The sequence below is a fragment of the Phascolarctos cinereus genome, unplaced genomic scaffold (assembly GCF_003287225.1).
Source record: "Phascolarctos cinereus isolate Bilbo 61053 unplaced genomic scaffold, phaCin_HiC Scaffold_9;HRSCAF=440, whole genome shotgun sequence".
NCBI classification, from domain to species: domain Eukaryota; kingdom Metazoa; phylum Chordata; class Mammalia; order Diprotodontia; family Phascolarctidae; genus Phascolarctos; species Phascolarctos cinereus.
This window is the reverse complement of record NW_027556402.1, coordinates 228,428,118-228,572,296: the sequence shown is the minus strand read 5'-3', so window position 1 is coordinate 228,572,296 and position 144,179 is coordinate 228,428,118. Positions and strand designations below refer to the sequence as shown.

Sequence of the window (144,179 nt, the reverse complement as noted above, 5' to 3'; positions counted from 1 at the left end):
ACTCCCGGTGCCCTTTCTTCCAAGGCTGTCTTGTACATCTTTTATGTGGGTTTGGAATATACTTATTTATCACGAGTTTCTTAAGGGCAGACACTGTTGTTGTTTTTTTTTATCTTTGTACCCTCAGCACCTAGCACAGTGCCTGGCACGTAATAGTCAATTAATAAATGCTTGCTGATTGATTAGTGGATTGATTCCAAGGACCAATTCCCTTATTCCCATGGAGCACTGCTATATTTTTCCTTTCCTGTGACAGAACCATGAGGTCATGGTTCCCTTGTCAAATTTCTTTCCTTTACCTGTGACCGCATTTGTCATGTTGCCTTAAAGTTTTGGAGTGGTTTATTATTCATTCATTCATCCAACAACAATTTATTATATGCTTACTACATATCGAATTTTGTTATAGTCAGCAATTAATAAACACTTGGGAACCTTGGATTCTCTATACCTTTGAGCCAATTATGTGACTAAATATGTGGTTTCCTGTAGATCATGATTTGTGAAAGCCTGCTTGTTACCTTGTCATATTTTCATCAGGGATGATATGTGTCTAAATTATTCTCATAAAGACTTTGTAGAGATTAAACTGGACATGGGGATCAATAGTTATTGATATCTTTTCTATTTCAATGATGATCCGTAGTTGGATAGATGGTCGATGGAGCTGTTTCATTCTCGCATATATCTTGGCCAGATACTGCAGATGAACAATAAACTGGACCCATAATTGAAGAGAAGGAACCGAGTGGGCTGAATTGCCCTTGGCAAACCACCATATTCAGTGATCTTATTAAAACAAAATCAATCTTTTAAAAACCATTTGATGATGTTATATAGTTGAATATCATGGAATATTATAATCTCCTAGGAATTTCTAAAAGGAAAATAAAAGTGCCGCAGTAGGCAAAAATAAGCTGTGGTTTATTAGAAACACTTAATTATACATGGCTCCCGAAAGTCTTACTGCAGTTTTAAGCTCTCGAAGGTTATGCCGTTGCATAAAATACATCATTAAAGGGATTAATGATACTTAGTACCAGCCATGTCACCAGTGGAGTGATAACAGATGGTGAACCTGTGCATTGCATTGGTATCCAGGTCATGTTAAGAGATATCAAGAGGAAGGCTTCCAGCACATTGAATGGATTTCAGTAGAGGATTTACAGAATGCAATGGGCAAGGGTTACAAGAGATAAGAAAGAGTGGATTTGTTTGGAATCTGTGGCTTTGGAGAGAATTCCCACATCCGCAAGATCTTAGACTCATTGATGTCCTGTAGTATTGAAGTATGCAGTGCAATATGCACACATAAATATAGCACAGTGCTTAACGCATAGTAGCCAGTAGCTTAATAATTGTTTATTGCCTGAGTGACATATATACATACACACATACATGAAAAATATATACAGGATGTCCCAAAAGCGTAGTTTTAAGCTGGAAACTGCATTAAGACTTTTGGAAATCTCTGTATGTATTCTGACTTTTATATTGATTAATATAATAAAAGGTGTCTAACTAAAAGCCAGAGCTAACATTATCTATATAGTACCTCCTATACAAGCTTCCATAGACCAATGAGATAGGAGGTTAAGGAAATGAGATCAGCCAGTAGCTTGAAGTTTGGGGAACAAAGGAGAAATATAACCAGGGTGGGGGGAATTGTAGCTACAGGCTTGGATGCCAGAGACAAGGGTAGAGATTTTTTAATGGCATTGAAAGAACCTAGATAATCCCTGGGGCTGCCAACATTATGGTCTATAGCTGGTAGATGGAATTTCAAGAGTCTAATTACAGAGGAAAGACCTAATCAGTAGTGTATTCTCTCTGCTCAGCAACAGAGCATAGTGGCTGAGGGACATCTTTCCCCTCTCTTCTACTTCCCTCCCCTCTGCTCTCCTCCCCACCTCTTTCTTCTTCCTTTGTCAGTTTAGGTGGATCTGTAAAAAATGCCAACCATGTCTTATTTTACTACCTTTACTTCTGGTGGCATTTTGTAAGCCATAATCTTTATAAATTAGTTGATTCTCATTGTCTGTGTTATCACTTGACATCAGAGTGGGCATGGAGAGATGGCATTGAAGAGTTTTGTATTTCACTATCTACTGGTATTAGACTCTGCAATTCTAACATATGAGGTTCAAGACCTACTTGGGGGCTACTAAGTTGCAATTGAGTTTCATGAATGCTTCTGTAAGTGTCCCAAGCAGAACCCTTAAATTTGAATTCTGGGGTCATTTAGATTTCCTTGGGAAGAATGAGCTGTGGGATTATGGTACCTCTTAGGATGCTCTTAACAAGAGTTGGAGACTAAACTCTGCCTTTGGGGAAGGGAAATTGAGGAGAGCACACAGATCTTTGTGAGTCACAGTGACACCTAATATTACATTAGTAAAGGAGAAACACTAAAAGCTTTCTCAGTAATTTGGGGGATAAAGGAAGTATGAACACTGTTTCCACGATAATTTGACATGATTCTAGAAATGTTAGTTATGACAATTTGAGAAGGAATAGAAATTGGAGCAAGTTTAGGCAAAAGAGGTAAAATAATCGATTAAGGTAATATAATTAGGTAACCCACCAAATCAACAAAAATTGAGATAATTAGTAGCTTCAATAAAGTCAGAGGATATAAAATATAAACACAAGAATCATTACATTTTCTATTTATTATTTTTTTATACCAGGAAGAAAAGCCTTTCAGAGGATAATAGTCTTTTCTTCCCCTTTCAGTATGTTAACACTGGATGAAAGCATAACCCTTTGAAATTAGTCAACCTTGTTTAATAATAATGAAAGCATTTATATGGTATTTTAAGGGATGTAAAGCACTTCATGAATATTATTTATAGATGATCACATTCATTACATTTCATTTGTATATTTATTGATTCCCTGTAGGATTATGCCTAACTTGATAGAATAAATTATCCTTAGGTGAAAACTTTTCCCCTTACATTTTGGTTCCATTTAACCTAGCAGAAAAAAAACCAAACCTTATTAGACATATGTGAATTTATCTACTGAGATACATACAAGACTTATGTAAGTACATCTAAAAATAATTTTACAGAAATAAAAGAATCTCTAATTAATTGAAGAGAAATTCAGGGTTTATGACTGAGCCAGGTCAGTGTGATAAAATTTCTGATACTACCCAAATACTACAGATATGATATTATATCAATAAGTATACTACTATATAAATACTACCTAATTGCCCCAGATTTAATACTATGGCAACAAAATTGCCAAAGGGATACTTTCCAGAATTAGATAAAACAATAAAATAATGGGAGAAATAGTCAAGAATACTAAAGGATATATGGAGGAGAGGTTTTGATCCTACCAGATTCCAAACTACTCTAGAAAATAATAATCATCAATATTACTTGTAAATGGATAAAACAGCAAATAGATAGCTCTATCTGGTCTCTCTCTCTCTCTCTCTCTCTCTCTCTCTCTCTCTCTCTATATATATATATATATATATATATACATATATATATACACACACACATACACACACACATATATGTGTGTGTGTGTGTATACATATATGTATATACCTATATCTGTCTATCTACATAGACAGACATAGATAGATGGATAGATAGATAGACAGCATAACAGTCTAATTCTTGATAAACTAAAGTCCTCAGTAGGAACTCCCTAAGCCAGTGAAATTCTAGAATTGGGCAAAGACAAAAACTTAAATATTATATTATTTAATGAATAAAATGTCAATAGTTCATTGATAGATATTATATTTACTCAGTGTATTCAGGGCTAGGCTTGGGGTCAGAAAGACCTAGATTTTATTCTACCACTGACACTATGTGCCCTCTTAGCTTCTCTGGGTCTCAGCAAACTCTCTTGGGCTTTACTAGGTTATAGACACTGTGACCTGAGTTTTTCCTACACCAAGAGCTCCCTAGATTGATGAAATTTTAATTTTTCAGATACTATTTCTTTATCTATGGTACCTTTTTCCTGTTTGATTTTCTCATCTACCCATTTTTACTGTTGCCTTGTCTGAAATCACAATTGCCATTTTGCATTCAGTTGAGGCAAAACAAATTTTACTTTAACATTTTAATTCAACATTGTATAAAATTTAACATTTTATTAGCATTTCTCCTGTATAATATACTATTGGATTTTGCTTTCTAACTTATCTTCTTTATAGGGAAACAATATCATTCATACTACAATGATTATATTTGGTTTTGTTTCTACCAAATCTTGTTTAATAATTCTTTCTTTTGAAAGAAGAAAATAATCACTAGGCATTTGCTACACTTAGAATATTCTGATAGCAGTCCTTTCCCTGTTATCCAACCCCAAACCCAAATTATTGGGTCTTGTCCTTGAACTCACACATCTTTTTGTGATAGTCAATTCTATGCTTCTTTTTCCTTGAAGCATCCATCCCCTCCTCAATACTTTGTAGGTCATTCAGTTTCTCAGTGGACCTTTAACCTGACAGCTCAGACACCTTTCTCAGTCTTCTCTATATAGCCTATTCCTCTGCTTGCCTTATTCATTATCTCCTTCCATAATCTGTTTTGTATTCCCTTGTCTGACCCAGCTAAAAGTAAGATTCACAAGCTCCTATTTCTCTGCCTTTCCACCATTCCTATGCTTGAATGACCATAGCCAGGGGCACCCCCAATTTCACGAAATACTAAGTCACCCTATGGCTTTCTTCCTCCTTATTAGTATGTTTCTTTTTTTAACTTTGTTTCTCCATTGATCTTTAGATGTAGTAATACTTTCCTGAGATTAATAATCTTTTTTTCCCTGTTGAGCATGCAAACACGGAAACTGTAACTCTTTAGAACTATTCAAACTTTATCTTAAGTCTTATTTAGTATGTTCTCTTGGTATTTCAAAGACTGCTCACTCTGGTATTTTCATAAGCAATGTCTGGAACAAATAATAAAAAAGTTAATTGATTCCCTGTAGGATTATGTTCAATTTTATAGGATAAGTTAACCTTGAGTTAATGTAATTTACCTTTGTATTTTGGTTTACTATATCCCATTTTCCCCCTTCCTATTTCATAGTTGGTGACTAGTCCTGAGTGATTATGGTTAGTTCCTTACTTATTTGCAATGTTTTCTCATTTTGGGACAAGTTAAACATGGGGAGCCACTCTGATGATATCCTTTGGATTACAGTTTCTTCTCTGATTCTAATTATTCTGGGCACTTTTATATTTCCCCCCCAAATAGTACTCTGTTGTTTATTTTTTGTTGTTTTAGACTCATGATTCTTAGATTGGTTTGAAGAGCCCTGTCTTCAAATTGTTATATAGCTATTAGTTGATTTTGCTGTAATCAGGATTGGTAGAGGGACCACTCACAATCACAAAACTATAGATCCTTGCAATACACATATAGAATATGTAAATTCACTATTTCTGGTTTTTGTGGGTTTTTTTTGGCAATTGGGGTTAAGTGACTTGCCCAGGGCCACACAGCTAATAAGTGTCAAGTATTTGGTGTGAGGCCAGATTTGAACTCAGGTCCTCCTGACTTCAGGGCCAATACTCTATCCACTGTACCACCTAGCTGCCGCTACTATTTCTGTTTTGAAACAACATTCACTACAGTAATTCCACACAGAAACTACTCATACCGGTGTTGTTTCCTAACGCTTTCTTAGTCTGGGTTAATTTGTACAAAATTACAACCCAATTATTGTGTATCCCTCAACATAATATGGCCTAATTCATGACCCATCATTTCTTATGGGCTCGACTTTTCTGAACATGGTCATGGTACTTTTGAATTGCTCTCTGGTTTTTCTTTCTAATTAAAAGGTCAGACCTTTAATGATTTTGATGATTATCGTCATACCTGATATTAATCTAGCACTTTTAGACTTTGCAAAGTACTTTGTTTTCATGATCTCATGTGGTCCTCAAAAGAACCCTGTGATATGGTTGCTATTATTTCCCCTGTTTTGTGGATAAGAAAATGAGTTCTCAGAGACGTTAAATGTCTTGACCAGAGTAACAAAGGCAGTAGATTTTAGAGGCAGGATTTGAATCCTAATTCTATCTTTTTTTTTTTTTAGGCAGTTGGGGTTAAGTGACTTGCCCAGGGTCACACAGCTAGTAAGTGTCAAGTGTTTGGTCTGAGGCCAGATTTGAACTCAGGTCCTCCTGACTTCAGGGCCGGTGCTCTATCCACCGTGCCACCTAGCTGCCCCTTGAATCCTAATTCTAATAGCATAGTGCCAACCTGCCTCCTCCTTAAAGACTGTCACTAAACTTGAACTGGAACAAAAATCTGTTAATTTGATTTTTCAGAATCACCTTAGATACAATAAGGTTTTCCTTTTTCCCTTTCTTGCATACACCGAAGTCTACTGTCTTCTCCAGTTCATCCTTCCCTTTTATCTTCCACATCCACCCTCTATAGTTTCTCTCTGTCTCTGTCTCTTTGTCTCTGTCTCTGTCTCTTTGTCTCTCTCTCTCTCTCTCTCTCTCTCTCTCTCTCTCTCTCTCTCTCTCTCTCTCTCTGTGTCTCTCTCTCCTTCCCCCTCCTTCTCTCTGTCTCTATCTGTCTGTCTGTCCTCTCTCTCTCTCTCTCTCTCTCTCTCTCTCTCTCTCTCTCTCTCTCTCTCTCTCTCTTCCTCTCAGGTACCAGGTCTCCTTTTTTTTTCTCTCCTGCCACAGCTCCCAGGGTCCTTGCTTCTGTCCTTGCTTTCTCATTTATAGGACCAGGCTCTAATTGCTGCCGAGCACCTGCTGCTTCAGCCCATCCTCCTCTGTAGTTGCCATGGATGGTCCTTAGCCCTCCCACAGAAATCCCGTTTGTCAACTGCCTGACTCCATGGCAGCACCTATTTCCAAGCTGGCAATATTACAGCTTTCCCACATCAGCCTTGCTCTGCAGCTCACACTTAAGTGTTACTGCATCCTCCTGGGAAGCTTCCCACCCCAGAATTATTCTGGAATGGCATAATTTCAAGTCCACTGGACTGGAAAATGCTCCAAGAATGGGAAATTCTTGCCCATGTTCCTCTCACTGTTTCCTGTATACTCAGGTTGTTTTTTTTTCAGTAATGGTGGTAAGGAAAACACTTTATTTGTGGCATGTCTTTACTAAATGGTCCTCTAAACATCACTCTGCTATGTCAGTGGTGTGGTACTTTTAATCACAAGGTAAATAAAAGCAAGAATCGTGATGGTAACTGTGCTTCCACAATCATTTTTGTCATCAGATCTCTGGTTGAGATGAATAGAATTTTCTTGCTAGTTAGCTGAACTGTTTAACTTATATAAAGGTTCAAGGCCAGAGAATAACTAAAAATTAGAACACAATAATCCTTTCCTTCGAGGAAGGTGAGCAGTGTGTGCCTTTATAGATGACAATGGCAATAATTCCCACATCTATGAGCACTTTACATTGACACAATCTCTTCTTTGCCGCAGGTGAGGTAGGTGGTACAAATGCTACCACCTCCAGTTTAAAGATGACGAAGTAGTTTCCATTAGCGTAAATGGACAGGTTGTAAGAGGCATCATCGTGTAGCAGAAAGTGCGTTGGGTTTGCCAAAGGGACTGGATTCAGATTGTAGCTCTTCCATCTACAACCTGTGAGACCTAACCTAGGGCTAACTTCTCTTAGCCTCAGCTCCTCCTCTGTAAAATGAGGGTTTAGACTAAATGACTTCTAAGATCCCTTAAGTACTGATTATGTGACAAGAACGGTGCTAGGTGTAGGAGATACTGGTGTAGCCAGCTAGGTAGTACAGTAGCTAGAGCACAGGACCTGGATCCAGGAAGACCTGAGTTCAAATCCTGCCTAGCTGTGTGACCCTGGGCAGTACTTAACCTCTATTTTCCTCAGTTTCCTTAGCTGTAAAATGGGGATAATAGTAGCATCTACTCCCCCCCCGAATTGTGATGTTCAACTGAAATAATATCTGTAAAATGTTTTAGCACAGTGCCTGACACATAGTAGGTGCTTAATAAATGTTTGCTTCCTTCCTTCATTTAAAGAGAAAAATGAAGTATTCACTGACTTCAAAGAGCTTGTTCTTTATTGGGGAAATATAACATGTATACAGATTAAGTCCATACAAAAACTGCATATGCGAAGCAATTTCAGTGGGGAGAGTGTTCACAAGTAAGGCAGATCAGCATGGGTCTTGCATTCAGCCTTAAAGTCAACTAAGGATTCTGTGAGGCAAAAGGAATCCATTGCAGGCATGAGGCTCAGTCTGTGTACATCATCTTTGGAAACAACAGGGAGGCCAGTTTGGCTGGTGTGCTGAATGTATCAAAGAGAATATGTGTAGCAAGCCTAGCTGTGTGACCTAGGCAAGTCACTTCACCCTGTTAACCTCAGTTTCCTCATCTGTAAAATGAGCTGGAGAAGGAAATGGCAAACTGCTCTAGTATCTTTGCCAAGAAAACCCCAAATGGGGTCACAGAGAGTCACACAACCCAACAACAATAACAACAACAAACCTAGAAAGGTTAGGTAGAGCCCGATGGTGAAGGAGTTTTAAAAACCAGACTGAGGTGTTTGTATTTTAATATAGAGGCAACAGGGTGCCACTCGAACTTTTTGATCAGGTCAGATTGGTGCTTTGGCAATATCATTTTGGCAGCATGAGTGGAGGACAGATTAAACAGAGGAGACACTTGAGGTAGGCAATCCAGTTAGGAGACAATAGGCCATGGGAGAGGTTGTGGGTGTGTGGCTTGTCCTTCATTCTCAAAGAAGACCATGACATCAGGGAGATGGTGACACGACTTGCAATTGAATTGGATTTGAATGAGGGAGGGCTGTGCAAAGACACCAGTCTGGCTTTCTCCTCCAGAGCCATCTGGGTCCAGTGGCCAGACATTTATCAGGATGATTGGAGGTGGCCCAGGATACAGTGGGAGATCCATGGGAGAGGTCATAAGGGTCTGAAGTAGGTGTGGTGGTCATTTGGGTGGAAAAAATGGATGTGAGAGGTAGAATAGAAAATAAATATAAAAAAAACAGAAATAAAAAATTTAAAGGTAAAATAAAAAAGACTGATCCTAAACCTTAGAGTTAGAACCCAATCCTTTTTTTTTTTTTTTTTTTTTTTTTTTTTACAGATGAGGGCACTTATGCCCAGAGAGAACAACTCACAGGCCCAGAGATCATCTCCCAGCTCAAAGCTTGTATTTTTCCCACGGCCTAACTAATGTTCTCAAAGCAGTGAATAGTGTTTTGATATACATAGAATAAAGGAATCATCCAGGAACTTTTAAGTGTAATTGTTGGTTTTAACCTCAGTGTTGCTGTAGGCAAAGTTTATTCCTGTGAGCTGGAGAGTAAAGATTCTCTTTTCACTTTCAGGCTTAAAGAAAAGCCTTCATGCAGTTATTAATGACAGTCTTGAAGTTAAGAAGCTGGAAACTTATCTATGTCAACCTGGGTAACCTTAGTCCTTAAGGAATTTAGTTTCTTGGATTCTGGAATGAATTTTTTTGCTCATGAGATACTGAACATAGACATATACCAGAGCTGATTGTCTTACCCAATGCCACTTTGGTTCATTTTGCTTATGACTCTCCCTTGATGATGAAAGGATGTTAAATATCTTTAATGTTCATTCTTCTCTAGGTAAAATACAATGTAACAGTGTAAGTAATTATATTTATTATTTCATTTTAGCAATAATGCCAGTCTCTTTGGTTGTGTATTCTGGTGGAATGAGGGGGAAAGGAAGGAAATAAGCAATTTGAAGTGTCTGTGCCAGCCCCTGTGCTAAGTACTTTGCAAATATTCTCTAATTTGATTCTCACAATAAGCCTGCGAGTTAGGGTGTTATCTATTGTACTCTTTTTATAGTTGAGGAAACTGAGGCAGTCAGATACTTATATAACTAGTGTCTGAGGCTGGATTTGAACTCAGGTCTTCCTGACTAGGCTGAGCACTCTACTGTCCCACCAGCTCCCTGAAATAAGGCCATTTTACTTGTTACCTCTGAAATTTCTTATATTTACATTTACTAGAGCTATAGAATTGGAAAACATAGAACTAACAGCCAGGGGATCATTGTACACAGTAATAGCAAGATTGAACAATGATCACCTGTAAATGACTTCGCTATCCCCAGCAATACAATGATCCCAGGCAGTTCTGAAGGCCTTGTGATGAAAAATGCTGTCCGTCCCCAGAGAAAAAACTGATAGAGTCTGAATGCAGACAGAAGCATACTTTCTTTACTTTCTCTATTTTTCTTGCTTTTTTTTTCTTAAAATTACTTTGGTCTGTGTTCTTTTTTGCAATATGGTTAATATAGACATATGTTTTGCATGACTGCACATGTATAACTTGTATCAAAGTGCTTGTCTTCTCAAAGAGGGGGAAGGGAGGAAGGGAGGGAATTTGGAATTCAAAAATTATAAAAAATGAATGTTAAGATTTGTTTTTACATGTAATTAAGAAAAAAATAAAAACATTCTTTTAAAAAATCATTCTTTTAAAAAAGCACTGGAAGGGACCTTATAAGTCATCTAAGTCACCCCCCCCCCATTTTATACTTAAGGAAACTGGGGCCCAGAAAGGTCAACTAGTCTGCCTGAAGTCATAGAGCCAGAGAGTAACAGAGCTGGGGCTATAATCAAAGTCTCTGGATTCCTAATCTATTGCTATTTTCACTATTTTATCTTGCATTTTGATTTGAGTTCACCAATAGATTCAGTTCATGTTTCAAGCCCTCCTTACTTATTTTAAACTTGTGTTATGAAACACAGAATAAGTGTCCATCCTAGTAAGCTTTTGTAGTGAGAACATTTCCATATATTTGCTTCCTCTATGGATTTTAATTCTACATAAGATATCACAGTATCATAGGATTTAGTGCTGGAAGGGATTCCAGAGATCATCTCATTTGATAAATTCCCTCTTTTTATAGCTGGGGAAACCAAGGCCCAGAGAAGTGAACTTTATAGACCTTGTGGACATACTCTAAAATGTCAGTATTACTCAGTATGATCCTAAAACTTTTCCTATAACAAGAAGAAATGGTAATTTTAAGAGGAAGGTGTAGACTGCACTTTAATTTGTTACATTGGTGGATCTTTGATCTCATGAGTGTGGTGATTTTCTCTAATGGTGTAGATTCCAGCCCATCAACGTCCTATTATACTGGGTGGCTTTTGTATACTTCCTACTGTAAAATCTCCATAGGAGGTCCACTCAACATTATGGAGACCTGCCTTTAATTCTTTGGGTGGTTTGTGTGACTACTAGTGGAGGACACTCCTTCTTTCTTTCCTATGCTTAGATCACCTGTTTTTAAAGTCATACCTCTCTCTCTGATGATCTCATTTATTCTATTTCTTCTAGGCAATTCTATGATTCATGGTTATACAGCATCATTAGAATAACTTTTTTTTTTTCATTTTTGAACCAGACTGTGACTTTGTTGGTATGGGGAGTGCCTGGTGAAGAAACTTTCTCTACCAATGCAAGATGGCACCCTCTCTGAAACTTAGAATCTTAGAGATCTACCCAGATTAGATAATTGAGTGGTGAAATGCTTGCCCAGGGTTATACAACCAGTATGTGGCAGGGTTACAATTGAACCCAGGTCCTTCTGACTTTAAGTCTAGTTCTCTAATCACTATGCCATTGGAAGGATATTGTTCAAAAGATGAGCTCAATGCCATTAAAAGCACTGGACAGTTTAATAAAGACAGTCCACTCTGTTCTCCTCCTCTTTAATTCTGAGAACAATCTGATGACCATGCACATTGTCCAGTATGCATACTGGTCAAGTGACTCTATGGACCATCCATCTAACTGGGAACCATTGTCTGGGTAATAGGCATTCTGCATCTACATGGTTTTTCCAATGTGGATAGTTAGGCTGAATCCTTTTGAGGGATTGTGGGTCTCACTTTAGAGGCTCCATGGCAATACAGTGACCTCCACAAGCAGAAGCATCTAGCAGGACTCACAATCTGTGGGGAATGCCTCCTTCATTTGGACTCTGTAGGATATCCTCTATGAGGATCTTTCTTTGGGGAATTAGAATTTCCCAGTTTTATTGCTGTGTTAGATTAAGTGAGGTTAAGTCATTATTGTTGTATATGAGAAGAAAAATAACCCAGTTTATGGAAAAAAGATTGTGTCTAAAGCTAAGTGACAGTTCAGTATGGGGATATTTTAAGACTCAATTGAAGGTAGGGTAATGATAATTTTAATTTTTTTTAAATTATGGCAATGTTGACACTTCGACCCATGATTTCTGGAGAGTCTAGAACAGTATTGCAGAAGCCTTTAATACTTTGTGTATTCACCCTATTTTCTATACATTCTTTTAAGTTGCTGTCTCTTTAGGTGGCCTTTCTCCCTGTCTTCTACCCCACTGTTCCCTAGCATACTCAATCAGGCTTTGTGGGAGCAGGTCTTCTTGTCAGTTACAGGGTGCCAATTTGCTTCTGTGAAAGACAGGCTGGTTTTCACGTTAAATTGGCAAGTGTCCTTGTCTTTAAACCACAGCTGGACAGTGAAAAGCAGGTCAGCTGGCAGGGTTCTGATGCCTTGTTGGTAAGGGTTTGTGAGTCAGGAGTCACAGAAGTCTTAATGGAGGCTGATCTCACAAACATGACATTTATGGAGTGGATGTATGCTTTCCACTGGATTGAACCAGAGCAAACAAAAGTTGGTTCCTAACTAGCCTCAATGGTTTGTCCTAAAACTAGGCTAAATCTCCAAGAATGATTGTATATGTTATGACATGAGACTAGCCTGTGCTGATATTCTTGTGAGATCTTGCCACTAGAACTCAGGTGGCTAAAATGGGTCAGTCTGTAGTGGGAGAAAATCCTCCTATCCCAAGTTGATGCAGAAACAGTCAGCAGTAGCCTTTTGGTTTAGGGCGCAGTATTTAATGATGGGTTGGTTTGTGAAAGACAAGGAGAATCTGCACAGATCCTCCCCCCATCCTTGCCTCATGTTGTGCACATCTTCCCCCCCCCCAAATGCAGTTAGGGTAACTATGGTCTTAGATGCCTTTTTTGTATCCGTGAAATAAACTCTTAAATCCATGGGATAAAATGCATTTATTTTGCTCTCTCTCTCTTTTTTTTTAACCTACTCACCTGTACATTGCACAGTAATTTAGCTCCCCAGGATGACTTTTAAGATTCTAATCTTGTTCCTGTCCAGCAGTGAGACTAATACTGGTATTGCTCTGCCCCTTGCATATAAGGGAAAATCCATTTCCTCAGATAAGAGAGAGCATTATTGATGATGAAATATCTATAGTTGAGCCTCATCTCGCCTCGCTGAGCCTTCGATTACATTGTCCATTTAGACAACCAAAGTAGTATGGGGTTTTTCTTTTTCTGTATTTTAGTTCAAGAAGACTATCAACAAATTTATTTCTTGTCTGTTGACTATCTTCATGAGTGAGAAGTGAGAGGGAGGTCTGGGAAGGTCTTAAGTAATGAGTTATCTATTCAAAATTTGAGACATCTTTTAAAAAAGACATTTAGAAAGCAAATGCAATCCATCCTGAGAGGTAAACTTAGTTATGGAAGATGACATTGAATTATTGTTCAATTAACCTTTATTCATGTAAATTACAACATTAAACCATTACCAACTGGGTCATGGAAAACTGCTTCTGTGTACAGTTCATACATTACAACCCAGGAATTCTCACATGCACCTTAAAAAAATGTATGATGAAATGGGAAACCTAAAAGCAAAATTGGCATGATATGTTTATGTTGCAAGAAAATGAACCATATCAATCTTCTGTTGTTGTTGAAAGAGATATTGGCATGACAACAGGCTGTCTTTATCCAATAGGACCTTGGATCAAATAGGACCAAATCCAATGGCTATTTTTACATTTTATAGATTATAGATCCATTTTACAGATGAGGAAACGGAGGCCCAAAGAGGCAAAGCAATCACCCGAGGTCACACAGGTAGTAAGTGGCGGAACCAAGTTTTGAATACAGGTCTTCTGATTCTGAATCCGTTGTTCTTTCTGGTACACTATATTTATCTTCCTTAGGACTACATTCATATTGTCATTTCTTGGACAATGACAAACTACTAATTTATACATCGAAAAATTGTTTTGAGTAGGGTTTCAATATCAAATCATTTAATTTCTTGAAAAAAATGTTTTCCTTTTCCCGCTCCATTTTCCATGTGTAGTACAAATTTTTTTCTTCAGATGTAAAAGCTAATGTTCTTTGTTTGTACAGACACAAAATAGGGAGAAATATTCAGTAAGGAAGGATGTACCATGAAGCAGTGCGTTTTGCTCAATGGCTAGCACTTTGGATTATTAATTCAGTGCTGGGGGGAGTGTTGCCTAGGATTCTGCTTTTCCTATTGAATATTAACAAGAACTTATAGTGCACAAAACAAACATGATTTTTTGGGGGGTTTGTTAAGTTTCATGTTTACAGCACTGTGGACAAAAATGCCAAAGCGGCATTTTCTTATCTCTTCCTGTTACATTAGAAAAGTTCATGCCCTGCTCTTAGCATTTTCCAACACAGCTGTAGAGTAGTTTAAAGCCTATTTTTTAAATAAGTGATGCTCAATTTGTCTTTGATGATCCGAATGATTCAGGTGAGATGGGAGCACGGTCGGGCCCTGATTTGCATAAAAATTAATCACAGAAAAATGTAAATTGATAAAATTTTGCCTGGCTTTTCCCCCCTTTTTGAGAACCCATGGATGGCTCCCAGAAGCAATCATCTCAGTATGGGGCCGCATTGGAAGCTGTACAAATGATCACATTTGTGTTGAATACTCACTCATTTAAATGTCAGCACTGATGGGGCGGTACATCAGTAGGAAAAATGAAAAATAAATACGCAGCAGCTGAAGACCATCAAATCGGTGGGCACTGCATTGAGATCTATGATCTAATGTGAAAAAATTGCAGATTAATTATCCTTTTTTTCAAAATGGTAATTGTTTTAGTATCACACCAGAAAAAAAATCTGCAATCTATTTGGAATCAAACAAAAACCAGTAATGTTAAATACGTCATTACATCGTTGTGTTTATTAGAAGCCTGCAATTAATTCCTAAGGCTCCTTTGGTCTTCTGAGCTGCAGAAAATGAAACAAAAGAATGTTGCTATTAATTTTCAAAGAACTCTTCAGCTTTCAAATCAATCTGACTTGTATCAAACCAGGAAAAAATGTTATAAAACTGGGTGGCCATTTGTACATTAACTTAATTTCATTGGGATTCTGCTCCCAAATCCAGGAAACATTTTCTTTGTAATGGCCAAGTTCCAAGGCTAATATTGTTCCACGAAATGGGCTTATAGTCTACCTTTTCCAAAGTGGGGAGCGAATTGTCCTCTCAACAAAGAAGACAAAGAGAAACAACTACCTTAATTTAGGGAAGAGAAAGGAGAGCCATTTGTCCAAAGAAAAATAGGAGCTACTTTTGACTGCTTTCATGAAATCCCATCGAAACAGAAACTGTGAATATATAAAGTCTTTATTGTATCTCTTCAGAAAAATAACCACCCTAAAAATCCTGGAATTTCTGAAAAATTGGTATAAACAATGTAGTATTAACCTCCAAATGGTACATAAGAAATGTTTCCTTGATATTGATTACCATTTGTTTTTGTTGCCTTATTGATTTCCATGAAACTTATTTTGATCCTGGTATTTGAATTGCTTTGGTGTGATGTTACCAAGACTTATCATTCAGCATGTTAGTGTAAGTTTAGAATCATGTTCTTTCTAATTTTTCTAGAGTTTGAAGAGATGTCAAATGAAAAAAAACCTGCTTGTGCCATCTTGATTCAGATAATAAAGAGAAAGTTAAAATTGATCCCAAACCTGCTTCAGAATACCTTAGATAAATGAACATCACATTTTCCAGAATCAACTTTGGTAACACAAGAATAATATTTTAAAGATACCAAAATTAGTGTTTGTAATAATTTCTCAGCAGCAACTGAATAATAGCCCTACACCTGTCAGTTGGACAATGGGTTGATCAAATTACCTAAATGGATAGACACTATATATAATTCTGAGATCTGGGATCCCTGGCATATTGAGGACAAAACAAGCATTGCCTTCTTTCTGTTGTGAGCCTGGGTGAGCCCCTACCATCATAGACTTGTTGAATAAGGTCAGAGTAATGGTTGAGTATAAATTCATGGTGTCTGGTAGGCAAATCACTTTGGAGGAATGGGAGAAGTTACAGTATATAGGCTACAAGAAAGAATCAAGCAAATCATGTGTTTGGAAGAATGAGACAAGAAGCTAGATGACCGAGTCAGGGGACTGACTGTTAAGAGTAAGACAGGAAGCTTGCTATGGCCAAAAGGTTGTTGGTTCACTGGCCATGTCGCTATAAGTCTTCTGCTTTTAAACAAAACACACCCCCTTTATATGGCCCCATTTTTGTCATGAGCCTAAGAGAGGAAGCCATGGTTGATGCTTCCCTTGAATTTGGGGGCTTGCTGTCTTTCCATGTAACCAAATTTCTTGTCTTATTCTTATAGCAAATTCTTCCCTCACATGCAGCATGGAAGTGTCATTATGTCATTCTAAGGTGGGACAAAGTAGACTTCTCTAGCCTCTCCTTCCCCACCCTTCTCCAAGGGAGACTTTATTTCCTGTCAGAAGGGGAAGCAGGAGGTTGGGGGCCAGAAGCTTTGCCACTCTGCTCTCCTCAGAGAAAGGAAGTATCAAGCTAGAACTATTTATATATTTGCTCCCTTAAATACTATTAGTCTACCAGAGGATGTAAAGTTTAGGTTCAAGATAAGCTTCTGATCACTGTTCATTAATTGAGGAAGAGAACCCCAAGCTTTATGTCTAAGAATTGACTCCCTTCCCACCAAATACCAGTTCCATAATGAACATACATAGCAAGTATTAAAGAAAATCATTATCAAAGTTGATAGCAACATAAAAATCAAAGACAGTATACATAGGAGACTGTCGGACAATGCAGAGTGGAGTTCTCCCATTGCTAGTGAGGTAACTCAGCTGAACCAAGAGAGGGAGTTTGACATCTCACCCAAGGGCTAATTCCCCCAAAGTCTCAAGTGTAGTAAGCTGGAGACAAGGGCATGCTCTTCTCATGTCAATTTCTTCCCGGAGTGTCATTCTCCTTTCAGCAACCTGAAGAAGGGCTGGCATCATCTATCTTCTCTCTCAAAGCTGGAAGTGAGAAGTACCCAAAGCAACCATTGAGAGACTGAAGAGCTTGAAGAGACCAAACTCCACCTTCCAACCAGCTCCACCTTGCCCCTCATGATTGATCACCAGGGAGAAGAGTCCCATACCAATGGGCTTTGGGACAGAGGTTACATATTTTAAATACGTAGTCATATATACTGGGCCCTTGATATATATTTGATTTGGGCTTGTTATAAAAGACAATATTTTTGTTTATAACAAATCTGGAAATGTTAGAGTCTCAGGTTTCTTCAGAAATTTCATAATAATTTATGAAGAGATGGTGACAATTTCTCAAGAAAAAAAATTCTCATTCCAGAAAACATATTCACAAAATGATGACTGCAAAAATGGATTTCCCAATAATAATAATCCATTGATAATCTGTGATTTTGTTAGCATGAGAGTTCTCTCCACCAACATGAGTTATAACCCACCTATAATTTACTTGTAGAGAGTTAGCTGAGGCTTAGAGATTTTGTGGTGGCTAGGTGGCACAAGGCAAATAATGCTAGTTTTAGGTATAAGGAAAATTAGAGTTTGAAGCCTGCCTTAGTCACATACTAGCTCTGTGTCCCTAGGTGCTCATTTACCCTTCCTCTGTCTTAATTTCCTCATCTGTAAAATTAAGATAACAATAGCAACTACCTCACAGGGTCATAACATAAATGGGATAGTATATGTAAAGTACTTCGCAAACCTGAAAGTACTATCTATATTAATGCCAATGATAATAACATATATGTTATAGACTATATATGGAATATAATCATGCTAATAATGTGTGTGTGTGTGTGTGTGTGTGTGTGTGTGTGTGTGTGTGTGTATGGTCATACACCTTGTAATTCTGAGGTAAGTTTTGAACTCAGATTTTCCAGAGTCCAAGTTTAGTATTCTATCAACTGTCACAGAACCTCTCCTAATACCAGTAATGTCACCCATTTAGATGGAGCCCAGCTGGGTGAGGTAGGAAGAACGCTGTTTCATTAATCAAGTTCTGGGTTCAAGTTCTTCAGCTTAAAACATGTGTTAACCTTTGTCAAATCAATTCACCTCTCTGGACCTCAGTTTCTCCATTTGTTAAATGATAGGATTGGACTAGATGACATTTATGTTTCCTTCTAGTTCTAAATCTGTAATTCTTCTGGGCTTCCTTAGAGATTAACTGCTATCTTAGATTGTCACATGGCTACGGGAAGTCATCCTAGCAGCTTTTCTTTATTTCAAATAGACACTTGAAAAATTAGAGTTAAAAGTTTTTTGAAACATTACACTTAAAAACAATATTGTGTTTCATAGAAACATCTATTTAGAGCTGGAAGAGACTTTAGAACCGTAAAGTCCAATGCTCTCATTTTATAGTTGAGGAAATTGAGGCTCAGATAATTTGGGTCATTTGCCCATAGTCAGACCACTAATAAGAGTTCAAGACTATAAGATGTAGAAGGTGCCAGCCTACATTGGCAGACGGAGTTGCAGACTGGCACCTTTGGTTCAGAATCCCCTGCCTCCACTCAAGTGTGGATCACAGATGCCCTTTAAGGAAATGATACTTTCCAATGGCTATTGGCCAACACTTCCTAACAGTGATCTGTTTAGAACAAAACTTTAGAATCAGAAAATGTTAGAACTGAAAAAAGAATGGTTCTATTTCTACTGAAATGAATTGAATGTAAAGATCTCCTCATACAACCTCATCATTTTGCAGGTGAGGAAACTGAGGCCCAGACTGTTGGGATGACTCTTCCAGAGCCATGTGGTTAGCATGGGTCATATGCATGCAAGATGTTTCACTGCAGTGTGAACTTGAGCTTGCTTACCCTTTTACAATATACCTTAGGAACAGCTGTCCAGCCGCTGCTTCACCATTTCCAGGAAACCAGGAAACAGCTTATTCCTTTTTGGGACAAGTCAAGGTGTTAGAAAATTCTTCCTTGTCTTAAGCTGGAAACTTGTGTCCTTATAACTTCACCCACTTATCTGCTCTCTGGAGTAACAGAACAGAATCACAGTCTCAGAGTTGAGTGGGAAGTCAAAGGCCATGTAGGCCAACTTATATCCCTACAACAGATCTGACAAATGATTATTCAAGCCCTTGCTTAAAGACTTCCAACCAGTGAGAGGGAAAAACTACCATGGCAATCCATTGTTCTTCTAGAGAGTTGTAATTGATGGACAGTTTTTACTAATGTCAAGCCAAAAGTGGTCTCTCTACAACTTCTACCCACCATATCCAGTCCTGTCCTCTGGATTCAAACAGAGCAAGTTCAATCCCTTTTGTATGTGATGGCCCTTTCCATATTTGCATGCATTTATCGTGGCCCTTTTAAAATCTTCTGTTCTTTTGGCAAAAGATCCCCAGTTCCTTCAGATGATCCTTACATGGCATGGTGTTTAGGCACTTCTCCATGCTAGCAGATCCCTTCTGAATACACTCCAGCTTCCACAACTGAACACAACGCTCAAGTTAGAGTCTGCGTAGGGTGGAGTAGAGTGATAGGCCTTCCATCTGTCATTGAATCAGTCCAGAGTCCATCTTAATCAATCAATCAATCAATCTTTTAATTGATTAACCACCGTCTAGGTGCCATGCACTGTGCTAAATATTGTCCAATTTGCATTTCTCCATTCTGTCCATGAAAATAAAATGAAAGACTTGGCTAAATGCTTCCCTCAAATCTAGGTCAACTACCCCTTTTCTATCAGTTTCGTGTCACAAAGGGAGATGAAGTTTGTCAGACAAGACTTGGCCTTGATGGGACCTCTCCAGTTCCTTGTGATGCTTATCTGCCTTTGTTTCGAGTTCCTTCACCATCCGGGTCACGATCCCCCTTGTCAGTTCGTGAGAAGTCCTTCTTGTAGTTGTGGTGTTGATATCTGATCACAGTACTCTAAGAGTGTCTTTTGCTGTGGCGGATCATGGGAAGACTCTCCACACTCTTGATCTGGAAAACAGAATTCTCCTCATTCAGTTTAAGATCACATTTGCTTTTTGGGACTGTATTAAACTGTTGAGCTATTTTAAGCTTGTATTCAGCTAAAACTCTTGCATTATTCATGTGACCTGTTGCTGTCAAATCTTTCCTCCATCAACAACTACTCTGTACTAGGCTCCAGGAACGCAAATACAATGAATGAAAGAACCCCTACTCTTAAAACACAGTTAATTTTTTTAACCTAAATGAGAGACTTTACATTCATCCCCACTAAATTTCATCTTTCCCGTGCAATTGAGACTTGAGACTATCCTAATCCAAGAAACTCCAACAAACCACGCTTATTTCCAGCTATTTTCTACCTGGGAGATGATAGGAGTCACTTAGCCTCAGTTTCCTCATCTGTAACTAAGGCTTGGAGATATGAAATGATTGCCCAAGGTCATACAGGCCTAGAACCCAGATAGATACCAATTCCTGTGCTCTTTTAGCTGCAAAATAGAGGGAGATATGGGGGAAAATAGTAACAAACACTGGGAAGACTTTTTCAGAGGAAAAGATCATGATGATACATAGAATGCTTTGATCAAGCATTTAAGCCTTTATTTACATCATGAACCCCTTTGACCACCTGATGAAGCCTGTGGACCCTTTCTAAGAATCTGTTTTCTAGCTGTGTGAGTATAGGTTAGTCAAGTAACTTCAGGTTCTTCATCTGTAAAATGAGATGGGATTGGACTCCTTAATCTCCAAGGACCCTCTCAGCTCACAATCCCATGATTCACACCCCAGGCCATGCTTGTAGTTATTTGCCCCATTCATCCTACCATTCCCCCACATGCCATCTATCCTGTCAACTTTTGTCATAATCCCTGCTTTCCCAAAGCCATCCATGACAACCAGTAAGACTAACCGTTCCTTTTCTTGATGAGTCCTAGTTTATGCCACACACTTTAGCACCCAATTTTACTGAACATAGCACTTGTTACGCTTACGCTCTTTGAGGGCTGCGGCCACCTCATACTTCATTTGTATCTGCTGCAATGCCTCCTGTGGGGTTGAGCAGATTTTGGGTGCTCATCAAATGTAAGGTGGAAATGAAGAGACTTGAACTGGTTCCCAGAAGGACTGATCCACATTAACCAACTTGTGGGGCCTGAGCAGCCTTTGAATCCAAACTGGGGCATTCCAGAAATAAGCCTGAGATGCTACCATGGGCAGTGCTTGTGAAAGGAAGGCCATGGGTGAGTTTGCCAAATGCCGGAGGGGCCCGTGCAAAGAAGCTGTTGCGCCTACACAGCCCTGGAAAATAGACAGGTAGAGTATTGCTCTGGATATTTGGGCTGCAAAATATGGCAAACTTCCATTTATCCACGACCTGAAGGATCAAATAATTTGCTCATGCTATGTGGCATTTTGATGTGAGACAGACAAATATCAATTAAGCTGGATGCTAGGTGATAGTTAACCAAAAGAACAGCATGTAAAGTGTGTCAGAAAATCAGGGTCAATTTGATTTAAAGCTTCCCTCTGGAGCTCAGTGTAGTATGAAGAGGTGCTCGTAGTGATGTCTCCGAAGTGCCTTCTGAATCATCAAAAATTGACAAGATTATTTTAGCATAGTTTTACTTACTGCACAATGGAGAAGCCCATAGTGGGTTTCAGGGTGGTGTAGCATATTACCAATCCCACTTCTGACCCTGACAAGTTGTGTGACCACAATCAAATGACAAGAAGTCTCTGAGCTTCATCTTATCTGTAAAATAGGAATCACGAGTACCTAGTTCATATAATAGAGAGGTAGACAGATACATAATGGCTTAGATGAGATAAAAAAGTGCTCTATAAACCTTGAAGCATTACATAAGTGTTATCTGTTATATTGTTGATAATGACAACTTTAGCATAAGAAGCAATTTATAAGATGTAATTAAGACATATATCAGTAGAGGCAATAATGGAGAAAGAGCTAGCTCAGAGTCTGGAAGATTTGGGTTCAAGAGGGAGAAAAAGAAAGGAAGGAAGGGAGGAAGGAAGCAAAGAAAGAGTGATGAAGGAGGGGAAAAAATGCTACATCTCAGAGGCAGCTAATCATAATAGCTTGCACTTATATAGCACTTTAAGGTTTGTAAAACAGTTAAAAATATCTTATTTTATCCTAACAACAGATTAGGTGCTATCATTATCCCTACTTTGCAGATGGGGAAACTGAGGTAGACAGAGGTTAAGTGCCTGGAATCACAGCTAGTAAGTGTTTGAAGCCATATTTGAACCTATATTTTCATGCCTCCAGCTCTAACATTTTATCTACTAAGCCACCTAGATGGGTACACTCAGTAAATCAGAGCACCTCATTTGTCAGCCATCTTGGATAAACAGGAGTTTGCTATAATGCTCTACCGATTTTAAATGAGGTTAATTTAATCTGACATCAGGGTTTCCTATGCCTTGCCTTGGAATCTTATGCCATAATCAGATATTAAAAATAGGCCAATATTTCTGTGTCTGTCTAGTGTCAACATGCTTTTAAACACATTTTTCTAATATTTCTAAATGGAATTTGAATATAATGCTGGTGATTTCTATGAAAATACTGCTAGACTGGGCCAGAAAAGAATTGGGATTTCTTAAAATGGATAATAATAATGGCCACCATGTATAAAGTCCTTTGGAGGTTTACAAAATTATTTTTTTCTCACACAACTTTGTGAGGTAATCAGTACAGGAATGATTATCTCCATTTTACAGGTCAGAGAACCTTAGTTAAGAGACATCCTGATGCGCTGAAGCTCCCATATTGTTTGTGTATGTCAAAGGCAGAACTCTGACTCAGATCTTCTGGCTCACAGGTCCAGGACTCTTTCTCCTACAAACGTTGCTGCCTGCCCATTTGGTCCCAAGAGAGGTTTCTTAAAAGCCTGTAGTGACTCTTACCTGATTCTCTGAATTGTGTTAAAGGGTTTAATGACTTGTAATGAGAAGAGACAGGAGAGCTGGATAACGAGGCCAAATCTTCCAGGACTGGGAATGGACCAGAAATAAATCATTGTCCCTCCCTGGCTCTCCTCCACAGTGTTCTCCTCCACAAAATAAGGGGATTATATTAGATAACTACTAAAGTTATTTCAACTTTAATAAAATGGATTGTTTTCACTGAAACACAAAATTGTAAAATCAAAGCATGGGAAGGGACCTCAGAGGTTGCCTATTCCATCCCATACCTGAACAAGAGCCTGCCTACACACACAAGCATGCACACACATTTATCCATGTGTGTATCATACATGTATATATACACATATCATGTTTATACAAATATATAAATATATGTACATATGTATGTATATGTATAACATACAACACACATATATTTAAGTTTCACCAAATGCTTTGCAGATATATCATTTTATCCTTACAACAACCCTAGTAAATGGTTGCTATTATTATCTCCATTTTACAGATGATAAAACTAAGGCAGACAGTGGCCAAGAGGCTTACTTGGGGTCACACAGCCAGATTTGGAGACTCTTGTTAGAATTTTAAGGTTTTTCATTATTATAATCATATCATTGACTCACATCTAGCTTCTAGCCCATTAAAACCCCTCATCTTTTTTCAAATGAACTGTTGTCTTGCCATATCATTTTTATACTTATGAAATTGATTTTTTGAACCCAAATATGACTTTAAATTTATCTCTATTACATTTCATCTTATTTGATAGGACCCAGCATCCTTTCTAGCTTTTTATCTTTTTGAATACCAAATTTGCCATTTGGCATGTTAGCTATCCATCCCAGTTTAATATAAATTTATCCAAGTCATTGATAAAAGCACTGAATAGTATGGGGCCAAGCCCAATTCCTTTAGACATTTCACTAAACACCTACTCTCAAGATGACATGGAACTTGATCCCTACTCTTTGGGTCAAGCCCACAGAGGATCTTACTCACAAAGAGATGTATGAGTAGAAAGGCCTATCTAGTATTATCTAGCATTACCTTCCTCATTTTGTAGATAAAGAAATTGAGGGCCCTAGAGATTAAGGGACTTGCCCAATGTGGCAAAGGTAGCAGAGCTGGGTTCGGAGAACCTCGGTTCTCTGATTCCAAATACAGCAGCTTTCCAGTACAACATAGTATGCTTCTTCCTGTAGCATTGAACTCTCCATAATGCTTTTTTTTAGCTCTATTGGTACTTCATTTGATTCTCAAAGCAACCAGTTGGACAGGTAGCACAAATCTTCTGAGGCTCAGAGGGGTCAAAAAACTACTAAGGGTTGGAGGCAGCTCCTCATCCTCTCTCACCCCATGAAACCCTCTTTTGACCAAAGGAAAACAGTTAAGCCAAACCAAGCAGCTTTGACATTTGTTCACACATCTGTGCTCCACCTCTATACCTAGAGGTAGGCGGTGTGTTTTGTCCTTTAGAAGTTATATTAATTATTCCCTTTAATCCATGTTCAGCCCCCTTTCAGTATTATTTTTACTTAAATTCCAGTAAATTGTTGTGTACATTGTTCTGTTGCTTCACTTTCTTTGCTCTGCATCAGTTCATACAAGTCTCCTGATGTTTCTCTGAATCCGTCACATTCTTCATTACTTTCATGGCATGAGTTATGCAGTCATTCCCCAATGAATGAACATCACTTTTTTAAAAAAGTAGTTTTTTGTTATCACAAACACTGCTGCAAGTAGTAGGTTTTAGCTGAGCTAGGGAAGATTATAAAGCTATTGCTTTTATCCAAAAATACTTATTTTGAAGTCAGTTTGATGTTTTGTTTTATTTTATTTATGTTTCATTAATAACATAGAGTTGTAGAAACCCGACTTTCTGCAAGGCGCTTTACACATATTTTGTCCTTTAATCCTCACAATTCTGAGAAGGAAGGAAGTGCTATTATTATCCTCATTTTCTAGATCAGGAAGCTGAGGCAAACAGAGGTTAAGTGACTGACCTGGAGTCACACATCTAGTCATTGTCTGAGGCCAGACTGGAAGAAGATCAGTAATCCTGTCTCCAAGGCCAACACTCTATCCACTATCCCTCTTCTACAAACAATGGGAAACATTTGTCACGTCCCCACTAAAAATTTCCAGGCTAAATTACCTCTTTTTTCAACCAATTCTTGTACGTCGTGATTTGGAGAAATACCCTTGCCATCCTGGCTGCCTTTCTTTGGCTATCTCCAGCTTATCCATTGTTCTTCCCCAAATGGAGCCCCTGTAAATGAATCCAAGACTCCAGATGTAGCCTGAAGAGCAGGACTAAGTCTCCACTGCATTTTGGAAATGATCTTTATTCTTGCACTGCACAATCAAATCAGCTCTTAGGGGACCACCACATCATACCATTGATCCACATTAAACTAGTTTACTGAAACCCCAATGCTTTTATCACTAGAACAGTTATTTAGCCAGTCCTATAAGAGGGGATTTCTGTACAGGTTTGGGCTGGACTCGATGGTTTTTGTGGGTTACTTCCAAATCTCAAATTCTGTGAATCTATGATATCTGTGCAAATACTCACTTGATCCCAAGTCCAGAACTTTTCCTTTATTCAGTTCATTAGGTTTCCTCCCATTTTTCTAGCCCATCAAGATATTTTTGAATCTTTACTGTTATCCTACATCTCTGTAAGCCACAAGCCAAGTAATCCACCCATCTCTGCATCATGAAATCTATAAATTTGATAAGCACACCTGACTTGGTTTCATCCAAATTAGTGATAAAAATGCATAACAGAAAAGGACCAGAGGCTGAACCATGACACACTTTACTAGGGACCATCTTCTAGGGTGACACTTTTGGGGTTTGGTCATTTAACCACTTCCAAAATCTATTTTAACTGTACTATTATTCTAGCCCATATCTTGGACTCAAGTACCACATCACAACTTTAGGAATACATATGTATATGTATATCTACATCTCTATCTGTCTATCTATCTCTCTATCTACAATATATTTATTTGAATATGTAAATAGTCTATAAATAATATACAAATGCATATATGTGTGTATCATTTATCTTTAAAATGTATTCTACTCTGCATTAAATATTATTTTTGCTTGATTAGAGACCAAACGTGCTTCAATTTTGCTACATGTGAAATATAAGCATTGTGGACCCAGTTTATGGCTCAGATAACTCAAAATCCAAGGAAAACAAAATGTCAGAATTAAAGAAATGAGGACTAATATTCTAAAGCAAAGAGGTTTTTTTTTTAATCATTTGATCTTGACAGTAATGGAATGCTAATCTGATCATTTTTCCATTGCCTGTTTATTAAAGACATGCTGACTTGGCTTAGTGTTCACCAAAGTGTTTATTACTTACAGTATCAGACTCAAATTATATATTGTATTGCATTTTATGATGGGCTTCGTTATATTGCTGGAAACAACATAATTGTTACCCAGCATTCTATATGGAAGGCCCCATTTCTCATTACTTTCTCTACCTAGGGATTTTTTAACCTCTTGACTACCCAAGGTACCTTCCTTGGTGGTCAGATGCCATGCAAACTCTCATCTTAGCCCACCATTATGTGGAAGCCCTAATGCTAGTCAGTTGGTCAATAAGCATTTATTAAGTACCAACTGTATGCCAAACACTGGGATACAAAGAAAGTAAAAAAAGACAGCCCCTGCCCTCAAGGAGCTCATACTCTAATTGAGCCAGACCCATTATTTATAAATGTTGTCATAGCTGGTACGTAAGGCACATGGTTTTAGGTACCATTAGAAGGCAAGTAGGTTGTATTGAGATTAGAAAACTGGACTTGGAGTCAAAAAGACCAGAGTTCAAATCCAGCTTCAGACATTTACTAGCTGTGTGACTTTGGATAAGTAATTTACCTCCTTTGGGCCTCAGTTTCCTTATCTGTAAAATGAGAATCATGCTTCATAGGTGAAGACCAAATGAGCTAATATATATAGTGCTTTGTAAATCTGAAAATGTCATCTTCATATTAGTTATTATTATTGTTATTTAACTCCCTTGCCTCCATTTGTTAGATAGAGATTTGTTGGATTAATTAACTTCACAAGTGTAAGATGAGTTTGAGAAAGATCTGAGGGCTTCAGTGGACCGCAAGCTTAGTGTCAGCCAACAGTATGATATGGATTCAAAACAAGCAGAATGTTTATTTGGTGCATTGAGAGTCATGACGCCCAGGACTCAGGGACTGAGAGTTCTGCCATTGTTCTGTCTGGGTCAGGCCATGTTTGGAGTCTTGGTTCCAGGCATCACAAGTGATAAAGAACCGGGAGATTCACCAGGATGGTGAAGGGCCTCAAGGTGGTGCCTTATGTGGATTCCTCAAAGGAAGTAGGGATGCTTAGCCTGAAAAAGGGAAGCCTTTGGGGTGGGGGTGGGGGGCATGATTGCTCTCTTTGAGTATCTGAAGGCCTGTTGTATGGAACAGGGAGTTTGGCCCTGGGGCTCAGAGAGCTGGCCTTTCCACTGCTTGTGCCTAGAGCCAGGCCTTCCTCCAGCTCACTTCCTAGTCACCAGATCCAAGTCAAGTCCATAAGCATTTATAAAGCCCCTACTATTGTGCCAGGCGCTGTGCTAAGAACTGAGGATACAAAGAGAGATAGCCATCCCTCCTCCCCACTCCGGGTTCCTCTTCCTTACTAAGATTCTAACCACCTTGAGGATAGAAACTGTCCTGCCTGCTTGCAACCTTAGTGCTTAGCAGTGTTTGGCAAACAGCTCTGAATAAATGCTTTATCTAGCTCTCAGTCTTGTGTCTACCATCTGTCTGTCATCTACTAATCATCTATTGTCTGTCAGTCTGCCTGCTTGTCTATCCATCATCCCTCTCTCTGACTGACTGTCTATCTGCCCACCAGCCTGTCCATCCATGTTTGCTGGGGAAGGGAGAGAGAAGAGATTAAGCATTCATATAGCACCTACTATGAACTAGGCACTGGGTTAAATGCTTTACAAATATTATCTGCTTTTATTCTCACAGCAGTCGTGAGAGGTGGGTGCTATTATTATCCCCATTTACAGATGAGAAAACTGAGGCAAACTGAAGTTCAGTGACCTACCCAGTGTCACATATCTAGTAAGTGTCTGGCACTAGATTTGAACTCAGATCTTCCTATATCTTGGCCCAGCCCTATGCATGGTGCCTCCTGTCCCCCCCCCCATCCAGTCTATCTATCTGTATAACCTTGGCCAGTCACTTGGCTTTCCTAGGCCCAAATTCCCTCATCTATACAACAAGGGGATGAACTAGGGATGATTTGTAAAGGGGGTTTCCAGGTCCAAAGGGAAAAAAAAACATCTGGCTCCCTCTTTTAAGTTTCAAACAAAACCTAGCATTTTTCTTCTCTTAGTTATTAATATTACTAAAGCAAATGGAACGCTTTGTCCCTGACAAAAGCTTGGATTAAGTAAAAACACTATATTAAATAAAGGAAATCCACTTTGATCTCTGCATGGATAGATGTGTGTGCATGTGTGTCAGTCCGAAGCCGGAGGCATTTTGTTGTCTATGGTGTTTCTACTAAAAATACCTCTTGTGCCAGGGTGCCCTGTTCTCTACTGAATAGAGGGATGAAAACAGGTTTCAGCAGCAGGAACTCTTTGGGGGGTCGAGAGGGAGGGGCCTGGGGAAGTGGGCCTGGAAGCATTGCACGAGGCGCTGTCTCCATCTAGTGCTAATTCTCAGGAATTATGATTCCACAGCCCTGAATGGCGCCGTTAAGGACATAATTTATGTTATGCCCATGTATAGTCATTAGAGTTGTGCCCATTAGTGCCATTATGGTGAAGGGTCTGTCAGCTGTTCATTTATAAAGCAGAATATTGAGAGGTTTATAACTTGGCTATAAAAACTCACCCGGAGCAGATAGTACTTTCTTCACAGACATTTTGGGCATTTGCTGTCAATTTTATTAACAGTGTTCTGCAAAATTTGCCCGACCCTGTGGAGACCCACTAATATGATAGGGAAGCCCCACAAAGCTTTAGGCATGAGAGGACAGTAGATTTTTAGCTTTTCTTCCTTCCTTTCTTTTTACTTCGTTCCTTCTTCCTCCCTCCCTCTTTCTCTTCCTTTCTTCTTTCTTCCCTCCCTCTTCCTTCCTTCCCTCTCTCCCTTCCCTCCCTCCCTCCCTCCCTCCCTCCTTCCTTCCTTCCTTCCTTCCTTCCTTCCTTCCTTCCTTCCTTCCTTCCTTCCTTCCTTCCTTCCTTCCTTCCTTCCTTCCTTCCTTCTTTGGAATTAAATAAGAAATGAATAGAATATAGGATGGGGGGACATATTTGTTCCCCTCAGGTATTTGAGGGGCTCAGGAGGAGGGGCATTAGATTTGTTCCTAGTGGCCGTGAAGGACAGAACTAGAAACAAAAAGCAGTGACAAAGAGAAACATTTAAACTTGAGGTGAGGAGCGATTTACTCCCTGCTAGAGCTGTCTGAAAGGGAAATGGATCATTGCTGGACTAGGGATTCTTAACCTTTTGTCTCAGACTCTTTTATCAGTCTTGTGAAGCCAGTGGACCCCAGACTCAGGTGTTTTTAAATGCACAAAATAAAAATACACAGGAGTACAAAGGAAACCAATTCTACTGAAATACAGTCATCAAAATAGTTTTAAAAATTGAATTCCCTTTTTCTGGTGGCAAAGAATTGGAAATTGGGAGTATGTCCATCAATTGGGGAATGGCTGAACAAGTTGTGGTATATGAATGTAATGGAATACTATTGTGCTATAAGAAATGATGAACAGGCTGACTTCAGAAACACCTGGAAAGACTTGTATGGTCTGATGCTGAGTGAAGTGAGCAGAACCAAGAGAATGTTGTACACAATAACAGCCACGTTGTGTGATGACTAATATTGATAAACTTAACCCTTCCCAGCAATACAAGGATCTAATACATCTCCAAAGGCCTCATGATGGAAAATGCTATCCACATCCAAAGAAAGAACTATGGAAGTTGAACTGCTATTTTTTTTCCCCTCTTCTGTTGAGTTTTGTTTCCTCTTTCTGATGGCTCTTCCTATTGGTTTTAATTTTTACTTACAACTTCACTAATGTGAAAATATGTTTAATAGGAATGTAAATGTATAGCCTATATCAGATTGTGTGCCATCTTGGGGAGGGTGGTGGGGAGGAAGGGGGAGAAAAATTTAAAACTCAAAAGCATGTGGAAGTGATTATTGATAAATCAAAATAAATTAATAAAAAAATTTTAAAAAGACAGCTCAGAAAAAAAAACAAAAAAAAATTGAATTCGCTTTGAGGCACGAACTCCTCCTGCTGAAGACTTGGTGCTCTAGAGCGAATGGTGCCCCCCCTCTCAGGAGGTCTTCAAGTAAAGGCCATGTTTTGTAGTAGGGGTTCTTGTTTGTGTTCAGATTAGCTAAGCTCTGAACTCCTATCCAGCTCAGAAAATCTGTTATTGGTGGTATGTATTTTTTTTAAAGTAGACTTTCATTCAGTCACATGAAGAAAGGAGGCCTAAAGGCTGACGTTTCACTCTTTACCTACTTTTATGGCCTGCTGTTGACTCTGACCCAATAGCATATTTATTTTCCTCGGTTCCTGAACTCCTTTTATATGACCAGTTTCTGCTCCTCAGCCAGTGCTTGGCTCAGGCCACTCACTTCTAGACAGCCACATCCATCATTGACTCATTCCCCATCTTGGCTGTTCCCAAATTCCTCCTTCTCTAAGTCCCTTTATCTTCTCAAAGGTCCTCTCTGTCTATTTCACTCTTCAGGTACTTAAGAGAGGTTTATTTTCTCATCCTTTTCTGAAGATTTAGAAGGAGAGATATTCCCTGTTATAAGATTCAGAACATGCACCCTGATTCTCTGTCTTCTCGCCACTGATGGATCTCATGCCAGCATGCATCACTTTCTTCCCCAGTGCATTAACTATCTCTTCATCCAGTCCAATCCGTTACATTCCAATCCAACCCAATAAGTGTTTATCACATACTTACCATGTGCAAGGCTCCGTTAGGCGCTGGGATTATGCAGACAAAATGAAAAACAAAACTCACTTGTAGGGAGCCCTTGTTTCACTGAAATTACAACATGGAAAGAAATAGTATATTCATGATAGCTCATGGAACCCTAAAAATTAAGAGAATTAAGAAAGGGTTTCCATAGGAGGTGGCAAATGAGCTAGGCCTTGAAGGAGGCTAAGAATTCTAAAAGGCAGAAGGGAAGGGGCAGGGGAGGGAGGACAGTATATTCCAGGCTTGGTGGAAAACCTATAGAAGGGCAGAAAAGGGGAGGGGGGAATAAAATTCCAAATTTTAGGAACAGTTTGTAGACCAGTTTGGTTGAAACATAAAGTTTCTAATGGGAGGTAATGTTCCATAAACTTGTGTGATATAATAATAAGTTTGTATGAAGGAGAGCTCCAAGCCTTTTCAGACTTTAGAAGCATATATTTGTATAAGAAAAGCTAGGTCCATGGCTAGGCTAGTGGGAGGGATGATGGCCTCAGCTGCTGGATTTAGCTTTACCCCTTTTCTATTTATTTTATCCATTTTAAATTTTGTTTTATTTATCCAGTCATTTACATCGCAGTGCAGAAGGGGGTTGGGAGTTGAGAAATTGAGGAGTCCTCAAACCCCAAAGCTCTCTTGTCAGTGTGCTGGTTGAGTAATACTCGCATCGGTGATCGACTAATACAGTCTGGCCTTCAGAGATGGGAGCCATAGAGAAAGGGGAATTTCAGAAGGAGGTGATGAGATCAAGGATATTTGAAGGAATGTATTGAAGTCTCCAAGAAAGAGGACATGGAATTGTGTGGAAAGCAACTCTGTGAGCCTGGTACTGAGTTCCTTAAGGACGTAAGGATTATGAATGACCCAGTGGCTGGTAGAAATCTGCTCCTGCCTGTCTGTGGTAGGGTGGAATAAATGGATGGAATGAACATCTGAAGGAAGATGAATTACTGAATAAGGGAAAATGACAAGGAGGAGCCAAGGATATTCCTACTCCTCCTCATGGCCCAGAGTACATTTGGGTGCAGTTTCATGTATTTGAACATGCCGGGTTTTTTCTGTGTTGAATGGAGCTTTGTTTGACCTAACATTCCAAATACCATTCTATTCCTCTTCTACTACATCCATACTTCAAAAAAGATCTGTGATTGCATCAGTGTAGGCATTTCCTCCAAAGACATAGGTCACAGTCACTCCTTTTTTCAGTAGATACCGAACTAGACACTCCCTGACCTAAAGGAGATTACATTCTAACAGGGGAAAGACAATACATAGAATTGGATACCCCACCTCTCTTTCCAACTTATGTCTTGTCTTTCTTTATTGGAATATGGAGGGCAAGGAATTTTTTGTTTATATTTGTATTGATTTGTCTTCATTATCCCCAGCACTTAGCAAAGTGCCTGGCATATAGTAAGCAGTTAATAAATGCACATGCATTCATTCACTCATTCATTCAAGTGATGTTATTTTTCTATGGGTGAACATGGAGGAGGTCACAGAATCCCAGAAACTATATTTTGGCCCAATTGCCACTAACTCAGTTTGGCCTCAGTTTTCTTATCAGTAAAGTGAAGAGGAAGGTCTCTCAAAAATTTCTTAGGTTCCTTCAGGCTTTAGAATTATGACTTTTTAGTTTCCCTTGAGAAAGGGTTTTCTTTTCTTTCTTTCTTTCTTTCTTTCTTTCTTTCTTTTCTTTCTTTCTTTCTTTCTTTCTTTCTTTCCTCCTTCCCTCCCTTCCTCCCTCCCTCCCTTCCTTTCTTCCTTCTTTCCTTTCTTTTTGACCTATCCTTTTTCATTTCCTCAACAAAAAGGACCCTTTCAGAATGACCATTTAACCTTTTTGTGAAAAAGGGACCTAAACCATTATTTCAACAGTAATTAATTCAATGTTATGGTTTATTACATGTTACATAATGAAATTAGTAAGATATGTCATTGAAATATATTTAATTATTCTAGAGAACATGACAAATATTTGGCTAATCAAGGGGTCAACTGTTAAACTAGTAAAAAAAAATTCTATCCCATATTGAATCACAAAAATGGAAAGCTATTGAACTGTCTATTCAATAAAGAATGAGTGATTAGATAAATTATTACTTTTATGACTTATTCACTAAAGAATGTTATTGCTGCATACCCCATAGGCACATACGTAAATGCATTCATGACTTATAACAACACATTACTTTTAAAAATAATTTTTTTCCTGCATGAAATGCAACACCTCTTCTGTCAGTCTGTTTTATTTGAGGAATGGGGAGTTTGTTCTCTGAGCCTAGAGTCCAATAAGCACATTATATTCCAGAGCATCCCAGACACAGAAGGGAGCTCAGAGGTCATGTCATCTAACCTGCCTCTGGGTAGGAATCCCCTCTATCAGCTCTCTGATAAGTGCTTTTCAAACTCTGAGGTGGAAATCCTTTCCTGACAGGGAAGCCGTTACCTCTCAAATACCTCATTCAGCCACCAAAGTGATTTTTCCTAAAGCACAGGTTTGATCATGTCATACACATGCTCGCTCACACACACACACACACACACACACACACACACACACACACTCAATAAACTCCAGTAGCTCCCTATCCCTAACCCATTAGCTAAGATTTTTTTCTCTCCAGTCTATTGCCACCTTTTTCTAGCTGAGGATTGAGGTCCGGAGAGGGAAAGCAAGTTAAGAGCCACAACTAAAACTCTGGTTTCTTGACTCTCTGCCCAGTGTATGTCCCACTAACTATATCACACTGCTCAGTCGCAGTTCAACTATATTTTGAAACCAGAGGATCAACAACTATGACCGTTTATTTAATATATTGAGAATTAATTTCTCTTTACAAATAGTGAATCCGCATGAATAAAATTTAGTTCAATGATGAGAGCAGGTAGAACAGAATATTCAGATTCCTTGGGATTCCATTGAAAAGAGGAAGATGACAAGCAGAAGGTATGCACAGGAGGGCAAGCAAGATGAGGAGGGGAGGCAAAAGCGTGTTATCCAAGATTCTGGGAAGGAACTAAGAGAAGACTGGGGGACAGGGAGCTAAGAGCTAGCATTATAGCTCTTTGCGGTTTGCAGAGTGCTCCATTTCTACCTGTGATCTCGTTTGGTCTTCACCATAACCCTATGTGGGAAGTGGGTAGTGGATAGTGGACAGAAGCTTGGGCCCGGGGTCAGCAACGTTTGAACTCCAGTATGGCCTCAGATACTTGGAGGCAGGAGGAACATTTTCATACCTGGTCATACTCTTCATATTCCAATGATTCTGAACCCCTGTAGGTCATCATCAAAACTCCATCTCCCTCCATCCGCCTGTTCCCTGATTCCTTAATCTCATCTCCTTCAATCACTCCACTACAACATTTCAACTAGACACCACCCAGCCCTTCCACTGGGCCCTGATCCATAAGCAAGAGACTCTCCTTCATCCTAAATCTTTTGCTCTCCCACTCCCTCCATCTTCTAGCTATTATTGAAATTTGGCTCCCCCAAGATGGCATAGGCTTCCTGGCCACCCTTTTTAGCACTGGGTACACCTTCACACATTCTCTTTAGTCAAGGCAGGAGCTGAGAATACTCCTGGTTCCCCATGGTTGCTTCCAGGTTCTCCTCCTACCTCCATCACTCAGTAACCTCTCCTTCTTTTAGATCCATGCGATTCATATTCACTGTGTCACCTAGCTAGTGCCAAATGTTGGTCTAAACCTATTTTCTGCTTGACAGCTTTCTAGTTTTCCCAGCAATTGAGTTCTTTTCAAGGTAATTAATATTTTTAGGTTTTTGCAATATCTTAAAAATATTTTAGAGAGGTTATTGAGTTCATTTATTCTGATTTTTCCTTGTCTAGTCTGTTCCACTGATCTACTTTAATATTTTTTAACTGAATAGTTTTTATCTATGTCACTCCCCTTATTAATAAATAAATAATTACTAAACTCCAGTGACTCATTATCACTGTCAGGATCAAATATCAAATCATTCTGTCATTTCCGCCTTTTACAACCTAGTCCCCATCCACCTTTCCGGTTTCCTTACATGTTTCTCCTCCCTCTGCTAAGTGGTGTCTTTACTGTTCCTCAAAAAAAGCACTCCATTCCCAGGCTCTGGGCATTCTCCCTGACTTTTCCCCATTCCAGGAGTACTCTCCCTCTTCATCTCTGCCTCCTGGCTTTCTTCAAGTTATACCTAAGAGTCCATCTTCTACCCAAAGCCTTTCCTGATCCCCCTTATGTTAATATGTTCCCTCTATTGATTATTTCCAATTTAACCTCTCTATATCTTGTTTTTACATAATTATTTTCAGGCTGTCTCCTCCATCAGACTGTGAGCTCCTTGAAGACAGGGACTGTCTTTTGCCTCTCTCTGTATTTCTAGCACTTAGCACAGGGCCTAAAACACAGTTAGCATTCAATAACTGTGTATTGACTGGTGATTATTACATGATAAAATAATTTGAGGCTAGAAGTGCTAATCCCCCATTGTTCCTATATATTGTTCTTTATTTCCTTTGATATTCTAGACCTTTTATTCTTTCAAATGAATGGTTTTTATAATTTATTAGCTCTGTAAAGTACCCCTTTGGTAGTTCAATTGACATAGTGCTAAGTCTATAAATTAACTTTGGTAGCATCATGTTTATTATTATCTTGACACAGCCCAGCCGTGAGCACTGAATATTACTCCAGCCATTTGAATTGTTCTTTATTTCTTTAAGGAGTGGTCTGTAATTGTATCTACAGAGGTTTCTGATATGTTTTGGCAGATGACTCATATTTTATGCACTCTGTAATTGTTTTGAATGTGAATTCTCTTCCTGTGATTATCTTTTGGATTTTGTATTGCTACCAAAGAATTGCTGTTTTTTTGAGGATTTTATTTTGTTGAGTGCAACTTTACTGAATTTGCTTAATTAGTTTCCTCACTGATTACCTAGGATTTTCTAAGTAAACCATTATGTCATCAGGGATAATTTTGTCTCCTTTTTGTCTAGACTTGTGCCTTTCATGTCTTCTCTCTTGTCCTGTTGCTGTTGCTAGCACTGCTAGAACTTGTGAAATAAAAGTAGGGAAAGTGGTGTCCTTTCCTTGTAAAAACAAGAATAAAGCTTTTAATATTTCCCTATTGCAAATTATGATAGATTTTGTTTAAAGAGAATATTGTATTTAAAAGATGACCCCTCTATGTCACGGTTTTTTTTTTAATTTAGGGTTCTATAAACTTTTAAAAATACATTTTGATGACTGTGTTTACATAGAATTGGTTTCCCTTATAAGCCTACATATTTTATTATATCTATTTAAAAACATTACTTTGAGAAACAGTTCGTTACTTTGAGAAGCTTCACCAGATTGCCAAAGGTGGTCCATGACCTTAAAAAAAAAGAAAAGAAAAAAACTTCAAGAATCCCTGCTCTATGTCTGCACTTTGTAGAGTTTTTTTTTAAGGTGTTGTATTTTGCATTTATTGAGAGAATCTAGATCTGGAATGTTTCTAACTTTATTATGATTAATTATATTAATTGACTTCAGATGTTGACCCAGCCTTACATCCCAGGCACAAATCAAACTTGCTCATAGTGAATGATCTTTTAGATAAATTCTTATCGTTTTTTTTTACTAACATTTCATTTTAAAAGTCTCCATCAACAATTATGAATGCCATTGGTCTATATTTCTCTTTGCTTTATCTTTCCTGTTTTAGCTATTAAGACTATTTGTCTTATAAAATGAGTTTAGTAGAATATTTTCCCCTCAATTTTCAGAATGATTTGTGCAGCACAAGCATTGATTTTTCTTTCAAAGCTTGATAGAATTGTTCTGTCAGTTCATCTTGACCAGAATCCCTCCCCATCCTTTACCCCTTGGTAATTTCTTTAAAATTAAGCTAATTTCTTTTTTTTTTCAAGTTTGGGATGTTTAAGATATCTATAATGGCATTCTATAAATTAGAGTATCTAATTTTTTTGTGGGTAATGTATTTTGAATTCTGGATTTTGTTTGTACATAACTACATATTGTAGTTTCTGATAATTCTTTTTATGTCCTCTGGGCTTATTATAATTTTATTTTATTAATTTAATTTTCCATTCTCTTCTTTTTCATTAGTTGGCTAAAGATTTTTCAATTTCATTCATCTTTTCAAACAACTAGATTTTAGTTTTGCTTATTAGTTTTATAGTCTTTTTGGTTTTGAATTCATGTACTTCAACTTTTAATGTTTCCTATTTTTGCTTATTTTATTTGTTGGTTTTCTAATTTTTAAATTCTATATTCAGTTCATTAATCTTTTTATATTTTATTACTTTATGATTTTAGGAATATATTGTTTCCTCTGAGGATTGGTATAGTTGCATCTCAGAAATTGTGATATATTATTGTCTCATTGTCATTCTTTTACATTGTTATTATTTCTATGATTTGTTTTTTAACTTGCTTGTTTTTTTAGTATTTCGTTATTAAATCTTCATTTGTTATAGGTCTGTGTCTTTTTCTTGTGTTTCCTGAATTGATTATTTTTATCGTATAATAATATGATAAAAATGTATCTGTAAAGGATGTTTGGCATTGCTGCTTTTTACATTTATTTGCAATTTAATGTGCCTTAATATGTATTCTATTTTTGTAAAAATAATGCTATAGAGTGCTGCATATATGTGTCTGTGTATATGTGTACAAATATGTACATATGTATACAAAATACATATACATACATATGCACATATACATACACATACATTTACACACACACACACACACACACACACGCATTCTTTAGTTGTTCCATTAAGAAGGTACTATAATCTTTTTAGCTATAAATTGTCCAAGTTTGTGTAATTCTATATTTTCTCTTTTTTAATCTCTTTTAGATTTTTCTAGCCTTGAAAAAAGGCCATTAAAGTTTCCCAATATTATGTTGTTGTTTGACATATTTTTATAATTCAGCTAAATTTTCTGGTATGAATTTATATGCTATAACATTTGCTGCCTTATACGTTTGAAATTGATATTAGTTCCTTTTTGATGATTATATTAAGGATCCTTTAAGGATAGAGGTGCTTCCTTGTTTATTTCCATTGACATTCTGAATTTTTATTTTTTCATTATTTAATAGCATGATTGCAATTCCTGCTTTTTTTGGATTCATTTGATGCATAGCAAATCTTGTTCTAGGCTTTCATTTTATTGTATGTATGTTTTGCTTTTTACAAGACTTTTATAAACAACAAATTGTGGAGCTTTGTTTTCTCATCCATTCTTCTACTAACTTTTATGAGTTAGGTTTGTATCTTTCTCCATTTATATTTCTACTATTGATTTTTCCCTGTTTTTTTTTAAACTCTTTCCTCTTTTAAATCAATATTTTTGTCTCTTTGGTTAGCTTTACTTAAACTACTTTGATGTAACTCTATTCCCGAGGGCTAGCTCTGAGACCCCCTCCCCCCATACACATACATATTGTCATTTGTTAGCCTTTTCTCTACCTTTAGGGGTTTGTTCATGTGGTGTACCTTCTGAGCTACAACCCTGACCTGAATTCACATTTGTTGCTTGGGATTCCCAGAGTGACCAGACCTAGCATTTTTGTTCCTGAACCCCCAACAAGTATGCTCTCCATTAACAATTAAATACCCAGACAATTTGCCTTTTGGGAAAAAAAGTATTTACTAAGATTATATGGTAAGAAAAGTTGATATAAGACTTTCCTCCTCAATTCTGCAGTGTACTCTGCCACAAATGCAAATAGCATAGGAAGAATTTTCTAAACTGGGGCAGTTAGGTGGCACAGTGAATAGAAGTCTGGCCTTGGAGTCAGGACGACCTGAGTTCAAATCCAGCCTCAGACACTTGACCATTACTAGCTGTGTGACCCCGGGCAAGTCACTTAACCCTGATTGCCTCACCAGAAAAAAAAATGAAGGAAAAACAAAACAAAAAAAATTAGCTAAACTTTTAGAGTACAATGGTAGAAGCACACATGTACAAATTATATATGGCATAGAGATAACTCACAATTCTTGCAGTGTAGGTTTTTCTCTCCTTCCCCTTCCCCTTCCCCCACCTTTGTAATGTCCTGAATAAGTTCACCTTAGGTGTGGCTTTGTACTGCGCTCTAAGAGTTGGTGCCTTCCTAAAGCAGCAACTTTTTTTTTCCTGACTTTTTCTATGAAGGGTCATAATCCCTGAAAATGTCTTTCTTTAGGTGACTATAGCTTTGAATTCATTTTCCTCTTGATGTGTCTTTCCTATGTTTTTGATTGCTTACAGTTCTTTATTCATGAAACTTTTGGTCATTAGAGAATGACTCTTTGGTTGATGTATGTGTCAGGTCCCTATAAATATTGGATATCAGATTTTTTCACATTTATTAGATAAGTTTCTTTTTTCCCCCACTCAATTTCTATTCTCATTTTAGCTGTATTGATTTTATTTTTGCAAAGTCTTTTTAATTTTGTGCAATCAAAATTTTACTAATAGTTACTAGTCATAATTGCTACTACTAATTATTATTTCCAATAATAAAAGTACAAATTGAAACAACTGTTAATTTTATTTCACATCCATCAAAGTGGCAAAAATGATAAAAAATTGGAATAGTGTTATGGTGGAGGAGCTATAAGAAGATCAGCACATTAGTACACTGTGGATTGGTTCTAGATAATCTGGAAAATTATTTGGAATTTTGTGATAAAAATTATTCATTTCCTTTGACTCAATAATTCTACAGCTTGGCAGAGGCTCCTTAGCAGATCAAACACAGAAAGGTCCCATATATGCCAAAATATTTATAGCAATACTTTTTCAGGTAGGAAAAACCTGGAGATAAAGTAGGTACTCATTGATTGGGGGATGGCAGATCAAATTATCATCTGTGATTTTCATAGAATACTATTGTGCTATAAGAAGCAATATGTATGAAGAATTCAGAGAAATCTAAGAAGATTTGTATGAACTGAGATAGTCAAGAGGGCAAAGCAAATAGAACAATATAGTCAAAATAATTACAATCATGTAAACAAAGACAGCACAAAAATGTGGCCAAACTGACTAATTGTAATGATTAATCAAGATTCAGAAGACTAAATGACGAAACACACTTTTCCCCATTAGACTGTAAGCTCCTGGAGGTCAAGGATTGCCTTTTTCCTTTCTTTGTATTTCCAGCCTTTAGCCCAATGTCTGGCAGACAGTAGGTGCCTAATAAAAACTTTTGACTTGATTTTCAGTGGAGAGAGAATTATGACATAGAATATGATGTGCCCTATTAGTGGCATTTGTTGCTTACTTTCATCTACCTATTGATCTTTGTTACAAGGGAGAGTTCAATTAACAGGGAATTTATTGGGGAACAATTAAAGATATCAATAATACTTTTTTTTTAGAGTAATGTTCCTTCCCTTCTTACTTTTCAGGTTTAGGAGATTATAGATGTGGAAAATTGCATTTACTGTAGAAATTTATTAATGCATTAGTTTTGCTGAACTACTTACCCACCTCCACATTTTTTATTCTTTGTTATAAAGGATGGCTTGCTTTATAGACATCTTAAGAAATAAGATGATATAAAAACAAAAGCTATCAATAAAATGTTAAAATATTAATGCTTTTAATAATTATATAACCAAAGGGCTGTTTCAGTTATTTCATCCTTGTTGATGAGATTATTAATCTATATTCTGTCTTCTTTTTAAGGTGGGCCATCAATCATGGAGGGACAACAAGCCAAACCAGTGGGAGCATTCCAGAGTTGGGGATCCCTTATGGAATAAGCTTACATATATGTGAGCAGTCCTTAGTCAACGGAGAACTCGATGAGGTGATTTCATTTATCACAAGATCACATCACTCATATCTGTAGTATGTAATGGACAAGTTCTTTCTTTGCCCATGTTACACATGTCGTAGGGATATTGTACTACCATCTCCCATTTTACAAGGGAGGGAAGTGAAATTGTTTAGAGAGGGGAAAATGACATCACTGATGTCATAGGCCTAGAAAGAGAGTTGGGAGCCAACTGTAAGTTCCATGCTCTTTTTACTATACCACCCAACTCACTAGAGGAAAAGGGAAGGGAAGGGGAAAAAAAAAAACCATTTGTTAAGCACCTACTGTGTGCCAGACACTATTTAATGTATAAATTTATTAAAATATTAAATACATGAACATATATTTAATGTGAAAATTTTTCTACTGTGATATACATTATTCACCAGCTATAAGCAAAATAAATTGAATTTATAGGAAAAATTAATTAATTTGTTAATATAGAATAGTAATTTACTGTAGGTGCATGATGGCCCAAACTCTCTTATTACTTTTCTTAATGTATTGAGAGAAAATGTTTTCCTTTCAGAATTAAAATAATTAATTACCTCACTGTATGAAATTACCATAAGTTCAAAGTCAGAGAACCTGGATTTGAATCCTAACTTTGTTACTTACTCTCTGTAGGACTTTGGGCAAGTCCTCTAATTTTTCTGTATTTATTTCCTCCTCTGTAAAATGGGAAGGTTAGATTAACTGATTTTTAAGGCACCAGCTACTGGCTTGAAAATCCCATGATCTTTATAGGTCTTTGTAGTTTTATGAATTCTTGAGAAACATCAGAATTTACCTTAGTATTTGAATGAGGCTAAGGTTCTAGGGAAGAAGAGTGCATGGTATCTAGACAGGGATTTTCTGAAACTAGTTTCTGCTTGGCTAAATTTTGGAGGGCATGGGCATGTCCCTTTCAGAGCCATAGAAGTGATTCCAGAGTCCTCAAAAGGAACTTAACCAATGTAGAAAGTGTGAGTTAAATGTGGATATCTTGATGGAAAATGGATCAACTTATATGAAGGGCTAATTTATACCCCATGATGATTGTAGCATGGACATGTCAGCCATTCAACAACTATTAATTAAGCATGTTTTGTGTATTAAGTGATGACAATGCAAACTAAGACAAAAACAGGGCCCAACATCTTTCTTTACTTGAGCTTAATTTTAAATTTGAACAATTGGAAGGCAACCAGCTGGTGTGGACTTCCTCCATTTCTAATGTTTTGTTGTTGTTGTTTCAGTCATGTCTGCCTTTTTGTGACCTCATTTTGGGGTTTTCTTGGCAAGGATACTGGCTTAGTTTGCCATTTCCTTCTCCAGCTCATTTTATACATGAGGAAACTGAAGCAAGGGTAAGTGACTTGCCTAGGGTCACACAGCTATTAAGTGTCTGAAGCTGGATTTGAACTCAGGAAAATGAGTCTTCCTGATTCCAAGCTCAGTGCTCCATCCACGGTGTCCCCTACCTTCCCAATGTTTAGCTTATTATTTATTCCCTTACATATCAAAAAAGTTACACAATGTACGAAATCATCATAAAAATCATATCATCTCTATATCACTGAGTCTTAGAGTTGAAAGAGTACTCAAAGGCTATTTAGTCCAGTGTCTGGCTGAGAATCCCTTCTTCACCATCACCAACTCATGGTTACCTGGCCTTCTCTTGAACTCAGGTGAGGGGCAAAAGCACGACTCAAAGCAAGCCGTTCTACTATTGACCAGCTCCGTTAAGAAGTTTCTCCTTCCATTAATGTGAAATCTGCCTCTCTGCACTTTCCCTAGTTGGGTCATCTGGAAGCAGGGGTAGGAGGCAGGCAGAACAAGTCTTGTCCTCCTTACAAGTGACATCCTTTCAAATATTGGAATCCCTCTCCCCTTAAAGTCTTCAAATTCCAATTGCTCTAATGTGGTTGTGAAAGACCATTTTAAGCTTGTGTAAGATGACTTTTGGTCAACCAAGTATGCATCTTTGGTGTAAAACTTGGTTCCTACAAAATTAACAGCCCCAATAACATTTTGTCGTGTGTCAGGTTTTTTTAATTTCATTTTTATTCTGATTTTAGACACCAAAAAAGGCACTTCCATATATATAGCAGAAGATTGCAAATTAAACTATGAATTTCCATTTCTTACTATTTGTTTTTCTTTGAAATAAAAGAATATAATACATTCCACACTTTACTTTTTAACTGTCCTGTTTGTCTATATATCTTTCTGTTATCCATTGCCTTCTTTTTTTAAAAAATGGCATAGATATTGCTAACCACTTCCTATCATCATTCCCCAATTAAAAAACTGAGAAAGAAATAAAAAAAATTCCCTTGTAATGAATAAGCATAGTTAAGCAAAATGAATGCTCACAGTAGCTAAGTCCAAACACATTTATCTCTTTTTGCACCTTCATTCCTTCCTGGGTAATATACTGAATCCTAGGCCCCCTGAAGATATGGCTGGTCATTGCACTGTTCAGGGTCCTTACGTATTTCAAAGCCATTTTTATTTACAATGTGATTGTCTTTGTAACTGTTCTCCTGATTCTGGTCATTTAGCTTTGCCTAAGTTTTATACTTCCCAGAACATTTTGAAATCATCCTTTTTCATCATTTCTTGCAGCAAAGTAATATTCAATTACATTTATGTACCACAAATTGTTCAGCCATTCTCTCATTGATGGGCACCCTCTTCAAGTCTAATTCTTTGTCGTTCTTTTTACTCTTTTAATCTTCCCTTTAGGACCAGGAAGTTTGTTTTACTTGTGGCTGTTCCTTCCCTGGTATTAATGTCCTCTTAGCCCCATTCCCCACCCATGTTTTTTTCCTCTATTAAATTTGATACATTTCTACACCAAACTGTGAGTGCGTGTATGTGTGTTCAATCCTCCCTGGCCTGTCTCAGGTAAGAGTGAGAAGCACGTGTGATCCCAGTCTCCCCAGATCTTCTTTGATGTTTTTATACTTTTTCTTTATACTTTCTCACACATCCCAATTAAGAGAAATCCCAAGTTCCACTCCCTTCTTCTTCGTTTCTACCCTAATGTATTTCTTTTATCCTTCCCTCTCCAAAACCTCAAAACAGACTGTATCATCTCCATGTCCTCTATTTTTTCTTATTTAACTCTCTCAATACCATTTGAGGACATTAAGGTTCTGAATGGACCCTTGTTTCTTCTCCCCCATTATAATGTTAGCACTACTTCCATCATATAGACCCTTCAATTGTTCAAATAAATTTAAAATTTCTAGATCTCAAATTCATTTCAAGATCAATTGACTAAGCTGGGATTGTTTAGCCTGGAGAAGGGAAGCTTAAGTGCGAGAAAGATGGCTATGTATTCAAGTATTTGACATAGAAAGGGATCAGCCTTGTTCTGGGCCAGAAGGCAGAGCCAGTGAACTTTGTTGAATCCTTTCTGTAGGAGTAATTGTTGGAAAGTGCTTGATATAAAGAAAAAAATCCTAATAATTAGAGCTACCCCCAAAGTGGGAATGGGCTGCTTCCAGAGGTGGACCCTGCCCCATCAGAAGTCTTCGAGGAAAAGCTGGATGAACATTCATTATAAGGAATGTTGTAATGGGGATTCATTTCACTGTGAGTCGGTCTAGAAGCCTGAAGAGAGAGCACTCATCTCTGAAATTCTGTGACTTACGAGTGCACCACAACAACCCTCTGGCATGGGCATGAGCAGTATTATTCTTCTCATTTTGCAGATGAGGAAACTGAGGTTTGGTGAGGTTATGCAAGTCCCCTGTGGCCAAAAAGGGAATAAGTATCAGAAGTCACATTTGAACCCAGGTCTTCCTTCCTCCAAGACAAGCATTCCATCCATACTGTTTCTTATTGATTACAATATAGTGACAAAATCCATAAATCCTTTTGCAGTTGGGAGTCAGAGGAAGAACATATCTCTAGGATAATCAGATAATGGAGTTATTTTTGTACAGCTAGGTGATGTAGTGGATGGAGTGCTGGGCCTGGACTCAGGAAGACTCATCTTACTGAGTTCAGATCTGGCCTCAGACACTTACGAGCTTGCCCCTTGGCAAGTCACTTTAAACTCTGCAGACCTCAGTTTCCTCATCTGTAAAATGATCTGGAGAAGGACATGGCAAACCACTCCGGTATCTCTGCTAAGAAAAACCCAAATGAGGTCACAGAGTCAGACATGACTGAAAAATGACCGAATGACAAGGATGATTAAAATTATTTGAATACTAAAATATGACCAGATATAGCAGAGGTTCTTAACCATTTTTATGGTGTGGATCACTTTGGCAATCTGGTGAAGCCTATGGGCCCCCTTCTCAGAATAAGGTTCATCAGTGCATAAAACAAACTATGTAGGTTGAGGATAATAGCTAGCATTTACATGGCATTTTGAGATGTGCAAAGCACTTTCCATATGTTATCTCATTTGATTTTCACAACAACCCAGTGAGTTAAGTTCTGTTACCAGGGCCATTTTACACATAAAGAAACTGGGGCTGGGGCTGAAAGAGGTTAAATAATATGCCCAAGGTCACATAGCCAGTAAATATCTGAGGTGGGATTTGAATTCAGGTCACTATTGACTCCATCTAGCTGCCTCACTGGTTACAAAGTAAACCAATTATATTAAAATATAATTGTCAATTTTTAAAAAAGTTCACATCCCCCCAGGTTAAAAATTTTTGGCATATAGGTATTTTTGATATATACATAATTGCATCCCCTATTAAAGCCTTACGTGACTGCTTTATCATAAAGTAGAGGTAACTCTACATTATTTAAATTTTTTTATATTATGAAGTATTTATTTTTTTCTCCCTTCTATCCTTACAAAAAAGAGATGAAGAAAAAAAGAGCAATGTAACAAAAGAGCATAACAAAACAAATTTCTATATTGGTCACACCCAAAGCTTTCTTCATCAATGGACCTATATAATGATAATTGGTAAGCATTCTTAAGACTATCAAGATTGCTCATTTTTACAATGATGATGTAATTACATTTATTGTTCTCCTGGTTCTGATCACTTAACTCAGCATCAGCCCATATAAGTCTTCCCACATTGCTCTGAAACCATCTCCTTCTTCATTTCTTAGCGCACAATAGTATTTCATTACATTCATATACCATTAGTTGTTCCAACATTCCTCAGTTGACAGACACCCCTTTAGTTTCCATTTTTTTTTATCACAACAGAAAGAGCTGCTATTCTTGTACTTATGAATCCTTTTCCTCTTTCTTGATATTTTTCTGGGCATAGGCCTGGTAAAAGAATCCCTCACTTGCCCAAAGGCATGTATAGTTTAGTGACTTCAAAGGCTTAGCTCCAAACTGCTTTCTAGGGTGGTTGGACTAATCCGCAACTCCACCAACAGTGTATCAGTGTACCAACCTTCTCTAACATTGGTCATTTTCCTTTTTGGTCAACTTTTCGAATCTGATGCGTGTGGGACAGAGCCTTAGAGTTACTTTAATGTAACCTTACATCCTTGAAAACTATTCTAGCAGAATGCAAACACTGTTGGGACCTTGTAGTGTGAAAAATGTTGAGCGTGGACCTAGCAATGGATATAGTGTGTATCTGTTGTTTGAGAATTAGCCTAAGTTCAGAGAAGCTCATTACTGGAAAGATGGTCCCTGGATGATAACATTTTAATTAATCAATTTAATTTTTTTTGGCTACAGCAGCTCATTAAAATATGGAGGGGTCATGATCAGTTTTGCTGGAAATCATGCCTAGGTACTAAGAAATCTCACATTTTTTAAAGTATTGAAATAAGTACATAGTTTCATACCAAATATTTTAGGGGGGAAATATTGCTATATTAACATAGAGAACCCTGACTTGCATCCCATGGAACACTGGGGTCCATGGAACATAAATTGGCAAACGCTTTTAATATATAGCTTTTCTTATGTGTTTAAAGCAGAACCTTCAGGAAGAGGGGGAAAACTCACACACATCAAAAATAAGACTGGGAGAAATCACCTTCAGTATTTTCATTACTTTGACAAAACGATTGATTCCTAGATCATTGAAAATCTGTGATGTAAAGAATAAGTTAAATACATTATTTCTCATATTATTAGCAGAGATGTTACCTCTTGACCTTTCTTTGGCGATTTTTAGAACATTTGAGGCAGCTGATAATAGTTTAATATCACTTTCTTCACATTGATTAAATACACTTCATACATCAGTGAACAATGAGTAACATTCAGCTGTGCTGTCCACTGAGCTGCCTGTAAAGACGATAAAATAAAAAATTAATCTTCAAAGTAAAGTCAAGCCTGAAATTGAAATCTTTGACGCATACATTTCATAATTAGTTCATTCTGCTAGATAAAAAAAATGTAAGCAGAGTGTCCTTAAAGAATCCATACCTTTTTTTTTTAATGTAGAAAGTTAACAAACAGCCTCTAGCTTCTCTGCCTTTATACTCCTCACTAAAATTTTATTTTAGGTTTTATTTCAGAGTTTTAGAAAAGGGTTAATGTGTATGTATTTAGTCAGCTCATCAGCATTGCGTTTTATAGGTTTTGCTAGTTCTGGCAGCTGCTCCAGCCTAGGTCATGGAGCTGTAGGTTGGCCAGGGAAGGGGCTGTTCTAGATAAATGAATATTCAGGCTAATAAGATTTATCACCTAGATTGTATCTAGAATTCCATTGTCCAGTGATTTCAAATATAATACACCTTTAAAATCAATTATCGTTTAATTATATAGAATAGAGCAGGGAGTCAGGAAGACCTGAGTTCGAATCCAGCCTCAGACCAGTTATGTGATCCTGAACAAGTCACTTGATCTCTGACTCAGTTTTCTCATATATAAAACAGGGATAATAATAGCATCTCCCTCCCAGGGTTGCTATGAGGACAAAATGAGATATTTGGAAAGTGCTTCCCAAACTTTAAAGCACTGTACAAGTGATATCTATTATCATTGTAGGCACTGCTAGGTGGTGCCGTAGTGCATCCAGCATCCAGCCTGGAGCCAGGAAGACTTATCTCCCTGAGTTCAAATCCAGCCTCAAACACTCACTAACGGTGTGACCTTGGGCAAGTCACTTAACCCTGTCTACTTCTATTTCTTCATCTGTAAAATGAACTAGAGAAGGAAATGGCAAACCACTCCAGTATCTTTGCCAAGGAAACCCCAAAAAGGGTCATGGAGAGGCATACAGGACTGAAAACACGACTAAACAACAATTATCTTTATAAATCTGGTGGCTGAGGCAAGAGTACCACAGAACACCTAGGGAGAAACAGGACCAGAGACTTGAGCCCTCAGGGCAAACTGAGACACAGGAAGCTGGGGAGGCCCCCTCCAGCAAGAGGACCAGAGTGGGGCCAGTAGGGAGGAGGTCACCCTGGGTGTGTCCACTGAGACACCGTCCACTGTGTGTCCACTATCTCCAGGGAGACAGCTGCTATCAAGCATTTTCCAGTGTTAATGAATTAACTAATCATTCCCAGCAGCAAGATGCTGAGCTCAATTAGTGGCTGCTGAAAGAATTCGAATGGCATCAGCTTCTTCTTGGTTTTAATCCTTTGGGGTAGAGCCCCCGGATGTCACAAGACTATCACAGACTCACAGGGCTGGGAAGGGGCTGCAGCAGCCATCTAATGCCACCTGTGCCCTGAACTGAACAGAATACCCACTACAGCGCCCCCAACAAGTGGTCAGCCAGTACGTGTGTGAAGGCCTCCCCTGAGAATAGCACCCATCAGCTCTGGAATAAGCTCCTTCCACCTTCCCATGGTTCTGACTGTTAGGAATTTTTCCTTACCTCCAGGCTTCATTTGCCTCTTGTCCCTTTGCATCTTTCTGCTCTCTGGCAGCAAACAGAGTAAATTCAATCCCTTTTTCACATAATGTTTCTCCAGATCATTGAGGACAGCTCCCAGGTCTCCTGTGAGACTCTATAGTCCAGCTTTGCAGATTCTCAGGCCAGGGCTCTTTGTCTTCACCGTTCTACTCATCCCTTTATTTGGGATTTTTCTCACTGCTTATGCATAGGGGTGTGTGTGTGTGTGTGTGTGTGTGTGTGTGTGTGTGTGTGTGTGTGTGTGTGCGTGTGTGCTTTTATGAGTCAAACAATGAACCAGATAAAGCCACAGTTGAGATGGCTGTGACCATGCCATTTTATCTGTGGTCATAGCTGACAAACTCATATTGACTAAGGCTCAGCATCTTTCAAAATCGAGTACCATTGATGCCATTTTTAAAATGCGGCTCCCTCATGGTGTCATTTTACAAATTCAACATAAGCACAGTTATGATTTGGCACTTCACAAAGGCGAGGGCTAAGCATCTGGTTTTTAAAAGGAAGCAGATTATTTGAGGGCAAGTCTTGGTAGGTGAAGACTTTGCAACTTTCAGATATTTAAACAAGCAGGAAAAAAACATAGTTATTCTCAACAGATCCATCAGTCAGATTTTTGGTTCATTTGTTTCAGAAATGTTGACCCTGAAAGGAAGTACAACGTGGAAGGTGTTGCCAGTGAGAACTATGAAATAGAAACAAACCCAGTGGAATTCTGGCACTTTCTAGAGAGGCAAATGTGTAAACATTTGTGACACTAAATGAAGCTGTCTTTTCCTGATCTAAAACAAGTGCCTCTGTGTGTGTGTGTGTGTGTGTGTGTGTGTGTGTGTGTGTGTGTGTTTTCAATGTTTTGCCAACATCTGTTAAAATAAATGAAGGGATTCCCCCCTCCCAATTGAATGTGTCCCCATTGTGACATTTCATGTTATTAACATATTTTGCGCCTCATGTCCCACAATTAGATGAGTTTGTTGGTCATTAAAAATTTAAGTGCCTCCTATTAAAAACACTAGAAAGCATAGGTATAAATGGAGTCTTCCTTAAAATATCTAAAACCTTCAGCAAGCATTATATGTAGTGGGGACAGGCTAGAAGCATTTCCAATAAGATCGGGGGTGAAGCAAGGATGTCCATTATCACCATTGTATTCAATATTGTACTGGAAATGTTAGCTTTAGCAATAAGAGAAGAAAAAGAAATTGAAGGCATTAGAATAGGCAAAGAAGAAACAAAGCTATCACTCTTTGCAGATGGCATGATGATATACTTAGAGAATCCTAGAGAATCAAGTAAAAAACTACTTGAAATAATAAACAACTTTAGCAAAGTTGCAGGCTATAAAATAAACCCACAGAAATCATCAGCATTTCTATATATTACCAACAAAGCCCAACAGCAAGAGATAGAAAGAGAAACTCCATTTAAACTTACTGTAGACATTATAAAATATTTAGGAGTCTACCTCCGAAACAAACCCAGGAACTCTATGAACACAATTACAAAACACTTTTCACACAAATAAAATCAGATCTAAATAATTGGAAAAACATCAGTTGCTCATGGGTAGGCCGAGCTAATATAATAAAAATGACAATCCTACCTAAGCTAATTTACTTATTCAGTGCCATACCAATAAACTACCAAAAAATTATTTTATAGAGTTAGAAAAAATAAACAAGATTCATTTGGAAAAACAAAAGGTCCAGAATATCAAAGGAACTAATGAAAGGAAATGCAGGGGAAGGTGGCCTAGCAATTACAGATCTTAAATTGTATTATAAAGCAGCAATCATCAAAACTGCTTGGTACTGGCTAAGAAATAGGGAGGTGGATCAGTGGAATAGGTTAAATATGCAAGACACAGTAGTCAATGACTATAGTAATCTATTATTTGATAAACCCAAAGACCCCAGCTTCTGGGATAAGAACCCACTCTTTGAAAAAAACTGCTGGGAAAACTGGAAAAGAGTATGGCAGAAACTAGGCATAGACCCAAATCTCACACCATATACCAAAATAAAGTCAAAATGGGTTCAGGACTTAGATATAAAGGCTGATACCATAAGTAAACTGGGAGAACAAGGAATAGTTTACCTATCAGATCTATGGAGAACAGAAGAATTCATGACCAAACAGGAGATAGAGAACATTATGAAAAGCAAAATGGATAATTTTGATTACATTAAATTGAAAAGTTTTTGCACAAACAAAGCCAATGCAACTAAGATTAGAAGGAAGGTAGAAAATTGGGAAAGAATTTTTACAACCAGTCTCTCTGATAAAGGCCTCATTTCTAAAATATATAGAGAATTAAGACAAATTTATAAGAACACAAGCCATTCCCCAATTGATAAATGGTCAAAGGATATGAACAGACAGTTCTCAGATGAAGAAATTAAAGCCATCTATAGTCATATGAAAAAATGCTCTAAATCGTTATTGATTAGAGAAATGCAAATCAAAACAACTCTGAGGTACCACATCACACCTATCAGATTGGCCAACATGACAAAACAGGAAAATGATAAATGTTGGAGAGGATGTGGGAAAATTGGAATGCTAATACATTGTTGGTGGAGTTGTGAAATGATCCAACCATTTTGGAGAACAATTTGGAACTATGCCCAAAGGGCTACAAAAATGTGCATACCCTTTGATCCAGCAATAGCACTTCTAGGGCTATATCCCAAAGAGATCAAACAAATGGGAAAAGGACCCACATGTACAAAAATATTCATAGCAGCTCTTTTTGTGGTGGCAAAGAATTGGAAATTGAGAGGATGCCCATCAATTGGGGAATGGCTGAGCAAGTTGTGGTATATGAATGTAATGGAATACTATTGTGCTATAAGAAATGATGAACAGGCTGACTTCAGAAAAACCTGGAAAGACTTATATGGTCTGATGCTGAGTGAAGTGAGCAGAACCAAGAGGACTTTGTACACAATAACAGCCATGTTATGCAATGACTAAGAATGTTAAATTGAACCCTTCTCAGCATTATGAGGATCTAAGACATCTCCAGAGGCCTTGAGATGGAAAATGCTGTCCACATCCAAAGAAAGAACTATGGAAGTCTAGCTATCACGTATTTTTACCTTCTGTTGAGTTTTGTTTCATCTTTCTGATGGTTCTTCCTATTGGTTTTAATTTTTACTTACAACTTCACTAATGTGAAAATATGTTTAATGGGTATGTAAATGTAAAGCCTATGTCAGATTGTGCTGTCTTGGGAGGGTGGGGGGAGGAAAAGGGAGAAAAAATTTTCAACTCAAAAGCATATGGAAGAAAAAAAATAAAAACATAAATATATATATGTATATATATATATATATGTATATATATATATGTATATATATATATATATATAAACCATGGGAGCAACCACAAAAAAAAAATTTAGTTCCTACTATGTGCCAGGCACCATGATAATTGTTTGGGATTAAAACAAGAGAAAAAGACTGTCTGCTTTCATGGTTTATAGGAAAGGGTAGAGCTGTGATAGTATTGGGACGTAGTCATGGGAGTTTTAGGAAGCAGGAAAAATGAAATCACGCACTGTCCATGGACTTCCACACAGTCATAATGCATTAGAATTGAATAGATCTAGTTATGATCAACTCCTCCTGCTTGCCTCCATCTTCCTTTATAGGTGAGAAAATGAAGTTAAAGTACATTGCAGGAGGTCACTCCACTTGTAGGAGAGCCAAGACTAGAAAGTAGATCTCTTCATTGTTAGTGAAAACACAGGAACGTTTTGCCCTGGCACCAGGAGATGCCACTGAGGCCCTTGATTGTATTCTCTCTCTTCTGTCATGAGTGGCCAGAAAAGAGGTACAAGATCATGTGACTGGGAATAGAAATGAAGACCATGGAGATGAGAGCATTGGGGGTCACAACACCAACAAGATGGATGATGAGACACTTTCTCCAATCCTCACCAACTCTCAAAAACTCACTCAAAGAGGAATTTTGTACAAAAGGTAAAGGAGTTGCATCCATCTCCATGGGCCAAGACAATGAGAAGTATGACAAGGTTACAGCCTTATGAATTAAAAGCTGAAAATATTTAACCCTAACTTGTTTAGTAAGCACCTTCCCCTCCCAGTTCCTAAATGAGCTATTGACTTGTGGTCTGAGACCCACTCCACATTCCCTTGCTGCTGCTGCAGTCTTTGCTAGTGTACTCAGCCCTGTCCTCAACATCCCAACCTTCTACAGCAACAAGCAGAAGACCTCAACTCTGCCTACTCACTTTCAAAACCTGCTCTGCTTGGAATAGTGGCATGTTGTGCCTTGGGCAGGGAACCAGTATATCCTTGGGGTTTCACCGGGGCTGAAGGAATGGGGACCTGAGTCCAGCTGGGCCCACTTCTGTCCCCAAGAAGGACATAGGCCAATGAAAAGTATATTTCTCAATGTGGGAGGAGGCTGAGACTTCTTTGAGCTTCAGCACCCAGGGACTGTCCTGAAAGGGGAGTAAGTCAGAAAGTAGCAATAAGGAATATAAGGAAGAAAGACTAAAATTATCAAGGTGTCTTAAAGAAGAACCCTCAGTTTTGAAAAATGGAGTACAAGCAAATAAGTCCATAGGGTAGATATTAAAGTATAACGCAGAAGACTCTGTGAATTTCCAAAGAGCATAAATCCATAGAAAATGTTCCCAAATGGTAAAAAAAAATCAGAATTTTGAAAGAAACTAAAAAGGAAACAAATGACAGAATTTATGGCTCACACAGGAGAAATAATTAGCTTAATAGAAAAACTCGACTCCACAGTAGCGAATCTTTCCAAGACTTGCTAAGAATAAACAACTGATTGGGAATATAAATCTAATGAAGTGAAGGATGACACAGGAGAAGTAAAAAACAAAACAAAACAGCAGCACCATAATGCAAGAAATAATACGAGGAAACCGTCCAGAACTTCAGAATGTAGAAGACAAAATGCCAATCATAAGGATTTATAGATCGCTCCCAGAAATCGTAGGTTTACACCTGGAAGGGATCTTGGCAGTCATGTAGCCTGGCCTTGGGAGCCCCAAGAGATTAAGTGTTATGCCCAAAGTCACACAACGTAGCAGAGTCGGGATTCAACCCCAGACTATCTATTTCAGCCCATTTTCTCATTTAATAGATGAAGATACTGAGGCCTAAAGAGAAGTGACTTATCAGAGGTGTTGCTCATGAGAACAAACTCCAAACCTGAAAAAAAAGTTTTAGAAAGACATCTATTAGATTGTTTGGTAGAGGAGAGGGAACCAGAAAGGATGTGTGGCTCCCTCTCCCCAAGTTCTGGAAGGTTGAAATCATATAGGATTTTTACAAAGGTCACACACAAATCACATGTACTTCAAGCAGTTTCACAGAGAGGGCAACTTGAGAGCAAGGTAGATTGAGATGAGTATGAATAAATGTTGGGTGAGGCCAAAACACAAGGGAACCCAAAGCAGAAGATTGGGCGCACCCAAAATAAGAATGCTTTCAGTGGATCCAACACCTGGGGGAACCCAAAATATTTTGTAGTCATCTTAACTTTCCTAAAGAGTTACTGGGGTTGGGTGACATTCTGGGTGCAGATCACATAAAGCTGGATTTAAACAGCATAATAAGTTTCCCAAACAATATAATAAATCACATTTCCCATGAAGGTCACATCATACTGGATTTGAACCCGGATCCTCTGGTTCCCAGTCCAGTGCTTATTCCACTCCACCAAAACACCTTATTTTCTCCATCTCTTTTAACAGGTGTACTGAAGCCCTACACTTACCTTCTGTAGCCCTGAGGCTGTTCACTGGAAGAGGGATGGAAATCTTCCACTTAAAAGACCTGGAGAAAGATGAACTGGTAAAGAAAAGAATTTGGAAAAGAAAACATTCAGAAACCCAGATGCGTTAAAATTAAGACATCTTTGCCCCATTGCTTTTTATGTTAAACTAGGGTTGTAATATAATTCCATTACAATGTTGCTGTGACTGAGGGGCCAAATCCCCATCTAGTAGGGATCAGCCAACCTCTTACAAAAGAAAGGACCATCTCAACTGGCTTTCAATGAAATGTTGTGTTTTCCATTCAATGGTAAACACATGTATTAGCACAGTTTCCATCAGGGATGGCCAACACTCTCAAGTTATAGGGGTGGTTTCTTGAGCACCTGGAAAAGCCTCTCCTTTCCCTGTCTGCTTAAAGGATTCCTGAAATTCCTTCAATATGCATATAGACTAGCACCTTTAAGTAAACAGAGATGAAACTTTAAATGCAAATGGTCCTGGGAAAGGGAAAAAATTTTCTTCATTTCCCGCTAAAGTAAAAATGGCTAGTATCTCATGCATAAGAGCTACCACACCAGTCTAGGACCTCACCACTCCTTGCTTTGACTTTTACAGTAACCTACTAGCTGGTCTCCCAGATTCCAGTCTCTCCTCTTCCAGTGCACCTACCACACAGTTATCAAAATAATATTTCTAATACACAGGTCTTAGTTCTTCTACAAAAAAAATCTCCCCTGCCTCCCTGTTCCTTAAAAGTAAACTATACTCTCCTTTGCCTGGCATTTAAAGCTCTCTACAATCTGACTCCAATCTACTGTTGACTCCAAGCCTTCTTTCATGGTACTCCCCTACAACTCTGTGTTATAGCCAAACTAGGCACCTGGTTGTACCTCAATTTTGTCATGTACTCTACCTCTCTGTGCATTCTTACCGGCCATCACACTGTCCTTTCTCATGCCTGGAAAATATTCTCTCCTCATGTCTGTTTGTCAACATACTTTGGGTCATCAAGGTCCCACTCAGGTAGCATCTCCTTCATGTCATCTCCTGACTGACAGTAAGCCTCAGATTTTCTGAGTGCATTTGCGTGGATCTCTCCTTTACTTCTCTGTCATTCCACCCTTTATTAGGCCTATGGAACGACAGCATCACAGAATTTCACAGGTGGAAGGGACTTCTTATAGCCTGAGCCCTCCTCAAATGTAGGTCCCCAAAGCTCCACCTAGAGTCAAGGCAGAAGTTGGGTCAGCATCCATTCTCATGAACTCTAGATGCTGCTGCTTTTTTTTTTTAAGCCCTCATAAGAAAGCATATTGATTCAAACAAAAGTCATTAAATTAAAATAGAACAGCAAGGTAAATAAGAAGGAATTCCCCTTCCCCAGTACACATAGTAACAAACTTCCCCTGAAATTTCTTGTTTGAGAAGGAACACTTTTAGTGAATACACATGGCCGTGGGACTCTTGTGGGAAATACATATCTTGCTGCACCCACAAAGCTTCTGGTATCGTCCCCTGGGCTGTCTTTCCCACTGTGTTGCCATTCTTCCATTTCTTCCCTTATCTGCAGCTGTTCGTAAGTCTTCTTCCCACATAGGAATAGCCAGCTATCTTGTGAGAAAGCCCACAGCCCAAATCTATTTCACCACTTATGAGTTAGCTTCAACCAGCCAACAAAAAAACAACCGTTAGGTGGGCAAGATTTCCTTTTCAATTTAAAAAAAAAATTTTCATTAATGACTACTCATTTAAACTTCCCAGCTATTTGAGGAAAGTTGACAAAGTTCCTTTCAACTCTCATCATGCCTGTGGTAACTAGACCTGGACACGTAGATCACTTAAGAGCAGTTCTTAATCTTTTCTGGGGATGTAGTGGTCATCTTTGGCAGTCTAGTGAAGCCTAGGGAACCCTTTTCAGAATAATATTTTTAAATGCATAAAATAAAATATGCAGGATTACTAAAGAAACCAATTATATTTAAATGAAGATGTAATTTTTCCCATGCCAGTTCACCTGAAAAGATGTCCTGAAATCTATCCGCTGACCCCTGTCCTTAGACCCCAGGTTAATAACCCCTGTTTTAGGGTCTCACTCTGTCAAAACTCGAGGAGTGAGCTGAAACTGCAGACCTTTGTCCAGTGTTCGCCGGCCTTCCTAACTGGACATCTCTCCTTCCTCCTTCCTTCAGGTCTCAGCTAAGATGTAGCCTTCTACAAGAAGCCTTTCCCAGTTCCCCTTAATGGTAATGCCTTCCTTCTGAGATTACCCCCACTATATCCTGCACATGTCTTGTTCACGTGTAATTCTTTGCATATTTTTGGACTGTGAGCTCCTTGAGGGTAGGGGCCATTCCTGCCTTTCTTTGTATCTCCAGCACTTAGTACAGTACCTGGCACATAAAGGCATTGGATTAAATGTTAGCTGATTGACTGACTGATTGATTGACCCAGTCTAATATTCTCTCTACCTGGGAGAAATTTGTTTTAAAAGAATAAAACCAAAAGAGACTGTTAATTGCACAACCAGAAAGGATGTTTTAATAAAAATCTGCAGCGAAGAGAAACTGAACCACAAAATTCCAATCATGATCAATTTATTAGCAAGGCTAATGATTGCCAATAAAAGAGGCCAATAGACGCTCTTTAGCCAGAGACACATCGGACAGTCAGAGCAGCTTTTTGTACAGTTGGTCACTATGTAAGGTCCAGTGATGAAAACTAAACTAACACTCTGCTTGGTCTATATCAGAGGGCAGGGTGGGCTTACATTTGCACTGACTCACACAAGAGTATCTTCAGGAACCATGGCAATGGGAAAAACACAGTGTCAATCAACATCTTCTAGAAAGCCCTGTGGCAGCCCTTAGTCCAGAGTGGTCCAGTTATAGGCTCACTACCAGGCAGAACATCTTATAACCACGTCAACTCATCCTCCCTCCTCCCTTCCGAGGTAAGATAGATTGAGTCTAGGCTTTAGCCCATGGAAATGGAGAAGTTAAACTCTTATAAATTCTAATACTAAAGCTTATAAAATTAAATCTAACTCTAATCTGTAAGTACTAGATATAATTCTCAATTGATACTTTATACATAATACAAAAAAGTGGGATATCAGTTTTCGATTTCACAGGGGTAGACTCCCAGAATTACTTGGAACCCCCCTCTCTATGAGAATTTCCTGCCTGTCCCTCCCCAAATTCTTTAGATGAGCTATTTAGTGCTATAGAGAGGAAAGGTAGTGTTTTATTCTCCTTCCAATGTCTCAATGTGATGTCTCTTGTAGCACAGCCTCCTAGTTCATCATCTCCCCAGCCATCTCTAGATTTCTGTTAATATTGGAGGCCTCCTCTAGAGAATAATTCTTCTCCCTGATTGCCACTGCCACTCTCTGGCTCTTTTTCCTTCCCTTCCCGCTTAGTCTTCTTCACTCATCAGCCATATCCTTTGCCAAATATCCCTTCATGGAAGAATGCTATTTGATTTTTCTTCAGTTCATCGAATGGAGGAGGGAGGGTTCAAGAAGACTAAATCCCAACTTCAGCTATACTTTTTGGAGTCCATGTTGGATGCCCAACATAGGTTAGAAGATCCTTGAAAAACAAAGCTTGTCATTTCTTATTCAACCCATATTAAGAACTTAATTGAATAGAGTTTATTTAAATGAAATAAAGCCTAACTGGAGATTAGTCTACCCACACTCTGGTTCCAGCCTTGTCATTAATTGCCTGTGCAATCTCAGGCAAGTCCCTTCCCCTCTGGGCTTTGATTTCCACAGTTCTAAAGTAAAGGTTTTGGACTAGGTGGCAAATAAGATTCCTTTCAGCTCTCCCAGGGCTTGGTTCAATGTTCTGAGGGCTCTCCCAGCTCCAGCATTCTATGCTCCCTATTATTCTAAGCCCCCTCCCAGCTGTGATATTCTAGGTGATTTTTTAGGCACCTCCCAGCTCTAAGTTCTCCATGCTAAGTTTCTTTTCACCACTAACATCATGAGTTTTCCTGAAGAGGAAAAAGGTGCAGAAAGAGGAGGCTGGATCTCCATCTACTTGCAATTCAACCCAGTTCAGTTGAGTTCAGCAAGCATTTGTTGGGTCTGCTGTACTTGAGGAACTGTCCCTGGCACTGGACAAACACAAAGACAAAAGGAAAAAACTAACCCTGCCTTCAAGGAACCTTCATTGTGCCAAAGAGATGCAATGCATATAAATAAATCTCAGATAATTGGAGAAGGCTGTGACTTCTAAGTCTGACCCTGGTTCCCATGAACAATTCTGACCAGTCTTGATTAGTTTTAAACATTTCATCTCTGTGTTTTCCCATCTTCTTATAGTAAAAACAAATGATTAACACCCAAAGTTTAGTGCCCATGACTCAGTGAAGGAAATGCACTGATTTCAATGAATCTTTTTTGTCTCAGTAGAACCTAAATGTTCAGATTAACTTAATATCCTCTCTGCTGGAACTGGTCCTATAACAAGTACATTTTGGCTAAACTAGTCCAATCCTGTTTCTGTAGACTTTGAGGCAGTTTAGACTAGTGAAAAGAGTACTGTATTTGGAGTCAGTGGACCTGAGCTCCAACACTGATTCTAAAACTATGTGACCAAGTCATTTGACCTCTCTAAGTTTCTGTTTTTCCTCACCTATAAATTGAGGGGATTGGGCTAGATAAAAGCTAAGTTTCCCCCAACTCTAAATCCTATGATTATAATGCCAGAAAACTCAGCTTTGTTCAACAGTACCTGTACTGTGGTTCTTTTGCCTTTTTACTCAGGGTTATTGGGTGTAGTGCTACTTTAATTCTGGAGCTATATAAGTATATAAGATGGATGTATGATGATATTAAAAGACAATAGATTTTAGTATAATTTTATACTAAAAGTTTCTCTTAATATAGAGGAGATTGAATTTCCTTTGCTATATTCTTATTTGGAAAGACTAAGTTATTATAACAAAAGCTCTCTTATCATCTAGAAGTCAAGCTTTTTTGCTCTTTTAATCCAATCCAGTAAGTATTTGTTACGTGCCTGCTATGTGCCAGACCCTGCTAATAAGCATATTCTTCTTTTCACATAAACTTATTCCATATAATAACACAGAGGAAGCAACTGAGATAGAACAGTTAGACTAAACTGTAATTCTATTTGGGAAAAGAGAAGGCTGGTATTCAAGGTGGATGGGATGATAATAACCGATGCTGGAAAGAAGACAAATCTGCTTACCTTTCATTTGGCTGGTTTTCTCTGCCAAGGAGAATGAACTTTGCACTAAAACAGCTAGAGCAAAGACGGTACCTGTTTCCTAAAATAAGAAAAGAGATTGATGATGATAACGATGATGATGTACCTAGTTGTCCTTGGTGAACTCCAGTCATGCCAGACTCAACTTACTTCCTCTTTTGTTACCAGCCTGGTAGAGCAGGGTGACGCTCTAATATAGTTTCCCTTTGTTGTTGTTCGCTCGTTGTCAGTTGTGTCTCACTCTGTGATCCCATTTGGAGTTTTCTTTGCAAAGACACTGGAGTGGTCGGCCATTTCCTGCTCCAGCTCATTTTACAATGAGGAAACTGAGGCAAACAGGGTGAAGTGACTTGCCCAGGGTCACACAGCTTATAAATTTCTGAGGCTAGAATTGAAATCAGGTTTTCCTGACTTCTGGTCCATCATTTAATTTAGACCCAGCCCTCAGAGGGGAAGCTAAGTGGCTCAGTGGATAGAGTGCTGAGCCTGAAGTCAGAAAAACTCATCTTCATGAGTTCAAATCTGGCCTCAGACACTTATTAGATGTATGACCCTGGGTGAGTCACTTAACTCTAATTATTTCAGTTTCTTCATCTACAGAATGACCTGGAGAAGGAAACAGCAAACCATATCTAGTATCAAAGAAAAGCCCAGATGGGGTCAGAGAGAGTTAGGCATGAGTGAACAACGAAAATCTCTCAGAGGGAGACAATGAGGCTCAGAGTCTAGAGATTTGTCCAGTGAATTCCATTCTCTTGATCCATGCTTGATACCCTTTCCATATCCCATTCATCCCCCAAGAGGCCATGAACCACATTTTGAGGACCTCTGATTTCACCTATCAGCTCTTTAAGTTTTCTCATCTATAAAATGAAAAAGTTTGACGAGATAATCTCTAACGTATCTTCCAACTTTAAAATGCTTTGTTGCTATACTCTCACACATTCTCAGTACTCTACCATGCCTCCAGATGGAGAACAACTCATTGTTTCTTTTACAGGCATATGTGTCCTGTGAAGAATAGCGGAACAACCCTAAAGTGATCATCACTGAACAGAAAAAAAGCAACTCCTCCTCAATCATTTATCCTCAGAAGAATCCAGACCTTTTGAGCCATGTACAAGACAGAGAGTAAGCAGAAGAATCAATTCATTCAATGCACAAAAGATGTTCACAACACAGGCAAAATTGGCCTCTAGCTGCTTTTTAGGCCTTATTTATAGTAAATGGGTTTGTAATTTTATTTTCTGTTCAGTTACTTAGTGGGAATAGCATGCCCACCAACATCCTGATTTCAACTCCATATGATTTTCAGAACGTTTTATAGGCTTGGAAAGTTCTAAGGACTTTTGATTGATTCTTTATGCCCACGTGTCTGAGTTGGGAGGATTATGGCCCTTCTGCTGTAAGTATGGGGTTACAGACTGTGATATGGGAAAGTTTCCATATCTAATACAAGGAAACCCATTGGAATACTCAGAATTGGAAATAGTGAATCACATAACTTATTCTGAGAACAAAGACAGGTGTAGCTATAACACTTCCTTCTTAGGTTTGCTTAAAGGCAAGATAGCCACTTCAAGTGAATTTTTTTGAAAGCTACTTTGCTATTGTTTTAAATAAAACATTAAAGAAACATCCCCCAAACAAATATGAATGGTTCTCTCTACATGCCAAGATAATTCCTTTCTTCTGAGCTGTAAATCCTTAGGTATGAGGATCCTTTTTTATCCCACATTCCCCACTTCTTTTTCCAAAATCATGACTAACCCATTGCCACCATTAGCCACCAAATCCCTTCGCTCTTCTTTCTGCTCAGCTCTGATTTTAGGATCCTATGGGGCTATTATGCCTGGAGCCAGGGTGGTTGTAAGTAAACCTCATATTTGGGTGGAGGAAGAATCACTTAAAGAGTCAAAGGAAAGGCAGGAGAAAGAAAAAGCCTCCAAAGCTGAAGATGCTTCTCAGGAAATTCTGTAAGTACCCAGTGTGGTCAAAGGACCTCAACCAGTTTGGCTTGGGGGTTGAGGGAGGGAGGTAATTTTGCTCATTCCATTTAATTAGTTTTCTAAGAAGAGGTCTTTAAAACATTCTAAGTGTGTTAGATATTTAACGTCAGATGAAATTATGGAATTGTTCAAAATCTGACTAGTTTGGATAATGAAACTGGACATTGGCTTTTTAAAAAGTCCAATAAGATTTATCTATGTATTAGGAGTACTCCTTTCAAGAATTCGTAGAATCATAGAACTTGAAAGAACTTGAGAAATTATGAAATCCAGCTCCTTCTTTTAATAGATGAGAAGATGGAGTTTCACTGAGGTGAAGTGACTAGCTTAAAGGCACATTTATTAAGTGGAAGCTCTAGACCTCTAGACTAAGGTCCTTGACTCTCAAGTCCCATGTGCTTTCCTCTATACCACAGTTCATTTCTTTTTCTTTTCCTCCAGTGTTTGCTTATCAAGACATCAAGACAGCTGTCTTGATAATTGGGGTTTTGTTTTTGGTTTTGTGTGTGTGTGTGTGTGTGTGTGTGTTTGGTCTTAACTTATCTCCAAAGTAGGCATGACTATGTAGTTCTTGGACAAACAAATCTCACTAAGCTAACATAACAGGTCATTTATCATCTTAGTAATGAGGAAGTTCCATTTATATTTTGTTGGTTCCAAACTCAAAGGGGCCAGTTTTTTTTACCACAGCCCAAAAGGAAGTCAGACTTCCATGAGAACTTAAATGCCACATTGTGTCTGGCCAATGTTTTACCCAGTCTGAAAATTTGTCTTACACCAAAGAAAGCATGTTTGTTTGTTTTTTGAGAGAGTATGTCAGTTGCCTAATCCTCTGTTTAAAAGTGGCCCATGAACATCCCTAACGTCCTTTTCATATGCCATTTAACTTCATTTTTACTTAAAGGATACACTCCCTTTCAAGTTGCGAGTTATCTTTCACTTTAAAAAGAAAAAAAATAATATTGAGAAGAAAGGCTAGAGGAGGTGGAGGAGCTTGGTCATAGAATCATTGTGTTTTAGAGTTGGAGGAGATTATAGAGATTATGTACCTTCCACTCAGTGGAATCCCATCTACAGTGTCGCAGAAGGTGTTTATCCAGTGTCTGCTCAAACACATCCAGTTTTCTGTCCCCACAAGGTGGCCAATTCCATTGTTGGACAGCTCTCTTTGGACAGTTGTTGGACAGCTCTCAAGAGCTACTTCGAGGACAATGCCTTTAATTCTGCCTCAGGAGAACTTTGTAGCTACACAGTTTAAGTCTAGCCTTGTTTTCCAAAGATGACCATTCATAGAGTTAAGGACAGCTATGATACCTTCTGATGTCTTCTCTTTGTCACATTGAACACATAGTTACTTAAGCCTCTTCATGCGTTAAAACCATAGACTTACAAGAGCCACCTAAGTCCAACCCCCACATCTAATTAAAAAAAATTTTTTTTTTGGCTAGTCAATGGGGTTAAGTGACTTGCCCAGGGTCACATAGCTAGTAAGTGTTATGTGTCTGAGGCCAAATTTGAACTCAGCTCCTCCTGAATCCAGGGCCAGTGCTCTATCTACTGCACCACCTAGCTCCCCACCCAACTCCCTCATTTTAGAGACCAGACTCTAGGACTCCTTCCTCCTACTCTGGGGTGATTTCATATAACATTGCCTTCTTTCCTCTCTGACCTCTTGGTAGCATTTCTATCTTCTGTTATTCCCTTCTCTCTTCTTTTGGATTTGAAGAACTTATTTGGTTCTCCTTTTACTTCTTGAACTCCTGTTTTCTTCACAGGCTTTGTATCATCTTGTTGATCCTTTTAAGTGAGTGCTAGCAAAGGCTCTGTCTTCAATCCTCTTCACTTCTCCTCTTGATAATTGTATTCACTTTGAATCAAGTTGCCTCCAATAAAGTGATTCTCAGACTTACCAGTGCTTAGCCCAGTGCCTGCCATATGATCATAAATGCTTGTTGACTGGCTGATGTGCTGTTATTCACCATCCTTGACCTCTTTCACCAGCTCTAGACCCACATCTGTAACTGTCCATAAGATAGTTTTCTCTGAAAGGGTGATTGGCTCTTCAAATGTGCATTGTCCCAAACCCAACATATTCTTTCCTTCCTTATGATTTTGCAGTTTCCTTCACTGCTCCTACCATTCACCTTGTTGCACAAGTACAGATCCTTATTGTTTTATCCTCCTCTTCCAGCTTTTTATATCTAGTTACTAAGTCCTGTAGGTTGTATCACTACAAATATCTCTTGCAACTAACTGTCTTTCCTCCTTTTCCACTACTGCCATCTATCTGGACTAATTCAATAACCTGCTAATAGTATTTTAGCCTCCACTCTCTCTCCCTGTTTTCCCTCCTCAAAGCTGGCCTCCACACAACTCATCCTTATGCATAGATACAGTCTATAATTGCAATTTCAATTTAATTTTCAATAAATTTCAATTAAACCTGGAATTCAAGATCTTCCCCAGTTTGGCCAAACTTTTCAGCTTTATTTAATGTGCTTCTGCTTCTCAGACTCGATAATCATCCCAAATGGGGCTAACCCCAAATACTCCCTTCTTCTCAACTTCTCTTTTACTGCAGGGAGTGCCTCCCAGAACCTCAGACTCACAATCTCAGTGTCATCTTTGACTCTTCACTCACACTCATCCCAAAATCCCAACTGTTCCTGAGTCTTATCATTTCTACCTTTGCAACATCTTGTATCTATGTCTCCTTCTCTTGAACAATACAGATACCACCTTGGTGCAAACCACATTTATCACCTTTCTCCTGGACTACTACAATTACTGGTGGTTAGTATCCCGGCCTCAAGTCTTTCTCCATTCCATCCACCTCTACCTACCAAAATGCTGTAACTGAAATTGGGTCTCACCATCTCTCCCCCACCGTTCCAACACAGGAAACTCAAGCAGCTCCCTATTAATTTCATGATAAAATATAAAATCCTCTCTTGGTTTTTTGAAGCCCTTCACAACCTGGCCCTTTCCTACTTTTCCCGTCTTTTCATATTTTACTCTCATCTTTTCATACTTTATTCCAATTCTTCTCAAATCTAGCAACACTGGCCTTTTGGCTATTCCTCACACAGGACGCTCCATCTTCCACCTCCATTCCTTTATTACTGGCTGTTCTCCGTGCCTAGTATGTTCTTACTCCTCATTTCCATCTCTAATTTCTCTGGCTTCCTTCAAGAATCAGCTCAAATCTCATCTTCTGCGGGAAGCCTTTCTTGCCTCTTCAATCCCCTTCATCTCCTCCACTGTTGTTGTTCAGTCATTTCTCAATTATGTCTAACTCTTTGTGGCCCCATTTGGGGTTTTTTTGGCAAAGATAAGTGGTTTTCCATTTCCTTTTCCAGCTCATTTTGCCCAGAAGGAAACTGAGGCAAATAAGGTTAAGTGCCTTGTCCAGGGTCACACAGCCAGTAAGTATCTGAGGCTAGATTTGAACTTGTGAAGATGAGTCTTCCAGATTCTAGGCCTAACACTCTATCCATTGTACCACTTAGTTGCCACCCATACCCTCCATTAGTGCCTTCTTTCTGAGATTATTCCCATTTATCCTGTGTACACAAAATGCACACACAGTATATGCATACATACACACATATGTGTGTCTATATTATATGCATATAGTTATTTGCATATTGCCATTAGAGTATGAGCTCCTTGAGGGAAGAGATAATTTTTGCTTTTCTTTGTCCTCCCAATGCTTAGCACAGTGCCTCTCACAAAGTAAGCACTTAATAAATGCTCATCAACTAACAGAGTAATAATAATAGGAACAACAACTACTATCACTTGTATAGAGCTTTTAGGTCTGCAAAGTTCTTTATGAATGTTAACTTTCACGCCCTACACACCCTGTAGTTTCCAATTTATGTATCTTTGTTCACAGTTCCTGTGGACTGGAACGCTCCATCTTACCTCTCTGAATGAACTCTTACTCCTCATTTAAATGTTCTCTGCTTTTCACATCCTCCTTCGTCTCTCATCAGACCCTATTTATACTTTGCACCAATCTCAGTGCTTTTCCTCAGGATTTAGAGATTCTTGCCTAGAGATGTTTAACACCACAAAAAATGGATGGATTGGAATGTGATCATTAGTGAGGGCAGAAATTAAGACCAGAAGATGTTTCTCATCTTCCTTTGGGCCCTGGGGGTCTGTGGCCAATAGAAATAGGCATAACATGGAGCCAAGAAAAGTAGGACTCACTGTGGGACCAGGGTTCTGAAACAGTAAACATCTATTAAGTACCTACCATTTATTATTATAAATTATCATAGTATTATAAATGATATTATTTATTAAGTACCCCAGGCACTGTGCTAAGCACACACTCTCCATCTCCATTTCACTGGAACTGAGACTTGCATAATGAACTTTATCACTTCATTAGTGACATAGATCAGAGTCAAGATGGGTTGCAAAGAACAGCCCAGAACTGACTCTCTTTTTGTCTTCACTGCCCATCAGGCATCAGCCTAGCACACTGCCTTATTAGCCACAAATTAAACCTCCAGGCTCTCCAGGAGAAGCTTGTCAGGCCCTTGCTTAATAAATTGAATTAGGAATAAAAATGCTCGGTTTCTATTTTCCTTGTTATGAAAATACAGTGCACTGCCTACACGCTCATCGAAATGTGCCAGGTCTGGGGTGGGGGAAGCAAGGCTGCACTTTCTTTAGACTCCATTAGGTGGCACTGTTGCTTTCTTTAAGGCAGAAGGGACTGGATCCGGCTGAAGTTTTCAATAGCCATCAGTCAGTAAAGAAGTAATTGTCCCATGTTCTGCTGTACTGATGCAGGCCGCCAGCGTAGGCCTAAATGAGTCATCTGGATGGAGAGGTCATCTCTTCCTCTTCCTGCAGGAGAGGATCCCGAGCCCCGAAGAAGTCCAGTGATTTGCCCAAGGCCGTTCAGGTCGTAGGCCTCACAGCTGGGATTTCAAAGAATGGGAGCACTTCAGAATCAGAGCCTCTAAGTGGATCCATGCCCCAGTCCCCAAAGGATCCCCACTACCCAACAAGTAACCATCCATCCTCCACTCAAGGGACCCCAGTGAGGAAGGGAATTCACATTGTGTGTTATCCCCCTTGTTGGGGGCTCTTTGAGAGCAGGGAGTGTCTTTTACCTCTCATTGATTGCATCCCCCACCTCTGAGCAAAGTGGCTGGCACACAGTAGGTGCTTAATAAATGCTTGTTGACTTGCCATTCCAAAGCTGCCCATTTTACTTATTCAAATCCAACTCATCCGACTCTAAATCTGGTTCTCTATTCCGCAGCTCCCTGGTATTTCCCAACTACTCATAACTTCTCCCAGAAACCTTGTCTATTGGGCATATGTAGCTTTGAGTTATTTAGGTATATCGGTCACTTTTCAGGCCCCTTTCCCCTACCACTATTAATGCCTTCCCTGTGAGATTACTTTCCATTACACTCTATTTACTTTAGATATACACAGTTTGCATGTTGTCTCCCTCATTAGGTTGTGAGCTCTCTGAGAGAAAGGACTGTTTTTGTGGTGGTGGTTAAATTATTTCCGTCATATCTGACTCATTGTGACACAATTCTCTATGAAGGTACTGGAGTGGTTTGCCATTTCTTTCTCCAGTTCATTTTATAGATGAGGAACTGAGGCAAACAGGATAAAGTGACTTGTCCAGGGTCACACAGCTGGTAAGAGCTTGAGGCTTGCTGACAGGCCCACCCACTATCTTGCCTTCGTTACCCACACTCTGATTCTAGATTATAGTCTCACTGAAGGTAGAGCCTTTGTCTTGATGGCTTTCATTCCCAAGCAGGATACAAATTGATCTGCTATCTTTTGCCTCCACTCTTGGGCTCAGTTTGTTTTCTTCAAATCAGGCAGCAGCCAGGCTTTCCTCTCCCTTGACATTTCAAACAGAGGAGGGCTTCTTCCAAGGCCTTATACATTGTATGCTTAGATGATTTGAAGTATGAGCATCAGTGCCAGAAAAAAACCCCAATGAAAGAAGATTCTTCATTTTCTTCCTATTGACAAAGTAGAATATTTTCCAGGAATATTGGATGATTATAAGGAGCTAGTAGATTTCAAATCTCACTAAGGAACATGGCCTAATAGAAAGGGCACTGGATTTGAAGTCAGAAACTTGGGTCCATCTCTCAACCCTATTCACTTCCTATGTGACCTTAAGCAAGTTATTAAACCTCTGTCAGCCTCAGTTTCCATCTTGGTAAAATGAGGTGGTTAAACTAGATTAGGAGTTCTTAACCTGGGATCTATAGGTAGATTGGGGGGGGTCCTGTGAACTTGGATGGGGAAAGTTGTATTAACCTCTAACTGAAACCAAACATTTCTTTCCATTATGTAAAAACATGATTCTGAGCAGGGGTCCATGGGATTTCCTAGACTGCCCAAAGCATCCATGATACACAAAAAATTTAAGAACCCCTGGACTAGATAATCCCTAAAGTCTCTTCTACCTCCAAATCCTGTGATTTTATATGTAATGCTACTCAATTTGCTTCTGGTCCATGGAGAGATGATGATGACATCAAGACCTAGCAGGTTGAGACTTTGAGAAGCTAAATAACAGTGGTATTGCCTCTGAGAGATAGTACGTGGCTCAATCCTACTGAAAGCATTCCACATCCTAAAGATTAATGTTCCTTATTATCTGTTTGAGTCATTCTGTTTATCATCTTTGATTCCAAGATGGAAACCAATTGCATGGGCCTTCGTTTCGTGTTCTCCCAAAATATGAATTCTCTGTCAAAAAAAAAGATAAGTCTTTTTTTGGACTAATTTTTGTGTTTCTTCTTTTGATTTCTAAACTTTTCAGCTCCATAAAGGAGCATGATAAGTAAGAAAATTACACTGCAGAGAAATCTCCATGAACATCTGTCTTAATTCTGACATTCCTTTTCATGTTTTAACTTTTATTAGAGATTCACTTGAAAGAGACCTTGTTCTACATCAAAAACACCGCAGGCTCGCCTGGCAGCTGACTTCCCCCAACTCTGAGGATGTACCGGAGGAAGACAGAGTCTTCAAAAATGTTGAATCATTCAAGAAATTAAGGTACAAGTCAGGCAAGGAAACATGTGAGAGACAATGTGGCTTCATGACTGTCCTGTGGGCAAATAATATTTCAAAGATTAGTGATTCAATGCAATGATTTTATTATTAAGTCCCTACTATACTGAGAGCTCTGTACTAAGTGCTGGAGAAGAAATAAATAAGAGGCAATAACAGTGGGAGCTAGCAAGGACCTGAGAAGTCATTCAGAACAACCCCCTCTAATTTTATAGAAGAGGAAATTGCAGCCAGTCCAGAGAGATAAAGATCATAGGTCACCGTGACTTACCTAAAGTTTCATGGGTGATTAAGTACTGGAAGTTAGGGTTCTAGGGTAGAAAGAGACATGAATTTAGAGGTAGATGAATTGAGTTTCAATCCTGAATCCATTACTTCCAACTTTTGGCACCTTGGGCCTAATCCCTTTCAGCCTCAGTTTCCCTATTTGTAAAATGAGGCCGATGTTTAAGGTCACTTCTATCTTTAAAATCTATGATAAGTAATGGAGATCAAATCTGAACCCTGGTTTTTTGCTCCAAACCCAGTGGTCTCTCTACCTTTTAGAAAAATGTCCTAGTACACAAAAGCTGAAATTGTGAGCTTATTTGATTATGTTGGCATACATTTTGGGGGAAAAGGCACGTTTTTTAGTGCATGTGTATCCAGCATGAGCTGCCCCACCCAAGCTCTTTAAGGAATCCATTCTCTTTCCTTCTCTCAGTCTTATTTTTTGTTGTTATTAGATGCAAGGCTAAGAACATAAATTATTGCATGCCGTCTTTTTATCCCAAATAAATCATTTGATATTATGGCAATTTTGCATTTGGAAGACAGAAACTGGGAAATTTGCATATATCTTGCTAAGGTTTAATAAGTTTGTTTAATACTCTGAGGTCCCCAAGTGCAGACCTCTTGTAAATCTGAGATATTACCTTTATTTGGTTCTATAGCCGAGTATGTGGATTGGGGGAATGAGAGCATCCATTCTTGTGGGCCTGGCAAAGTGAACCTAGTGTGGAAAGGAAGTCAGCCTTGTTTCTGCAGAACACGTATGCCCACCTCTTCTTTCCCCCCTTTCCTCTTTGCCATGGCTTAGCTGCCTTCCCCAGGTCACCTTTCCCTTATTTACCAAATGACTTCTTTTATTTGATTTTCTCATCTCTGTCTTCCTAAAACCAGAGTCCCCCAGAATATATTTACATCAGTTACAAGGGATACTCAGAATTCCCATTGATGCTGGCCTGGACACTTAGTGCCTGCCAGAATTGTGGCTCTCATTATGCTGATCCTGGACCAGGCCATGTTACTGTGACAGCAGGCCCCTGTCTCTCCTGAAGAGCTTACAATCACCAGGCCATCAGGTTCACAGGGTATTTTTCTGCTGCTAATGGATGTTTCTCTATCTCAGCAATCGGGTGAAGCATAGGATACTACAGAAGGCCTGCCATCAGCAGTTTGAATTCAGAGATGGGCATATTGTCAACTCTTCCATTCCGAACCTTGTCTTGGGGGTCCAGCGTCTTAACTTGCATTCAGGTTCTAGGGTTGTTTTGGTGAGGAAGAATTCTTATGATAAGTATCAGAAGTGGCTGCACAAGGAAGAGAGCAGGTAGGAACCATTTTATTTTTGGTGAAAATATTCAAGGTTGAATCAGAGGTTTCGTTGGCAGAGCTCCAAGGGCTTGGGATTTTATTTTATCTCATTAGTTTGGTTTGCTTTTCTTCCTGCATGGGGGGAGGGGTGTGTGCTCAGGAGGTGGAGGAAGAGCATAAATAAATGTTCAGTACGTACCTAGCAACCTCTCTGGACGTCCATTCAGATAAGATATGTGCATTCTGACCTATTGGGTGCATCAGTTATAGTATTTGGCCATATAGTCCAAGAAGAGATTGGGCTATCATTTTAAAATATGCCTTTTATAGATCAACCGAAGATTCTAAAAAACCTGTAATTTTTCACTTTTACCATGTTTTACTCAGATTATTCCACAGAATTTGCAAACTCATAGATTATCCACTGACTGGAAAAGAGCAAGTATAAACAGGGCAGACCCCTTAGTTTCCATTTCTAATTTGGGGGGCAGGGTTCTCCCACTTCGCTGGCCTAAAGGCATTGGATTTAGGGTCTGAGGGCCTGGGTTTGGGTCCAGGGCCTTCCGCTTATTGTCTATGTGATCTGGAACAAGTCACTTCACCCAACTCTCAGTTTCCTCATCTGTAAAATAGAGTGAGAAGGCCATCAAAGTGAGTGATTTCTAAGGTTCCTTCTCGCTCTGAATTTTCCTTTGGAAGTATGTGTGTGTGTGTTGGGGGGGAAGAGCCCCTCTTCTCAATCCTCTTTTAATTCCAGGAAGGGAGCACTGCTAACTTTGCTTAAGAGAAGCCAGGGAAAGCATCGCCAATGTTAATGGAAAATAACTTTCAATAGCTACCTGCACACATGTGCTAGCTTCTCCCCATTCTACCTCCAGGTTTTCTCAAATGAGGTAATATTTGTCAAGTGCTTAGTGCCCTGCACACAGTGGGCACTTGAGCAGTGATCATTCCCTTTCCTTTTCCTTCCCTGGTTCCATAGAAAATTTGCTATGGAGCATCAGCATTGATCCACCTGTGCATTTAGGGCAGGGGATAGTTAGCTGTGGACCCATCTTGGCATTCTACTCTCTTTCATTGTTCAGTCATTTTTTCAGTTGCGTCTAAATCTTTGTCATCCCATTTGAAGTTTTCTTGGCAGAGATACTGCAGTGGTTTGCCATTTCCTTCTCCAGCTTATTTTATGATGAATAAACTGAAGCAGACAGGGTTAAGTGACTTGCCCAGGGCCACGCAGCTAAGTAGGTGTCTGAGGCCATATTTGAACTCAGACTCCAGGCCTGATGCTCTATCCACTGTTTCACTTAGTGGCCCATTTTACTCTCTAGAAGGCAGCAAACACCTAGAAAATTGTAGTTTTATGATTCAGTCTCCCCATTCCTGAAACAGCTCCCCAAATAGAGAAGTTCAAAGAGAACTCCCCACATATTCAGGGTCAGCCTTAGAAACAGAGAGGGTGGGCAGCTGCCTACTTGGAGTTGTTGGAGAGTAGGAAAAGTCTCCGTGTCCCAAAGAGAGGATGCCTGAGATGAAGGCTCCATGGATGCCCAGAATCTTAATGTCACCCGGTGGTATAGGGAACACAGACCCTGGACCCTGGAGTCAGGAACACCTGACTTCAAATCTCCATGTGAGCCTGGGCAAGTCTTTCAGCCTCTTTTTGTGCCATCTAAAATAGTGAGGAGAGCACCATGCTACACAGGGTTTTTGTGAGCATCAAGTGATATAACATATGTAATCACAATTACTAGTGCATAGATAGCCCCTGGAAGCTTGCAAAGTGCTTTATACACCGCATCTCATTGGCTCCTTACAGCGTTCCTTATGAGGGAGCTGCTTTCATTATCTCCATTTCACAGATGAGGACACTGAGGCTGAGAGACTAAGTGATTTGCCAAGAGTTCCCACAGCTACTAAGGATCTCAAACAGGTTTCGGATTCAGGTCTTCCTGACTCCAGCTTTCAGTGCTAGATACATATTGCTATTATTATAAATACATCATATTTATATATTTAAATAATAAATATGAATAAATTATATTATTATATTATTATAAATTACCACAGTCTAGCATTTTTCTGAAGCCATAAATGTCATTTAAATATCCCCAACTAGTGATCATCCTGCCTTTGCTTAAATGCCTCCAATGATGAAAAATCCTTCTCTCAGGAGGCAGTCCATTCCATTCTTGGACAACTTGAATTTTGAGCAAGTTCTTCCTTAGGTTAAAATAATACCAGTCACCCTGTGACTTTTACTTTTTGGCAGATTTCTTCTTTCTGGAAGTCCCTAAAATATGCCCAATCCCCCTATCACGTGATCTTTTTAAAAATGCCCTATTTCATCTGTATGGGTGGACTTAGTTGAACAATTCATGTCACATTCTCTCCACACCTTAATGGATCTTCATGAGTTGCTTTGGCTGGAAACAATTATCAGCGGGTAGTGATAATTCTGGTGATTAGCTTCTCCAAACCCACCTACTAACCTAGTTCTTGGACAAAAGTTGTATAGCTTTTTACTGGGTCTGTATTCGCTCTTTCCAGCGGGACAGGACATCCCAGAACTTGCCCTCCACTGGCTTTTGAAAACTCAGTATTTCTTCTAGATCATGATGAAGCATCTAAGTAAGGCTTCAGTGGAGGTCCCCATGATAAAGATAAACCTTTAAATCATGGTTTTAAAGACCATTATTCCACCCTCTCCAAGTCTTCTCTGCTCAAGGCTGAACTTCCTACATTCTTTCAGTTGATGCTTCTATAAGATTTTCTAGTCCTCAAATGTCTTCTTCATATACAGATAGTCCAGGAGATCTTAGAAAGAGTGAAGCAGAGATGGCCTCCCAGAGAAGTATTGAGGGTGGGATGGGGCACTGAAACGGAGGTGGGAGAATAATCAAGATGAATTCACCTATTTCATAATTCTGTTGGCTCTTGTAACAAGTCAGGATCAAATGAGATAACATTTAAAGACCATCCTCATCATCAAGGTTGAGTCTCTGTATGTTGCCCAGGCTGGAAGTAGAGCAGCCCTTATGTCTTATTTCTGACCTAGGTCAGGTAGGTGTCTGGTGCCAATATGGCACCAGATTTAGTGTGGACACCTGATCAGCTTTAGCTCTACTGAAGTTCAGAAATCCCATTCTCAAGAGATCCACCAGCTACTCAGCTTCCCAGTCATAGGAATTATATCACAATAATAGTGATGCTAGCTAATAGTAACAGTAACTCTTTCAGGCCATCCAGGACAGAAAGACAGAGGAATTTTAGTTGTACCATTATTCACTTCCTTTTCAGCCCCATTGTTCAGAATCAGTTCTCTTACTCTCTTGGTGTTTGTTTCTTCCAAAGACCCAATTACATTCTTGCCCCAATGTCCTGAAATGAATGACAAAAAAAGCTTAGACAGACCCAGTGGGACAGCCACATTCTCCTGCCTCAGACATAACTGACTTGCAGATTCCTGAGAGAGGATATGTTTACTCTAAAATCAGAAAGAAGAAAATAAAAATATATATACACAAACATAATGCAGCAAAGGCCCACATCAGTACAATGGATGGAAACATGGGAAAAATTGCTAGCTCTATTATGAATCTGGCTGATAGATGTCCAAATACATAAGGTGGAGCAAACTCCATTCTTTGCCTTTTTATAGTTAAAAAAATGAGTTGATGGAAATACACATTTTGGACACCACGTAGAGACAAGTGATATTTAATGTTTTCTTTTGTTATGTTTTTAAGGGATTTCTCAAAGGAAAAAGATGAGGACTTTAAGAATTTATTACATTTTGAAATCAATGGGCTTCACCATTTGCTTCACACCACATATTTTATACATGCTACCTATATTATAGAGACCTGGGGTTGAGAAGAGGGAGGGAGAATCCAAACCTTCCCAAAAAGCCAGTAATGGTTGAAGAGCACCGTCCAATCTGCCTATGGCACTTTGTGGCTGAAAGGACTTCTTCTTCCCCAGGACATTTCATCTGAAGGGCAATCCAAACCTGGTACTTGCGGTAGCCCTGCCCACAGGCTCAACAGAGGATGTTGCCGAGACCACAAGTTACCCTGTTATTGTGCAGGTAAGCTTTGTGTGGGCTCAAGAGTAACAAAGGAGACTTTCCTTCTCAATATCAAGTTTTAAGCTATTAGAGCTTATATCTGCACTAAGATGCCTGAAACACCATGTATCAAACCAAAGTTAGTGTTTCTTTGGTAGAGTTTTTGGTCCAGACCTGAGATGTCGCCAGTGTAGAGAACTTCCAATATGGAAGCCCTTTCCATGGATTCAGTTCATCAGCTGTTCTGGACCAGGCCTGACCCAGAGCCCACACTTGCAGATCATTCAGCAGTTCACAAAAATATTTTCCTTCATCTTTACAAAAGAAGAACATTCACCAAGTCTAGGTACTGAGGACATGTCAAGTTGGTTCTGTCGATCAAAGTCCCTCTGCTTGAGCTGGCCATTGTTTTCCAACATGGGAGCATTGGAGTGTCTATAGGGTCCTTGTAGCTGTTTTGTACTCAGGCAACCAGGCAGTGATGTCCATAGCCTGAGTCTTATGTCCCTTGAACCAACCAGTGGGTGGTCTTGATATCTCTAAAGGAAGAAATAGCCCAATTTGCATGGCAGCAGCTTTCTGTATCTTACTGTCTTAGAGACTGGCCTGGAACACCAGTCATGGAACACTCCATGACCTGCTCCTGGTCTCAGACACAGGATGTGTCAAAGGTGGCACTGGAATCCGGGCCTTCTTGCCTTCAAGATGGTCCCCCGTCCACTATATCATACTGCCTGTCAATGTATGTTTGTGAAATGTGGAAGGAAATGCCTGCCAAATTCAAATGCTGATAGGGTTGGCTTGAAATAAAGGCCTAAAACTCTTGAAAATATGTGCTGCTTTGATTTTGAGCTTGGCTTGTGAAGGTTGTATAAGCCTATTGATAGTTTTTATACACCAAGTTTCCAATACAATACAAAACGGTAAAAACAGAAAAGTTACAAGAACATTTTCTATATTCTAGAGAAGTCTGTGTTCCTCTCCTATATTGGATCAGTTTGTGGAATTTTTACTAAAAGGCAATAGGGTATAGTGCCAAGGTGTCAAACTCAAAGAGAAAGGGATCCCTGCCTCTGTATATTGACTTAGAAAACCACAAATTAACATCTATGTTGTACTGTGAGCAGCTGGGTGGTGCAGTGGATAGAGCACCGGGTCTGGAGTCAGAAAGACCTGAGTTCAAATCAGGCCTCGGACACTTAACTAGCTGTGTGACCCTGGGCAAGTTATGTCACCCTGTTTGCCTTCGTTTTCCCATCTGTAAAATGAGCTGGAGAAGGAAAGGGCAAACCACTCCAGTATCTTTGCCAAGAAAACCCCAAAAGGGGTCACAAAGGGGACACAACTGAAGAACAACAAATGTTGTATTTGGATTTATTTTGTCAAGCATTTTCCAATGATGTTTTAATCTGGTTCAGGCTTCCCTGGGAATTTCTGGGAGAGGATTCGGAGTTTGACACCTCTGGTGTAATGGACAGAGTGAGCCAGCTGTGTGACCTTAGGCAAGTCACTTAAAGTACCTAAACTTTAGGTTTTTTATCTGTAAAATGGATCTAGAAATACGCACATTCCTCAGTAGCATTATGAAGCTCAAGTCATATCTGTGGATGACTTGGCAAACTTTAAAGTTCATACATGTTAAATATTATTATAATTTATCTCTGATTTTTAAGTACTAAACCCCTCCCCGCCACCACACACAAAAAAACCCCAAAGCTAGATGAGTGTATTTGTTTAGTATGGATTGGACAGAGAGAGAGAACATTTCAGAGGACCTTAGATCTCCTCTTTGTGTGCAAGAACAAAAATTACCATAAGTCATGTTTAATAAACATATTATGTCTCTGCCTGACATCTAATTTATTCTGTATGTTTTTTATACCAATGATGCAACTTGACTTACAATGCCCTGCCTCCAAAATTAGGATGTAGTAGTCTGGATAGAGAGTAAAGGTTAACCAACTCTTCTGTCCAGATGATAAATATGGGCTACAAATTTATTCTGGGTGACCCTGCGTATATAATGTTAAATTCCTTTTTATCAGATGCCTTTCTAGTCTGGACTAGTGAAAGAAAGCCTAGCTCACAAGCTAAACACCTCCCTCTATTTCATCAAATTATATCGGTGCAAATATTATTCCTGAAAGTCCTAGTTTTATTCGAAATTAATTTGATCCCAAAGTAATTTAAATCATCTTTGGAGCTTTTTTTTTCTTTACTGGATTTTTTTTGCTTACTTCTTTAAGTAATCAGCTTGTAAGAGTACGTTGAAGTGCTTGTAAAATAATTAATGTGATGGATATTGAACTAATGCCAGGCAACCCCTCCGTCTTCTGCTAATATAGTTATTACAATTTCTGAGGGTTCTAGAGATGCCACACTGGCCTTTCCCTTTAAAGAAAATCGGAAGGTTCCATATCTCTTTATTGCCAATCCTTACCTTGGCACAATACGTGCTATTCACCGTCTTTTCCTATCTTTGATTTGCCATGGTATTGATTAGCACCATTGGTTGAAGACTATTCTCTTTCTTGGCCCGTTTTTAAATAAATTGCCTACAAGATCAGCAGTGATGACTTGATTCGTATTTCATGCCCACAAAATTGTCCTTCTCAAAGAGGACCCTAATGACATCACCATGTTGGGGTGAAGGTATGGCTGATCATACCAACACAAATTCCAAAGGCTCTTCCTTCCATAGGTCAGGCACAAATAGTCCATATTTGTACTCACAGAGAAGAAAGAGGTGGTTCAATGACAAGACAGCAATGTAACATATGATATATATGAGCATTATTATACTAGTAATACATCAGACTTTGAGCTTTTCTGGTAAAGGTCATTTCAGTTGGAAAAATGGAACTATTTCTAAGGTTGAGCCTATTGGCAGTGCCAAGGACTTGGGTGTGTGTATATGTATACATTCATATGTAGTCGCTGCTCAGTCATCTCAGACTCTTCCTGGCCCCATTTGGGCTTTTCTTGGCAAAGATACTGGAATGGTTTGCCATGTCCTTCTCCAGCTCATTTTACAGATGAGGAAACTGAGGCAAACAGGGTGAAGTGACTTGCCCAGAGTCACACGGCTAATAAGTTTCTGAAGCTGCATTTGAACTCAGGACTTCTTGACTCCAGGCCTGGTGCTCTATCCACTGTACCATCTAGCTGTCCCCAGTCATACATATACATGTATGCCCATCTATAACCCACCTATATACATATAAACACACATATATGCATGTGTGTATATTATGCAGATGTATAGATTTTTTTTATTTTAGTAAAAAGAAAGACATGTGGCATCTGACAAGAGTTACAGTTCTTACTGTGGTCAGAAAAGTTTACAAGATACAGAGTAGCAAGGCAAGTCACAGGCCACATCCTCCAACCACATCATTTCACCAATGACAAAACTAGAGCTTCAAAGGGGGAAGTGACTTGTCCAAGGTCTCTCAGCTAGTTAGTGAAGGGTCGGGCCAGAATCCCAATCTTCACAGGCACTCTTTCTACTGCACCATGCTGCCTGTTTTCTTTCTTAACCTTTTGAAGGAGCAGAAACACTTCAGGGACTCACTATTTCCTGTCATTTTCATGCCCTCCCTCTGTAGATTCTCTCTCTTTGCTCCTGTCTGCAGCTCCTTTGTATGTAGTTGTCTTCATAGTGTCTGTCACATTAGACTGTGAGCTCCCTGAAGGCAGGAAGTCTTTTTACCCTTCTCTGTATCCCCAGAGCTTATGTGCCAGGCTGTATGCCCATGATCGGTATTTAGGAAGTGTCCCCCTACCCACATCCCGACTTGATGCCCTTTCTTTGGCTTTTTGTTTTGACAGAGATATAAACCGTATGGCAATGGGGCTTCCAATCAAAAGTGGCTTTACTTGAAAAACAATCATGTGCTCAAGGCCTTTTATAGCACAAAGTTGGACATAGAAATCACGGCTGCAAACCTCGCCACTGTTTGTACGTCCACCGTGGCAAAGGAAGAGAAAATCGACCAAGTGGTAAGTGGGTATCTTTCTACAAGGGACTGATGGCCACCAGGCCAAGATGCTTCTTTTTTTTCTCCTGGAAAATGACCCAGTGACCTGAGTAGGCTGTTGTCTGGGGAATGATTGGGTGTGACTGAGAAACCTAAATGAAAGAAAAAGGTATTTGTGAAGGTTTCCTGATGCAAAGCACTTGGCTTGACTCGGGGAATAAAGATATAATGGCTGAGCCATTCCTGCTCTCAAGGAGCTTCCATTCCAGTGGGTGAGCTACAGTCAGACAGACAGGCTTCCTTGGTCCTCGGAGAATTGCACTGGGAAAATAGGGGGTGGCCCATCTTCTTGAAAGTCATTTCATTTGAAAAAAATGGAACTGTTTCTAAGGTTGAACCAATTGACAATTCCCAGGACTTTGGTGTATGTGTATACACACACACACACACACACACACACACACACACACACATATATACACACACACACACACACATTCATACATATACATATGTGCGTACCTATAACCCCAATATGTACACAGACATGTACATATATACATTGTATATATTATACAGATATATAGATGTCTATACATGTATTTATAGTTATACATACAGCTATCATGTAGATGTACATAATGTAGATATATTGATATAGTTATTTCTATACATATACATGTAGTTATATCTATGGGTATATTGTGCAGATTTGTTGATATAATTATATTTATATGTACAGATATATGAGCAGTTTGTTGGCTCAGTGGATAGAGTGCTGGGCCTCGAGTCAGGAAGACTCATTTTCCTGAGTTCAACTCTGGCTTCAGACATTTACTAGTTGTGTGACCTTGGGCAAGTCACTTAACCTTGTTTGCCTCAGTTTCCTTATGTGTAAAATGAGCTGAAGAAGGAAATGGCAAACCCCCCCCCCCCAGTATTTTTGCCAAGAAAACTTCAGATGGAGTCAGGAAGAAGTGGACATGACTGAAATGATTGAACCATAAACAACATATTCATATAGATGGATACAGTTGTATCTATCTATATGCATATTAAGCAGATATATTGATGTATATGCATACAGATATTTTGTTGTTGTTTAGTTATTTTCAATCATGTCTGACTCTTCATGACCTCATTTGGGTTTTTTTTTGGCAAAGATATTGAAGCGGTTTGCTATTTCCTCCTCCAGCTCATTTTACCAACAAGGAAATGGAGGCAAATGGGTAAAGTGACTTGCCCAAGGTTATACAGCTAGCATGTGTCTGAGGCCAGATTTGAACTCATGAAGATGAGTCTTCCTGCCTCCAGGTCCAGCACTCTATACTCTATGCCACTTAGCTGCCTGATAGATATAGCTATATATATTAATATCTATGTATTATAATATATACATTTACATTTTTATGTATATATACATATAGGTTACAGATATGCATATATACTTATGCATGTGCACATATATTTGTATATGTCTATTTGTAGATATAACTATATATAGAGAACTCTATAATATATATACTATAATGCTATCATTAGTATCAATATATGCTATGAGTTGCATTAATATGTAATGCCATTTTAGATGGATAATGACTATATTTTTACATATAGATATCTATCTAATAACAGCATTTATAAAGCACGCCCAAGTTTTTAAAGCACTTTACAAATGTTAACTCATTTGATCCATACAACAGCCCTGTGTGGTAGGTGCTAATTTTATCTCCATTTTACAGATGAGGAAATTGAAGTAGACAGAGGTTAAGTGACTTGTCCAGGGTCACCCAGCTAGTGAAGTGTCTGAAGTAGGCTTAGAATTCTTGTCATCCTGATTCCATACATAGAGATAGATAGATAGATAGATAGATAGATAGATAGATAGATAGATAGATAGATGGATAGGTAGATAGATAGACAAATGGTGGACACAGGTAGATAGATGGGTAAGGATAGATGAGATGGATGGATGGATAGTGGAGAGAAAGAGAGAGAGAGAGAGAGAGAGAGAGAGAGAGAGAGAGAGAGAGAGAGAGAGAGAGAGAGAGAGAGAGATTAGTTGGTACCTATGGTATCTATTCTGTGGTAATCTGTAGTTTAGATATGAGGAAGCAGCTGGCCAGTCATCCAGTGGTAGCAGTAATAATAGTAGTAGCTGGTGGTGTTGGTGCTGTTGGTGGTAGTAGTAGCAGCAGCAGTAGTTGCCATATTTGATCAGCACTGATCTAGGTCTGGGGGTTGGTGGATATGCATTTGTTATAAGACTTCCTTCTCACCCGTAAGGAACATAAATCATATGCATATGAAGCCCTTGGGTCTCAAGAGAAGACAGCATAAAGTTAAATGCTATGTTGTGTCAGACAGACTCTTAGTGCTAGGCAAGTGTAGAAAAGGGACAGCTCAGTGATGGCTGTAGCCATCAAAGCAGACTTTCAGAGAGGCAAGATTTGGGCTAAGGCTATAAGGATGTATGAAGTTAGATTAGAGATAAGGGAGGGCATTGGCATTGGGGAAGGGAACATGGGTAATGGCCCAGAGACAGGAATGAATGGGGTCTTGTTCTGAAAACACTGAGGATGCCAACCAGACAGGATCAGAGGTATTTGGGGAAGGGGGAAGCAGAAAGAAACAATGAGAAATAAAGTGTTAGCATAGCAGAGCACATCTGATCTATGGGGCAAAAAAGCCACCACTGTGGCCAGTAGTATTCCTAAGGCATGTAATGCCTCAGCCATGCTATCCAGAGCCAATCCCTCAAAGCAGGGAGACAGGATTTTCATTGCTGGTGTTTGGAAGATTGACCCTAATCACGTAGTCTTTGCAGGATGTGACCGTCTTTGGAGGAAGGAGAGTAGAGAGATGGGATCTCACTCACCCCATTCAATAGGGACTGGGGTAGGGACTTGGGTGCCAGGCTGTACATACTGCTGGGCTGCCCATGGTCCTGAGCATTGGAAATTCAAAAGCATCTTGGCTGCGATAAAAAAATCTGTGTCACCAGATCAGTGAAAACTGCATTCTTGACAGTATCTTTGCTGCCTCTGCCTCTAGCTTTCATTTAGGGGAAGGGTTCTTAAACCTTCTTGCGTCATGAACTCCTTTAGACCTGTGAAGCATCTGTATGTAGATCCCTCCTCAGATATGTTTAAATGACTAAAATAAAGCATATAGGGATTACCAAGGATACCAATCATAGTGACAATAAAGATGTAATGCTTCCCCCCCATCCTAGCTAATGGATCCCCTGAAATATATTTCTTGGGGGTCTCTGGAGCCTAAGAACCTTTGATTTAGGGTATATTAGAGCCTGGAGAGTGGGAATCTAGCTGTTCCCATACCAGGGTTTCAGAATCCTGAGACCCTGAGGTAAAGTGGGAGCAGAGTAAGGGGTGGGATGTTGAAAGCCAGGCCAAAGGGTTTAGAAATTGGGCATAGATGACCAGAAAGCATTGCAGGTTTCTGATCAGAAAAATGACATGCCAAAACCCTCCATGTCCTCATCTGTAAAATGGAGATAATGTTTGTGCCACATCCCTCATAGTCCTGTTGTGACAAAAGCATTTTGCAGAACTGTATAAATAGGAATTATTTTTATTGCTATTAGCAGAAACAGTGGTAGCCGTGCCTTTTCATAGGGAATGTAGTTGAAGTTTATCAAGAAACAACCCTGTGCTTTTTCTCTGTTTTATTTTGTTTTTGTCTGGTCTTGTGATTCATCCTCCCAGGGAACTACCTGGCATGAAAATTCCCTCCACCAGTGTAGATCTTTATCTCTTCTGTAGCTCATAGAATCCCAGATCAGGAGTTTTTAACCTTAAGGGGAGAAAGGGAAGGCTATGGACCCCTTTGGAAATCTAGTGAATACTGTGAACCCCTTCTCAGAACAATGTTTTTTAACACATAACATACAATAATAGGATTACAAAGGGAACAAATTATAGTAAAATACAGTTATTATATATATATACATATACATACATATATATATGTATATGTATATATATATATGTATTTAAAAATTCAGTGACCTCAGGTTATCAACCTCTGTCCTAGAGAGGTACATGGAGTCACTGAGAAGCTATGAGGGGTGCTCCTGGTCATACAATAGTATCTATCAGAGGAAAGAAGGAAGGAAGGGAGAGAAGGAAGAAAGGGAGGGAAGAAAGGAAAGAAATGAGTGGTTACTAAGTGTTTTACAAGTATTATCTAAGCAATCTTCACAATAATTAGGGGTGGTTGTAATGCTATTATTATCCCCGTTTTACAGATGAATAAACTGAGGTAAGTGGGGTTAAGGGACTTGCCCAGGGTCACACAACTAGTAAATGTCTGAGGCAGGATTTGAACTCAGGTTTTTACTCCAGGCCCAAGATTCTATTCACTGTGCCACAGTGAACCCTGCTATTTCTGACCCCAAGTTTGGCCCTTTGATGATGATATGAAAATAGCACTTTAAGGTTTGCAAAATGCCTTGCTGATATTGTTCAATTTGATCTTCCCAATGACCCTAGGTGCGCTGATTATTTTCATTTTACCAATTAGGAAACAGGATAAGAAAAGTTAAGTGACTAGGGTCACACATCTGAGGCTGGATTTGAACTGTGGTCGTCCTGGCTTTGAGGTCAGTGCTGTGTCTACTGTGCCACCCAGCAACTCATGTCACTCATACCCTTCTTTACATATGAATTAACAGAGTGTTTTGCACCAGCCTTGGAGAAATCAGTGAGATAGAGGTATCGACCTAGACTATCTATGTAAATAAAGAAATCCCCCGTGGATTTAAAGACTACACCAACCATAAAAAGGATGGCAGCATCGCAGAGGGCTGGGTTATGTTCCAAATCCTTACAGGGAGCACTTGGCTGTTTGGGGAATCAGATCCCTGCTCTCCTTCCTAGGGCTACTGCTTCTGTCCCCCTGGCTGCAAGACGAAGATCATGATCTGCTTGGCTTGCGCCCAGTCCATGGTTAACGAGAAAGATTTGAAAAAACTGCTTCCCGGCAACAAATTCGCCTGTGCCTTTCGTTCAAACCAGGTATGTAACGCACTGAGGTCTGCTAACGCCATGAGGCAATGGGCGCAAAGCTGTGAAGTCCTTGGTTTTCTTTGAATGTTCTCAGTTTTTTAGCCTCTTTGAGAAAACTCATTCCGTTCTGTTCTAACGAGCCTGATTAAGTGTTGACTATGTGCCGAGGGTGGGGGTTGAGGGGAAGGTGGGAGTACAGGGTGTCCCAAAAGTCTTAGTGCAGTATTGAGCTAACAGCTATTAAAGCTTCAATCTGTTCTAAATAAGACTTTTCGGGACACCCTATACAAGAAATGAAATAAAACAGTCCCTGCCTTCCTGCAGCTTCTGTCTCTTTCTTCTCTACTCTTTCAGTTCATCCCATGTTTGAGTGATTCTTTTCTCTAACCACTTTATCTAAATTAATTCATCATTTTCCAAGTTAGATTAAAATACATTTTCTAATAATAGTCTGAATTTTACCTTGATGTCTCTTGACACTTCTGCTGCTCCCTGCCCCTCATCTACTGTTCTGCCTCTATTCAACTTAAGTTCTTTTTTTAAATTTTATTTTTAATCTATGGAATAAGGCAAGCATTTCCATAATACAGTATAATAAAAATGATTGCACATGAAACATGAAATTAAATTGCAAATTTAATTCAACAAACTTTTGTAAAACACCTACTGGGTGCAAAGTGCAAGCACCTACTAGGTGCTGGGGGATACAGGGACAGAAATAAAGCTTATCTTCTGCTGAGGAGATACAACATGTCTGCACATTTTAGAAAATGAGGTATTTTGAGGACAGAAAGGGCTAACAACAGGGAGGGACCAGGGAACATCTTACCACACAACTGATCCTTGAAGAACATAACATTTCTGAGAGGCAGGAATAAGGAGCAAGTCCATTCAGGGCTAGTGGGTAGTGGGAAATGGAAGGAGGCTGAGGATCTAACCAGTCAGTTGGCCAGTTTGTGTGAAACCTAGAGCACATAAAGTGGACTAATAGTTTGCAAAGTTAAAATAGTACCAAGCCCTTCTGTGGCTTCATGTGGGCCCTAAGAAACCCTAACAACTCTTCATCGATGCAAATACACTCAGATAGGTTTGCTTTGCTGTCACTAATACATCTTAGTTCAGTTACCCCCATCTCAATTTATGTATGATGGCTGGAGGGCAAATCACCGCCAGACAGACCAACTTGGGATCTCAGTTTAAACCAGGGTGATTTCACCATCCCAATTAACTTGTAATTTGTAAAGGATTGTTTTACGTGATTGCACATGTGCAACCTATGTCTGATTGCTTACTGTCTCAGGGAGCAGGGAGGCGAGGGATAGAAGTTGGAGCTGAAAACTTTAAAGAAAAGCAGATCTTAAAAGAATTTTAACATGTAATTTGGGAAAAATAAAATATTATACATTAATTTTATAAAGGATAAGCCTGTAGTGGAATTGATCATTGTTTCACCACGATGGCTAAGGGACAGATCCGTGGAACAAAATGCAGTGAACATCACTGAACAACAACAGCTTCAAAAATATTTTGCTTCGGGCATAAAACATGCCACAATTTACTTGTCTATCAGTCAAAAATATTTATCAAGTTCTTACTATGTATGTACCTTGCACTGTGCTGAGATTGGAGATATGAAGAAGGGTGAAAAACAGGGTTCTTGCCTTGAGAAAGCTCTCATTCTAATGAGTGATTCAACAATTAAGTTATGTCCAAGGTATGTGTAGGATATATGGAAGGTCCCTTCAGAGGGAAGACACCAGTAGTCATGGGGCAGGGGAGGAGTGTGGGAAGAGAAAGAAGATTGGAAAAGTAGGATTTGAGCCAAAGCTAGAAAGAAGCCCTGGAAACCAGGAGGTGAAGATGAGAAGGAAGGGCATTCCAAGCACATGCAAACTGGCTTTTCCGTGTTAGGAAAACCTTTTGTGTTCTCAAGCTCTCCCGCAATCACTCTGCTCTTTACCTTTACTCTTCCCTACTCATTGCCTCTGGTGCCCCTGCTTCACTTTTAGAAGCAGTGGAAGGCAAGAGAGATAGAAAGGACAAGCCCCAACTGGTGCCAGAGAGAGAGAGGCAGGGGATTACAAGCCCAACAGGTATTCCTCTAAGTGGCCAAGCCATTGGAGGTCAGAGAGGAAATGCAATATTACTAACGTGCCATGGCTTTTAGTAGAAAGAGCATTGGAGTGAGAATCAAGAGATATTAGTTCTTCTGGTTCTGCCTTCAGTTATGACCTTGGACAAGTCATTTGCTTTCTTTTTTTTTTTCAGCCAAAGATAAGATTTATTAGAACATCCATCATATTGGGCAGACTCTTAAGGTGTCTGAATGTTAGTAAACTATTGGCTAGATTATAAAAATCTAAACAGTGGCTAGATTATAAGAATGCGAGCTGTGGCTAAATTTTAAGAATCTAAGCATCTTAATGGAGACAAGATGGATCTTATATACAGAAAGACTATGGGAGGGATCTAGGAGTGGCCAAGTAGTCTATGAGGTAATAGAACTCCTGGGACCTGGACCACAAGGCCAAGGGAGAATGGAGCCTAGATAGGATTGGGGGGGGGAAGTGGTGTAGGGCCATAGGGAGGTCCACAATGAAAGGCCAGTGGATGGGATTACCTCACGGGAATGCCAGAGATTTGGCCATGTGGGAAAGTCCAGGGTTTTTCCTTTTTGGGGTCTAGATCCCACCCTCATCATTCCCCCCTCAAACAAATGGGATCCAAATTCTTTTGGGGTAAAGGGTGAAGGTCTCGGCTTCTGAAACTGCTTCCTGCTGGCAAGGGGCATTGAGCTTCCTTGCTTCAAGGGGGTTCCAAAGAGGAGATTGACTGGAACTGAGCACAGGCTGCATCTGATGAGGATGGGAGCTAGACCCCAAAAAGGAAAAACCCTGGACTTTCCCATGTGGCCTAATCTCTGGCATTTCCCTGAGGCTATAATCCTGTCAACTGGCCTTTCTTTGTGGCTATGCCCAATCTCTGTTGCCCTTAACCTAGCCTGGCCCTCCATTTTCTTACCTCCCTGTGATAACCCCCACCCCCACCCCCTACCCCACCATTTCCCTATCCTATCTAGCTCCATTCTCCCTTGGCCACCCATGGAGTTCTATTACCTCAGACTCTTTGGCCACTTCTAGATCCTTCCCATAGTCTTTCTATATATGAGGTCCATCTTGTCTCCATTAAGATGCTCAGATTCCTAAAATCTAGCCACTGCTCTGATTCTTAGAATCTAGCTGATACCTCACAGACTCTCAGACTCCTCAAGAGTCTGGCTAATGTGGCAGATCTTTAATAAACCTTGTCTTTGGCTGAAAGAAGAGTTGGGTTGAATTCTTTTGGACCGGATCCACGTGTTGTGAGTTTGGGGTTCCAGTACTCCTAAACCTCTAGCTCTCATCACATCCAGGGAACGATGGGGGCACATTGGCTGGTACCTACTTTTTGCTACCAACTCTAGGTAAATGACCTGTAGTCTGGAAGACACAAATCTGCCAGAAAAAAAACTGCAGGGCCCAGATATAAAGCAGGGACTAGATTTAGGGCCCAACTTTGAGAGGATAAAATATCCTTAGCTCTGTTTGGATTCAGATAATTCAGTTTTCCAACCATGCAATATCAAATCCACCTCATAGCCAGACTCAGGAATAGCCAGGTGTGTAATGTTCCCTTTCAAAGGAACATAATGGGGAAACTGTGCCAGGAGGATCCCATCTTAGACTGAGTCTAAAATTGTCCTCTCGGCTTTTCCTGATGCTGACTTCCCACCAGTATCATGTTCTCTGAGTAGCTTGTGGCATTTCTTTCAGATGGTAGATTATTGATTATCAATAGATTATGATCCATTAGACAACTCAAAATAAAATCCTATGAGCTTTTACCTAATCACAGCTTAGGAAAAACTTTTCCAGGATTTACATCTCAAACTTAAATTTGTCCTGCTGTAAAAAGCCAATCATTAGAGATTTCTATACACTTGCAAATTCTCAGCAAGTCATAACCCAAAGGAGCTTAAACAGTTTACACATTAAAACAATAACCAACAAGAGCCAAATTATTTTAGCGGTAACCAAAGTATGAGAAGTTGCTTGACATAACTGACACAAAAAGTTCACCAGTTTGAAACTTGAAACAAACCCATTACCAAACAGATGGCTTCAATTTTGTTAAATTCATTTCCAAATTACTTAACACAGAGAATCAACATCTCATCATTGACAATTAAAACTACAAATGTAAAAAAGCATGCTTACCCAAGTTCAAGTTCAGAGGTCAGCTTCTTTACCTTGAGCAGCATGTGCTGAACCTGGGTGATGCTTCCAGGCCCTGGGGCCCAAGGCCATTGCCAGGGGGACCCAGGCTGTAGCTGCTGCCCCTCCCTCCTTCCTTTCCCAGGTGGGGGAGAGCAAAATCAAAGGTGAGGGGTAAAGGGTGAAACTCTCTTCTCCTGTGAGAGGGGTTAACATACCCTCTTGACTCAAGGGAAGGAAGTGGGACAAAGGAGTGACCAGGGTTGTGAGGAGGAGTTTCAAAACTCCTTAATGATCAATCACAAAACCCCCGAAATCTGCCAAGATATTTTCAGCTGTTCTAACTTTTCCCTGTAACCTCCATGAAGGAGGATTCGGAGGTGTGGAGGGAAGGGAGTAAGTTAGCCTCAGGGAACCAGAAAGCAACTACAGTTTTCCCCAATTCTCTAGTGCAGAGAAAACTGACAGAATTGGGCATACACTTTGGGATAGGACATCTGTCCTTGTCCTTTATGCTGCAGAAGGTGTATCTAGGTCCATGGCCTCGAACCAACCCAGTGGCCCGAGAGTCTGAAAGCCTCAGGCCGAGTGCAAGACAGCCTCATAACTGTCTGCCTGAAAAGCACCTGCAAACCTTGGTGCTTGGAGAGCAACTCCAACTGCAGAGCAAGAAAGGGGAGAGGGGGAGGCTTATATATCTTCCAGTCTTGGCTAGAGAAGAAATTGAGGTTAGGCAGTTTCCACATATGGGCCACCAAAATGATGAGATTTAGGGGTTTAGGGGTACTGGGACCTCAAAATAAGAACACGTGGATCCTACCCAAAAGAATTTGACCCAAGTCTTCTTTCAGCCAAAGACAAGGCTTATTAGAACATCCGTCATATTGGGCAGACTCTTAAGGAGTCTGAATGTTGCTAAGCTATTGGCTAGATTATGAGAATCTGAGCTGTGGCTAGATTTTAAGAATCTAAGCTGCCTTCCTTTTTTAAAGCACAGTTTTCCCGTTTTACAAATGAGGAAAAAAAACATCCTCCCTAAAACAGCCTTCTCTAAAAGTCTGTGTCTCTGCAATTCTAATATAATGATCGTTTTGTTTTCAGGCTGACAAATTGTTATAATAAAAGTATTGTGTGAATGTAGCCTGTGCTTCCCTCAAACATGGGCCTCTGAAAGCTAAACTGATATCCAAGGCATGCTTTGGATTAGCATCTAATCAAAGTGACACCTCACAAGTCCCCTAGTAATGTTTTTACCCCCTTTTATTAAGCCAGAACAGAGGATGCATTAATTCAAAGAAAATGGTATTTAATGAAAATATATAAACAAGGTCTTGTTATAGTCAAATAAAAGGGAAATATCCCACTTTTAAAATAAAAAGGGAAAACCCTCTTTTCCCACATACATAGGAGCAGTCTCTCTCCTAATTTTCTATCCAATAGAAGCAGAAGGAACATGAGTCACACAAACTAGAATGCATCCTCGTCTCTCTTCTGATCTACAGTCCTGCATCACCAATGTCCTCATGAACATTTTGAAGATGCCCAGAGGCATCTCTATCTCAACATGACCAGAACAGAACTGAATGTACTTCTCCCCAAACCCATGCCTTTTCCACACTTGGTCAAGCACACCATGTTCTTCCAGTCCCCCCCGGTTCACAATCCCTGATTCATTCTGTCCTTACTTTCTTTCACTCCCCTCATATATAATCAATTGCTAAATATTGTCCCTCCCACCTTCACAACATCTCTTGCCTGGCTGCCCTTTTTTTTTTCACTCACAAAGCCCCTATAGTTCAGGTCCTGATCTCCTCTCCTCTGGAGTATTGTAATAATCTTGTAAATGGTTTCCCTACCTTTCCTCATTTCAACTCCACATAGCTGTCCAAATGATCTTTCTCAAATTCAAGTAAACCAGTAAACTCCAGTGTCTTGAATTGAGGAAGGAGGTCTATAGTTCAGGGAAATTTTAGCTCTTTTGTGCTTCACACCCAGGGAACCAGAAGACAATCTTTTTGAAATCTTTGATTCTGCTTCAGCAGCCATTCTCCTAGGCTTGCCTGCTCCTTAATTGGGGGTGAGGAAATGCCTTTCAACCCCCATTATGCTCCTCTAACCAACACTGGCCACAACAATTTTCTTGGAGTTTTACTTCAAGATTGGAAGAGCAGAGGAGAGACTTGGAACATTTAGCATTCATTCTTATAGTTACAACCACATCTCTGTTCTCCATACACTTGGAAACACTTTTGGGGCAATTATGTGGCGCAGGGGATAGTGCTCTGGGCCTGGAGTCAGGAGGACCTGAGTTCAAATCTGGTCTCAGACGTTTAGTAACTGAGACCTTGGGCAAGTCACTCAACCTCATTTACCTCAGTTTCCTCATCTGTAAAATGAGCTGGAGAAGGAAATGGCAAACCGCTCCAGTATCTCTGCCAAGAAAACCCCAAATGGGGTCACTAAGAGTTAGACACAGTTGAAAATGACTAAACAACAATGCAAACATTTTTAAACATTATTGTGAAGTTTGTGTTTTCAAAAACATGTTGGGATGAGAAAAGATTTATCTCTGTCTTTTCATTACTCTCTCATTAAGATCTCTTTGAGATGGTCTCAATACAAATTTTCCCATACATTATTAAATGATTGGTTTTCACCAGATGATACTCTTTTAAATACGTTTTAAAAAGAAGAGAAAGTTCTGGCAGCATTCAGATGTGTTACCTTTTAAAAGTCATTCAATTCAGTAAACATTTAGCAAGCACCTATTGTGTACAGAGCACCATGAGAAGACCTGGGGGAGATAAGACATAACTCCAGTCCTCATAGAGCTTACGCTTTTAGTAGATTGCTCCCTATGGTCCCTTGAAACCCAGCACCATCACAGTTTGGAATTTGGAAGACTAAGACAAGCTCAAGAATTTTGAACTCAAGACATTTATGTTTACTATCTCCCTGAAACTGAGTTACTTCCTCTGTAAAATGAGATGTCTGGTTGATTCATCTCCGAAGACCCTTCCAGCTTCAATGGGATGGGGCATTGTCATTTCAGCCCTGGTGTTTTATAGTTGGTGAATTTGACTTTGGAACCCTGATAAAAACGATGGGGGGGGCGGATGCAAAGTACCCTACGTGCTACGATTCGTGGAGATGTTAGGATGCCAGGAGTAGCCACGCAGCCCTTTAGGTTAGTCAAAAATTTAATGACTTAATTTGATGCAGAAATCTCACAAGAATGTGAACTAACCAATGCAAAACATAGATGTCAAATATATGTGTGTGTGTGTGTGTATACGTATATATATATACATATATATATATGTATATATATATATATGTATATATATATATGTATACACACACACACACACACACACACACACACTTACCATGTGGAGATAGAGTTTGGTCACAATGCCAAAACAAATATTTCGTCTCAGGAAATTTATGGCAATAAAAATGTCATCAGTATGCTCTATGGTGTTTTACAGGGTGATTTAACCTCTTGTGAAAATGAAAATAGTCCAAAGCATTATGAAGAACTTCTATTATCTTTTCAACGAGGAGGCTCCACGCAAACTTTATCACATAATATTTTGGCAACCAAGCTCCAGACGCCGGTGAAAGTAATTACACATAAAAACGGAACGAGATCTGCCAATGGCAAATTAATTGTGGCTCAATCTTTCCCTATGGTAAGTGACTTTATTGTTCAGATGCTAGGTTCTTCCTTAGACTTTCTGATATTTTTTTTTCTTGAGATGTAGTGGCCCTGGATGGTAAAAAAACTCTGACCAACTCCAGAGCTTGCAAATGATGTAATTGCTATTTTCTTTCCTACCTATATGTAAAATATTTCCTTGATCAAAGAGGTATAAGAAAATGAGAAAACAGAGATAGCTTTTGTTTTGTTTTGTGGGGCTTAAAATATAGGGAGGTGGGGACAATGTGCTGTAGGGCAGAGATATCAAAACTGAGAAATGTTTAACAACACAAACAAAAATACAATAAAGTAAAAATCATGTTACATTTCAAAACCAAGCTAATGTACAGCCCACAAAGATCCTTATGTGTTAATTAGTGGCCCCCATTTCTTTTTGAGTTTGACACTGGTCTTGTAGGGGATAGATTGTGGGACTTGGAGCTTGGAAGACCTGGGGTCAAGTATTGCCTCTGACATTTGTAAACTCTGTGACCTTGGGCAAATTACTAAACTCCCCTGAGCCTCAGTTTTCTTATCTGTAAAATTGGGATTATCTTAAAGCATCAACTTTTATATGGTTGTTATAAAGCTCAACAGAGATATTGGAGAGATAGATAGTTGTTTTACATATATATGTATGCTTAGAAATACAGTATATGTATATATATTCTATCCTTATTAAATATATTAAATATAATAAATTAATAAAAATAAATATAATAAATTTAAAAATATTAAATATGTATTTAAAAGACTAAATAAAAATGGCTTAGTAAAGGTAGCTTTATACATTGGAAAGGATGCTGGATTTGTAGTCAGAGAATGTGGATTCAAATCTCTGATATGCCAGTTGCTACCTGAGCAAGTCATTTATCTCACTTCCTCAAATGTATGACTTAAGGATTAGATTCTATGATGTCAATGGTTCCTTTAAGTTCTAAATCTCTCCTCCTATGATCCAGCTGACTTCCAGATATTCCTATGCTAGACCTAACAGATAATAGATGTGAACCTCTAATAAATTAACTACTTAATTGATTCAACATTAAGTGCCTACTATTCTTGGCCCTAAGGGAAAACATGAAATTTAGAGAAGATGTGGTCCCTGGCCTCAAAGAGCGTATAGTCTAGGGGCATAAGATATAGTTACAGGTTTCTACAATATAAAATGATCATATACTACAATATAAAATAATGAATTAATTAGAGAGGTTTAAAAAAGTTCCTGTTAAGGTTTGGGGTGGGAGTATTTGTTACTGAAATGGCAATATCAAGGATGTTTCACAGAGGAAATGCTATATGAATTAGGCTTTAAAGAATAGGTGGAGATATAATGCGTGAGGAGTGTTAGGTTGGGCATTCTGGGCATGCTCTGTAGAAGAATCTGGTCATTCATTTTTCTAATTGGTTTTGTGCACTTAAAGGGACTTTCAGTTAATTCCCATCCATGAGAAGCAGAAACTATGTTTAAGGTACTTGGGTCAGTCTGAGATCTTATTGATATAGTTGCTTTCTCCATCAATGCCAGTTATAGCCTGTCCACATTTACCAAGCATCCTCAGTGACTCTCATCCATGTCTCCCTGTATATCCAGTACAAGGGAGTCACCCAATGTTTTTGGGGGAAGGGATTTCTTCTAGCTGTTCTGATATTATTTAGGTACTAATGAGCACACTATTTAGACATAAATAAATAAAATGTGTTGTCCTTTATTCTCACTACATGACTCACCCATTCCTTTTCCTGTTATACATATCTTTGGTGATATTTATAACTCACTTTGTGTATTTTCACATGGAGATTGTTTCAAATAAAAATAGACCAACAGACCAGTAATCATGGTACTTGCCTAGTAAACCTCTTCTATATGAAACTCTGTGTAAAGTATAAAGCACAATGCTCAGGTACGGTTTTAGTATTAATCTCTACCCATCCCTTCGCCTTACTACAAGGTGCCTCTGTACATCTGTACCCATCAGGGGGCTTTTCTAGAAAAGAGTGCTAACTCTTCTGAGCTAAATAATCCAGCCAAAATGGGGACCCAGTATTTAATTGACCACCCATATATGTGTAAAGATATGTCAGTAAAACTGGAGCCCGTGTTTTCAACAACACTAGTAATAGGGGGAAAAACAGAGTTCACCTGTAATTAGCATATTATTAGATTGGTTTTATAGGCCTTTTTGTTGGAAGCTAATGGCTGATGCTTTGTTCTCTCCTTTGGGTCTCACACTAAGACTTGCCATCTCTGGGTTCAGTAATAATTAATCCCCTTCACACTTTTCCAAGTGTGATCAAATTTGGATCATACCAGAGGCCAGTTAATTTTCCATAGAGACTGTGTTCTCCGCACATCAATGGCACCCTTTTCAGAATTCATGGGAATTTTGTGAACAAAAGGTGAAGATGAGAGAGCATCCCATAGATGCCCAGCACACTGATGCAGAAGTGAGACTTTAGGGTTAGGCAGTCCTTTGGGCTGGTAATGTACTTTAACTATATGATCTCACTGGGCTCTCTCAATGAGACAGGGGAGGTGTGATCTGTAGTCTTGCATTTAGATACAGAGGATAGTACCAGAGCTAAGCACAAGAAAACAAGGCAAGAATTGACTTTAGGTTCTTTCTTGCTTAAAAAAAAAAGTAGAGGAGACAGTAAAGGAATTCTCTTCATAGTTGAACATAAATAATGTTTATTGGGAAGACATGGGTGTTCAATGAACTAACAAAAGCTGAGGAGCCAAAGGTTCACGGGGCTTCATCTGGGCTCCATCGCTGCCTGGTTTTGTGGCCTCAGGCAAGCAATTGAACCCTCCTGCCCCCTTCTCCATTGTAAAATGGAGGTAATGACATTTATCATCCATTTCCCCAACAACTTGGTCGTGAAGGTTAACTAATCATTCATTTCAAAGCAGTTCGTACATAGGAAGTACTACAGGAATGCTAAGCTACATTAGAAGAACAGCATCGAATGCTATTTTTTAGGACTCACTTCAAGGAAATACCTTGATTAGAAAATGTACTGAAATGTCCCACGTGTGTAGGGACTTACTACCGAAACAAATGGGGGTATTGTCACAGTACGATTAGACAAATGTCACTGGACCCTATAGACTACATGTATGTATATGCATATTGTGTAGATATACACATATATACATATGTATATTTGCATATAGGTATATATAAAGGCATACACCAACATATAGCCCACACGTGTTTATACATGTATACACACATGAATATATGCACACATGCATATTACATACATATATACATACACATGCATATGTGCGCATGTAGTCTGCATATGTTATATGTTATATGCCCATAGATATGTATAGACATGCCCACTTGTAGACATATATATATAAAATCTATACACACATATATCCATATGCATATCCATATCCATATATACACATATACTACTAGGTAATATGGTATAGTTTGGAGTAGAATTCCTGAGCATTCAATGAGTTGCTGTACCAAACTGAAAAGCGAGGTTCTTCACAATTTAGTCACCATCCCTGACCTCCTACCCCACTGCCTAGATTCTTACAGTGTGTATTTTCCAGCTTCTTTCAGCATGCACCACACAGCTCAGTCTGACCAGAGCAGCTTCTAGACTCTACACATATGATGGTACCACCATTCTTAACCTAAATGATTTAATTTTGTGGGCTGTGAATGAATCCTTGAAATACAAAGACTCTGAAGAAAAAAAATATGTGTCCTCAGAGGAGAACAAAGAAATGATGATTCAGAGTACAGAAGGTAAGTCCAAGTCCAATATGGTGGAGTTGAATTAGCCCTGGAATTTGAGTCAGAAGACTTGCATTCTAGCCTCGGCTCTGTTACTTACTAGCTGAATCTGAACAGGGTGCCTTCATTAGCCCCTCTGGGCCTCAGAATTCCTCAGCTCAAAAATGATGGAGTTGGGCTTGATGACCCAGAAGTCTCTTTCCTCTGTAATGTTCTTTAATTCTAGGTTTCATAGCAATTGTCATTGGATTTAAGAGCTGGAAGGGTTCTTAGAAATTGTCTCTCTTAGAACCTCTTAGTTAAAGATGGAGTGTGCTGAAAGCCCCAGAGGGGAAGTGACTTGCTGCAATTTACAGAGTGAGTAAATCCATTTCAACAGGATTTTTCTAGTAATGCCAGTGCCTTCCCTTTGTTGAGTGCCTCCAATTAACTGTGAATGTAACTTATATAGAAAGAGTTTGAGTGTTGTCTCTGCCATTAAACTATGAGCTCCTCAAGAAAAAAAGACTGTCTTTTGTCTTTCTTTGGATCTCCTGAGCTTAGCACAGTGCTTGGCATATTTATTATTGTTCATTCATTCAGTCGTGTCTTACTCTTTACGGACCATAGCATGCCAGTCCCTTCTGTGTTCCACTATCTCCTGAAGTCTGTCCAAGCTGCCTGGCATATGATAGGTGATTAATAAATGCTTGTCCACTGGCTTAACAGTTCCATTTATGGTCAATCAGTCACAAACCAAACAGATTATTTCATTTACTTTCTCTGAAATATTTCTCAAATCTCTCCCCTACCCTCCTCTCTATTCGCACTGCCTCTACCCTAATATAGAATCTCATTACCACTGCCATGGATTATTTTAATAGGCTCTACAGTCCTTGACTCTTTGTTTACTCTTTTCAATTCATCTTTCATATTGTTACCAGAATAAAATTTGTTATGCCTATATCTGGTCGTGTCATGCCTTGGCTGAAAAATCTTCTGTGGCTGCCTATTGCCAACTAAATGAATGGATGACTGGATGGATGGATGGATGGATGGATGAATAAATAAATAAGCAATGAATGAATGAATGAATAAATACATGAATAAATAAATAGACAGATGATACTTATCTATTGGTCTAAAATATAGATGTCCTAGAATATAGGCATTATTAATAAAAATGGATCATGAATGAAGCAATAAATATAGACTTTTCCATTCAGCCACCAGATAAAACCAATTATATCTGAATTGACATTGGCCGTTAGGCTATGTATGGATCATAGAAAACTACTTCAAAAGATCTTGCCCTATTGGTATGTAATCCCTGAATAAGAGTGGCAAGTTCTTACTGGGGGTTGGGTCTTATTTGCTTGCTCCCTTGCAGATTTTCAAAGTATTTATGGAAATAATATTTACAATGAGACTGTTTTACCTACCACCTTGTACAGTGTGAAATTTCTGATATGTTTTTTCTTGGTACAAATTTCCTATGATGTCTCTCAATTTTAAAAGAAAAGATGAAAAGATAAAATTAAGAAAATTTCTCTAATTTTTAGTTGAAATAAACTTATTGTTGTCTTTATCAGATAAAAAGCCAGACCAAGGAGAAATAAAGTCATCTCCACAGACCATGATGTCAGCCCATTTACATGCTTTCAATACTTCTTTGCTTGCCCTCATTCTCAAAAATCCTATAGAAGTCTGGGTTTCATGTGGGGAACCATTTATACCTCTGGACGGTAAGTGAGAGGGAAAAAAGGGAATCAATTCACAGTTTACTTTATGGAAAATCAATTAAATGTGTGTCCATGTCAACCTAGTGCCACATTTATGCAAAGGATGAATAGTTTGGTCTATCAATTCATATATGCAAGAGGATGGATGGCTTCATATCCCAGATGTGCCTTTTTTTCTTACAGGGATAGAATGTTTTGTCTGGGAAAATGTCTAATTTAGGTGATAAAGAGATTCTCAATGTACAAGGCTGCAAATAATGGTATACATTACAAAATAACAAATGAGTTTAATTCACCACGAGGAAGAGCTGTCCGCACATCTTCATTTTTAAGAATTACCCCCTTTAGGCAGTAGGTGGGTGTTTAAAAAACAAATGATTCCAAACCAGGCTTCCATCACCACTGAATAGATTTGGGGAGTGGGAAATGAAAGATGGCTCTTGCATATGCTAAATCCTTATAATAAAGCAGTGGTGCTATTTTCTCCCCTCTTTGATTCCACATGGACCTGCCTTAAGTTGTGTCATCTTTCAAAGATGTTTCTTTTGATGACCCTCACCTTTTAATTACTTGTCTCTAATTGGATCTATCTCATGGACTTCCAGGGGCATTACAAATTATGGGCTTGTGTGATAAATTGCTGTTGATAAAAGAATTCAAGATAAAGACCCTGGGTTTCTATGATTGCAGCTTTGCAAAGATCAGAAAAACTTGAAAGAAAGAATTGGCTAAAGAAGGACAGAATTTTGGCTGATCTGGAATTCATGAAACACAAAAATGAGACAGTTAAAAGGTTAGTAGGAAAAAAAAACAGAATATGTTCTGTTTAATTCAGAATATGACCTCATTTTACGGATAGATGTTTTACTCTAGATAGGTATTTAGCTAATGAACTATAGACAAAACACAGCTATGAAAGCAGTATAACTCTCATGGCTAATGTCACATTTCTTGACTATTGATTTTGTTTTAATAGTCACATAGCAGACACCCTGTCCATATTACAAGCTCAACCTGTCCCAAACTAAACTCAGCATGTTCCTCTTCTCCCTCCCACTTTTCTTCCCCCTGCCCCCTGAAATCTGCCCCTCTTCTTGACTTTCCTAGATCTGTCAATGGCTACATCAGAGAGCTAGCCAAAGAACCTGGGTCCAAATACTACTTCTGATGCTATTCTCTCTAGATCTTGGGCAGATGACTCGAACTCCCTGGGTCCCTGTTTCCTAATCTGTAAAATGAGGTATATGGATTAAATGACCTCAGAGGTTCTTTCTCCCTCAAGTTCTGCAATCATCTCTTCCCCAGCCAATGAGCTTTCAAACCTGAGAATCACTACCGACTATTTTCTTCACACTCTGACTCCATAACCAGAGTTCTCTCCATTGACCACACTGATTCCCCAAAAGGGGATTCCTTCTTCTTTGAAACTCATGTAGCTCTTTGACCTTTCCTTTGGATTTATGATATTTTAACTTAAAACTTTTTCAATGCATGACTCATCCCTCTGCTCATTGAGGGCAAGGCATATGCCATTTTTTCATGATTGTGTCTCTGGGTTCTCAACAGTTAGGGGTCAAAGTCTGTATCTTCATCAAAGTAAGGAGCTCCTTTGAAACGGCCTCCTTCTAACAGGGCAGATCATCACCTTCTTGGTATCTTGACAGTCTCAGAGTTGCCAGGGGGCTTGGGAAATGAACTGATTTATTCAAGGTTACACAGTCATTTTATGTCAGAGGCCAGTCTTGAGCCCTAGTCTTTCTAACTGGGAGGCCAACCCTCTACCCACTCTGCCATTGTACATATCCATTGACTTTAATCTAGCTATTGTTTTCTTGGAGAGGCAGCACGGCATGGAGAGCTCTAGCTTTAAAGTTAGGAAGACTTTCATTCAAGTCCTGACTGATCCATATTGGCTGTGTGACATTGGACAAGCCACAATCTCTCAGTGTTCTAGGCACCTCTCTAAAAAATTGTGGAGAAGGTGGTGACCTGCATTAGTAGAAAGAATTTCCTCATCTGGAATTTCCCTTGATATGACATGAAATCATAGGTCCAATTCTTTATTATTTACTTTGGGGGGAAGTGGTATTCCATGCCCCACCTTAATGAATATTATTATATCACTAAACTGATGACATTATATTAGCTGAAATGGGACTGTGGAATCTCTTCCTTATACCTTATATACCATTTGGGGGAGGGAATGCCTTCCTAAAATTAATCCCTGAGCTTAATTTTCATTGTCTTAGAGACTGGTGCTAGAGTTGGTGGTTGTATTTATATATCCCTAGGGAGATTTCCTGAAAGTGAAGGAAGTCCTCCCCCTCTAAGTGATATTGTCAGAGAATTTAGAACCAGAAGGGACCATAGAAAAATCATTGCCACAATTTGATCCAGACAGATTAAGTAAGTGATTCACCCAAGAGCACAGAGGATTTGAGACTAGATTTTCTGTTTATAAGCCTCTTTATTATGACTCTGGTGAACTGTCCACCAAACTATACCCCAAACTTTAAATGTTCTCCAGATTCCACCCCTGTATACTCCAAAGCGTACCCACATTGATCTATTTTGACAAATTTTGATATTTTGATCTGTTCTGATAAATCTATAAACCACTGTACTGCGAAAAATATAAGCCACGTTCACACTTTATACCTTCCCATTTGCGAATAAAAACCATCACCCTTGCTCCCTGATCTACTCACACGTGTCTGTATATACAGTTGTTGTTATTGTTGTTGTTGAGTCATTTTTTAGTCATGTCTGACTCTTTGTGACCCCTTCTTGAGGTTTTCTTGGCAAAGATACTGGACTGGTTGGCTATTCCCTAAATACTCTTGTCCCTTCTTATTTCTCTATCCCTTTACTATGCCATGATTTGTCCCTACACTGTTTCATACACAAATATAGACTCTGACATAGATATATTTATATATTATATGAAAATACATGAATATTCATATGTACATATACAAAATAGTAGCTACCATAACAATAATTTATAAGCACGTGCAAACACACATCTTTATATACCCAAAGAGCTGGTTCACGCTAGATGCATAAGCTTGGAACAAAGATCCACATTTCCCGACTCCTAGTTCAGCACTTAATAAAATGAGAGCTGTGTATGAGATAGGGGATTGATTGTTGGGTGAAAGTGGATGTGAAAGAAATGGAATGAGTAAAATGCCATCAGGTAACTGCCATTTACTATTTTATATGCTGATGTTGTGGTTGGGGTCGGGATGGGGATGCTTAATAGCATTTAAAAATCAATCATAGTCCCAATGGTCAGCTTCTTAGCTATTTAGGCCAAACTGACCTACTTCCTGAACTAAGGATTGCATTTCCCACCTCCATGCATTTGCATGGGTTATCCTGCCCCTTTCTCAGCACTATCCCTTAGAAGGTCTGTCTTTCTTCAAGGTTCAGCAGGTCCTCCATACCGTGGTTGGACTACGTAGAACCTGAGAACCAAACTAGGCTTGGAGAGGCTCATCACCTAGTTGATCGTGGAGTGATGAGTTCTTTCATCCACGTTAACTTCTTTTGAAGACTTTTATTTATTTTATAACAATTTATAGGAAGCCTTTATTGATTCCCAAATCACTAGTGTTTTTTCTTCCCCAAACTACCTGGCATTGACTGACCCATGTAACTATTGTATTCTGTGTATGAAATACAAGGTACTTGAGAGCTTAGTACAGCGTCAGGCACGTAGTAGGTGCTTGATAGATCTTTTTTGATTGATTGAAAGCAGCGAATGTTTTTCCTTTTGTCTTTATCCCCAGCACAGAACACAGGAACTTCAGCAAAGTAGGGACTTAAATTAGATTGAATCAAGGCAACAAAACAGACGCATATGAGTATGAGAGATGGCTCCATAAGAAAAACAGAACTGATGTATTCCATAATAATTTGAGCAATTTTCATAGCCTTCCCTATTGGTAATCTGACGATCAGAAATTATAGATCTTTGGGAAAACTTTTCCCCCAAATGGAGCCTCTTTGTGCAGTCTATGGCAGGGGTGAGCCCCACTTTTGTCTTCCATCCATGAGATTCTGATAGCCGAGTGCGAGCTCAAGTGCGACAATTTCCAAAGGACAAGTTGGCAAAAACAGATAATGCGTACAGGTTGCTGAGTGTGTGTATTCTGTGTGTGGCCTTCAACCACTTAAATAATCCACTTTTGTTGTCATTAACTATATAGCTTTAGAGTGGTGTACTGTATAAGTGGTTAAAGTGCATCATAAATAAAATGGCATTATGTTGAAAAGATGCTAGTAACAATTTGCCTGCTATAAATTAATAAATGCTCATTTGTGATTAGTTGGGTAAAAGAACACGTTTAGTATGAAACATATATGTATATATATATCATATTTGTTGTTATCACTGCCCTTTCCCCCAAAGCTCTTTACCAATAGCATTGCTTCTATAGCTCATTGGCTGATTGAATCAATTTTATTTTTCTTACTAGATCTATCAATTATATATGCATGCTTCCTATACACATGGAGATCTCATTTTCCTAAAAAATTGCCATAGATCCTAAGAGTTGTGGATTTATGAGCCAGAAGAGATGCCAGAGACCACTGAGTCTAATTCCCTTAGAGACCAGGCCCTTGCTCTTTTCAGTACCTTGCACTGCTCCCTCTCAGTTGGTATCACTTCAGTTCCTGATGGGTTCTAATCACTTGCGTTATATAATAGTGCATGACTTTAAATGCTTCATGCAGTATGTGAGAACCCTTGCATATTGCAGTGGCCAGACCCTCAGGAAATCAAAGAAATTTCCTTGAGAAGAGGGAGGCATGAATGAAGGGGAAAAAATAGTATTAAGTCCCTATAACATGCCAGCAGCAGCTGGTGACATAGATACGAAAGGCAGGCCATTCTTTCCCTCGTATAGATCACATTCTCATAGAGAGAGACTGCACATGTAGAGGAACAGTGGTCAAAGGAAAGAATTTTTGGAAAGAGATTATGGGAATGATACTGTATAGATATCCTTGGGTCATTTTACACCCTCTCCAGAAGCAATGGGAGTGCTGTTTTTATTACTGTTCCCTGAGAAAGGTGTGTGTGTGTGTGTGTGTGTGTGTGTGTGTGTGTGATGTTGGCTATTCTGTGGTGGATGCTGGCATGGATGGATGCATGGACAGATGGATGAATTGTAATGCATGCTCTGGGGCCATCTAGAGAGAATGGGTTAAGTCAACATATACTTCCTCATTCACTCACAAATCAGGACAGCCCAGACCCAGAGAAGAATTCTAAAACTTATTGGAATAGCTCCTTCACAGATCACATAGTCCATCCTTATTTTAAATTAGCAGGCTAACCTCACCCCAGTAGGAACACAGGAAAGTCTGCCTAATTACCCTACTCACCAGCTTCTACTCCAAAATATTTTCAGTTATAATTCTCATTTTGAGAGTCATGAAAAGCCAGCTTTGGAATCAGGATGACCTGGGTTTAAATCCTGCCTCTGAAGCATCCTTTTTGCATGACCCTGGATAAGTCACTTAACCTCTTGGTGCCCCAGAAAACTCTCCAGGACCATATGTTACAGAGGTGTTGTTCATCTGCTTTGGTGGAGGAAGTTGCTATACTAGGAATTGTCTACATTAATGAAATCACTGGGTTGGACCTAAACAAATAAATAAATTATAGCTTAGTTCCAAGATTCTTAACCTGGGATTTCATGGATACATTTCAGGGGGTCCATGAACTTGGGTGGGAAGAAAATTACCTCTTTATTTTCACTAACCTCTAGCTGAAGATTTATATTTCCGTCAATTATGAAAATTGGCAACAAACATTATTCTGAGAAAGGTACTGTAGGCCAAAGGAGTTCGTGCCAAAATAAGGTTATGAACCCTTGGGATGGTGGATAAAGGCTTGGATTTGGAGTCAGGAAGACTTGGGTTCACATCCAATCTTTGACACTAGCTTTGTGACCATGCATACATCACTTAGCCTCTCCTGATCTCAGTTTCTTCATCTGTAAAAAGAGATCAATAATCCCTGTGTTACTACCTCTCAGGGGTATCAGACATTGTCAGCAGCAGCAGCAGCAACATCATCATATAATAACTAGCCTAGATACAGTACTTTAAGGTTTGCAAAGTGCTTTACAAATATTACCTCATTTTATCTCCCCAACAACCCTGGAAAGTAGGTTCTATTATCTTCATTTTACAAAGGAAGAAACAGGCACAGAGGGCTTAAGTGATTTGCCCAGGGTCACGCAGCTAGTAAGAGTCTGAGGCTGTATTTAAACTCAAGGCTTCCTGACTCCAAATCCAGAGCTCTATCCCTGTACCACCCACCAGCCTCTCTTAAAATAATACACATAAAATGCATTGCAAGCTATCTAAATGGGAGTTACTTTTATTATTATTATTTTTGTCCATCTCTAAGAGACTTTACACATCAGGTCTATTTCATTGACAGTAACCCTAGACAACTGAGAATAAACTTCGCCTTAGGATTTACACAAAACTCTCAGAAACCTCATTTCTTTGATTGAATGCCTTTTTAAAGGAACAAAGTGAACTCCCATGGATGTTTGTAAAATGGTGAAAGAAGACATTTTAATATGCACATGTAGTATTTTATTTATCTCTTCTTATACTCCTTTGTTGTATGTGGCCCATTTAAAAAAATGCAAAAATAACCATGTCTTAAATCCTGGATAAACTATTTCTTAGTATCCAATATCACAGGCCGTTCTATCTTCCCAGCTTCTTTGAGAACAAAGGGTACAGAAAGGTGTCAGGAGCTAATCATGCTCCTGGGGTGTGATTAGATGGAAGCAAAAGACTCCTATCTCTTGAGTTAATATTATTTTAGAAATGCTTAATCCCCAGGCCACGAAGCTAATTGTGGGGAAAGGCTTATTATCGTAGAAGAACAAAACATATGTTCCCAGTCTAATGGAGGTGATGGTGACAATATAGGTCACCAGCGAATTCTCTCTGAGTAAATCACAGTGGAACTGGGCTGTGTGTATTAGGCTCGAGAAAGGCACGGCGTTATTGTTCTAGCTAGTTAGCAGAAGAGGTCTATTTATGGCTATCTGAAAGGCCTGAGCTGCAACCTCACCTTCAAGGCTCTCCACAAACTTTCCAGCTTTATCTGCCCTTCTAGTGATGTATGCACCCCCTAAACTGGGCCAGCTGTCATGGCTTGAACAAATACTGCACTTTTCCTGCCTCCACTCCTTTGGCCTTTTAGGGCCCCTCCACTATAAATCTTGTCATGGTGCATTCTGTAAGAAAGGAACAGTAACCAACTGTTGATGTTGGTGGGGAAGGAGCCCAGAGATACTTCTCTCCTATCCCAACCTCATCTTTGTCTGAATGAATGAACAAATGAATGAATGAAAAAAATCACTCACTAAGCACTTACATGCAAAACCACTGTGCTATGTACTGGACGTAGAAATAGAAAAGAGCACAGTGCCTTAGTAGATGCCCTACCCGATCTGATACAGTTCCTGTTATTGGGGGGCACATCCAAATGGCGAGGACAATTCTGCCCAGTCCAAAGGTCACTGCCTCCAATGAGCACAGAGCCTCCTTTATTTGAGCTTTTGTATGCTCACGATGAATGCATCGATGAGCAAACTGGAGAAGCCAGCGGTCCCTTGTGCCATCCCCAAACAATCCTGTGTCTTTTACTGCCTTGGAAAGGCAGCTTTGCATAGATGGGATCCAGCCTATCTTGGAATTCCCATACTGACACAAATCCCAGATCCTTCATGTATAACCATCTTCACTATGACCAGGTGCCATCATGGATACAGTACTGGCCTTGGAGTCAAGAAGACCTAATCTTGACACCTATGATCTGTGTCACCCTGGGCAAGTTGTTTCTCCATCTCTCAGCCTCAGTTTCCTATTATAGAATATTGCCAAACTATATATGTACACTATACTGTAGATATTCTATATATGTATAGTAATATACTATATAGGATATATAATTATATACCATGTAGTATGTATGATCACAAATATGTTAATAATAGCACCCCCCAGGGTTGTCGTGAAGATCAAATGAAACCATATTTATAATGCACTGTTTGAATCTTAAAGCCTTCTAGAAAAGTTGGAGGTTATTATTTAGAGGGAGGGAGTTGGTTTAATAAGCAAAGCACAAATAAAAAGTCTGATTCATGTAAAATAGAGAAGCCTTTACTTACTTGAAAACTTGGAATTTCTGAATTCTCCTTCTAGGGCGACGAGTCTCTAAGGGTAAACTTGGAAAAGTGGTTTACACCAATAGCCCTGCTAGGCACACGGTAGCCAAAGGTAACTGGATGGAGCCCACTCAAGAGGAGAGGAAGTTACTGAAGCACATAGTAAGTGCTAAGGTATGTCAGAACTCAGCCATGACTCCTACTTCTCTACCAACATCTAAAACAAGGTTGAATTGAGAAAAATGCATCTTTGATCTACCTCCATGTCTGGTCAGTTAAGAGTGGTTATAAAGTTGGCATTTGAAGGGTACCTAAATGGATGGACAACTCCAGCTGAAGGGTGTTTTGTATGAATGGGGACCGCAAGTTATGACCTTAGCAAAGATGAGAAAAAGGCCCGGTGGATATGTACATAGGCAATTACACTGAGTACCCGAAAGATGAGTCTTATGGCTTCATTGCTCATCACTCCTAAGGGTCTGTCTCAATATGTGAAAAGAGCAAAGAGTGAAAAACTAATTGCAATGGAGACATTCAAAAGTGTGAAATTCAGAAAGTGGTTTCAATCCATATGGTTAATCAGTCAGGATTGCTGTTCATAAAAGAGGAGGGAAGAGAAAGGTCAGCTCGAGTGAGATGACTGGTGATGGGGACCTGGGAAAAAATGCCACATTCCCCATTCTTTGGAGACGTTTCCAACCAAATGTGCTGTCCCTATATTGGAAGATTTCTCAAAGTTAGGAAATGTACAGAGAAGTACAAGTCAAGGTTCTTGGGGAAATATGACATATCAGAAATAGGATTTCTCACAAGACCAAAGAGGCTGAAATACTGGCCAGAAGATGAGTGCACATTAGTTAATTATTGTGGCTTAAAGATGAATTGGAGCTCTGCCTGAGAGCAGTCCAGAAAGGTGTGTATGTGTGTTGCTGGGCATCTGAAATTAAGCAAGTGAGGACCCAGATTCTGAATCACAAAACTCCTTAAGAGGCTTTTCAGATAACAGAAATACTTTTGTGATTCTGTTTAAAATATACATGGACTCACACACATATGTCCACACAAAACTGCACATGAACATATGCCAAAGCCACATAGAAATCACTTACTCATATGTTTAATATGAATGTATATGTAGAGCCTATATCAGATTGCACACCATCTTGGGGAGGGGGGAGAGGAGGGAGAGGGAAAAAATTTAAAACTCACTATGGAAGTGAATGTTGAAAACTAAAAATAAATTAATAAAAAAAAAAGAAGTCATCTATTCAGAGGGTTGAGTACTTAATGTTTAGAAAGCTATCTCTCTCCTTCATGCCTCCTGAGATTCATCTTAATGTAATGGATGGACACTTCTGTATGAATTAATAGCAGGAGGTGGCCTAGAACTGGGAGATACATGCAGTGGTCTGTCCATGTCTCTCTGTCTCTCTCTCTCTCCCTCCCTCTCTCACTTTCCCTCCCCTCATATATATGTATATATACATACATACACATATATTTATGCAGCTACACATACTGAATAATGTGCTGAGTCTAGAGTTGGAAAAAGCTGCATTCAAATCCTGCCTTAGACACTTATTAGCTGTGTGATCCCAGACAAGTCACTTAATCTCTGTCTGTCTGTTTCTTATCTGTAAAATGGTCGTGATAATGGCACCTACCTCCCATGGTAGTTAAATAACATTTATAAACAGCTTTGAAGACCTTGAAGTGTTCTAAAATGCTAGCTATGATTATTCTTAGTACTGTTACTTGGGAAGTTATTTTTTGCCCCAGGTTGTTTCATCTGATTAGGTTTGGTTCCTATAGTGTTGATGATAAAGTAAATACATATCAGTTATTCTCTGTTTTCTAACATCCCCACTCGCTTGTTTGATTCTTTACAGAATCCTCAATCTTCCCTGAGCTAAGGTCACTAATGTGGTGGTCCCTCATGCTCTTCTCTCACTAGGCACACCTTTCTGAGGTCCGGAGCCAGCAGACCAAACGCCGTTCTCCAGGGTCAACGAAACTATTCAACCTGTACATTCAGCCCAACACCAAAAGAGTCTTCGCTTACCTCAGTGGTCACGAACAGGAAGATGGCGTTTATGCCTGGGGCAGATCAATTGCAGAGGTAAAGTTCTGGGAGAGGCCATCTTTAGAGGATGTCTGGTGCCCAAGAAGAGTTCTGGATCTCAGGGAACACTGTGACACATTGCCTTGAGTCTTTAAGTTTTCCCTGATAATACACAAATAAGGAATGATGCTAGGTACCAAAAAAGAGTGAGGATGCAGGTGCCCAACATACTCTCTCTATAGTCATATACTGTATAGTACATATATTAATATACCATGTAGCATATATAATAATAAATATGCTATATATAGTAATATACTATACAACATATAATTGACTAAATAATAATATTCTATATACAATATAGAATAATATCTAGAATGATAATGCTATATTTAGTGTATATAATAATATATTATTTAGCATTTTTTTTGTTATTGCTTAGTTGTTTTCAGCTGTGTCTGAATCTTCCTGACCCCATTTGGGGTTTGCCTGGCAAAGACACTAGAATGGTTTTCCATTTCCTTCTTCAGCTCATTTTACAGATGAGGAAACTGAGGCAAACAGGGTGAAGTGACTTGTTCAGGGTCACATAATAAATATCTGAGGCCGGATTTGAATTCAAGTCCTCCTGATTCTAGGCCTGAAGCTTTATCCACTCACCCACCTAGCTGCCCGTGTGTGTGTGTGTGTGTGTGTGTGTGTGTGTACACAATACACACATATATATGTATGTACTTAGAAATTTGTGTGTTTTCTCCTCTACTAGAATGTAAAGTCCTTGAGGGCAGGTACCATTTTACTTTTGTATCTCCAGTGCTTCATGTGGTGGCTGATACCTAGTAGGTGCCTAATAAATGCTAGTTGATTGATTGCTAATATACTTTGTAAACTGCAACATGGTATATAAATTCTATTCTTGGGTCCAAAAAATCCTCTTCATTGTGTAGAAGAGACATAGTGAGACAATAGTATCTGTTTAAAAAATCAAGCTTTTAGTGAACTGCAAGCTCAAAATTAGTCAACAATTCAATATGGCAGCCATAAAAGCTAGCACTCAGCTGCATTGAGAAAGATAATTTCCCCAGGATGAGGGAAGTGATGATCTTGCTGTATTCTGATGAGATCACAGCAAAAGGACCGTGTTTAGTTCTGGGCACCATATTACCAAACTAGAGGGTCTCCCGTCAAGATGATGAGAGGTCTAAAGACCCATGCAGAAGAGTGCGTTGAACTGACTTTGGAGGCAGAGGACCTGGATTCAATCCCTGCCCTATTCTGTCCTACTTATGTGACCTCAGGTGATTGATTTTCCCCATTCAGGGCTCTGCTCCTCGTGCGCAGTGAGAGGGTTGGACTGTGTCAACTGTGAGGCTCCTATACCATATTGCAAAAGTATTAGGTGAAGTGAGTTGGAATGTTTGGCAGAGATAAGAGAAACATTGCAGAGATATGGCAGTTGCCTTCAAATACTTAAAGGTATTTTGTGTTAATAAAGTCTTTGGAGGGCAGAACTGGGGACAGTGAGTGGAAGTTACAGAAAATTAATTTTCTGGTGTAATAAGAGCCAAACAAGCAGAGATGTCCTAAAGTGAAATGGGTTGCTTTGGGAAGTGGGAGGTTAGAGGTAGAAGGTTTTCAAGGAAAGGCTGGATGACCACTTCTCAGGTATTTTATAGAGGGGATGTGAAGTCAGGAACGGGTTGGAGTAGATGATCTTTATACTACCTTTCAATTCTGAAATCCTGATATAACCGTCAGCTGTAACTATTGTTGTCATTACTTTGGTCAAGATCCTCCAGGGAGCATATAAAAAAATTATAGTCCTTAGCCTCAAAGAACATATTATAGAGTTAGGAAAATAGAGAAATACATATAAAAAGACAGGCAGCTAGGTGGTGTAGTAGATAAGAATATTGGACATAGAGTCAGGAAGACCTGAGTTCAGATCTTAGCTTAGACACTAATGAGCTGTGCGTCAAAAGCAATAAATTAACCTCAGTTATAATTATTACAGGGCAGCTATGTGGCTTAGTGGGATAGAGTGTTGGGCCTGGCCAGAGTCAGGAAAACCTGAGTTCAAATCTGACCTTAGACGTTAGCTGTGTGATGCTGGGCATGTCATTTAATCCTGTTTGCCTCAGTTTCCTCATCTGCAAAATGATCTAGAGGAAATGGCAAACTACTCCGCTATCTCTGTCAAGAAAGCCCCAAACTGGGTCACAAAGGATCAGATGTGAATGAAATAACTGAACAACAAAACTAAATGAGTGACCAACTAGTCTAGCCAGTGTTCATTGTAGAATTCCTGCAGTTGGGATAATGGGGGAAAACAATGCAGAGGTAAGACTTGAGCTGGCCCTTGAAGTACAGATAAGATTCATGTAGACAGACCATCTATGACCAGGGAAACAGCATGGATACAATGACATGTCTTTATAAGGAATGTTTATACTTCAGAGAGAAGAGCAGTATGGCTGGAGTGGGATGTGAATTCAAGAGACCAGACAGAGAAGAATCTACAAAGATAGCTGGATGTCATATTGGAGAGGGCTTGAATACTAGACTGAGATCGTCGCTGATGGTATTTGAACAGTGGAAAGACATAATAAAAGTGTTATTTAGGAAGATCAATATGACCAGGGTGTATAATACAGATAATTACTGACTAATGTAAAAAATTATCCAGGTTTCATTTACTCCTTTGAAATTTTTTTAAAGTCATCTTTGATCTCTTCAGTTTTGTCTCCAAGATATCTGCTTTAGGGCCCTTTTAAGGAACTGAATTAAATTCTTAGTGATCAGTCATACTTCATGTATTAGTCCATTAAGTAAGCATTTATTTAAATTCCTACTTCAAGAAAGGCATGGTGGTAGTCCTTGGAGATGTTTCGATAATATTTTCCAGATTTGTGATTTCACCAGTGTTGAGAAAACATTGTGGAAATTCCCTCCCCAGCATAGAATGATCTATCTACAATTTATAGTCCTAGAAGATTGCTGGGGAGAACTGAGGGAATTAAGGAATTTGCCTACGGTCACATAGCTAGTGCATGTCAGAGGCAGGGCTGGAATCCAGGTCTTCTTGACTCCAAGCCTACCATCTATACGTTATTACACTCCCTTGTCTAGATCTTTATGATACAAAGACAAGAACTAACACTACCTACCCTCAAGGAACATATACTAAGGGATGATACTGTGCCCTCAGTTCTGGGCTGGGTTTCTAGTTTTATCATTCATGAGCCCCCACCTATGTGTCTACCATTAATAATCATCCAGTAGATTAAATTACCTTTAAGCGAAAAGTATTTACTGAGATAGTATAATAGTGCTTGATATAAAATATTTCTACCAAAAGCCTGGAGCATACTCTCTGACAACTGTACACAAGTCCTTGGGAAGAGTGAGTGCAGACTAAGAGACTAGGGACATGTGTAGGATATATGTGTGGCAGAAAGGTAATTGAAGTTCTTTCTTGAGTTCCTAGTTGGCATTCTTCCCTAGCACAAGGAGACATGTTCCTTGAAGCTACCTCCTTCCTTGGGTGACTGTCCTTCATCATCCATTTCTCCTTGGTGTGTCACTCTGTTCTCAGCTGAGTTTGTCGTGTGCTTTGAGGTGGGAACAAAATGACATCCAAGGGCAGACAGATACTAGCAGACAGGCACCTGAGGAAGGAGACAGTTGATTTTAGCTTGATGCGTTTACTATCTGCTACAGATGACATGGTCAGTCTGGAGAGGAAATGAAATAAATAAAAAAAATATTCTTCCTCCTCCCTTTAGTAGTTCTGTCTCAGGGGCTTGGCTTCAATTTTGAATCCTGAATCCTTAATTTCTGAACTTGGATTCCTTCAAGACTAAGCTGATTTACTGCTGGACTCACTCACAGCTAGACTGACTGCTCTGTGTCTACATAGCTAGAGAGGTACGTCTAATTCTTTCAGGCAATCACAAGATGCTTCCTGTGTGGCCTGCCTTCATCCAAAAATCACAGAGCTATATAATCTCTTCAGATTAAGGACTCTTAGGTTGTACAAAAAATGCCTTCAACATCTAGTTTATTCTGTTTATTTATTAAAGGTGTCTGGACCTTCTGTGATTACATTAATTGAGGACCTTGCCCTTTTTACAAAAAGATAGGAAGGACGTCAGTAGCTAGGGAGAGAGTTCAAACATGGCAAGGATGAGGGGGAGTTGATCAATGGGACATATTCCTAAGGGAGATGGGAAGGGATAGGATCACAGATTGCAAGAACAGGGGCCATCTTTTTGTCAAAGTCTAAATCAACAGGCTTCAAAGCATGACGGAGAAATGATATTTGTGGTGTAGCATGGAGAAGAAGATGGAGCTCACAACAGATGGCCTCCATCCTCTTGTTAAAATAGAAAGTAAGACAGTGTGAAGGGCAGAGTGTGAGGGGCTTGAGGAGGGAAGAAAAAGTTTGGAATAGCTATTGAGGGGGGTGCAATCAAATTTAATCATGGGAAAACAGAAGGATTGTCATGTAGCAGTGGGGGCCAGATGAAATTAGATCATATATACACATTTGTAGTGAATCTTGTTGGCCTAATCATATGAGTTCTGCCAGTGGTATTAGGCAGCTTTTTGGCAGGAATGAAGTCATATGGCAGAATAAGTCACTAGGTTGAGAGTTTGTCAAAGGGTGTTGATAGGGTAAAGGGGCAATGGAAAGTGGAGTGGAGTGCAAGGCTGATCTTGCTTAACTATAGGATCAAATTTATGAAGGGAAGCAAAATGAGGTTACATGATGCACTGGAAGAACAGGAAATGTGGAGTGGCTGGTAGTCATGGAGAAGATAAAAATAGGCTTGGTAAGAGTGAGGCAAAGGGAGAGATGGAAGGATAAAGGGCTGTGGCTGGAAAGAAAAAAAAGTCATAATTCAATATGTTAGAGACAGCAGTTATGGGTAAGGTGAGATTAATAGGATGATCAGCCCTGTGTGTAGATGAGGTAGAGTGAAGATTAACGCGCAGGAGAGTGTTCAGTGGCAGGAAAGATGGTAAGGCCCAGTGGTCTGGATAGCAAGTAACCCAATTAAGCTGGAGTGTAGAGGAAGATAAGGCTGATGTACAAATGCATCTTTACTGTCATTACAACTGATAAAACTATATCCATTTGGTGGTGAGAACTCTGATGGCAAGAACTTTTTTTTCCAGGTTGACAATATCTATATAATATGTGTGTCTATGTATGTATGTATGTGTGCACATATACACACACACATATAATATGTATGTATGTATATATATCTGTATGTGATAATACATTACAATAATATATAATATTGTATATTACACATAGGATACCCAATAGCCATGGCTGCTGAAGAGGTATAGACTGTGTGCCCAGCAAATACAGCTGTTAGGACCACATCTCCATTGAGGCTGCTCCTTTAATTGATAGAATTTGAGTCAGGTTGGACTGAGGGCTAGTGGCATAGGAGAAGTTGCTATTTGTGGGGTTCTTAGGGACCTTAGTGGTCATTTCCATAGTGCCTTCCTCATGCCACCTTCTGTCTTTGTGTGGGGCATCTCTCTGTTTCAGCCGGCCTAGCCTGATGAGTAGTTCAGATTTTTTTTCTATAAAAGTAGAGAATTTATATAGAAAAAGGACTCTGTGTAGAATAAGTAGGGAATTGAAAAAACGAAGGGCTCTGATTTCACTAAAGGAATAGAGATGTTCAATAATACATATTAGCTCTTGCTCAAAACAAACCAGCACCACCACCAAAAACCCTTTATTGGCTTTCCTTTTACCTGCTGAATAAAGATAAAATTCCTTAGACTGACATTCGACATGCCCTCTGCATTCTGGTTCGACCAATCTTTACAGTTTTGGTTCACATTACTTCCGCCTTATGATTTATCCAAACTAGATGACTTCTCACCTCCTGAATATGTTCGTTCTATTTTGGCTTTCCCATTTCTGTGCCTTGTCCACAGTATTTGCCTTGAATGCCCTCACTTTGTCCACCTCTGACTCTTGAAATCCCTAACCTTCCTTTAGGTCTTAGCTCAAATCCCCTCAATGACATTTTCTTTGATCCCACCCATTCTCCAAGGAAGTGAATTCTGGCTCATCTGAAATCACTGCATTTTATAATCCTCTTAAAAGCTTATAAAAAACAGAATCATGTAGTGGACAGAGTCAGAGTCAAGAAATTATAGGTTCACATCCTGCCTTTGGCATATACAAGCTGTGTGACTCTGGGAAAACTCACTTAACCTCTCAGTGCCCCAGAAAATTCTCTGAGCCTATACATTGGAGTTACCCATGTGCTTTGGTGGAGGGAGCTTCCTCACTGGGAAACTCCCTATGAAGTAATTAACATTGTGAAATTCGATAGGAATAGAGTCTTACACTTGGATGTAAAAAAAATCAATTTCACAAATACAAGATAGGGGAGGCATGATTAGTGGGCAGATTTTTTTTCCACTCAAAAGATGTGGGATTTATAGTAGATTGAAAGCTCAAAATGAGTTAGTAGGGTTAAAAAAAAAGTGATTTTGAGCTAAATTTACAAAGGTCCAGCTTCCAGGAACCAGGCAATAATCCCACTGCACTCTGCCTATCCCCCTTTAAACCTCATCTGGAAAGGAGGCGTCACTTCTGGGCATCATGGTTTAAGAAAGACATCAGTAAGCTATAGAGCATCTCAAGGAAGACAAACAGAATGACGAAGGACCCTGAGATTATGTCACATGAAAAACAGTTGAATGAAGCGAGCATGTTTACTTTACAGAAAAGAGGACCCAGGGAGTGCATTAGAGCCATCTTCCAATATTCGAAGGACTGTCATATGGAGAAGAGATCAGATCTGTTCTATTTGGTCCCAGAGGGTAAAACAAGGAAGAATTTGTGGAAGTCCTACAAAGCCAAATACAGACTTGATGTCAGGAAAACATCCTGACAAATAGGGCTGCCCCAGAGTGTACTGGGCTACCTTGAGTGGTGGTGAGCTCCTTATCTTTGGAGGTCTTTGAGCAGAGGGTGGATCACCACTTGGGGAATCTATTATGGTAGAGATTCCTTTCATGGAACTGTTGGATTAAATGGCTGCTGAGTTGCCTTTCATCACTCAAATGTTGTGTGTCTGTAATCCTGGGAGTCCTTGTACAAATGAAACCACAGTTCCAGATTAAAAAAAAAAACCACAACATATTCCAGTGGGTCTTATATTTATCCATATGCATATTTTGTTTCTGCCTATTAGGTGATTAAAAACTTCAAGGGCAGGGGCAGATTCTTATTTATTCCCTTTTGTATCTTCCTAGAATAGTTCACTGTCCATAGTAAATCATAAAAAATATTTGTTGAATGAATGAATGGTCCTTTCACCAGATGAATGAGAAATACAGTAGAACCCAGATTTCAATGTTTTTCTCTGTGTGTTTCATATAGCAAATCAAACCAGGGCTATCCAAAATTGTGGTGCTGGCCCAGCTTGCTCTTTATTTTTCTCATAAATGTGAAAAGTCTAGCCGATCCAGCAACTTTCTACTCACCTTTTTCTACCCACCTTTGCCAAAATGACTCTTTTCTCCAGTTGGTCCCATCTCTTCTTGGTACACCAGAACGGCTCTCTCCTCTGGGTTTATAGCTAACTCTTCAAGCCCAAAGCTTTTCTCTGACTTAGCATCATAGACTTTAGAGTTGGAGGAGATCACAGAGGTCATACTGTCTACCTCCCCGCCCTCTGTCTCCCTCATTTTATAGATGCTGCATCTGAAGTACAGACAAGTTAGGCGACGTGCCTAAGGTCATGAGTGTAGTTAAGTCACAGCTGTGATTTGAAGCCAGGTCCTCAGATACCAGAACCAGTGTACTCTGCTGTCTGGCCAAGCTTTGTCTGGTCCTAAAGGACTGATCTCCTCCTACATCTATAGCATCTCTCTCTACCCACTTTGATGAGACTTCAATGGATCTGTGATCTTGTCGATGTGGGTACTCCCTTCAAGGGTGCAGATAACAACCTCTCTGTACCTTCTCCACCTTCTGTCAATGACCTCCAGCAGTCTTCCATGGGAAGGAGTGGGAGGAGGGGAGAGGGCAAAGCATTCGCAGATCCCCTCCTATCATATCGTCGTGTGGGTAACAGTGGAGGGCACAGGCTACCCATCAGTTGCCTTGCCGTTTGAACAGCCCATCTCATCAGCAGGTCCTCTCCCCTTCCCCCTCATCCTCTTACGTCCAATATAGCATTAAATTTTTAAAAATCTTTTTTTTTTCATTCATTGCTAGCCTCAGCTCATTCCAGGCTTTAGCACTTTCTGACACTGTTATCACAGTGTCTACTCTTTTATAGTCATCCTCAATTTACCCACTTTAGCCTTCATATTCTGTATTTTTTTAATCTAAATTTGTCACTGAGTTCCTTTTATATTCACATCAATCTCTGTATAGAACTGCCTCTTTCCTTCTAAATCAGGATTTATTCTTAAATTTTTCACATCTTTTGAGGCATCTTCCCTAATGGAATTATGACATATGAATAATGAAATGAATTATGAAAGCCTACCTATCCTGTCTCTGGACTCTGAAATGTGCTCCCCGACAGGGTGAAGTGGATAGAGCATTGGAAGACAGAGTTCATATCCTGCCTCAGACACTTTTTAGGTTTCAGCCTCAGTTTCCTCATCTGCGAGATGGGAAAAATAATAATAATAATAATACTACCTTACGTCATAGAATTGTTGTGAGGATCAGATGAAATGCTACATGTCAAGCATTTTGCAAACCTTAAAGCACCATATATATGTTTGCTGTTATTATTGTTATTTTTATCTCATTTTGATGGAATTCAGGTAGAAACAAGACAAGTCTCTGTCATGCTATTATTCCTTAATGTTTAATGTTCTACAGCCTATTTCATGGATGGATAAAATAGCTGCTTTTTATAATTGAATCAAAATTATTATTCTTAGTTGAGGTAGCAAAGAGTAGTAGGTAGAAAACTGACTTTGAAGTCAAGAATGCCTGATTTCAAGTCTCACCTCTGACATATACTAATTGTGGGACCCTTTGGTAAAAACTAGACAGCTCTCTTAGACTAAGTTTCAGAAAAGGTGCAAAGTTGCTTTGGCAGAGGGCCTTTCCTCTCTAGGAAGCTTCCTATACCAAGAAAATCATAGGTCTGTCCAGTCTGTTATCTTTGCTATCCTCCTGGAGCTGCTCCTGACTTTCTTTATTTCAAAACCATGCAGTTTTTACTGCTGGCTCATCCTAGAACTTCCCTTAGCTCCCAGGGTCTCCTGTCCCTGGAGTAGCCTACCACTCCTGTGGCCTGTTCACCCAGAAATACTGCGAGGCCTGCCCCTCTTCTCCCAGTGGTGAGTTCCTCCTGGATCCTGCATTTTGTGGAAGGACTGAGGCCAGTCTGTCTCCATCCTCCTTCTAAGCATGTCTCTGAGTTTTCTGGCCTTCAAAAGCATGTCTCCACACTGGGCACTCCCTCCACTCCCCCCCTTTTTATAAAAGTTCCCCTGTGTGTTGTCTTAGCCTTTTAGAATGTAAGCTCCTTGAGGGCAGAGATTTCCTTTCTGTTTGCTTAGCACTTTGCACAGTCCCTGGCACATAGTAGGTGCTTAACAAATGCCTGCTTCAATCCTATCCTCTCTCCTGTTGTCTTTATCATCATCAAGGATACGTGCCAAGGTTGCATGGCTAGTTCACCCTTGATGATCTGTCCCAAATTATAACCTCTTAAGGGATTTGTCATATTTCCTCTGTTACCCAGGGTCTCCTTATTTCTTGTGCAGTTATGTGTTAGACCAGATGGCTTCTGAGGTCCCTTACAACGCTGAGATTCTTTGATTCTGTGGTTATAATCAGGTCAAAAATAGCAGTTCACCTCTTGGCTTCCTCTACTTTTGAAGAATAATTGAGTCAAATCAAGAATTTATCAGCTGCTTTACTTTTAATAGAAAGAAAGCTCGCCATTCTACAGACAGTGGAAGCCTCCAATTACTGCTCACTTCTTGCCTAAAGTGGGGGCACATCTGTAAAAGGGAGAGCTAATGATATATTTAACACATCAACTGTATATGGCTTGCATCTTTTGGAATAAAGATTATTCCTGAAAATGGCTTTAAAATGATCATCTCTGCAATACTCTTATAACTGGTTGGACTTCATCTAATAATTCAAGGGGAAATGGAATGCCTTCAGCAGAATTTCCACTTAGAATTTAAAACAATAATACAATGGAATGATGATAAGTTCAATTTATAATTATATGCATTAAAATAGATTTATAAATGCATTCCTAGTTATAGAATGCTTAAGCTGGAAGGTATCTTAAATATCACTTAGTCCAACTCTGTTATTTTAAAGGAAAGGAAATCAAAGGGAAATGACCTCCCCAAGGTCACATAGCTCATTAGTGGCAGAACAAGGATTAGCACCCAGGCCTTCTAACTTGCAGCTCAGTGCTCCATCCCCTGCAAGGTGCTTGCATCTTTTTCTTTGTTTGAAGAAAACAAAAGCTTGATCTTCACCTCACTGGTTTTCCTGGTTACTAGGGCAGAGGGCTTATTTGTGGCAACAATCCTCCAGACTGATGATTTGGAAATGCCTATAGTGGCAAAAACAAAAAGGCTTAATAATGGCTTTTTATTTTAAAGAACAACCTTAACATTAATTTAAATATCTTAACATAACTGCCTTTGACATGTCCAGATAAGCAAACTCCTTCCCCCAGAGCAGATTGGCACCCCTGTGGAATCCTGCAGTCCTGTAGACACTTGCCTGTGGTGCTGAGAGGTACAATGATTTACCCAGGGTCTCACATCTTGTATTAATCAGAGGCAGAGCTTGAATCCATATCTTCCTGACTTCAAGGCCACCTCTTTATGCCCAAGGCAGTGGTTCTCAAACCACTGTGGTCTGGTGATCCCCACAGGGATCCCTGAGATCATTTCAGGGGATACACAAAGTCAAAGCTATTTTCATCATAATAATATGTTTTAATTTCTAATACAGTTAATAGAATCCAGATAACAAAAGGTCTTAGAGGTGTGGGGGGGTGTCCCTCAATAATTTTAAAGAATGTAAAGGAATTCTGAAACTAAGAAGTTTGAGAACCATTGCCCTAAACCATGCTGACTCATGCAATAGTCAAGAAACCTTTATTAAGCACCTACTATGTGCCAGGCCAATGCATGATGCAATACTTACCCTGGCATCTTTTGAGGGACTACAAGCTTCTACATTAACTAATTCCTTTGAGATGTTGGGGTGCTTTAAGTTTTCCTGACACTTGGCTTATATCTCAGTTAGTTATTCACTTAACAAGGGTTTAGTAAACACTTCCTCTGTGTTAATGTGCCAAGTGCTGAGGGTACAAAGGCAGACAAAAACATGATTCCTCCCCTCAGGGAGTTCACATTCTAACATGGAACATGACAAGCAAATAGCCCCAGCCCTCCATATCTGGTCTGTGGCTCACATGAGAACATCTTGCTCAAGTGCTCTGCAAACCTGAATGCTTCATCACTGTCATCTCAGTTGTTTTTCTTCTAATGATTATGGTTTCTCCTAAGCCTGGCTTTTCATTTTCATTTCAGCTCCTGGATAATTGCTCCCTGCACCTCAGGATGACGTGCCCAGCCAAGACCATGTACACCTGGATGGAAAGCCTTTGACATCTTGGAATGATATCAAGAGGGACATGGTCATTTGTGTTTCTGCTGGAAATCATTTTGTAAGCCATGAAGGTACTCCATGGTCTTAAATTTATCGGGTTTCAATTACCTTTTGGTAAACACTTACTTTTTTTCTCTTACCCTACAGAAGGCAAAAGGCCTTCTGACTTTTAAAATCCCTCTATAGTGAATGTTTCAGATGTTTTGCTTTCCCGCCCCACCCCCACCATACAACCACACATTCTAGTCAATTAAATTTCATCATAAACTGGAATCTTACTTCCATGTGCTTTACTATAGTGGAGGATTCTGGGTAAGGCAGGTTACTTGTGGACTTCATCCAAGCAAGATTTCATTAAAAAATATCAAAAGGTCTATTTGATAAGGTAAGCCCATAGCCAAAGTCCCAAAGACGGTGTTTTAGTGAGGCCCTCTGTACACCATACCTCTGATGATTTAATATTGAATATTTTGTTAACCAGAAGTAAAACAACTTTTAGGCCTCCTTTTTTAGTGCTAAGTCAATTTATTTTTTAATTTTTTTTGCTAAGTCAATTTCTAGCCTAAGATCACTAATTTAGAGTAGGAAGGAACCTTAGCAATCATGTAGTCCCTTCTAGTCTCCTCAAGAAACAGGACCAGAGCATTTAAACAGCTAGCCCAAGATCACAGAGGCAGCAAATATCTGAGCTAGGTTTAGATCCTGGGGCCTGTGACTCCAGAGCCAACATTTCCCCCCATAATACCAAGCTGTCATCACTTTTAGCACTGATTTTTCATCTCTTATCTTATTTCTTTCATAAGCAATGTATCTGAAAATATTTTTCCCTCTCTTACTGACCCATCTTGTAGACTTCTAGTATAAGGTGGTATGTTTCTATGAAAAGAGCATTGTATTTCAAGCCAGGAAGCCTCTGTTTGAGTCTTGGGCTCTGATGCTGACTAGCTTTTTAACTGGTGGGCAAATGATTTAATTTTTCTTAGCCTCAGTTTCCTCATCTGTAAAGTAAAAATAATAATATTTATACTATAGACCTAATGGAGTTGTAAAGAAAGTGCTTTGTAAAGTGTTAAATCATTATGGATGCATATATAGTTATTCATTCCCCTGATGAATTTAAAACTGCTTCTTATAATTTGTGATACAGTTGCAAAACAAAAAGAAAACCCAACTCAACAACGTGGTCTTCAGGGCACTTTCAGGCAAACTGGTATCACTTTAAAAAAGAAAAAAAATGCGACTGGAAAAAAAACATAAACCAAGTCATGGATCTAGGTAAGGAAAGGGCATCAGAGGCCACCTATCCAAACCCCCTCATTCTACAGATGAGAAAGCTGCACCCCAGAGAGGTGAAGTGACTTGTCGCTAGGTCACACAGGAAGTAATGCTCAGAGGAGGGATCCGAACCCAGGTCCTCTGACTCCAGTACCCGTGTTCTTTTCTACTGTACTCGGAATTTGGGTTGAATGTATATCCTTACGAGGAAAATTTAGCATCTGGATATATAATGGTAGCACCTCTATCATGGTAACAGCCCTAGACATTTTCCTTTAAAACACTTTCATCATTAATATGTATTCAGCTTATACATAGTAGAAGTTTTCAAAACTGTAGTAATTGATGATATTGATGATAATGTTGATGATGATGATGATGATGATGATGATGATGATGATGATGATGATGATGATGATGATAATGATGGACCACGGGAGTACAAAAGATACTGAAGGCTTGACTTGGAGAATAGAGCTGAAGAATTTGTGATACAGAGTAAGGAAAGTGAGGTCAAGGATGCTCCCCCTCCCCACTCTAATGGAATTCTGAGCACGATATTCCCTCATCCTTGGCTCTGTCCCATCATTAACTGGCTTCTTTCTCCCAGCTCCTCATTGCTGCTCCCCAAATGGCTACAATGATTCTCTCCTTACGTCTTAATTCATGAGTATTCATGGAGTACCATCATTGAGTACAAAGTTTAGTCAGAGACCCAGAAAACGCAGGAGGTGATTAGAGAACAGAAGTAGGGATTCTTCCAAAGTGACCTGGCTCTAGGGTCTCCCAACCTGGAGGTTGGGAGCCATGCTTGTATAATGTCCCTGCCCTTATTGTCTGGCTGATGTAGGAAGTCAACCAAAATAAGAGGGTATCTGGGTCAGAGACAGATACAGAATGCCTTCTAGCAGCGGACATATAGAGAATTACATAAAATAAGGAATGCAAATATCCTCTTCATTGTCATGTATCCACTTGGTAGACACAAAGGCCCAGGGAAAGGTGATGTTGGCAGGCAGCTCCATTTTAGATCCACAGTGATATCACTGTGAATTACTAAAAATGAGACTTCCCTCCCTTTGGAAGCTGCTTCCTAGGAGTATCTACTCTCAGTGTTTGTTAACTCTCCAGATTCACATGGGGGCAGAGAATAAATTCCTGTGGGATGTGGTACAGTGTGGGTCTTGACATGGTGACTTTGTGGCCTGGAAGAATGAATGGATTTCCTCCCAGAGAGTGACAGATGCACTGGGGGAAACTATCTGATGTCAATGACATTCGTTTTATTTTACTTCAGAAGCGTATGATGGATGAGTTGGGTTTTTTCTATTTTTTTTTTATTTCTTTAAAAAATAATTGGCATGTTTCAAAAGGCACATTTCACCGGACTCCTAAGGAGACAGACTGAGGCACTTAGAGTAGGCTACGCCTGGTTTTGGCTCCAATACACACCACATTTATGGGCACTGGGGGGCATTTAACTGCCAGGGAAGGTTTTCATTCCACACATGACTTTCCTATGACATACTGGCTAGACTGCAGTGGGGGAATTTTCTGCACTCGGACATAACCTTTCTCTTCTAGGCACCACAGTACGGTGCAGGGAAGTTGAGGGATGTGGAAATGAATAATGGAAAAGTCGCTCCACTTGCTTGAAAATGGATCTGATTTTTGCAAAAACAACGATAGAGTGTTTGAATAACTTTCACTCCCAAATTCTTAGACACATCAAGATCAAACCAAGTAAACAACAGTGAAGGAACGAATGCCATTTGTTGACTTGATGATCTAGATGAGAATGCTCTCCCCCAGCTGTTAGGATCGGTCTCTTTTTTCCTGTCTTGGACCTTTCCCTAGACCTCTGCTAGTCTTGCTGAGTTCTGTTAATGCCCAGCCTGGAGTCACCTGGCCGTCTGCCCTGAGTTCTCCTTTCCTCTAGCTGTAGTGTTTCTGGATTTAACAGGAATACATACTGAGAAGTTAAAAAAGGAAGGAAAGCATATGCAATGAGTTAGTCAGGGCTGGAGCAGACCAGCCTCTCTCTGAGTTTCTCATCATACCAAGGTACAAAAAGTGACTCTGCATCGAGTGACGATGTGTTCTCTAAAATGCTCTTTGCAGATATGAAGCAACGGGTGGCTCTGCGAGCAAGCTATGCCTGCGTCAGAAAACTGAGGGGGGCTCACGCCACAGGTACCGCTGCATGTGCCATGGAGAGGCCGCCATCCCGGGCAGGCTTCTGTTCCGTGAAGCCCCGTCCGAATGGCCGCTCTCTGGGCTTGGTTTCATTACAGTACTTGATGCGCATACATTGACATACCTGCCGTGAGATAACGGTTCCAAATGGACCGCAATGTCAGGCAGGCTGTCTGAGAAGTGACTGCCTTACACGTTCTACATAGAGGGGCATTTGATGCCTCAGATCTTTTCCTGGAAATTCAAGAGAACTAGACTAAGTAATGCCAGTAAAATTACTATCTTAGGGCTATTCTTTTTTCCAGGAAAAAAAAAAGGGCAGCTACTAGTTAATTCCAAAAGTTAATTCATCCTAGTCGATGGAAAAATGTTGTATTTTTGGAAAGCTCAGTGAGTTCATACAACTCATGACTTGCAGTCGGCGTGGAGTAGAACTAACATGTCAACAATCCATTCTGTTGTCAGAGTCTGTTTTCCTACCCCATGCCCATTTTGGCTTCAGAAGCAGAGGACCTGAGTTTGAATTCTCCCAATGCTTCTTACCACCTGGGTAACTTGGAGTGGTGCGCTTTAACACGCTTCTCTGTTAGAAAAAGGGAGGTTGGACTAAGTGAATTCCAAGGCCCTTTCCAACCTAGTTAGGCCATAAATAGCCAACTGCTTCTCCAGGACTTCAGTGCCTGATTTTCTTGAGCATCCAGATTTAGCGGAATAGAAATGAAAGTGTTTCTGGTCACAAAAACTCATCTTTCCTTCCACTTCTGTTCCTCTCACCCACCTGCCTGCTCAGGTGTGCGCTGGAACCAGATCAGAAGGCTGCAGGGAGCCAGTTGTTAAATTTTCAGGGTGAGGATGCTACAGGATTTTTGTTTTGTTGATTGGCTAGACTTCAGGAAATCCATCCCCTAGCCCCTCTTAATTGTAGTGACTTCCCTCTCTGAATTATTTCCTATTAATCCTATTAATTGGTTTGCTTGTCTCTCCAATTAGATTGTGAACTCCCTGAGGGGAGGGAATGCCTTTGCCTCTTTTTGTATCCCCGGTGCTTAGCACAGCGCCTGACACATCGCAGGCACTTAAGTATTTATGACTGAGTCTGATGGAGAAAATATTAATGCAGATTAAACTTTAAAAAATGTGTCCTGCACACTCCCCCTACCCTCAGAGAGCCCCTTGTTAAACATTTACCTATAAGCTGCTGCTTGTAGCAGAAGCCCTAGTATCACCCAAGGAAGGCATTTCAGTGCCCTTTCCAAGAGCAATGAAAAAGGACCATGGCTAACAGATGAGTCAGAGAGTCCAGATTGTGAGGCACACCTGACCTGAAATGTGGAAAGTGAGCAAAATGAAGAATTTCAAGGAAAAATTTTCAAAGGGCGTTTTTGCAAAGGGGGAGGGTGCAGGGACGTTGCCAGCTTTTCCGTCCCAATTACAAACCTGAAGCAAAAGAACTTCATTATTTTTTTTTTCCAATGTAAGGGTAGATCCCACCTTCATCCTCTTTTTTTTTTTTTAAAAAAAGGCGATAATACCCTAAGGCAAAACACTGGTGAATTCATTTTTGGCTTCTGTTCAAAGAGGAGAATTTCCTAGCAAATGCTCTTCTTTCTTTCCTCTTCTCCTTTGGAAGCACCTCATGGCCTTGCCTGAAAATAAATTGCAACCTAGCTAAGTGTATACAGAATAGCAGAGCCAGGCCCATACCTCAATCCGCCACCTTAATGTGCTGCGGGAAGCTGTAGATCATTTCTCCTGAAGGGGGCTCATGGTAATCACTGCAAATGGCATGGTATTTACTCCCGGTTCTGCAAATCAGCAGGGCTATATGAATAAATTCCAGCTGCCAGGACCTGCTCCAGAAAGAAAATCACATTTAGGTGAAAATACACAAAACGTCCCCATTAGCAGTGCTTTGCCCTTCCATGGACCTCTTTGGGTTGGGATTTCAAAGCTTCCTGGGTGTTTATTAAAGAAGTTTTACGACTCCAATGGGAGATTGATTTTTAGCATTATCTCCATTTTTAGGGACGAGGTTGAAGCCAGTGGGGCTAAGTAGCTTATTCTGCCAGCCAGCTCATCCGATAGGGTCACTATGTTAGCAGCTCATCCTATAGGGTCATTTCATTGGGGTTTCCACATTTTCATAAAAACATTTTAAAAAAATTACTATACGTGAAAAAAAATGCCTTGTCATACTGCCACAAAGGAAAAGCTGATTGGCTATGAAAATGGTCTAATTCACCCTGGATCAAATGTGCAAATTTCTGTGAAAATCTGAGCTTTTACATGTGAATCCTCCTGAAGCGAAAATTGGCAATATCGCACACAGCAACACGAGGCACCCAGAGACATAAGGCAAAAGTCTTAAGTGAACTTTTCCATTACTAGCAAATGCAATGTCAGATGCAGTATAACAGTCATCAACACATCACATTTTGTTGGTGAGGCAGAGTTACTCACTTCGCAGACTCAAAGCTTGCCTGGTGTAGCACCATAGTTCAGAGCCACTTGTAAGTTAGCAAAAACACAAAAATCGGGTCCCGCTCCTTTTTTATTGACTGATGTTCTTCTTTGGTTGACTTTCTGGGTCACCCAGTAGCAGTAACTAGATTTTCAGCCAGTGCCAGAGTGGAAGATGATTTCAGCCCTGTTCAGCCATCCCAGATTTTTCATAAATCTCGTAATTTCCTTTGGGGATATATTTATCACATTTGAATCAGTTCCAGATATGTGCTCACGTCAGATTTCAATATTTTTGTATCAACTGGAAGCCATTTTATTTATTAAAATAGACTGCTTCTATCCCAGGGCCTTTTCAGAGAAATTTATAGCCTGCCATTTATAAATACTGGTAAGGTGTTCCAGATGCAAATCAGCCCAGCAGCATCTGTAGGATGCTGTCCCCAGGGGAACCCTATTTTATTGCCTACCTTGAGCCCCTGTTGCCTGATCCCATATGGGGACACACAGTTGCCACAAGAATGTGATCGGTTCCAAAGGGGAAACTCTTGGCGTGCCTACAGTCAAATCCCAACAGCCTGTCTGGAGCCAGCATTTTTAGACTGTCTGACAAGGTATGTAAATGAGAGATATTTCATCTCTACACCTGTTTCAGTTTCAAAAGGTGATGAATGGAGAACGTTATCCAAAAGTGCAGAGGAAAATTTGTGGCTTCAAGGGGTACTGTCAAGGTTGGTATTGAGATAAAAATTCGACACACCATGTTTTGTGTGTGTTCAGAAGGTCCATAAATACTTTCTGTGGCTTTTTAAATAACAGATTCAGGTCTCTTCTTCTGCAGAGAAAACAAAATTCACTTAGAGATCAATGCCGGCAGCCAGCCTAGCCTTTCTGAACTAACCAGTAATAATGGTCTGCTTGCAACAACTCATTGAGAGAAATTGGATTTCCCTGAGACAGCAGATTTCTTTAGTATAATTTGGAGGGGAGCGATCAATAAGAGTAATGAGTTCACATTGTTCTAGATTATGAAAGAAATCAGACGCAAAGTTACTTATTAATGGGGAGTTTTGGCAGGTTTGCAATGGTGACTGTCAATTTTTCTTTTTGAAAATTTCAGACAAATAGGTCAGACTCAATCGTGTCTCTGTACACAACTCCTTGCTTCGAGGGCTGGTGAGTAGAAAGAGCTCTGTTTTCTGTGAACTAGGCTTTGACATAAAAGGGAATCATTTACAGCAGGATGCTTTGTGTTAAGCAGCCACAAGGCAACATCAACCAAGACCACTTAGCGGGGGGCTCTCGTGGGTGAAGCCATTGCTGACAGGTGTTTTCTGATGAGCATTTCCTGCTAGCTATGACATTTTCTAATCTTAGGAGCTTCTAATATGAAACCACTATCAATGAGCTATCTGCCTACACCATTCATGGGAATGCAAAGCCACGGAGAGAAAATTGGTGCCCATACATAGCCATCAGGTATTCTGTGAACAGGAAGGAGGAAAGCAAGCTATTTATAAACCCAGTCAAGATGTCAGGGGCATCATTGTGATGCAGCATCCATATTTCCACACTTAAGGATCCATGGTTTTAATGGTTCAGGCATTTTTTGCATATGGCAACCAACTGCTCCTTGACCTTGTAGGCAGCCCAGGGTGAAGTGGATTGAGCACCAGTCAGGAAGATATGAGTTCAAATCTGTCTCAGACACTTGCTAGCTATTTGACTCTGGGCAAGTCACTTAACCCCTGTCTGCCTCAGTTTCTTCATCTGTAAAATAGGAATAATAATAGCCCTTACCTTTTAAGGTTGTTGTAAGGAAAAATGGGATAATATTTGTTTAAAAAAAATGTGTTTAGAAAAAAGCCTTGCAAACCTTTAATTCTTATATAAATGCTAATGATGAGGAGGAGGAAGAGGAGGAGGGGGAGTTGCTGTGACAAGGGCTTCTAATGATGACCTTCTATGAATTTAGCTAGGCAGATTCAGAAAACAGGCATGTAGTTAATGACTGGGTCTTAACTCAAAGCCTTCTCAGCCTGGTAGGATGTTCAATATCCTTTGACCCCTTGGTCTATCTTTTCAGAACCCAGAGTCATCTACATACCACAATGTGGCATCAAAGCCACCTCCTTCCCCTGAGGCTTCTAGAATATTATTTTCATAGAGAAGGAAATAAAATGTTTGGTCACCTCCCAGGTTGTCCTTGAAAGATCCCAAAATTATTATTTCTGCTTGTGAGCTGGTACTCACCTTGTATACAATTAAATGTTTCAGAATCACAGCTTGACTAGGCTGGATCACATAGAACCCTCTTCTGGCTTTCCAACTATGCTGCTGGGGAGAGAGAAGAAGAGGAAGATGAAAATCCTCCTGAAGCTCAGAGGGCTTCAATGTGTTTGCCAGAGCTTAAGGTCTGCTTTCCCTTCTCCTACCATGTTCATCTCTTTTACTCCCTTTCCTTTCCTTCTTCATTGCTGCTTGATCCATTAACTTTTTAAACATTTGTTGTTTTATTTACTTCCTTTGTTTTTTTTTCCCCTTGCCTCTCCACTCTAAATACCTTTCAACACTCTTTATGAAAAATAGGCCACCTGAGTAATTTTAGATTCACCCTTGGATTCCTCTAACTTACTACCTAGTCAAGAAAATGAGCTCTATTCTAGGCTTGGCCCACAAACCAAAAAGCCAGGAAGCTTTACTAAGTCTTAATTTCCAGAATGTAGGGAAATTGGTTCTATAAAAGGAACTCTTTAAAAAAATTGACTTTATTTAGTATTTAATTTTTCCCAAGTTACATGTAGAACAATTTTTACCTTTTGTTTTTAAAACTTTGCGTTCCAAATTCTCTCCCTTCCTCCATCCCCACCCCTTTCATTGAGAAGGCAAGCAATTCAGTATAGGTTATACATGTGTAGTCATGCAAAACATTTCTATATTAGTCATGTGGAAAAAAAAAAACAGACCAAAAAAAAAACCTCAAGAAAAATAAATAAAGTAAAAAAGTGTGCTTCAATCTGTATTCAGGTATCATCAGTTCTTTCTTTGGTGACGGAGAGTATTTTTCATCATAAAGCCTTCAGAGTTGTCTTGGATCATTTTATTGCTGAAAATAGCTCATTCACAGAAGATCATCTTAAAATATTGCTGTTACTTTGTACACAGTACATTTCACTTTGCATTAGCTCATGTAAGTCTTTCCAGATTTTTCTGAGAGCATGCTGCTTATCATTTCTTACAGCATAGTAGTATTCCATCATAATCACATACCATAATTTGTTCAGCCATTCCCCAATTGATGGGCATCCCCTCAAATTCCAATTCTTTGCCACCAGAAAAGAACTGCGATAAATGTTTTTGTACGTATTGGTCCTTTTCCTTTTTGTTTTTATCTCTTTTGGCATATAGACCTAGTAGTGGTATTGCTAGGTCAAAGGGTATGCATGGTTTTATAGCCCTTTGAGCATAGTTCCAACCATTCCAGATAGAATGGTTGAATCAGTTCACAACTCCAACAGTGCATTAATGTTTCATTTTCCTCACATCCCCTCCAAAATTTGTCATTTTCCTTTTCTGTCCTGTTAGCCAACCTAAAAATATAAGGTAGTACCTCAGAATTGTTTTAATTTGCATTTCTCCATTCAGTAGTGAATTAGAGCATTTTTTTTATATGGCTATAGATAGCTTTGATTACTTCCTCTGAAAACTTTATATCTTTTGATAATTTATCAATTGGGAAATGACTCTTATTTTTATAAATTTGATTCAGTTCTCTATTTTTTTTTTGAGAAATGAGGATTTTATCAGAGAAGCTTGCTTTAAAATTTTTTTCACAATTATTGCTAACTGTATTTCCTTCCATCCTATTCCCCCCCCCCATTTATTCTATTCTGTCTCTCCTTTCACCCTGTCCCTCCTCAAAAGTGTTTTGCTTCTGACTGCCCTCTCCCTCAATCTGCCCTCCCTTCTATCACAGACCCTTTTCCTTATCCCTTTCCCCTCCTACTTTCCTTTAAAGTAGGATAGATTTCTATATCCAATTTAGTGTGTATCTTTTTCTCTCTTTGAGCCAACTCTGATAAAAGTAAGGTTCACTCATGCTCTCTCACCTCCCCCTCTTCCTCTTCATTGTAAAAGCTTTCTCTTGTCTCTTTTAGGTGAGATAATTTATCCCATTCTACCTCTTCCTTTCCCTTTTCCCCAGTATATTCCTCTCTCACACCTTAGTTTTTTTTAGATATCACCCCTTCATATTCAACTCACACCTGTACCCTCTGTCTATATATACTCCTTCTAATTGCCCTAAAAATGAGAAAGTTCTAATGAGTCACAAGTATCATCTTCCCATATAGGAATATAACCAGTTTAACCTTATTAAGTCCTTTATGATTTCCCTTTCCTGTTTACCTTTTTATGCTTCTCTTGAGTCTTGTCATATTTTCTATTCAGCTCTGGTGTTTTCATCAAGAATGTTTGAAAGTCCTCTATTTCATTGAATATCCATTTTTCCCCTGGAGGGGGAAATATGCTCAGTTTTTAAGGGTAGGTGATTCTTGGTTGTAATCCTAGCTCTTTTGCTTTCCAGAATATCGTATTCTAGGTTCTCCAACCCTTTAATATAGAAGCTGCTAAATAATGTGTTATCCTAACTGGCTCCATAATACTGGAATTCTTTTTTCTTTTTCTTTTTTTTTTTTTTGCTTAGGCAGTCGGGGTTAAGTGACTTACCCAAGGTCACACAGCTAGTAAATGTAAGTGTCAGGTGTCTGAGGCCGGATTTGAACTCAGGTCCTCCTGACTCCAAGGCTGGAGCTCTATCCACTGTGCCACCTAGCTGCCCCACTTGAATTGTTTCTTTCTGGCTCTTTGCAACATTCTCTCCTGGACCTGGGAGCTCTAGAATTGGCTATAATATGCCTGGGAATTTTCATTTTGGGATCTCTTTCAGGAGGTGATCAGTGGATTCTTTCCATTTCTATTTTACCATCTGTTTTCTACAATATCAGGACAGTTTTCCTTGATAGTTTCATGAAAGATGATGTCTAGGCTCTTCTTTTCATCATGGCTTTCAGGTAGTCCAATAATTTTTAAGTTATGTCTCCTGGATCTATTTTCCAGGTCAGTTGTATTTCCAGTGAATATTTCACATTGTTTTTTTCTATTATTTTGGTTTTGTTTTATTGTTTATTGATTTCTCATGAAGTCATTGGCTTCCCTTTACTCAATTCTAATTTTTAAGGAATTATTTTCTTCAGTGAACTTTTGTACCTCCTTTTCCATTTGGCCAACTCTACTTTTTAACTAGTTTTTTTCTTCAGTGAATTTTTGTGCCTCTTTTTCCATTCAGCAAATTCTGCTTCTTAAGGCATTCTTCTCCTCATTGGCTTTTTATATCTCTTTTATCATTTGGCCTACTCTGTTTTTTAAGGTGGTCATTTTCTTCAGTATTTTTTGGTGTCTGCTTTACCAAGCTGTTGACTCGTTTTTCATAATTTTCTTGCGTCACTCTTGTTTCTCTGCCCAATTTTTCCTCTACCTCTCTTACTTGATTTTCAGAATCCTTTTTTGAGCCCTTCCATGACCTGACACCAATTCATATTTTTCTTGGAGGCTTTGGATGTAGGAACTTTGACTTTGTTATCTTCTAAGTGTGTGTTTTGATCTTCCTTGTCATCATAGTAACTTTCATTGTTCAGAATTGTTTCTGTTGTTTGCTTATTTTCCCACCCTATTTCTTGACTTTTAACTCTTTATAAAAGTAGGGTTCTGCTTCCAGGGTAGAGGGCACACTGTCCCAGGCTTCAGGAGTTTTGTACAACTGTTTTCAGAGCTACATTTAGAGACCTGTAAGTTTTCAGTTCTTCCAAGGAAAGGTGTGTTTACTCTTCTCCTGGCCCGTGCTCTGGTCCGCGAGTGACCATAAACACTCCTTTCTGCCCTGGAACTGTGACAAGAGTTCCTTCTCCACTGTGGCCACAAGCTCTGGTGTGCTAGTGCTCCTCTTCTCCCCGGGACTTAGGACTATGACCTGGATCCTAGTATGGGCAAAGCAACAGAGTACTTCCTCAGTGCTAGCAAAGAGACCCTGTAATCCTCTAATCAGTTGTTTGACCCTCTTACTGTCTGTGGGCTGAGAGCTGTGGAAGCAGCTGGAGCTTGCTCCACTCTCACTCAGGTGTGACTGACCTTTCCTGCTGACCTTCTAAGTTGTCTTTGGTTGGAAGATTATTTTACCCCGTCCTTTTGTGGGTTTTGCTGCTTCAGGAATTATTTTATGGCACTAAGGTGAGGGGGTTTAGGGAGAGCTCAGGTGAGTTGCTACCTTTCAAAAGGAACTCTTTAAAAGATGTTCAAGTCAAGAGAGCTGTTCTTTGAAAAAGAGTTTATGTACCATCTCCCTAAGGGACTCATTAAAGAGGGACCATAATCCAGTGTGTTAGCACGGCCAGGAAGGCAGTGCTACCAAAGTGAATTGGTGGGGGTCAAGAAGCAGGAAAGGATCTGGAGTTGGGTGTAGCCATCTTTTTTTTCCCCAGAGAAATTCGCTAGTGATTCCAACAGCAGTAGACTGGGTGTAGCCAACATGTTTCAGTTAGAGAAAGCAAAGCAGCCATCCCTGTTGTGTTGCAACTGAACTCACACTTCTGCTGACACAAGGCAATCATGAGTAAGGAAAGAAAAAAGGATTCAAATGAAAGCTTGGCTTCAGTGAGGCAGTGCTCCCGGGCAGTTCAGGAGTCTGTCTTCCTGGGTGTTTTTCCGCGTTGTATGCTGATGAGCCCTGCTGGTGCATCTCCTGTTCTGAAAAGGTGACCAGGAAGGCACGTCCTGTGTATTTCTCCAAAGATCTTTCCCTTCATGTGCTTGAGCACATGGAGTCAAGCTGTCTTGAGGTCTGACATACAGGACCCTTAGGTGAGCAGGCCTGTGGTGGGCTCAAGTTCCAAGGTCATCAGAAGCTGTGTCCTAGATAGTACTTAAGAGGCAGTGTGTTATAGTGGATGGAGTTAAGGTCGGGAAGACCTGAGTCCAAACCCTCCCTCAGACATGTGGTAGCTGTCTGGACAAGCCACTTCAGCTCTCTGGGCCTCAGTTTCCTACTTTGTAAAATGAGGAGGTTGGACTCAATGGCCTGTAAAATCCCTTCTAGCCTCAACTCTATGATCCTATGATTTTCTGAGTCTACTGTCTTATCAAGGGGTTCTGTGTTGGGTGGGAAGAAGGGTTGATGCTAAGAGCTAGGGATGTAACACAGTTACTGAAAGGAGCAATGACAAGATTGTTTTGGTTTAGGGCTAACAAGCCAAAATTTGCCACAAGGTCCTGAGAAGTAGAAGATGATGAGTTTGAAGTGGTAAAGCTTCCTATGATAATTAAACTTCCTTCCAATGGTGATAAAGTCTTTCTCTTTTAAAGGTCATAAAAACTACATAATGCCAGTACAATGCTACCTACAGAATTAATTTCCACTAAGGAGGATAATAATTTTGAGGGTGAGGAAAACAACCAGCCTGATTTGTATGTTTTTTTCTACCCAAACATAGAGAGGCTCATAGTGAGGGCAAATTTCCCATGTCCTCGACCACAGTGACTCTTCCTCTATTTGGGGAGTTATTTTCTTTTTAGTTTATAAAACTACCCTGTTTTCCTTCAACATATGTGCTCCCAGTCTAGTTAATATGTAAGCCCAGTATGCTGAGGAAGCATGCCCTATCGGGGTGATCTTCTGTGAGTACAGATTACTTTTCACATGAATAGTGGCTCTTGCCATCACAAATGACTGAAAAATGTGAAGTCTTTAAATCACAGTGGCTCCTGGAAAAAAAATGAATTTTCAGGATATTTCTCCTCCCACATCTACCTTGCCTTATGAAACAAGTTAGTCTAGCTTGGGAAATCTGTGATGTTCCTAGAAGTAGACGTTGTTCATTCTCATTTGAAATAAGCTCATCTGGGCATTGAAACAGATGCCTGTCACCTTGAACATGTTCATTCCCCTCTCTGAGCCTCAGTTTACTTATCTTTAAAATGATGGGACTGAACTAAATGATCTCTAAGGTTCTTTCTAGCATTACCATTCTGTATTCTGTGTATTAAAGTCTCTCCTATTTTTAGATAGTTTTCTGATTACATTCTTGTTGATATTTTGTATATTGATGGAATACCATTATGCCTTCTAATAATGTATTTTTTATTTATTAATGTCAGCCCAATGAAGGAGTTCTTAGTCTTGAGTCTGTAAGCTAGTTTTTGAAAAAAAAAACGTATTCTGAAAAACTGGATTTCAGTATAATTGATTTCCTTTGTAATGGTGTGTATTTTATTTTACACATTTATAAACATTATTCTGAGAAGATATTCATAGAGTGCCAAAGGGTTCATGAATATAAAAAAAGTCTAAGAATCCCTTGTCTAGTGCACTAGGCTCATTTTGGTTTAACAACAGTTCTAGGCATACAGTAACAAGAGAGAACATGGTGTAACGGAGAACTGCCTTGCCTTGAATCAGAAAGACCTGATGTCAAGGCCTATCTCTCACCTATTGACTGTATAACTATTGGCAAGAGACAGCCTCCTAGGTTTCAAGGTGATTATAGGAATCACTAACAACCATTTGTTAGGGGACCTATTACGTGCTAGGCACTGGTGATATGTCGTTCCCCCTCTAAAGGACGAGTTTGGGTCTGTGTATCAATGGAGGGAGTTTTCATTAAGGAGTTAATGATACCTATGAAATATCAGACCTTCCCTCCTCCTCTAAAAAACCCAAACTAAAACAGAAGAGACTGTAACTATAGAGGGTCTCGAACAATTCTCATTTCAGAATAAAGTTAATGCTTTTCATGTTAAAGATAGTGTATAACTGAGCCTCTGCCTTGGCCTTGGTCTGCCTTGGAAGGAAGACAATGGTCACCCCTCTTCAGAAGTGAGAGGTCCTGTGTTTGAGAAGAGAGGGCCTCCTCTGTGAGCTGCATGCCCCCTGGTACTGGCAAACTAGGGAAAGATAAATGGCATCATGTGGGGCCATCTGAATTTTTCATATTAAATTAATCTTACAGCATCCCTAGATTCTTCATTCCATAAATCACAAAATAAAATCCACTCCCTCACAGGCTGTATTCTCTGTGACTCTGGCATGTGGTGTCATACGTAATCTGAAAACATTTGAGCATTTTTCCAAAACAGTCATCACTTTTTGGCATCAGGGTTCTGTGGTGTAGCATTAGCTGCCAAAGACAGCATGTGACTGGAGTTCAGCCAATGTAGGTGATTTCCAAATAGGAGTCTCTGTACATGCTCCAGTGCAGAAGGATGCAGGACCCGGCACATGATCGTGACTCTTCTAAGGCTGACCAAGGCAGTGTGTAATATTAGACCAGGGCTCACTAGGCCAGCCTGGTACCTTCGGTTTGAGCCTGGCATGAAATGAGACACTCAGTAATCCATCTAAAATAGCTGGTTTACTTAGCAATAGCAGAGGAAAGTCATTCAGAGCAGGCAGAGGATGTTCAGCTTAAGACACAATGCTGATTCCATCGAGTACAGCCTCTCCACCTCTGTGTTATCCACAGAGGTCTGCCAGAGAAGCCTCAGGGTCCAGCTGGTGCTCCTCATGATATTTTTAAAGTATAATTTTTTTTAATCAACAAAAATCTGTTTTATTTCCCTTGGACCCTCTACCCCACTGGAAAAAAAAGAAAATTCCTTGTAGCAAATATACATAGTTACTCATAACATTGTCCATGTTAGAAAAAAAGTCTCATTCGTCACCCTGAACCCATCACCTCTCGGAGATGGATAGTAGTATCATCATAAATTCTTTGGAATCATGAATGGTTGCATTGTGTTGATCAAAGTTCTTACAGCTTTCAAAGTTGTTTACCATTATAGTATTTTGTTAATGTATAAATTGTTTTCCATGTTCTGCTCATTTTATCCTTTATCAACTTATGAGTCTTCAAAATTGTTTGTTTTTATAATTTGGATATTAGAACATGAATTGTTCTCTTGGTTCTGCTCACTTCACATTGCATCAGTTCATACAAGTCTTTCAAATCTTCTGAAATCATCGATTTCCTTATTTCTCATAGCACAATAGTATTCCCTCACATTCATATACCACTTGTTCTTCCATTCCCCAATTGATGGGTATCACCTTAGGGTGTTACCACCACAAAAAGAACTGCTTAAATGTTTTTGTAATGGAGGACCTCTTCTTCTTTTCTTGATCTCTTTGGGTTTAGGTCTGTCTGAGGCATAGCTGGATCAAAGGGCATGCTCTGTTTAGTAACTTTTTGTATATAATTCCAAATTGCTTTCCAGAATGGTTGTATCCACTTACAAATCTTAGAACAGTGCATCAGTGTAACTGATTTCTCATAGCCCTCCAACATTTGTCATTTTTCTATTAAAAAAATGAAATCCAATACCAATAAAATCCAGCAGGAAGGGAATGAAAGAGAAATTCCATTTAAAATATTTATAGATTGTATGGCACTAGTGAATCTACCTACCAAGAGGCACAAGAATTATGTAAATGTAACTACAAACCTTTGTTTACATAAAAAAAGATAAACCTAAATAGTTGGGAAAATATTAATTGTTCATGGGTAGGATGAGCCAGTATAATAAAAATGACAAAAATGACCTAAATTAATTTATTGATTCAATGCCATACCAAATCAAGTTACCAAAAGACTACTGTACAGAAATGGAAAAAAATAATGAAATTTATATGGAGGTTGAAAAAAGCCAAGAACCTCATGAACTCTTATACTCTGGTTATCAAGAGGCCATACCAGCAGCCTGAGCCTTAGCCCCTGAGATGATTAGTGCTGAGGACAGTTTTAATTCCTTTTAAGGCAACAAACCACCACATCCCCCATGGGGGAGATTCTGGAAGATTCCTACAACTGCTCAGGCAATTTTAGGATCAGCACACTGTGTTAGGCAGACACAGCATAACATAGCCAAGGGAGAGGGCTGGAAGTCACACCCCCTTGACAAGATAGACATTGGGCATCTAGAGAAGAGCCTTGTAGTGACATGTATATATCCCTGAATCCTAGACTGCACTGAAGGACTGCAGAAGTCAGCAGACACAATTTGAACATGAATAAATTCTATAACTTCCCTAGGAACTGTGTGTGCATATATGTGTGTGTATGCATATGTGTTTGTGTGTATGCATGTAGATATGTATACACATACATATGTGTATGTGTACACACATGTATGTATGTATGTATGTATGTATGTATGTATGTATGTATAACTAAGACTCAGAGGGATGAAGTATTTGACTATAACCACATGGCTCCTGTGTACTTATGTCAGGAAGGTAGATGGTGCAGTGGATAGAAAACTGGACCTGAAGCCAGGAAGCCCTGAATTCAAATCTGGCCTCAGATAGTAACCGTGTGGCCCTGGGCAAGTCACTTAACCTTGTGTGCCTCAGTTTCCTCATCTATAAAATGAGCTAGAAAAGGAAATGGCAAGTCACTCCAGAATCTTTGCCAAGAAAACCCCAAATGGGGTCACAAAGAATCAGATATGAATGAAAAAAAGACTGAACAACAACGAAATCATTACATACCCTACTACCTCCACCACCACCACCGTATTTTTTTCCATTTCCTGGTCCTTGAAGTGATCTAACCTTACGTGCCACAACCTCTAGTTCCTTCACCATTCTTATCTCTGAGGGTACTCAAACTCATTAAAGTCCTTTCAAACACAGGATGCCCAATATTAAACATGATCTTCCACATGTGGTTGGAGTAGGGCATACCACAGCAGGATTATTGACCTCATCATTCAGGATGCTCTGCTTCTCAGTATAGGCTAAAATTCAACCAGCTTCTTGGGCTGCCCATATCATACTTGTCATTTCTATTTAGTTTTCTGTCTACCAAACCCCCATACCTTTTCCCCTAAGACTGTTGGTGCCTCTCCTATCCTGTACTTGTCAGGTTAATTTTCTTTGTATCCAAGTCAAGAAATCTAGAAGAATGTTCCCGTCATATTGAGTGGATACCTGAGGATGATTTATGGAAGTTTTGGACAAGAGTTTCAGAAATGACGCACCAATAATGGTTTGGAATTGTCGCTTTTGACGAGAACGTCAATACGAATAAAGGTATTCCAAAATGTCATCACGTAATCGTAGTTTTAGAATAGGAATAGATCTGAGAGACCATCTTGTTTGACCCTTTCATTTTACAGATGAGGAAACTGAGGCCCAAATTAGTTAATCACATTTTCCAAAGTCACTTAGCTAATATTTGAAAGAGTTGGGATTTGAACCCAGGTCCTCTGGCTCTAAATCCTGTGGTCTTTCCACTGTATCACAATGCATTGAAGGGTAAGTAGGACTTCAAATTTATTCTTATTAAAATTCATCTTATTCATTCCATTGACTGTTCCTTTGATTCCATTCCATTGATTATTCTAGGTTGTTGAGTTCCTTTGGGAACCTGACTCTGGTATCCATTGTGATAGCTATTGTTCCCACTGTTGCAGGGTAGGTGGAAGCCCGCTAAGTAGAAGTGTTGCCCCTAGCTCCAGGAATAAGGGTAGGAGGAGGAGGGAGAGGGAACAAATGTTTATTAAGCGCCTGCTGTGTGCCAGAAACTGGGCTGAGTTTACAAATATCCCATTTGATCCTCAACGCAACCATGCAAAGTACGTACCGTTAATATCATCCGTATTCTATAGTTGAAGAAACTGAGACAGAAGTAAAGACACTTCCCCTAATTCTAACTGCATCTCCCCTTTTCAAAGACGAAATTTATCTCATTCTTTCAAAGCAGTTTAACGCAGCAATTTATGAGACAGTCATTTAAATAAAAGTGACTACTTTGTATAATCCTTTAATTGGTAGAGAGCACATTCCCCACCACAGCCTTGTGAGGTAAGGATGCTGTATACATAATCTTGTTCCCACTTTACAGGTGAGGAAACTAAGGGTCAGAGAGGCCATGTGAGTTGACCAAAGTAAGTGTCAGAGAAAGAATCTGAACCTAAAATCTCTCAACTTCATGATTAGTCCTCATGATACAAAAAATAAAGAGCTCAACTTAAAATCAGGAAGTCCTGGGTTCAAATCCTACTTCTGATACTTATTAGCTATATGTACTTGACCAAGTCCCTTAACCACCCTAAGACTCAAGTTTATTGTTGTCATTCAATCATTCAGTCCTATCCAACTATTTGTGATCCTGTATGGGTTTTTTTTGGCAAAGATATGGGAATGGTTTACCATTTCCTTTTCCAGTGAATTAAGGCAAACAGAGGTTAAGTGACTTGCCCAGGGTTACCCAGCTAGTGAGTATGTGAGGCTAGATTTTAACTCGGGTCCAGTACTCTATCCACTGAGCCACCTAGCTATCTCCTCAAGACTTAAGTGTACTCATCCATAAAATGGAGATGCTACCTGCACTACCTACCTCATATGATGGATATTAATCTCAAGCAAAATAATGTAAGTAAACCATTTTTTTAAATTTTAAAACACTTTATAGATTTCAATTGTTGTTACCACAGCTGACCCTTTGTATGTAAGTCAGTCCTCCTTATTTTCACAGAATCACAGAATTACATTACTAGTCTCTTAGAGATCATCAGATACAATCCTGTCCATTTCACAGATGAGGAAACTGAGACACACATGTAACTGAGCATATGAAAACCATTGCTTTATATCTTTAGCCTCTTCTCTCTACCTTGAGAAGGAAAATATGACAGCATGGCTTTCTTACAAAAGTCAGAAACCCATCAGCATATATATACTCTAAAGAAAGCCTCCAAGTAGAGCTACCTTACCATTAGGAGATAATAACTTTCTCTCTCTCTCTCTCTCTCTCTCTCTCTCTCTCTCTCTCTCTCTCTCTCTCTCTCTCTCTCTCTCTTTTTATGTCTTTTCTTTTTCCTGCTAACACTAAAGTCTGATATTAATGGAAAACCCATTAAAAAAAACCTATTATCCTATGAGGGAAAAGTGAATGCACTCAAGTGTAAAAGGAAGACTTATCGATCAATTTTCCGTTAAACCTTGCTTGTCTGACACTTTGCAGTTGAGGAATGTGTTTTTATTGCTTGGCCAGATAGTTCAGATTTCCGGTCAGTCTTGGTAAAGACCCCTTTTATAACATTGATAAAATTTTATCACAGAGCTATGAAAACAAAATTAGATTTCATAACTCACACCAGACCTTGAAGGAACTGTCTCGATAAATTTTACAAATCTTATCAAGCTTAATGCATCAATTCTGATGAATTTGTTTTTTAATTTAATAGCGACTGTTACTGAGTTTGGTATTTTTTCCCCTTCACAGGGAAAGGCCTCGTTCATCTGCTTCTAGACAAATGATTACAGTAGAGAAGCTACTTTAAAAGAATGAATGAAGACAACCTGAATTCAGATGAATACAGTTCTTCAAACCAAATCTGGACATTTAAAGAAAGCTCCAAATTAGGAAAATTACCTCATTTGTTTAGAATACTGTCTTCACCATCTGTCAGTTGGTGGTGAAGTATATCCCATAGACAAGAGGAGATAGGCCTAGCCAAGGTAGTGCTCACTGTGGAAAAGATGAAGATGTATATTGGTTGTGGTTTTCCAATCTGCAGGAGCTGGTGCGAAGGACCAATTCTCCCCACCACCCCCACGACTGGGAGGGCCAATCAGAATGGCTCACTATTCTTGCTGTTAACCTTCTGCAATCTCAGTAATGCTCACTGGCCCGTTTGAAAACTCAGGTTGGGAGGGGTTGGCTCTTTTTCCCTTTTCTCACCATATACCTGCCCGTCTGACTCAATTAGCCTTTGAGTGTACCTAATCCAAAAAAAGAAAAAAAAAGACTTTTAGCAGTCAAGGAAATGTGGTGAGATCGATACCAGCTTTTCTGAGCTTACACAACATCATGGAAGTGTTGGCTACGAGGAGCCTCTCCTAGGACCACACAGGTTTCAGATGACCACGTTTGACTTCATGGTAGGTCTACCTGGTCTCCTCTGAGGTATCTTCAGCTTTGTTCCTGCAAAGCAGTGATCTTTTTTCAGCAATCATACAGCATCTATGGTTTGTCTTTGTTATTTTTAGATTAACCACCTTCCTCTCACTTGTCCCCACCAGCAGTCCTTGCTCTCCACCCAGTTAACTTGCAGGGGGAAAAATTTGGTGGACTCCAGTCCATTCCACTTTGTTTGGTGACATTCCAGGGAAATGATTAAAGAGAGACATTGTCAGTCAAATATATTAGCAATCTCTATACAGTCTCTTCTCCCTCAAGTCATTGTTGACTTGAAATATATATGGACTATTTGTTATTTTTAGATCATTTTTTGTGTCTATTTATGTTCCCTATCCAGCTAGATAGACTTTCTCTCTTTTCTTCTCCTCTTTTCTTCCCTTCCCTTCCTCTTCCCCTGATTTTTTTTCCCTTCCCTTCCCTTCCCTTCCCTTCCCTTCCCTTCCCTTCCCTTCCCTTCCCTTCCCTTCCCTTCCCTTCTCTTCCCTTCCCTTCCCTTCCCTTCCCTTCCCTTCCCTTCCCTTCCCTTCCCTTCCCTTTCCTTTCCTTCACACACACACACACACACACACACACACACACACACACACACACACACCTGTAAAGAGGTTTATTCACCAACTCCTATACTAAGCCAAGCTTTCTTATATCTAGAAAGGCCCCCTTTACCTCCTTGTTACCTATCCATCTTTACTTATTGATATCCTATCTGTCTTTCAAAACTTAGGTCCAAAGATGTCTAATTAAGATGGCAGCATGAAGGTTACAGTGAAACCCAATTCTCCCACTCTTTCCTTCTTTTTTCCTTTTTTTCTTCCTTTCCTTTCCCTTCCCTTCTCCTTTTCTTCTAGTCATAACACTTAGAAGATTTATCTGTGCACATTTCTAACAACTAATTAGGTAGCAAGAATGAGCAATCGAATGTGCAGTCTCTTCCTTTCTGTGACTTATGCCGATGATGAAAAACTTAGGGGATCTCAGTACAGGAGGTCTGCCCCAAATAGCAATTGTAACAGGAGTCAATGGAAGGATATGACGTGTTTTACAGAAATCAATTTTAGTTAGCTTTTCTGCAACTCTGTGGAGTAAAAAAATAAATAAAATTGTTCTTGGATGGGTGTCTTTATTTGCACATTTTTATGAGAGGGAATTAATCTCAACACTTGGGGACCCATGATTTCAACATTGTGGTTATTCTTTGCACTAATGCAGATGACAGCCACACCTACACATCAGTTGATGGTCTTCATGAGTTGTTGTGTCCAAATAATTCATCACCTGATGGTTAGCTCTCTGGTGGTAAGCCTCTCTGAACTTGGCAGATTTGATCTTCGTGTGGTAGTAAAGCAGTCTATCCAGGGGTCCAACTCAAAGCTTCTTCAACATGAGAGAACCTGACAGATTTTATACTTTGTGGCCTGAAGAGCCCAGAATCACCTCCCCACCATGAAATAAGCCAACAATAGGACATTAGTGGAGAAAGACTGGTAATACACTTCAAAACTGGGAATTCAGCTAGGTGGTGCAGTGGATGGAGCTCCAGGCCTGGAGTCAGGAAGACCTGAGTTCAAATCCAGCCTTAAACACTAAAGTGTGACCTTGGGCAAGTCAATTAACCCTGTTTGCCTCAGTTCCCTCATCTGTAAAATGAACTGGAGAAGGAAGTGACAAATTACTCTCCAGTATCTCTGCCAAGAAAACCCCAAATGGAGTCAGAGTCAGACACAACTAAATAACAAATGAACACAGCCAAGTAGGTCTCGTCATATGAGAAGCAAGATGGTGTAGTAGAATGAATAGTGATTTTTTGGGTAATTTTTAAAAAATTTTAAACTTAAATACAAAATAAAGAAATGCCATGAACACAGCAGATCAGAAGAAAGGATTCAGTATAAAACAAATTTCCATTTCAAGAAAACCTATATAATAAATAAAATAAAAATAAACCTATATGATAAACATTGTTTTCAAAGCTGCCCAGTTTTTCTTGCTTCCTTGTTGGTTTTCTTTTGTTCTCTGCTGTGTGCTTTTTACTTTTATTTTTTCTCCTTCCCCCCCAAGAAGGGTACAATTAAGCACAGACACACACCCACACACCCACACACACATATGCACATACATATACACACAGATATCCATAAACATACACATATATATACATATACACTCAGACCCATATATGTTAGACTGAGAATGAATATTGAGGTGGGAATCTACAGATCTCTGTTCTAATCCAGCGTCTGATATTACTTAAGTGTGTGGTGTTATGTATGTTGGGTAAGATACAGGGAATCTGTTTTCCCATCTGAAAAATGACGGCCTGATTGAGATGATCTTTTAAGATACCTTAATGAGCCAATTAAAAATTTGTCATTCAAATAATTTTTCTTTTTACTGTTTACACACACACACACACACACACACACACACACACACACACACATGTTTTAAATCAAGATTTTAAGAGGGCATTTCTTTCATGTTCCATTTTGTTCGTTACGAACATCCAGACTCTATCTAGAATAAGATAAAGGAAAAGATCTCTCTTTTCTAGCATCTTGAGGACTTTGGAGACACAAAGATTGCACACTGCTTGAGAAGAGCAACAACGTCTTACTCATCTTTGAATCTTCCAGGGCTCAGCACCATTCTGCACACAGTAAGTGCTTAATAAATGTTTGCTGACCTGAATATATCCTGAGTGAAAGGCTTCAAATGGCAGTCATCCATAGACTCATTTCAATTTTACAATTGCAGTAGTTTAGCATTTACTAAATGATGTGGACTCATTGGCATTTGAGGGTGAGATTGGATTCAAGGGCATCTTTCCTAAGTAGAAATGGAGAAAATATATAAACTTCTCAAAATAGTGTTTTAGTATTAGGCATTCCTTGGAGAAAACTGTTACAACCATGGGAGGAAAGCAAATTAGCTTGGCATTTCTTATAATCACAAAGTCATTTAGCTTGACACGTTATTTCAGGCAGAGCTGAAAATGGCTCTGTTTCCTTTTTTTTTTTTAATCTGTTAAGGGGATAATGTGGCAGGAGGCTGGGGTGGGGGTGGAGGGATGGGTTTGCAGTCAACCACTAAACCTAGACAGAGAGGACCTAGATCTTTCTCAGTGATTGTCTATCCCAGGCCTTCTAATTTGGGGCTTCATGGGGAGGGAATCTTTCCTGTCTTAAATGAAAATTCTGCCATTTTTAGGCTCTTTGTATGAAAGAGGAAGGCTTCCCTTCTTCTCCTCAGACAACTTAGGGATATATTTCATTCCAAGTCATGCAGCCACGATTTCTATTCATTTAGCTAATATTTATTGGGCCATCATTCAAAGATCATTCATGGAGTTTCTTCCAATTTATTTTAAAGTGATGTTTAGAAATCTGGTTGGGAACTGTCAAGCTTCCATGTCAGGGATAAGTTTGAGTGACACAAGTAACTAATCTTGAAATAGTTGGGTTTGCCCTGGATCCCAAGTTCCTCTTACCAGCCATCAGGTTCAGAATCAGCTCTTTCTATAATCTCAGCAAGGAGGGCTAGCTTAGTAGCCCAATAGCCCTTTCTGCCAGCTGTGTCACAGATCCATTCCCTGACTTCAAAGACTGTTTTCCCTGTCTTATACCTAGAACAACTGACCTAGACAGTTAGCATATTTCTCATTGCCTAATGTGGTTCACCTTTAGATACAATGACTAATTTCTTTGAAACAAATAAACAAACAACATAGCTCAGTATTTCACAAAGGTTTTTTTTTTAAATCTGATTTTGGAATGTGTTTATGTGAAATGTTTTTGTTTATTTTTTTTTAACTCATGGCAAATATCCCCAAAGTGCTCACTTTTGTTTTTTATTTTTATTTTTGGTGAGTATTTTATTTTTTCCAATTAAATGTAAAGATAGTTTTCAGCATTCATTTTTTATAAGATTTTGAGTTCCAAATTTTTTCTCCCTCCCATCCACCCTCCCCAAGATGGGAACAATCTAATATAGATTATATGTGTGCAATCATGTAAGCATATTTCCACATTAGTCATGTTGTGAAAAAAGAAACAGAACAAAAGGGAAAAGCCACAAAAAAGTGAAAATAGTATGACTGGATCTGCATTCAGACTCCATAGTTTTTCTCTGGAGGTGGATAGCATTTTCCATCATGAGTCTTTTGGAATTGTCTTGAATTATTGCATTGCTGTGAAGAGCTAAGTTAATCATAGTTGGTCATTGTACAATGATACTGTTACTATGTACAATATTCTCCTGGTTCTGCTCACTTCATTCATCATCAGTTCATATAAGTCTTTCCAGGTTTTACTCA

General features: G+C 39.4%; 1 protein-coding gene across 1 annotated transcript; it reads left to right on the top strand.

Annotated features, from left to right (window-relative positions):
* The first annotated feature begins 52,670 nt into the window (after positions 1-52,670).
* Positions 52,671-119,120, top strand: DCDC1 (doublecortin domain containing 1). The gene is given in 18 exon segments (XM_078148871.1): positions 52,671-52,744; positions 54,511-54,610; positions 55,665-55,698; positions 61,591-61,747; positions 68,714-68,848; positions 70,254-70,454; positions 74,420-74,525; positions 78,336-78,506; positions 83,386-83,523; positions 91,259-91,462; positions 95,048-95,246; positions 96,806-96,958; positions 97,646-97,728; positions 97,730-97,748; positions 105,206-105,342; positions 107,123-107,287; positions 118,823-118,880; positions 118,883-119,120. Coding segments are annotated over 18 exon segments (2,241 nt in total). The 3' UTR covers positions 118,990-119,120.
* The last annotated feature ends 25,059 nt before the right edge of the window (positions 119,121-144,179 follow it).